Source organism: Macaca thibetana, chromosome 13 (genome assembly GCF_024542745.1).
Source record: "Macaca thibetana thibetana isolate TM-01 chromosome 13, ASM2454274v1, whole genome shotgun sequence".
Classification (NCBI taxonomy): Eukaryota; Metazoa; Chordata; class Mammalia; order Primates; family Cercopithecidae; genus Macaca; species Macaca thibetana.
This window is the reverse complement of record NC_065590.1, coordinates 15,688,045-15,826,459: the sequence shown is the minus strand read 5'-3', so window position 1 is coordinate 15,826,459 and position 138,415 is coordinate 15,688,045. Positions and strand designations below refer to the sequence as shown.

Below are 138,415 nucleotides of genomic sequence, written 5' to 3'. Positions count from 1 at the left end.
CCCACTTGGGGAATTTGTTTTTCTGTTCCTCACCAACTTTAGATTCTGTGGTACTGGAAGCCATGGATTCCGAAAAAAAGCATGCTTTATCAGGGGGTATAGGAAGAGTCTCACTAAACTTATAGTAGATGCCATGGTGCCCACTCAGGGTCTCTTCACCAGCCCGTGCACCTAATGCTGCAATATAGGCTGCTAACAGCTCACATCTGCCCCTGCTCCAGGGAATTCCCCTGAGATGATACAGCTACTTTCCCTGGGGAGTGATCTTTCCTCTAGGGGCAGACTACAGCCAATGACCAAATGAAATAGATTATAAAAGGTAAGCCCTTGCCTTTAGGGGAGGCCAACTATGATGCAATTTGTCCTCAATGCTTATATCTTGTGGATCGGACCAGGCTAGACTTGACCTGACACCACATCCTTGCTTAACTCCTTCCCCTGCCCTGTCCTGTTTCTCCCCTTCCCCTGCAGGTTTTTCCTGAAGGGCACTTCTTCAATACATCATGTGCCCCCAAACCACTGTCTCAGGCTCTGCTTCCAGGGACCCTTCCCCTGGCTACATGGATTGCTTCAGGGAAGACAGATAATCTCAGCTTGTCCAATTAGGATTGACCCCAGAAATCTGTTGAGAGCCAGGTTATGTGCCTGGAGGTGCTGACAGCCACTTTGCCCCCATGATGGGGGCCTGCCTGTGATAGAACAAGCACTGAGGAGAGTGTAGTGAGAGACAGAGAGAGAGAGACCAAGTCCTGAGGACATCGCTTATGCTCCTAGATTTAGGCAAGCATTTGTCCTTCAACACATACTTTTTTCTTCTACTTAAACTGTTTTGATTGTGTTTGGGAGGCCCAACTGGCACACCTGCACCACCCCCCCACCACCATCTCTCTGGGACATTCCTTTCTGCACAGCTACAGGTGATCGACATGAAGTGCTTATAGAGCTGGAAGGAGGACATGTAGAATCCTAACACCCTTTAATTATCCAAAAACAGAGGTGGTTGTATCTAGTACTGTTTTTGTTTACTTTAGTAGATCTTGTCTTTCGTTTTTAAATGGCTAACTCACACAATGTTTTTTAGCATGAACTCTATTAATGAAACATATTAAGACACCAAAATGTATTATAAAATAAACGATCCCAGCTTAACGCATAGGGAAAAGAGGAATGTGATTATTCCTATTTCTGAATACATCTAGAGATCAGCCAACATCATCACATTCAAAGCATAAATTGTAGAAATCCCATAATCCACCTTTGATTGACAATCATGAGAGAGTAGCCAACCATAGAGAATCAACAAGGAGAAAAACATGGACAGTTTTACTTACCTTGTTGGGAAGACACTTTTCACCCTCCAAAGGAAAGAACAAATAATTGGATTCACCCTAAATGTAAGAAATCCAGATGGTTTATCAAGCCACAGAAATCCATGTCCATCTGTGTAGTAGAGTTCCAGACTGTGGCATCTCCCAGCCACTGTTAGCTGACTCTGCTGCTGATGTCGCAGAGTGTTGCTAAGAAGCAGACATCATAATTTATGCATGGAGCTAAGACAGGTCTACTGTTTCTGCTGTACTGAAGGTCCTGCTTATTCACAGAAATAAGAACTGGACTAGAGTCTGTAAAAGAAGTTAAAAGTTTTAATCAATTCAGGCATAAAAATAAGGTTCAACTGTGAGTCTTCAAAAAGTCCTGTTGTGGGAAACTGAAAGGAAATTAGGCTGGCCCTGGAACTAATGAAACCAAATGATGAATTGCCGACCACTTTAATTTGACTTTTTCTTTCCAGTTATCTCCTGTGTGGATTTTCATAAGAATTTGATTCCTGAGTGAATATTCAGTCTGCTATATCAATAATTCAGGCTGCTGGAACAATAAAAGGAATGGGTGCTTAAATTGGAGAGAAAAATGATTTAAAGACATATTTGATATGTGTTGTGTCTCAAGTGTTTTCCATACGTAATTTCATTTTTTCCCCAGGATGATTTGATTAGGTAAGTCTTTTTTTTAATTGACAGGTAAAAATTGTATATATTCATGGTGTACAACATGGTGTTTTTATGTTTTTTGTTTTTGTTTTGAGACGGAGTTTCGCTCCTGTTGCCCAGACTGGAGTGCAATAGCACGATTTTGGCTCGCCGCAACCTCCGTCTCCCGGGTTCAAGCGATTCTCCTGCCTCAGCCTCCTGAGTAGCTGGGATTACAGGCGTGAGCCACCATGCCCGGCTAATTTTGTATTTTTAGTAAAGACAGGGTTTCACCATGTTGGCTAGGCTGGTCTCAAACTCCCGACCTCTGGTTATCCGCCTGCCTCGGCCTCCCAAAGTGCTGGGATTACAGGTGTGAGCCACCGCACCAGGCCACATGGTGTTTTAACATATGTACACACTGTGGGATGACTAGGCCATTTAGCATGTACATTATTAGATAAATATTATTACCTTTACTCTACAGATGAGGAAACCAAAGCTCATGGAGGCTCACAATTGTGCCCATAATTTCAGAGCTGATAAGTAGATTAAGACTGGATTCAAATCTATGCCAACGTGATACCAAACTCTGGTCTTTTGTGTGTATGTGTGAGGGTGAGGAACATCAGGGCATATGAATGGTGCCAAACCTTTGAGGATTATTTCCTATTCAATTATCATCCATTCCTTGACTTGCAATACGTTTTAAATATTACAGTGTTTGAGTTGTGTCTGGTCAGGAAATCAGAAACTACCACTCAAGGTATTTGAGAGGTTGCAGTGAGCAGAGATTGCGCCATTGCACTCCAGCCTGGGTAACAAGAGCGAAACTCCATCTCAAAAAAAAAAAAAAAAAATTGTTGGAAAGGCTGAAGGATTGAAAGGGGAAATGAGATTACCCCAAAGATCAGTAACTGCAGGGTGCTACCATCCACCTAACCTGGAGAAAGAAAGGGAAAGGTGTTTTCCAGGACCCACAGTCTCCGGGCTACTGAGGCTGCTGGGATACACTGCTGCCTCAAGAATAAAAGAAAAAGCCTGTGGCTTTCATCATCTTCCAATTTACTGCCAGTGACTCCTACTGGCAGAACTTAAAATCAACTGAAAAGAAAGTCTAGGAAATGTGGTTTGCAGGCTTCCAGCTGCCCTGTGATGCAGAGATGCATGCAGGGGGCGCGAATGGAGTTAAGAGCCAGTAGACAACTGATTGGCACACCTGGGAAATAGTTTTCCACCCCCGCCAAAAAAAAAAAAAAAAAAAAAACCTTTTAATTTTGAAATAGTTACACATTTGCAGAAAATTGCAAAAAAAAAAAAAAAAAAAAAAAAAGGCCAGAAGGTCACATAGGTCACATATACCCTTTGCTCAATTTTCCCCAGTGGTAACATCTTGCATAGCTATTGTACAATATCAAAACTAGGAACGGACCTTGGAGGCAGATGAGCATTAGGGAAAAACTAGGTAAAAGAGATGTTGATGCCTTTGACTTTTCCTTGGGTCAATACATGTTGGAACCACTCAGGTGATATTTTCAATTGCCTTCAACTCTAAATCTGAATCAAAACCGATTTCTTCTGAGAATTTTTTCCTGATTATTCCCCTTGCCCCACATTCCTCTTTCCTTAAAACCTCTAGTCATTATCGCTTAAGGGAGTGGGGAGGGCAAATTATCTCAAATTTGTATTTTCATTTGTAATTTTTCTCTAATTGTTCCCTTTGTGCGTGCTTCATCTCGCTCACTAAACTGTAAATTGCTTGGGTTCTGAGATTTTTGTTCTTTGTTACCACTATTGCCCTAGCACACTGAGAGTGGTTAGGAGCATGGACTTTGGAATCAAAAGAGGTTGGGACCAACTTCTGAGCAAGTTACTTCACTTCTCGAGGCCTCATTTTCTCCTTTGTGATATGTATAGAATAATAATGGTATTAACCTCATGGGTCGATAGTAAGGATTAATTGGAAAAGTATTTGTAAGGTGCCTAGCACAGTGCCTGGCACATATTAGCTACTGAATAGTAACAAAATATTATTGTAATTGTTACAACATGGCACCTGATTTCCCCAGAGAGAGTTATGACAGAGGGGGAGAGGGATGGAGGAGAGAGAGAGAGGGAAATAGGGCCCACAATGTATTTTCTAACCTAATCTTGGAAACAACCTATCTCACTTCTCCATATTCTGTCACAAACACTAATATGCTTATAATGTGGAAGCGGACACAAAGCTGTGAATACTAGGAGATGGAATCTCTAAGGCCAACTTAAAGGCTGGCTGCCCCGACCCCCATGAAACTGGGCTGCTGTTGGTTGGTAATTTGTGCTCGGTACAAGGTTGGCTTATCTGGCCCTCTTTGTCTGGCGCCATGCCCAGTTGTGGCAAATCAGCAACACTGTGGCTTATATGTTATCTTTCTCTTTAATGACGTGGATTTACCTTTTCCACAGGTTAAGAACAGTCTGAGACCAGGCTTGGGAGCCCTTGCCTGTAATCCTAGCACTTTGGGAGGCCAAGGTGGGTGGGTCGCTCGAGCCCGGGAGTTCGAGAATAGCCTGAGCAACATGGGGAAACCCTGCCTTTTCAAAAAAACACAAAAATTAGTCAGACACGGTGGTGTGTGCCTGTGGTCCCAGCTACTCAGAAGCCTAAGGTGGGAGGATCACTTGAGCCCAGTGGTAGAGGCTGCAGTGAACTGAGATCTTGCTACTGCACTCCAGCCTGGGCAATGGAGACCCTGACTCAAACACACACACACACACACCAGTCTGAATCAACAAACCTTTAGGTAGACTGAAAAAAAAGACAGAATAAATAAAATCAGAAACAAAAAAAGGGGATATACCAACTGAGACCACAGAAATACAAAGAATCACTAAAGACTGTTACAGGCAACTATACACCAACAAATGGGAAACCACAGAAGGAATGGATAAAGTCAAAGTCCTGGACACATATAGTCTACCAAGACTGAACCATGAAGAAGTAGAAAATGTCAACAAACCAATGATGAATGTAACAGAATCAAAGCTGTAATAAAAAGTCTCCTACCAAAGTGAAGTCCAAGACCTAATGGCTTCACTGCTGAATTTTACCAAACACTTAAAGAAGAACAAATACCAATTCTACTCAAACTCTTTTTAAAAACTGAAGAGGAGGGGATACTTCCAAAATCATTCTACCAGGCCAGCATCACCCTGATACCAAAACCAGACAAGGACACACAACAACAACAAAAAGCTACAGGCCAATATCACTAATGAACATAGAGGCAACAATCCTCAACAAAATACTAGCTAACTGAATTAAACAACACATTAAAAAGATCATTTACCATGATCAAGTGGGATTCATGCCAGAGATGCAAGGATGGTTCAACATCAAAATTTGTGATTTGTATCACAAATCAACAAACGTGGTACATCACATTGACAGAACAAAGGACAAAAACCATATGATCATATCAACAAATGCTAAAAAAAAAAAAAAAAAAAAAAAAAAAAAGCATTCAATAGAATTTAACAACCCTTTATGACAAAAAAAAAAAAAAAAAAAAAAACTTCAACAAACTGGGTATGGGAGGAACATACCTCAAAATAATAAAGGTCATATATGACAAACCCACAACCAACATCATACTGATTGGGAAAAAAATTAAAAACCTTTCTCTACATAGTGAGATGTGAGGGGTTTCAGGAAGCATTCCTGTTTCCACAACCATCACCCCAAACCAGAATTCCAGCAGCCAAAACTGTGGGAATATGTGCTCCTCCAATTAAAAATTCCTCTGTCTAGGCCAGGCACAGTGGCTCTTGCCTATAATCTCAACACTTTGGGAGGCCGAGGTGGGCAGATCACCTGAGGTCAGGAGTTCGAGACCAGCCTGGCTAACATGGTGAAACCCCATCTCTACTAAAAATACAAAAATTAGCCGGGCGTGGTGGCATGTGCCTGTAGTCCCAGCTACTCAGGAGGCTGAGGCAGGAAAATCACTTGAACCCAGAAGGTAGAGGTTACAGTGAGCCGAGATCGCGCCATTGTGCGCCTGAGCGAAACAGCAAGACTCTGTCTCAAAAAAAAAAAAAAAAAATTCCTCTCTCTGGCATGCACTAAAATCATAAGCTATGTGAGGACAAGGACTTTGTCTTAATCCTCCACCCCTACAACACTGTCTGGAACAAGTACATGTTAAATGTTGAATGAATGATGCATGCCTTATGAGTAAGTCATTCCGAAAGTCTCTGTTGACAATCCTTACTGCTAGGAAAAATAATGCACCCCTCACTGAACCTCAGCATTAATAAGTTTACTCAAATGGAAAATCTTTTTGTCCTAGTTTTGAGAAATACTTGGAGGGACATAAAGTCAAGGCATCTGCCTCAAGGGACCTTACAACCTAGTACATCTATGTGGTGTCTGTTGGCTTCCTGAGTGAGCTGTTGAGAGCAGTGAAGAAGGGTGACAGAACACAAGCAGATTGGTTCAGTAAATATTGATACGTTATGTCACATATTATATATATTAAGCGGCAGAGATGTCTTGGCACCTGTCTCGACATAAAGTACAAATAAACAACCCCATGCATTACCAACCATTGATAAACTTTGTGGCTTCCTCCAATCCTTCTGTTCCATAGACATGATCGAAACACACCACCCCAAGCCCTCCTGTTCCCATTTCCATTGCTCTGTATGATCCTTTCCACAGTTGGAAGTAAGTAACTTCCTTGTCCGTGTTCATGGGATGACCTGCATACTCATCTCACTCTCAGAGTCAGGTGTAATCTGATAGGGGGAAGCTGTCCTGTGCAGAGCTTGCCTGGCTGTCTTAAAAGGACAGCACCTGGGATACGCAGTGGGGCCCTGGTGATGTGGGGTAGGTGAGAGAAAGTGTTAAAAGATGCGTGAAGGCCAGGTGCAGTGGCTCACGCCTGTAATCCCAGCACTTTGGGAGGCTGAGGGGGTTAAATTGCTTGAGCCCAAAAGTTTGAGACCAGTCTGGGCAACATGGTGAAATCCCATCTCTACAAAAACAATTAGCCAAGCGTGGTGGTGCATGCCTGTCCCAGCTACTTAGGAAGCTGAGGTAGTATCACCTGAGCCCAGGGAGGTCGAGGCTGCAGTGAGAGTGAGCCATGATTGCACCACTGCATTCCAGTCTGGGTGACAGAATGATGCCCTGTCTCAAAAAAAAAAAAAAAGTATGCATATATATGTGTGTGTGTTTGTGTGTGTGTGTGTCTGTGTGTGTGTGTAGTTGAATTTCACCAACTTAACTATGTGCCTGGGGCAGTCCCTTTTGCATAGAAAATGAAAATGGTCCTGCTCACCAGCAAGGATACCCCCACTCCACAGGCTGCTTTCCTCCTAACAGAAAGGTATTTTTACTCTATTATATAAGTGCAGCATCTAAACTTGGTAACTTCTTTTTTTTTTTTTTTTTTTTTTTTTTTTTTTTTGAGACGGAGTCTCGCTCTGTCGCCCAGGCTGGAGTGCAGTGGCCGGATCTCAGCTCACTGCAAGCTCTGCCTCCTGGGTTCACACCATTCTCCTGCCTCAGCCTCCCGAGTAGCTGGGACTACAGGCGCCCGCCACCGCGCCCGGCTAATTTTTTGTATTTTTAGTAGAGACAGGGCTTCACTATGGTCTCGATCTCCTGACCTCGTGATCCGCCCACCTCAGCCTCCCAAAGTGCTGGGATTACAGGCGTGAGCCACCGCGCCCGGCCGGTAACTTCTTATTTACAGAGAGTTTATGATATACCAGGCATGTAACTAGGCATTTTACATGTCATTTCATCCTCACAATTGTCACATCATTATTCCAATCTTGAAAGACAGAATTTGAGGCCCAGAGCGGTCAAGAAACATGTTTCAAGTCACACAGAGAGTAACTGCAGATATGGGATGTTAGAGTAACTGCAGATATGGGATGTTAGAGTAACTGCAGATATGGGATGTTAGAGTAACTGCAGATATGGGATGTTAGAGTAACTGCAGATATGGGATGTTAGAGTAACTGCAGATATGGGATGTTAGAGTAACTGCAGATATGGGATGCTAGGCCTGGTCGGCGGCAGAGCGCCAGAGTCTTCATCGTTTTGCCACACGGCCTGTGCAGAATTACAGGCCCAGACACAGTTACTTTCCAACTAAAGTGGCTACAAGTGCCATCGTCCCCATGGAAACCTCAGTTCTCATGATTTCTGAATGACACCATCCCAAAACCCAGGTTCTGGTTCTGGAGCTCAAAGCCTCTTTCCACGTCTGGAGCTCTGGTTGGCCTGGAACACACTCTTGAGAAATTCCAGCCCCTCTTTGGGGAATTTTCAATGGTAAGAGAGCAAAGAGGGGAACAGGTTGCTTGAGCTGAGAAAACTGTCTCCAGAGGAGTTGAAATCTTTGGTAGAGGTGCATGTGGGTGTTTGTGGAGGGGTGCGGGGCTCCCTCATTCTCCCTCTGGGATGTCCATATTCAGGTGTACTCCCATTCCACACACCATCGATAACCTGGCTGTGTCTCCTCCCTGACCCTGCACTGGAAGAAGTGTATTCCAGGAACTGTATACAGAACCACCCTTCCTTCCAGGGCCTTTCCCTGCTGGACAAGCTCAAGTTGTCATTAAACAGCCCTAATCCACTCTTGTGGAAGAATGGGCATAGGGCTGGGCGCGGTGGCTCAAGCCTGTAATCTCAGCACTTTGGGAGGCCGAGACGGGTGCATCACGAGGTCAGGAGATGGAGACCATCCTGGCTAACATGGCAAAATCCCGTCTTCTACTAAAAAAAAAAAATACAAAAAACTAGCCGGGCGAGGTGGCGGGCGCCTGTAGTCCCAGCTACTCGGGAGGCTGAGGCAGGAGAATGGCGGGAACCCGGGAGACGGAGCTTGCAGTGAGCTGAGATCCGGCCACTGCACTCCAGCCTGGGCGGCAGAGCGAGACTCCGTCTCAAAAAAAAAAAAAAAAAAAAAAAAAAAAGAATGGGCATAGCTGGGATTTACAAGCTGAATAGGGAGAGTTCATGCAGAAACTTTGAATTAAAAAGGCACCCATCGTCCATAAACACTTGTGCAGCAAGATATCCAAGGGGACCAGGCCTGGTGGCTCACGCCTGTAATCCCAGCACTTGGGGAGGCCGAGGCGGGCAGATCACCTGAGGTCAGGAGTTTGAGGCCAGCCTGGCCAACCTGGTGAAATCCCATCACTACTAAAAATACAAAAATTAGCCGGGCATGGTGGCATGCGCCTGTAATCCCAGCTACTCAGGAGGCTGAGGCAAGAGAATCACTTGAACCCGGAAGGTGAGGCAGAGGTTGCCGTGAGCAACTCCAGCCTGGGTGACAGAGACTCCATCTCAAAAAAAAAAAAAAAAAAAAAAAAAAAAAAAAAAAAATGCAAGGGGAGTTTGCTGACATCAACCCACCAAAGAAAGGCAGAAAAAGCATTTTCATTTAAACTTTTCCTTTCATAAGAGTTTGTTAATTATCTTGCTTAACTTCCTGGTTGTAAGAATTCATTTTACCAAATGTTTACAATTAGAAATTTTCTTTCTCTCCTTCCAAAGATCTTTAAGTACCTTCCATAGAACAGGCCCTTTGGGAGATGCTGAAGTGTTGAGCTGAACCAACATGGCCCTTGACCTCATGAGTGAGTGAAGGTAACAACATGAACTCAGCACTGTGAGGCTGGCTCAGGTGGATTCTCTGAGGATAGAAGAGTGGCCGCGGGTATCTTCCTCGGGGTGTGGATTGAAAGCCTCCAGTGAAAGGTGAGAAAGTTCTACCTCCAAAGTGCTGAAGAGATCCGGGCGTGGTGGCTCATGCCTGTAATTCCAGCACTTTGGGAGGCCGAGGTGGGCAGATCACCTGAGGCCAGGAGTTCGAGACCAGACTGGCCAACGTGGTGAAACACCGTCTCTACCAAAAGTGCAAAATATTAGCCAGGCGTGGTGGCGGGTGCATGTAATCCCAGCTACTTGGGAGGCCGAAGTGCAAGAATCGCTTGAACCCAGGAGGCGGAGGTTGCAGTGAGCCGAGATCACACCATTGCACTCTGGCCTGGGTGACGGAGCAAGACTCTGTCCGCCCCCCCAAAAAAAGTGCTTAACAGCAACCAAGCTCTCAGGCTGAAGAAATAATAAATATTTTATTCAATGTGACTGTGAGATAGAAAATGCTGGCTAATTAAAGGTTTGGATGAATAGAGATTTTTATGATCCATCTAGTACATGGTTCATCCATTTTGGAAGGGTTAATACACACTCAACATTAAAACTCCATCTGACAAACCGTTATTTGACCTTGATGATCAGGGCATTTCAATTTGGTTGAGGGAATGTATTAGATGTGGCAGGAAAGATACAGTGGAAAGGCCTAATGAAAAGCCATGAATTCAGGCAGGTGCTCTGGCTCACGCCTGTAATCCCAGCTCTTTGGGAGGCCAAGGTAGGTGGATCATCTGAGGTCAGGAGTTCGAGACCAGCCTGGCCAACATTGTAAAACCCCGTCTCTACTAAAAATACAAAAATTAGCTGGGCATAGTGGTACCTACCTGTGATCCCAGCTACTTGGGAGGCTGAGGCAGGAGAATTGCTTGGACCCAGGAGGCGGAGGTTGCAGTGAGCCGAGATCACGAAACAGGGCTCTGGCTTGCAGTATTTGATGTGTGGACAGACTGGATGAATGCTGTGCTTTAGAAAGATTAATTTGGTGGTAGTGTTCAGCGAAGGTGGGAGAGGTGGAGGGGCTAGAACAAGAAGAAAAGCTATAAGGTAGTTACAGTAAGCAAGGCACAGAGTGATCGTGGTGGTGGTAGGGGTGAGGGAAAACCCATTTTAAGTTGTTTTGGGGTCTAAGTATAGGATACAAAGAAGAGAGATGAGGGGAGGAGTAGTTCAGGATTTTAAGGCTTGCTTCCTAGGAGCACCACTCTTAGGCCCATGTAAGAAAGTTCTAGAGGCTCTCACTCCAGCCCTGCTCTAGCCACATTCTTCCCTACAGATGAGACGTTCTTGAGGTCAAGGAGCTATGGCCACTTGGAGACTGTTACCCTCGCACTTTCTAGGCTATGCCAGATACCTGGGAACCAGAATTCACTGTCCAAAGATCAAAGCCTATTTCCTGGCCCTGTGCAGACTTCCTCCCTGGGCCCATGTCCCAGGGGCAATGCTGGTGTATGCACCCCTAGGCCTGGGCAGTGGCCAAAGGGTGACTGTTTGTGGGGGATGATGGGTGGGTGGAGCCTGGACTTCCTCACTGCGGTGACCCCATGCATGCATGCACAGCCTCTGTGGTGCAGGCTGGAGTCAGGGATGGGAAGAAACGGGGGCGAACTATGGTCAGGGGCCAGGGCCATCTCTCCCAGTATTACCAGGCTCTGGCATGGAACTCTTATGAGTCTGAGAATTCTAAAACTCCTGCCCTTGAAGATCATCCTTATAAAAGTATGATTGTAAAGTAGGAAGATAGACATTTTATTTAGCAGCTTATTGGCTTGGTCTGTAACTTTTACATACTCAGACATATGGTAGACACTGAGACATGTGGTTCCCATGTGTATACAACTATTAGATGTGGGCCTGCTTTTTGGCCAAACGTATGCCTTATTGACTTTCTCAGTATGACTCTTCAAATCTTCTCTTTGCTCAGGGCTTACCTCTTAGGTTGTCCCTTATGAATATTCAACTCAGTTATTTTGTTCATTGGCTTGCCAGTTTTTAATCCTTAATTTGTAATCCCTTTTATATCCCAGATATGAGTCCTTTGTCATATATACATGTATGTACATATATACACTCACAAACACACACACACACACGCACACACATATATATATCCTATTCTATGGCTTTCCTGTTTATTCTTTTGATGGTGTCTTTTGATTAATGAGACATTAATTTTAAGGCTGACAATTCACATACTTTTCCTTTATTCATAGAGATTTTTGTGTCCTCTTAAGAAATATTTACCCAGTAGAAGATCATAAAGATTTTCTCCTGTTTTCTTCTAAAAGTCCTTTTTTTTTTAAGATGGGATCTTGCTCTATCACCCAGGCTGGAGTGCAGTGGCACGATCAGAGGTCACTGTAGCCTTGAACTTTTGGGCTTAAGCGATCCTAACACCTCACCTCCCAAAGTGCTGGGATTACAGGCATGAGTCACTTTGCCAACCCAGCAAGCTTTATTGCTTTACCTTTCACGTTTAAATGTATTCCATCATAACGCATTTGCAATTGATTTCTGAGTATAGCATGTGATAGGAGTCAAGGTTAATTTTGTTTTCCACACGGATATCCTCGACCCAGCTCCATCTGTAAGCCCATCTCTGCCCCCACTGATCTGCAATGTCACCTTTGTTATAAAGCAAGTTGTTTATAATATACATATAATGGAATTGTGAGTTCCAGGGCCACCTTTTTGAGGAACTCAAGCCAGGAACTGTGCTGCTCTTCACAGTTGATCATCCATTCCTTCCCATCCACAAACAGATGCCCCTTGATCACTGCCCAGGCCTATGGGTGCATACACCAGCAGTGCCACTGACCCTTGAGACATGGGCCCACGGAGGAAGCCTGTGCAGGGCCAGGAAATAGGCTTTGATCTTTGGACAGTGAATTCTGGTTCTCAGGTATCTGGCATAGCCTAGAAAGTGGGAGGGTGACAGTCTCCAGGTGGCCATAACTCCCTGACCTCAAGAATGACTCATCTGCAAGGAAGAACGTGGCTAGAGCAGCGCCAGAGTGAGAGCCTCTAAAGTTGTCTTATATGGGCCTAAGGGTGGTGCTCCTAAAAAGCAAGCCTCAAAATCCTGAACTACTCCCTACTTCATGTCTTTTCTTTGTGTCCTATACTTAGACCCCCAAACAACTTAAAATGGGTTTTCCCTACATGGGTTACATTGGTCTGTTTGTTACATTGGTTAATTTTTCTCTTCTTATGCCAAAACCATGTTTCCTTAATTGCTACAGCTTTGTACTTACATACTATAACTTTGATAGTCAGGTCTTGATACCTGGCAGTGTAAAAGTGTAAATCCTCCAACTTTCTTAAAGATTACCTTTGTTATTCTTTTTTTTTTTTTTTTTTTTTTTTTTGAGTAGGAGTTTCTTTCTTTTTCCTTTTTCTTTTTGAGTTGGAGTCTCACTCTGTCGCCCAGGCTGGAGTGCAATGGCACAATCTTCAGTTCATTGCAATGCAACCTCTACCTCCCTGATTCAAGTAATTCTCCTGCCTCAGCCTCCCAAGTAGCTGGGATTACAGATGCATACCACCATGCCTGGCTAATTTTTTTGTATTTTTAGTAGAGATGGGGTTTCACCATGTTGGCCAGACTGGTCTCGAACTCCTGACCTCAGGCAATTCGCCCGCCTCAGCCTCTCAAAGTGCTGGGATTACAGGCATGAGCCACCGCGCCCGGCCGGTCCCTTGTATTTCTATATAAATTTTAGAATTACCTTGTCAATTTCCATGAATAGCTCTGCAGACATTTTGTCTGGGATTGTATTGAATCTGTAGATCAATTTGACATCTTAACAATTTTGAGTCATTCAATCATGAACATGGTACATCCTTTCATTTACTTTGTGCTTTTAAAATTTCTCTCAATTATGCTTTGTAGTTTTCAGTGTAGAGGCAATGCACAGCTTTCATTAGATAATCCTAATTATTTCACATTTATATTGATGCTACTGTAAATTGTATCTTTTTCAAAATTTCTTTTTCTATTTCTTTCTTGTTGACATAGAAATACAATTTATATCTGTACATATACCTTGTATCTAGTGACTTTACAATGTTCAGTTATTCATTCAAATAGTGTAGATTCTTCAGGATCCACTATGTATAGAAGGTATCAAATATGAAAAGTGACAGTTTTATTTTTTTCAAATTTTCCCTTACTAAATGGGCTATTTGATGGTACTATAAATGGAATTTTTTTCTTAATTTTTTCTTGGATTGTTTTGAACTGTTCCAAAAGTTTGTTGAATTTGTTTATTAACTCTATTAATTCTAATTTGTTTATTAATTCTAACATTTTGTGTGTATGTATGTGTGGGTAGCCCTTAGGGTTTTTTTTTTTTTTTTTGGTAGAATTTTCTACATATATATTATCTGTGAATAGAATCAATCTCTCTAGTAGGTGTGAAATTATTCAGATTTTGTATTTCTGTGTCATTTTTGGTAAACTGGAGTTTTCAAGGAAGTAGTCTATTTTGTCCACATGTCAAATTCATTTGCAAAAATTGTTTATAGGATCTTATTCTTTTTTTTTTTTTTGAGACGGAGTTTCGCTTTTGTTGCCCGGGTTGGAGTGCAGGCACGTGATCTTGGCTCACCGCAACCTCCGCCTCCTGGGTTCAAGTGATTCTCCTGCCTCAGCCTCCCAAGTAGCTGGGATTACTGGCGCCTGCCACCATGCCCATCTAATTTTTTGTATTTTTAGTAGAGACGGGGTTTCTCCATGTTGGTCAGGCTGATCTTAAGCTCCTGACCTCAGGTGATCTGCCCACCTTGGCCTCCCAAAGTGCTGGGATTACAGGCATGAGCCACCATGCCTGGCCGGATCTTATTGTTTTTAATATCTTCAGGATCTCCAGTGATGTTTCTTTTTTTTTTTTTTTTTTTTTTGAGACGGAGTCTCGCTCTGCCGCCCAGGCTGGAGTGCAGTGGCCGGATCTCAGCTCACTGCAAGCTCCGCCTCCCGGGTTTACGCCATTCTCCTGCCTCAGCCTCCGGAGTAGCTGGGACTACAGGCGCCCGCCAGCGCGCCCCGCTAGTTTTTTGTATTTTTTAGTAGAGACGGGGTTTCACCGTGTTAGCCAGGATGGTCTCGATCTCCTGACCTCGTGATCCGCCCGTCTCGGCCTCCCAAAGTGCTGGGATTACAGGCTTGAGCCACCGCGCCCGGCCAGTGTTTCTTTTTTCATTAAAAAATTTGTTTAAAAATATTGTTAAATCTTCTTGCATCTGACCTTTTTCACTTTAACTTTGATTGTTCTTCCTTTCATTTGTTGGTCTTGAATGCTTAACAATTTTAAAAATTTTTAAATATACCTCCTTTGCCTTTGTTGATTCCTTTATTGTACGTTTATTTTCTACTTCCTTGATTTCTTCCCCTATGATTTATTTTCTTCTACTTACTTTGGGTTTTACTTATTATTCTTTTTCTAGTTTCATGAGATGGAAGCTTAGATAATTGATTTTCAGTCTTTTTTAAAAAACGTATGTGCTTTAGATTGTAAATTTGTATTAAAAACAGCTTTAGCTGTATCCTACCAGTTTTGATATGCCATATCTTTATTGTCATTCAGTTAGAAAATACTTTCTTGACCGGGCTTATGCCTGTAATCCCAGCACTTTGGGAGGCCAAGACGGGTGGATCACGAGGTCAGGAGATCGAGACCACGGTGAAACCCCATCTCTACTAAAAACACAAAAAAATTAGCCGGGCGTGGTGGCAGGTGCCTGTAGTCCCAGTTACTTGGGAGGCTGAGGCAGGAGGATGGTGTGAACCTGGGAGGCAGAGCTTGCAGTGAGCCAAGATCGTGCCACTGCACTCCAGCCTGGGTGACAGAGTGAGACTCCGTCTCAAAAAAGAAAAAAAAAAAAAGAAAAAAAAAAGAAAATACTTTCTTATATTGTTGTGATTTCTTCACTGACTCATGGGTTATTTAGTAGTGTACAATATCACTTAATCTCCATGCAACTTAATTCCACTATTGTCAGAAAAGTGTTTAGAATTATTTCAATCTTTTGAAATTGCTGGAGTTTACTTTATAACCCAGGATACAGCCAGTTTTGGCAAATTCCTTACATTCTTTGTTCCAATATTGCTGCTGACTGTACGTCCTGTCTCCAGAAGAAGAAGGCACAACCAAATTCTGAGGTCTAAGCTAGGAAGTGATACATATCACCTGCTCACATTCTAGTGGCAAGAATATATTCACATGTCCATGGCTTAATGCTAGGAGCTTAATGCTTAATACTAGGGGCTTAATGCTAGGGTGGAGGGAAAGTTGAATTTTCAGAACAGATTATCCCCCTATAAGACAGCAAGATAGTGGCAAGCTATCCCACACAGATAGTGTTCCATCAGATTGGTCTGATTTGGACGACTTTCCTATGTTTTACCAGTCGCTGTGGCAAAAGTGGTAGAGAGTAATCCTGTTGGACCAAGCCCAGATATTCATTTCTTTTATCAATAACAGACACTGTTAATCCCACAAAAAGCCACAAAAAAACGGGTTCCAAGGGGGGTCAGGTGCTGCGGCTCATGCCTATAATCCCAGCACTTTGGGAGACCAAGGTGGCCAGATCACTGGAGGTCAGGAGTTTGAGATCAGCCTGGCCAATATGGTGAAACCCTGTCTCTACTAAAAATACAAAAATATAAAAAGTATGGTGGCCTGTGCCAGCTATTCAGGAGGGTGAGGCAGGAGAATCGCTTGAAACCCGGAGGTGGAAGTTGCAGTGAGCCGAGATCGCGCCCTTGCACTCCAGTCCGGACGACACTGCAAGACTCCCTATCATACAAAAAAAAAAAAAAAAAAAAAAAAAAAAAAAAAAAAAAAAAAAAAATTCCAAGGAGGGAAGATGAGTTATCTTACAAAGAAAAGGGAATAAGCTGGGTGTGGTGGCTCGCGCCTGTAATCCCAAGTTTGGGAAGCTGAGGTGGGAGGATGGCTTGAGTTTAGGAGTTCGAGACCAGCCTGGGCAACATGGTGAGACCCTGTCTCAAAAAAAGTGGGGTGGGGAATAAGTAGTACCGTAGAGAACCTACAGCTAAAACAAACAAAAATGGTGCTCACTACAAAGAGTGAGAAAAAGGAAAAAGGTGGCTTCTGAATTTGGAAATTCAAAGGTCACTGGTTTTCCTAATGAGATCCACGGTTGTGGAGTGGCAGAGAGAAGCCACCTGTGGCGCAGAAGTCGTCAGTGGGTGGGAGGAATGGATGTAGCATGGTGGGAGTGGACGTCACTTTCAAGGTAATCAGCTGTGACAAGCGGCAAAATACAGCGTCCTGGCTCGAGTTGCCCCAAAAGGTGGCCCCTAGAACAAGAATTTGAGCACAAGTACAGTAGTTTTTTGGGAGGTGATTGGGGTAGTGAGTCAGGGAAAGGAAGCAAGCCAACAGAAGAGGCCTTGATGAGCAAGTTACAGCTGCGGACAACTGAAGCTCCACCCTACAGAGGACCACCGCAACACGCCTAGGACACATGCCTCCCCGCAGGGCATTCTCGACCAACTCTATCCCTCTGGAGGAAATGCAAGCATCCAGAAGCTCCCAGTCTGCCCCATTTCTGCTCTGAGCAAGCTCTCCACAGCCAGCGAATGCCTACAGGTGGAGCCGGTGCGCAAGACGAGCGAGTGAGTGCCTGGCGGCCCTGTGGACTTTGGGCAACTATGAGAGGGAGAAGATCGCTTTTACAATATGCTCGGGTAGATAAGGTGAGCATCGGGGAACAGGGTGCTCTTTCTCTAAAGGAGAGTAAAAGATGCAAGGCGCAGGGCTGATGCGGGTAGTTTATGAGGGAGTGTAGGAAGCTTGTGGGAACTCTGATATCATTGTCCTCTCTTTGTCCCTCAAATGCAGCAACATGTTCTTCAGAGTGGGCTGTCAGAACCGAAGGGACTTTTAAGAGTCACTTTCCGCCGCTCATAAGGGGGAATCGAGGTCCGGAGAAGGGAAAGCAAGTGGCTGAATGCCGCTAAAAGGCAGGAAGAGAGCGAAGCCCAGGGCTCCAGGGGGCCGGTTCGGGACCTGCTTCCACCAGCGGAGTCTAAGGTCATCCCCTTGGCCGTGCGCCACCCCGGTCTCAGCCGAAGGAAGGCGCACTCGACCCAAACAAAACCGACGCTCCGAGTCTCCGTAGTCGTTAAGCAAAGAGGAAGGGGAAGCGCTTCTTCCCTAGGCCACAGGACCGGGCCTTAGAACTTTTGGGTTTTATCCATAAAAGGTCCTTTGGCAATAGAAGAAAAACCCAGACAGAAATCTGCAAACTGGGATCTTCCGCCGGCCCCGCCCTCCGGCTGCGACCCTGAGCTTGGGAGGAACCGCCCCAGGCCCGGACTCTGGTTCCACTGCACAGTCCGCGCGCTGCAGTAAAGCCGCGCCCACCGCCGCGGGTTCCCAACCCTGCGCCGCCGCCGCCGCCCCGGGGAGGGTACGAAGAAGGCGCGCCGCGGCCCACCGGCCTCTCCAGAGCGCGGCGGGGCCGGGCCGCGCGGAATCACGGGCCAGAGGCGGGGCCGCGCTGGGGTGGGCGGGCGTGCTAGCGGCGCTTTCCACTTCGGCAGACGCGCGGGCGCCCGGGCGCGGCGCCGCCGGCACCGGAGAGGCACGGCAGCCGGGGCGGGCAGCGGCGGCCGGGCCGCGGCGGGCGCCCGGGCGGGATCGGCGCTGAGCCGCCTTCTCGGCCGGCTGGTCCCTGCGGCGGCTGCCCGGCGGCCTGGGCGCGCGGCCCTTCGCCATGTACACCTTCGTGGTGCGCGATGAGAACAGCAGCGTCTACGCCGAAGTCTCCCGGCTGCTCCTCGCCACCGGTCACTGGAAGAGGCTGCGGCGAGACAACCCCAGGTTCAACCTGATGTTGGGAGAGAGGAACCGGCTGCCCTTCGGGAGACTGGGTGAGCCCTTCCCAAATTCCTGCCTGCCCTCCCCGGAGCGGCCCTGCGCGCCTCCCGCGGCCCGTTAGAACCAGCGCTTTTGTTTTTAAAGGTCATAAATCTTCCCCTTGGTTGCTTCTTGGGCATATCAAAAATGGGATTCGGAAAGATCGAAACCTGTCGTTTTTAATGCTTTCTTGTCTCTTAACTCGGATTTAGAGTCGGAGTCGCGGTGCGGCCACTCGGGGCCGCAGCTGCCTCCTGACAATGACCGGCCGCCGGGGCTGGGACCTGACGCGGGAGTATAGCTGCTCCCCCGGGCCGACGCCTCCAAATCGGGCCGGTCCGCCGCGCCGAGAGCGGCGCAGGGCGCGGCTCCGCAGAGCCGGCGGCCGGCGTAGGCTGGAGTCATCTTGCAGCTCTTCCTCACTGAGAATTTCTCCCTGCTTGGCGTAGGCGCAGGGGGCGGGGGAGCTGAAGGTGTTGAAACCCCTGAGGCTTCTGCCACCCGAAGGGGCGGAGGAACGGTCAGAAGATTTAGAAAAGATCCCTGGATTCCAAAAGCAGGAGTTGCAGAAGAGACCCTAGCCCAGGGAAGCGTGTAGGGGTGTCTGATTATAAACCTTTCCTTAGTTTCACCAAATAACATGTTTTCGCAGTTCTGCATTGGATTAAGGTCTTACAGGAGTCTGTGTCTCGCCCTCCCTCTCTTCCCTGTTCTCCCCGAGGGAATTACCTTCATCCACATGGTTGAAGCTGGCTGGGCACCACCATACTCACTTGTAGGAAAACGCAGGAGATAGGAGGGGACTAGCGGCTCCTTTGTAAATGATGTCATCCAGAAGTTGCCCAGATCAGTTCAACTCACATCCCATTGACCTGAGCATAGTCTCATAGCCTCCCTCTCTGCACAGTCATCTGGGAATTGCAGCTTCTCTCTGGGGAGCCATGTTCCTTGCCAGAATTCACCAGAGGTGGGGGCCAATTGTATTCCAAAGACAAGGGAAAAATTGTTACAGAGGAAGAGTCACCTCTACCTTGGAGGACAACCCAGAGAGAGCAGTGTTCTATGTCCAGGAGAGGAAACAGTTTTTAGAAATAGGTGTGGTCAGAATTCGAATGGGTAAAAACTGAATATAGGCCATTTGGAATTGACTGGTCATTGGTGAGCTTCCATAGACAGAGCCTTTGGGGAGCGAGGGGGGCTGTGTAAAACTCAAATCGTTGGAGGAATGAAGAGCTGCAGTGTAAAGTTGCTCAATTATTTTGATAGTACCTGGGACAACTTTTCGTTGGTATACAAGTTTATGATGTAGAATGGTGACTCCATGGAAGGACCCATTTGAACACCCAGGAATCTCAGAATATGGAGACTGTGCCTGGAGACTCCCTTTTGTTAACCGGTGTCAGGAAGACCCTAGCGAAGAGAATACATGATCCTAAAGGAGATGAAGAATTGCTTATAGTTGAGAACAATTATTTCTTCCTTGCATTGTCCACTTCCCTTTCCAGACTTCCTGACATCCCTCTATATTCTTGGCAGTGCTTGGCTGTGAAAGCTTAGGTGGAATCCTAACATTAAAAACAACAAACGTGGCTCCGCCCAGGCAGGGGTAGGAGTGACTAGCATTACCCTGGTGCTTAAGCCTTGGAATGAGAAGCAGAAGCCTACAGAATTTGAATCCTGTACAGATACCACAAATTCAGGAGATGATCAGTAAACGTTTGAGCTGTGTGTTTGTGTGTGTGTGTGTGTGTTTTGTTTTTTTTTGTGACAGAGTCTCACCCTGTGGCCCAGGCTGGAGTGCAGTGGCATGATCTCGGCTCACTGCAACCTCCCCCTCCTGGGCACAAGCGATTCTCCTGCCTCAGTCTCCCAAGTAGCTGGGATTACGGGCGCGCACCACCATGCCCAGCTAATTTTTTGTATTTTTGGTAGAGACAGGGTTTCGCCATGTTGGTGAGGCTGGTCTCAAACTCCTGACCTCAGGTGATCCACCCACTCCGTCCTCCCAAAGTGCTGGGATTACAGGCCTGAGCCACTGCGCCTGTCCAACATTTGGTTTTTATGGGAAAGAAAACAGCATCCTACAACGAAATTGGCTATATGCCATCACTGTTAAGGGATATTTACCTTTTGCTTAAAGTGTACTACATGAAAGCCAAGGATAAGATTTATAGAGCCAGGTAAAGGCTCTAGAAGGCAGATGCCCTGTGGATAAGAAGGTAGGCAGTTCAGGTGGGAATCAGGTCTGTCTGCTCAGGGAAACCAGTGAGAGCCAGCTAATGCCTGCCTGAAACTTTTGATTTGACTGTATGCCATTCTCAGATAAATTATTCTTACTTCTGGCATTTTCAACTGAAAAGTCCTTTGGTCTTACTTTGATTTTATTACTGGAAATATGATGCGTTTTATTAAGATTTGAAACAAAACATTTTTTATTTTATTGCATTTTTTTTTTTGAAATGAAGTCTCACTTTTTTTTTTTTTGAAATGAATTCTGACCACACCTATTGCCCAGGCTGGAGTGCAGTGGTGGGATCTCGGCTCACTGCAACCTCTGCCTCCCAGGTTCAAGTGATTCTTATGCCTCAGCCTCCCAAGTAGCTAGAAATACAGGTGTGCTTCACCATGCCCAGCTAGTTTTTGTGGTTTTAGTAGAGACGGGGTTTTGCCATGTTGGCCAAGCTAGTCTTGAACTCCTGATCTCAGGTGATTCACCCGCCTCAGCCTCCCAGACTGCCAGGATTACAGGCATGTGCCTCAGTGCCCGGCTGACAACACTTTTTATTTTTAATAAAAATTTGTTTTTCTTTGTATCCTTTCTGCTCTAATTTTCTAAAAAAGGCCACAGGTAATAAGAGCTGTTGAAAATTAGTTTCCCTGTGGAATGAGGCACAGAAGAAAGCTCTCAGGGCTTCTGATCTTATACACATGGCCTTTCCACTACCTTCCTTCACCTCCTAGAAGCTTGCAGAGATACACTTGCTTGAAACCAGCATCATTCTGGTTCTCCTTCCTTCCTTGGTGTAGAAAACCAGGTTACGGATATGGAAAGCATGACTGTTAAAGTAGCCTTACTGTACAGAGTGACAAGTCTGTATGTGTTAAGCCTGGAGGGGAATGCAATGTGCAGTCAGGGAGAGGTGAAATGAAAAATACCCTCAATACCCTCTACCCTAATAAGAAAATACAAACAAAGGTAGCAGCAGCCTTGGCAAGCCTACCAGGTTGATATTATAATATCCATTGTGGGGAGACCGAAGGTTGCCAGCGGGATACGGAGAGAAAGAGGGTCCCTGGGGACAGAGAAACAAAATTGTTCCATTTTCCATTTTATAACAGCCAGTCCTGAGATGAGAGAGAGAAAAGCTGGGCGTGACACAGCTGTCCTCTCTCCTGCTTGCTGCTGCTGGCACTGTCATTCCCCACCTGTTCTGTGTCCCTTCTGAGCCTCCTCTTTCCTTCCTAGGTCACGAGCCCGGGCTGGTACAGTTGGTGAATTACTACAGGGGCGCTGACAAACTGTGTCGCAAAGCTTCTTTAGTGAAGTAAGTGTTAAGACTGCTGTTTTCCATGTTTTACCTAAATGAAGCACTTAGGCAAAAATGTGGGGTTGTTTAAAGGACAAACATGCTTTTATTTTAAAAGCCAACAAATATCAGTTCAGAAGCGTCCTCTAAGCTGCTTTGGTTGCAGTCCAAAACATGGTGCTTGATAAAGCCTGTCTGTCTCTGAGGCGAGGCTCATAGAAGCAGAGCCTGACTCAGGGTCTCCTGTGTAAGTAATTTTCCTGGGGTAGGGTTCTTTAAGACACCCATCGGGAAGCAAGGACAGGGCAGGGCACGGGGAGAACCAAGTAAAGAGGTGGTTTTAGCCAAAGTCTTGCCTCTCCCGACTCCAAGGAGCACCGGAGTGAATGGCACCTCAGAGTCGTCACATTTTGAGCAAGGACCAGGCCTCTATGCTCCAGTATCAGTCAGCCATCGGCTGTGGGAGGAGATGGAGGGCTTAGCTTTGCAGGCATTTCTGGGCACGGTCTGGTCCCTGGAGAAGGACATATATAGCCCTTAGCATGCATCTCTCATGGCTGCAGCGGGTCCCTCAGAAAGGATATCTGGGCAGGGTATAAGAACATCCACTCCACTACCCATCTCTAAGCAGCTGGATTATGGCTTGGTATCACCATGGTATCACAAAGTGGAGGGAGACAGTGTTAGACAACGATTAAGATCTAGGGTCAAAAGTGTAAGTTTTCACCCCAGCTCTTCCTCTCACTAGCTTGGGCAGATCTCCTCATCTCTCTAAGCCTCAGTGCCTCCCTCGTAAGGCTATTATGAGAATTAAATAAGGTGATGCATGTAAAGTTTATATAGCACAGTGGCCTGGTGCCTAATGAGTATTTGATACTACCTTAATTTTCTTGGCTGTCAAATGGGGAAATAATAATAACTACGTTAGGTTGTTATGAGGATTAATTGAGCTAATTTAGCTAAGGGCCTTGAAGAGTGCCTGTCTTGTTCATACTGTATGAGTGAAAGCACTCCTTATTATTGCTGTTAGTATAGTTGTCGTTGCTATTGTTATTTCAGTAGGGAAACACTGGGTCAGGCCACTAAAAATCAGGGCTGTCGTGGGCCTCCAGTATTCTTTCCATGATGGCTGGTGAACATGTGTGTGTAGCCAGGTCCTGGGAGATAGGACTCAATGCAAAATGCTCTTTTCCCACTAACATTTTTTTCTGGGCTCTAGATATTTACTAGGTTGGGTGCTCACAGGAACATTTCTGCTTTTTGTTCACTCATTGGCCCTGGTAACTTACGGAGCCACTCCTCTCTATGATGGATTTATCAGGATTCATCCCTCTCCCAAAGGAGTGTGAGGCTTCCTGAAGTCATTTTGTGACATGTTTTATATTTAGAATGCAAATGACTGTTACACTGGAATCAGAAATAGAAATGGGACATGCTTGTTTGTTCAGATTATTCACTTAGAAATTCTTATTAAATATTTGTTAAACCTTTTCTGCTATGATTTTTCCCCTAAAGACAAAGTAGGAAGCAGAGGATGCTGTAAAAAAATAATGGTCTCCATATTTGCATATGTCACAGTTATAGTGAAACAGAGTGAGTCTAGGGGTGGAGTCGTGACCAAGTGTGATACATACCTGTGACCTTGGAAAGCATCAGAATCTCAGTGTCTCATCTGTAAAATGGGGATGGATGGTGGTGATAGTACCTGCTCGTTGCCCCTCGGAGGCATGCAGTGTGATCCGTGATAGCACCTTGTAATGGTGACATGACCTATGCAGACCTATGCATCATGCTCGTCAGCTTCCATCTTTGTCTCAGTTGTCCTGTGAGGGGCTTGTAGTAGTTCGCGATATGATGGTTCCCTTTATCCATTTATCTCTCTCCCATGATTTTGTATGGCTTGAAAGGGCTCCAGAGAGTTAGAAATAAAGTCTCCTTCATTATATAGGACAAAATGGCAGCTCAGAGAGAACAGCCGGGTTGCCCATGGCTATAGTAGCTCCTATTAAGCCAGGACAGTTTTAATCTGCACAAATGGGACCCCTGGCCATTGTGACTGTGCACCCTCAGGAGGCTTCCCAGAGCCTTGGTGGGGTTCAGTGCAGGACCCTGTGCAGCCCAGTCCTTCCTCCTGTCACTTCAGGGAGTTTCAGAAATTTCACTGAGGCCTCAAGGCCATAGTCTTAAAACCCTGAGGGGCTTTTCTTCTCCTGGTGCAGATCAGAGGCTGTCTTTTCCTCTCCTGAACATTGCTGTTTTATAGATGTAAGTAGATCTCCATTTCTGATTACTTCCCAAATGGGCCCATGAGGAAATGGGACAAAAGCAAAGGACTTCCTGCAGAGCCTGGTCTTGGTTCTGTGCAGGAAATGAGGGCTTCCAAATCAAGGTCATCTTACAGACCAGCACTGTCAAACAGAAATAGGATGCTACCCACATATATAATTATAAACTGCCTAGTAGCCACATTAAAATAAGCGCAGAGAAACGGCTGCAAGCCGGGCGTGGTGGCTCACGCCTGTAATCTCAGCACTTTGGGAGTCTGAGGCGGGCAGATCACCTGAGGTCAGGAGTTCGAGACCAGCCTGGCCAACATGGTAAAACCCCATGTCTACTAAAAATACAAAAATTAGCTGGGTATGGTGGTGGGTACCTGTAATCCCAGCTGCTTGGGAGGCTGAGGCAGGAGAATCGCTTGAACCTGGGAGGTGGAGGTTGCAGTGAGCTGAGATGGTGCCACTGCACTCCAGCGTGGGAGACAGAGTGAGACTCCTTCTCAAAAAAAGAAAAGAAAAGAAAAGAAAAGAAGCAGCTGCAATTAAATTAATAATTTATTATATTTAAATAAATCCAAAATGTTATTTTGACATGTAATTAATATAAAAAGCTATTATGTTCTTTTTTTTCATTCGGAGTCTTCAAAATCTGATGTGAATTTTACATATGTAGCACATCTTAATTCAAACAGTAAATATTCATTGGAAAGCTTTGATCTGAATTTAGATTACATAAAAAATATGTGCTTGAAGAAGTAGATTTATGTACTCAGGTTGTACATACAAGTTTTTCAATAACTTTGAATGCCAGAAGATCTATTTCCTTTAGTATTGCACGCACATTTTCAAAACCAGTTCATCTTTTCTAGAAGAATTGATTTGACTATGAAGTAAAAGCTTATTTTCAAAATAATGTCCTAGTAAATTCACCAACTCTTGTGTTAGTTCAATATTGTAAATATCAAATTCAAAGATGTATTGAATATATTGAAAAGTAACTCTAAATTTATCAATATCAACAAAGTGTTCTTCAGATTACTTTTAGTTTTTGCAGCCAATTTTCATAATGCTAATTGTAACATTAATGCTAATTGTAACAATTAACATTTTTTGCATACTGAGTCATGTTATAAAAATACGTGAAATCATTATTATCAACTTATATTATGAAGTTGAAACATAAATTCTCACACCTGTCTGGCTGGATCGTAAATAAGGTCTTCTTTTCCCTTCCTTGGAGCTTTAAATTTAGCTTGTTTATATGCAGTATGTAGATAGATAAGAAAATGCAAATGACAGTCATTTTTTATTTTGATTATTGACATGATGAATTACTGAGTGAAAATAATGATTTGACAAACATTCCTTTTATTTTCAAGAAAATCTGAATTGGAGTTGAAAAGTAAATCTTTATTTTAAAAAAACCCCCTCTCCATCAGTGAATACTGGCAGAGAACACAGTATCATTAAATTCATTATCTTCTGCTTCCAAGAACTGGAGAATCATCTAGTATATACAGAACCATTTTAACAACTGTATCCATGACACTTAGAGTCTGCTTCAGAAAACCTAACACAAGGCTGGGCATGGTGACTCACGCCTGTAATCCCAACACTTTGAGAGGCCAAGGCAGGTGGATCATTTGAGGTCAGGAGTTTGAGACCAGCCTGGCCAACATGGTGAAACCCCGTCTCTTCCAAAAATACAAAAAAAAGTTAGCTGGGCATGGTGGTGCGCACCTGTAGTCCCAGCTACTGGGAGGCTGAGGCACAAGAATCGCTTGAGCCGGGGAGGCAGCATTTGCAGTGAGCTGAGATTGTGCCGCTGCACTCCAGCCTGGGCAACAGAACAAAACCCTGTCTCAGATAAACAAACAGAAAGCAAACCTAACACAAATGTTTTCAATATGTAACACATAATGCCATGAAGCAGATGTTTCCAACATGTGTCATACAATAAAATGAAGTAGTAAAGGAAAATAGTCTACTAAAATCTTAGTAAATCCTCTTTTTTTTTTTTTGAGATGGAGTTTTACTCTGTCGCCCAGGCTGGAGTACAGTGGTGCGATCTCAGCTCACTACAACCTCCGCCTCCCAGTTCAAGCGATTCTCCTGCCTCAGCCTCCTTGTAGCTGGGATTATAGGCACCCACCACCACGCTCGGCTAGTTTTTTGTATTTTTAGTAGAGACAGGGTTTTACTATGTTGACCAGGTTGGTCTTGAACTCCTGACCTCAGGTGATCCACCTGCCTCGGCCTCCCAAAGTGCTGGCGTTACAGGAGTGAGCCACTGCGCCTAGCCATAATAAATCCATATTTTAATACAACTTAGCTGAAGTCCTATCTGTCATGTTAGAAAGTAATTTTTTGCATGTAGGTAAAATTCTGTGACAGACGTAAAAGATTTTAAAATATCTATACTATGAGGTTTTATGTGCGTGTGTGTGTGTGTGTTTTAGACGGAGTCTCTCTCTGTCCCCCAGGCTGGAGTGCAGTGGCGCGATCTCGGCTCACTGCAGTCTCCACCTCCCGGGTTCAAGCAATTCTCTTGCCTCAGCATCCCGAGTAGCTGGGACTACAGGCAACTGCCACCACACCTGGCTAATTTTTTGTATTTTTAGTAGAGACAGGGTTTCACCGTGTTAACCAGGATGGTCTTGATCTCTTGACTTCGTGATCTGCCCACCTCGGCCTCCCAAAGTGCTGAGATTACAGGCATGAGCCACCATGCCCGCCGAGTTTGATATTTTTTAAGCTGAAATTTGACAACATTTTTTCATATATTTGGAAATCCTTTGAGGCAAAACATCCAAAGTATTAATTGGACAGCATCTTTTATGTCACACAGTTCACCTAAAGCTAAAGAAATTACTTAATATTTTTCAAATTTTGAGTCAATCTCTGATTGTTAGAAAGGTTTTGTAGTCTGTGGGCAATTGTGACTCAGCTGAAGATTGTTCGTTTTTTGTAAATTATATTTTTAAGTCTTTTCCTTAAAATAGTTTTTTTAAAACCACATTTGCATCTAAAATGGTTTTCTTTTTGTGTAAGAATCCAAGCCATTTTATAGTTGTCCAAAATTATAAACTCAGACTCTGTTAAACATTTGCTTAAAAATATGTTGGCTATTGTGATTTCAGCCACTAGTTTCATTAATTTTTTTGAGCATTGAGAGGAAAATACTTACCAAGTTTATTATGTATTTGCTAAAAAAGTCTCCTTTACACAACCGTTTTTTCATTTTACTTTGACCACAGCCTATTGCAGTCACCATTTCTTGTGAATCTGTGGCATATCTCCTTTCAGTTTTTTTTTTTTTAATCTCTTACTGTCCTTGTCATAGTTCTAGCTTCTGTCATAGTTCTAGTAGCGTCCCTACTCAGTTAAAACTTTGTCCAAATATTTTTTTAACTAGGAAGAAATTCTGTTTCACCTAAGTTACCAACTGTGGTGTACGTAGCTAGCACTGTAACTCATGCTCTCTGCGTAATAAACGTATCATAATGTTTCATCAGTGCACAGAAATAAATCACTAGAACTGAATCAATCTATTGTCCCTGAATAGAATAGCGATGTGTTTGTGTGTGATACTAGAAATGACACATGGCCCTGACGTGCATGCTGCAATGCAACAGTAAAGTGAAGTGTTATCTCACCATATCAATAAAGTTGTGCCTAATGGAAAAATATTTTATAATGCGTCCATTTTTAAATTAAAGGCAAATTAAATTTTAGGCCTGGCATGGTGGCTCATGCCTGTAATCTCAGCACTTTGGGAGACTGAGGCAGGTGGATTACCTGAGGTCAGGAGTTTGAGACCAGCTTGGCCAACGTGGTGAAGCCCTGTCTCTATTAAAAATATAAATATTAGCTGGGCATGGTGGCAGGCGCCTGTAATCCCAGCTACTCGGGAGGCTGAGGTGGGAGAATTGCTTGAACCCGGGAGGTGGAGGTTGCAGTGTGCCAGGATCGTACTACTGCACTCCAACCTGGGCGACAGAGTGAGACTCTGTCTCAAATTAAAAAAAAATTAAACTTTAAATTCAGTTCCTGAGTCACATTGACCACATTTCAAATGCTCAGTGGCCATATGTGGCTGACTACTGCCCACTGGATGGGACAATGCAGATACGGAGTTGAACTTTCAGTGAGTTAAAAATATGTTTATTTTGTTCTTTGAAGTTCGAGTAGCTTTTCAGTTCTTTCCCTTTCGCTTTAAAATAAATTTATTTTAAATCTCTATCTAAAATGTCATTATTTCCACCATTCGTTCACAGACTGGGTTTTATAGGTGAATCTTAACATGGACTTGGCATTAACAGTTCTGTTCTAAACAGAAGAGGGAGCACAGCTCAGGGAAGGCCAGTGGATGTCTGTGGGCAGGTTCTTCCCTGTCTCTGATTCCTGGGGAGTAAGAGCAGGTTTCCAGTTAAGACTTGGGGGTTTTGTAGTAGCTTGAGCTGTTTAAAAAAAAAAAAAAAAGAAAAAGAAAAAAAAGAAAGACTTGGGAGTTCGGGATGCATGCTGGCTGGTCCTCACTACCTTTATGATCTTAGGAAATTTGCTTCTCTGACCCAGTTCCTAATTTGTGAAATGTGATACCAGTGCCTCTAGCTCCAGGGGTCTGATTGCAGAGTAGATGCTGTGGGAAGCCCCTGTGTGCTAAGGGCCTTGCCTGACTTTATCTTCTGTGGTGTTAAGGTATTTGGGGAGCAGGAGGTATATTTCACTATGACCACTGGTGTCCTGTGTTCTGTTAGAAAGATACCTTTTTTATTCTGTCACCGAAGCCAGCCTGAGCTAAAAGCAAGAAAAGAAGGGCTTTAAAAAGTCTTCTAATTCAGATTCCTACATAACCTTTTCTCCTATAGAGAGTTGGGCCAGGGTAGTCTTTTTGCTACTTAAATTTTCCTCTCTTCCCCATTTCATTTTTTAGTATGGGTCTGGCTCAACAACATATGTGTTGAAAAGGTATTGGCTCAGGATTATGTCCAGTGAAGCTTCCTTAGAGATGCATTTTAAAAAGAGCGAAAGCGTTGGACATTAAGCCTTTTGAATTAACTGGGGTATGCCTTTAAAGTTGCATCTAACAGCTGTGTGCTCCCCAGTAATGCATTTGAGCTTTGTCCAGGGAGACTAAGAGCAAACAGAGGTGTTAGAAGACTGAGTCACGCTTTGCCTCCTGGAAGATCTCTGGGGGAAAGCAGTGGCCTTTCTGAAGGGAGTGACAAAGTACACTGAGAAGGGAGGCTGACCCTCTTCTGTCATCTGCCAGGCTAATCAAGACAAGCCCTGAACTGGCTGAGTCCTGCACATGGTTCCCTGAGTCCTATGTGATTTATCCAACCAATCTCAAGACCCCAGTTGCTCCAGCACAGAATGGAATTCAACCACCAGTCAGTAACTCAAGGACAGATGAAAGAGAATTCTTTCTCGCTTCCTATAACAGAAAGAAGGAGGATGGAGAGGGCAACGTTTGGATTGCAAAGTCATCAGCTGGTGCCAAAGGTGAGTTGGCACTGCTGTCCCCTCCTCTGTTCCTGGTGAGTTGTTCCTATTGTGATGTATTTAGATGAACGACCCTATTTTAATCTGAATCGTTGAAGGTGGAGACCGTGTCTAGTTACATAGTTATAAATACCCATCTATGTACCGATGCCTTCTAAATGTATATCTCCAGTATAGGTCTTTTCCTTTAAGCTCTAGATCCATTGACACCCTCACCATCTCTAAAAGGCATTTCAAACTGAGTACATCTGATACAGAACTTTTCATTTCCTTACCAACTTTGCCCATGCCAATCTGCTCCTCCTTCACGCTTTCCACTTAGTATATGATCCCACTCTTCACTCAGTCTCTGAAGCTTAAAACCTAGGATTCATCCTTGACTACTCTATTCTTTACAATCTACTTCTAATGCATTAGCAACTCTTGCTAGCTCTACCTTCAAAATACATTCTGAATAGACTATTTCTTGCCATTTCCACTGCTTCCCCTCTAAATCAAAGCTCCCGTTCTCTTTAGTGTGTGTAACTGCAGAGCCTGCTCTCAACCAGTTCTCCTTCCGGACAATGATGTTTTCAAAACATAAATCTAATCATGTTACTTCCTACTTGAAACTTACCAGCTGGCTTCCTAATGCAATTAGAATGGACTCCGGATTCCTAATGGTAGCCTGCACCATTTGACATTTGCCCGTATCTCTGATCTCATCTCCTTCTATCCTCAGCTTTGCTCTCTGGACTGTAGACACAAAGACTGCCTAGTATCTCTCAAATATTCCAAACTTGTCTCTGTTCCTAGAATGTGCTTACATAGTTTGTTTTGTTTCTCTCACCTCAGATGCTGGCTCATCAGGGAAGGCTTTTCTAATCTGAAATAGCCTCTGTGTCCTTTGCTTTCGTTCTCTTTCCCCTGCCTCATTTACTTCCTGGCATTAACCTCTTCCTGGCACTATACTACTTCTCTGTCCATCTCTCCCATTGTTCTGTAGGCTTCACACAAACGCAGACATTCTGTCTTATTCATCCTTGTACCTTCCTCGTAGGCACTCAACAAATATGTGTTGAATGAATGCGTATAAGGGGTAAGGTTTATAATATTAAATCAGGCTGAAAATAGAGGCAGTTCCCAATGTAATGAACACATAAACAGTCTCTGTCTATGACTGCCCTCATATGCTCTTTATAAAACCATTCCGGCCGGGCGCGGTGGCTCACTGCCTATAATCCTAGCACTTGGGGAGGCTGAGGCGGGCGGATCACGAGGTCAGGAGATCGAGACCATCTTGGCTAACATGGTGAAACCCCATCTCTACTAAAATTACAAAAAATTAGTCAGGCGTGGTGGCAGGCGCCTGTACTCCCAGCTACTTGGGAGGCTCAGGCAGGAGAACGGCGTGAACCCAGGAGGCGGAGCTTGCAGTGAGCCGAGATCGTGCCTCCAGCCTGGGTGACAAAATGAGACTCTGTCTCATTCCATTTTGAACTCATTTCTTGTATTGCCTTGGAAGACATCTGGCCACTGGTACTCATTTCTATTCTGGGTAGAAAGGACCTCACCTTCTTTTCCACCAACCATGAGACAGGAAGGCCTCAGCTGGTATTCTGAAAGGGGGAGAGTTGGACTCTTGCCACAAGCCAGGTACCTTACTTCTCTCTCCCCTTTTGGGACCTTTTCTCAAGTACTGCCGCCCAGTGTGGTTCCAATGGTAAATGACGGAATTGGAAGAGGAAATAGTACTCCATTCATGGTACTCCAGAATCCTCCTGTGGGTTTGGGATTGGAGTCAGTATGGCCACTGTGAGGACACCTGGGTGATCCCTGGACCCTCACCAAGGCAAGGCTCAGAGGGACACCCAGCAGCCGGGGGAAGTCAAGAGAGCATAAAATGCCACACGAAGACTTTTTGCTTTAGGAGGTGAGGAGATAAGTGATACATATTTATTATGTTTGGGAACTATAAAATGAAACCAATAGGATGAATGAATGACTTTTATTCTTGTTAAGCATTTATTTGGTACCTACTACATGCTTTGTATAGTTGACTCAACCTTCAAACTCTATCCGTTATGAAGCCACTGTTTACTGTGCCCACTGCCTATCTCTAATCTAGCCACCTTCACCTCTCACCTGGAGCATGGGAACACACTACATCTCTAACAGCAAATTACTGTTGAGAAACAACCTCATCGTTCTGCTATTTCTGCTATTACAGAAAACATTAGTAAATGTCTTTGCTGTAGATCACTCTTGTTTTTTTTTTAATTTCAATTTTGTATTATGTATGTATGTGTGTGTGTGTGTGTGTGTGTATATATATATATATATTTTTTTTTTTTTTTTTTTGAGACAAGGTCTTGCTTTGTTGCCCAGGCTGGAGTATGATGGCATGATATCAGTTCACTACAGCCTCGACTTCCTGGGCTCAAGCGATCCTCCCAGCTCAACCTTCCTTTTTTTTTTTTTTCTTTCTTGAGACAGAGTCTCACTCTGTTGTCCAGGCTGGAGTGCAGTGGCAGCGTGATCTCAGCTCACTGCAAGCTCCACCTCCCGGGTTCACACCATTCTCCTGCCTCAGCCTCCTGAGTACTGGGACTATAGGCACCCGCCACCACGCCCGGCTAATTTTTTGTATTTTTAGTTGAGATGGGGTTTCACTGCATTAGCCAGGATGGTCTTGATCTCCTGACCTCGTGATCCACCTGCCTCGGCCTCCCACAGTGCTGGGATTAGAGGCGTGAGCCACCACGCCCTTCCCGCTCTCACCTCAACCTCTTGAGTAGCTGGGACTACAGCTGTGCACCACCACACCCTGTTAATTTTTTGATTTTCAGTAGAGATGAGGTCTCACTATGTTACCCAGGCTGGTCTTGAACTCCAGAGCTCAAGTGATCTTCCCACCTCGGCCTCCCGAAGTGCTGGGATTACAGGCATGAGCCATCACACCTGGGCGATCACAAGAAACTCTTGTTTCTTCTTAAACATTTCTTTAGAGTAATTTTGAAACATGAGATTACTTGGTCAAATGACACGAAGCCTTTATGGCTCTTGCTCTGTGTTATCCTATTGCTTTTTCAAAGGGCTGTAAGCTAACGGGGAGCAGTTCACGACGAACTGTCACTAAAAGTATCACCGTTTTTGTTGTCTTATTTTGTAGGTATAAAACAATACATACAATTCAAATTTATTTTATAATTTTTGATACTGGTGTATCAAAAAATCTGAGCCTGATTCCTAAGGGAGATGAAACAACATGAGTCATGTGTGTAGGGAACGAGAAGAAGGGAGCTTTTTCAGGTTGATTTGCAGTTTCTTGTTGAAGAAGCTCACCAGATGGTAGAACAAGAGACAGCAACAAGGTAGTTGAAAAGGGCGTTAACGTTTGGGAAAGGTGAATCATTGAATTAATGAACTGAATTAAATTCACTTATACTGAAAGCATGAGACCCAGGTAGAAATCAGCTCCAAATCTGAAGCGTAGATTAGAAGATTCTAGCAAATTGAAACCACAACGAGCTGTCACTACACTTTTATTAAAATGGTTAAAATAAGAAATGGTGACAACTCACTAAAGAGTGAGTTCAGCAATGTTACAGGATATGAGAGCAACACACAAAACTTAATTGCATTTTTATATGCCAACAATGAACATGTGGAAACCAAAGTTAAAAGCACAGTACTACTTCAATGGGCATGGTGGCTCACACTTGTAATCCCAGCACTTTGAGAGGCTGAGGCAGGCGGATCACCTGAGGTCAGAAGTTCGAGACCAGTCTGGCCAACTTGGTGAAACCCTGTCTCTATAAAAATACACAAATTAGCCGGGCTTGGTGGCGGTTGCCTGTAATCCCAGTTACTCAAGAGGCTGAGGCAGGAGAATCACTTGAACCCAGGAGGCAGAGGTTGCAGTGAGCTGAGATCGCACCATTGCACTCCAGCCTGATCAAGAAAGCAAAAACTCCGTCTTAAAAACAAACAAAAAAGAAAACACAATACCACTTATAGTCACCCCAGAGAAAATATGATGCTTAGGTATAAATTTAACCGACAGGTATAGGCTCTGTATGCTAAAAATAGTAAAATGATTATGAAGGAAGCCAAAGAGGACCTAAAGAAATGGACTGACATACTGTGTTCATGGATTGCAGGATAGTATAGTAAAGATGTCAGTTCACCCCAAACTGGTCTATAGGTTTATGTAATTCTTCTCAAAATCTCAGCAAACTTTTTGTATAGACATGGAGCTTCTTTTAAAATTTACATGGAGGTTCCAAGTCTTTGCTATTGTGAATAGAGCCGCAATAAGCATATGTGTGCACGTGTCTTTATAGCAGCACTCATAGGTGGGAATTGAACAATGAGATCACTTGGACACAGGAGGGGGAACATCACACACCGGGGCCTGCCATGGGGTGGGAGAGGGGAGAGGGATAGCATTAGGAGATATACCTAATGTAAATGACGAGTTAATGGGTGCAGCACACCAACATGGCACATGTATACCTATGTAACAAACCCGCACGTTGTGCACATATGCCCTAGAACTTAAAGTATAAAAAAAAAATTTACATGGAGGCGCCGGACATGGTGACTCATGCCTGTAATCCCAGCACTTTGGGAGGCCAAGGTGGGCGGATCATGAGGTCAGGAGATCGAGACCATCCTGGCTAACATGGTGAAACCCTGTCTCTACTAAAAATACAAAAAATAAGCTGGGCATGGTGGCAGGCACCTGTGGTCCCAGCTACTTGGGAGGCTGAGGCAGGAGAATGGCGTGAACCCGGGAGGTGGAGGTTGCAGTGGGCCAAGATGACGCCACTGCACTCCGGCCTGGGCAACAGAGCAAGACTCCATCTCAAAAAAAATTTACATGGAGGCGCTGGACAGCTCACGCCTGTAATCCCAGCACTTTGAGAGGCCGAGGCGGGCAGATCACCGGAGGTCAGGAGTTCAAGACCAGCCTGGCCAACATGGTGAAGCCGTGTCTCTACTAAAAATACAAAAATTAGCCAGGCACGGTGGCGGGCGCCTGTAATCCCAGCTGTTCAGGAGGCTGAGGCAGAAGAATTGCTTGGGCCCAGCCTGGGCGACAAGAGCAAGACTCTATCTCAATAAATAAATAAATAATAAAATTTCATATGGAAAGGCACAAGCCCTAGAATAGCTTAAACGTCTTGAAGAATAAAGTATAAGTAAACATGCTAACTGATATTAAGACATATTTTAGAGCTACAGTACTCAATACACTATAGCATTCATGGAAAAATAGAAACATAAATCAGTGGGGCCAGGCGTGGTGGCTCATGGCTGCAATCCCAGCACTTTGGGAGGCTGAGGCAGGTGGATCACCTGAGGTCAGGAGTTTGAGACAAGGCTGGCCAACATGGTGCAACCCCATGTCTACTAAAAATACAAAAAATTAGCCAGGTGTGGTGGCGCAGGCCTGTGCTCTCAGCTACTTGGGAGGCTGAGGCATGACAATTGCTTGAACCCAGGGGGCAGAGGTTGTAATGAGCCGAGATCGCACTTCTGTGCAACAGAGCAACACTCTGTCTCAAAAACAGAAGAAACATAAATCAGTGGAAGAGAATAGATAACTCAGAAATAGACCAAAGCATATATGCCCGTCTGATATTTGAAAAAGGTGCAAAAGCTATTCAATAGAGGAAGGATAAATTTTTCAACAAATTGTACTAGATAAGGTGGTTATCAACAGGCAGAAAAATGAACATCAACATAAGCCTCACACCTCATACAAAAACTAACTCAAAATCGATCATGGACTTAATAATTTTTCAGAAAAAAGGAGAGAGGGCTTGGCAAAGAATTCTTGAGCTTCACTCCAAAAATATAATCCATGAAAGTAAAAATTGATACATTGAACCTCACCAAAATAAAACTTCTACTCTTTGAAACACCTCATTAGAGGATAAAAAGATGAGCTACAAACTGGGTGAAAGGATTTTTAAGTCATACATATGACAAGGGACTCAGATCTAGAATATATAAACAACTTTCAAAACTTAACAGTAAACAAAAACAGACACACAATCCAATTAGAAAAAGAGCAAACAGTAAGACCCCATCTCTACAAAAAATTACAAAAATTAGCCAATGTCGTGGCGCACACCTGCATACCTAGTATTCCTGAGAATTGAAAATATATGTTCACAAAAATTTGTATGCAAATCTTATAGCACCATTATTCATAAGAGGCAAACAAGAATGAAAACAATGCAAACGTCCATCAATTGAGGACTGAATGAACAAAAATGACTCTTCAGCCAAAGAAAGAAGTGAACATGCTACTAATACACACCACAATGGGGATGAACCTTGAAAACTTGGTGCTAAGTGAAATTAGACACGAAAGGCCACATACCGTGTGATTCCATTTATATGAAATGTCCAGATGAGACATCCATAGATACAGAAAGTAGATTAGTGGTTGTCAGAAGCTGGGGTGAGGAGGGAGTAGTGAGTGACTGCTAATAGGTACAGAGTTTTTATTTTGGGAATTGGTGAAACCGTTCTAAAATTAAACTGTAGTAGGCCGGGCATGGTGGCTCACACCTGTAATCCCAGCACTTTGGGAGACCAAGGCGGGCAGATCACGAGGTCAGAAGACCGAGACCATCCTGGCCAACATGGTGAAACCCTGTCTGTACTAAAAATACAAAAATTAGCTGGGCATGGTGGTACACGCCTGTAATCCCAGCTATTCGGGAGGCTGAGGCAGGAGAATTGCTTGAACCCGGGAGGCAGAGGTTACAGTGAGCTGAGATTGCGCCACTGCACTCCAGCCTGGGTGACAGAGTGAGACTCCATCTCAAAACAAACAACAACAACAAAAAAACTGTAGTAATGGTTTAAAACTCTTGAATATACTAAAAGCCATTGAATTGTACACTTTCAAAGGATAAAAATTTTTTGGTATGTGAATTATACTTCAAGCTACTAAAAAAGATATATCAATTATTTAATGTTAATGGACAATTCCAGTGTATCCAGTTTTTTTCTGTTACAACGCTACAAGGAACCTACTTGAACATTCATCTTTATGCCTTAACCTTCCTGGTAGTTCTATGAGATATGGTGAAGGAAGGGCAGGTATTGTGTTTGTAGTCTTTATTGTGGTAACCAGTGACCAGTAGTAGAATAGTATTTACTTTGAGTGCTTAGACACTTTGAATTTCTGTAAAACTGAGCTTTCATGGTTGTAGGCAGCCAAGATAGTGTTGACAACCCGCATGGAGAAGGAGTTGGTAGGATAATCCTGGGTACTCTTGAGGGGAGAAGGGAGACTGGAGTAAGGAAGGGAAGGAAAAAGATGAGCAGGACGTTGAAAGCCTCTTGTGGGGTTTTCATATTTCCTTTCTGGCTTTATAGAGAGCTCTTGGTTTGAATTGGACTGGTTTCTCTTTTGCTTTTTCCCTGTTAGGTGAAGGCATTCTCATCTCGTCAGAGGCTTCAGAGCTTCTCGATTTCATAGACAACCAGGGCCAAGTGCACGTGATCCAGAAATATCTTGAGCACCCTCTGCTGCTTGAGCCAGGTCATCGCAAGTTTGACATTCGGTAATGCATTCATGTCCATAGCTTTTGTTTTTCTTCATCTGAAAAAACTGCCGTGGTATACGGTGGGGAGAGGGACATGGAATATGAGGAAGTGTTTGACCATGTTTAATATGTTACCAAAATTGAGCGCAGCTGAGCAGAACTGAGCTTCTGTACCTAATTTTCTATTTTTCTTTCTTCTTTTTTCATCTAGGAAATGTTACTACAAATTATGGGTTTTCTTTTTTAAAAAATATTCTTTTCTGGCCAGGCACAGTGGCTCACGCCTGTAATCTCAGCACTTTGGGAGTCCGAGGTGGGCAGATCACCTGAGGTCAGGAGTTTGAGACCAGCCTGGCCAACATGGTGAAACTCCATCTCTAGTAAAAGTACAAAAATTAGCTGGGCATGGTGGCAGGCACCTGTAATCCCAGCTGCTCGGGAGGCTGAGGAAGGAGAATCACTTGAACCCGGGAGGGGAGGTTGCAGTGAGCTGAGATTGCGCCATTGCACTCCAGCCTGGGCAACAGCGAGACTCCTGTGTCAAAAAAAAAAAAAAAATCTTTTCTGTGAAAATGACTTGTGGATTCAAAGAAATGAATATAAATATATGATCTTGCTTATGGAATAAACTGAGAGATGTACATGGAACACGTAATTCAGACACAACAGGTTATGCAACCTTGCCAAATAATTAATTTCTCCTCACTTCATTATTTGTATCCCACTCTGGATTTTATGACCACACCTCAGGAGATTGTACGTTTCTGAGCAAGGGGCTTGGCATGGAGAAAGAGGTTGTGTGGTGCATTCTAAAGCTAAACAGCCCTGCCTCTTCAACTTACCCTTGGTCTTGCTGTCAGCTCCTTGCCAAGGACTTTGTCTCCTTGATTGCTTCATAACGATTTGTTGCTTCTTGGACGTCAACCCAATGTCAGATCATCTTCAGGAGGAACACTATTAAGATTACTAGAAGAGGAGACATGACAAATGGAGGTTTCATAGGTGAACCTTAAAATCCAGCCCATCTAGGGCTGGGTGCGGTGGCTTATGCCTGTCCAGCACTTTGAGAGGCCAAGGCGGGTGGATCACCTGATGTCAGTATTTCGAGACCAGCCTGGCTAAGATGGTGAAACCCTGTCTACAAAAAACGCAAAAATTAGCCGGGCATAGTGGCATGCGCCTGTAATCCCAGCTACTCAGGAGGCTGAGGCAGGAGAATTGCTTGAACCTGGAAGGCGGAGGTTACAGTGAGCCAAGATCACACCATTGCACTCCAGCCTGGGCAACAAAAGCAAAACTCCGTCTCAAAAAAACCAAAAACAAAAACAACCCATCTGAATGTCTTCAAAATGCTTTATTTATCTTTTGATCAAAATCTCCTTGTTATTTATGGTAAAATGTTTTGTTTGCCTCATTGTAGTGATAACTCACTATCTTAGCTAAATCCTAATATGCCTCTTATAGTTTTAGAAACGTCCTCCTTCCCTAGTTGCCTCCCACTCCTCACCTACCCCCTAAAAGAAGTCAAGATGTGGGGACTGATGTATATAATATGCAGAAACTTTGGATAACTTGAGTAAAGCCGTGTTTTTGTTGAATTGCAGAAGCTGGGTCTTGGTGGATCATCAGTATAATATCTACCTCTATAGAGAGGGTGTGCTTCGGACTGCTTCAGAACCGTATCATGTTGATAATTTCCAAGACAAAACCTGCCATTTGACCAATCACTGCATTCAAAAAGAGTACTCAAAGAACTATGGGAAGTATGAAGAAGGAAATGAAATGTTCTTCAAGGAGTTCAATCAGTACCTAACAAGTGCTTTGAACATTACCCTAGAAAGTAGTATCTTACTACAAATCAAACATATAATAAGGTAACTTAATTGTATCTTTTTTGATTACGTGTTTCTTCTTGAAGGAGCTTTAGGTGTCTATGCCTTTCAACGAATTGTTTCATATAAGTTGTCTAATTTATGGGCAAAAATTTTTTGTAATATTCCTTTATTTTCCTTTTAATGTCTGTAGGTTCTGTAATGATGTCTCCTCTTTCATTTCTGATCATGAATATATATATATATATATATATATATATTTTTTTTTTTTTGTAGACAGAGTTTTGCTCTTGTTGCCCAAGCTGGAGTGCAATGGTGCGATCTTGGCTCACCGCAACCTCCCCCTCCTGGGTTCAAGCAATTCTCTTGCCTCAGCCTCCCAAGTAGCTGGGATTACAGGCATGTGCCACCATGCTGGGCTAATTTTGTATTTTTAGTAGAGACGGGGTTTTTCCACATTGGTCAGGCTGGTCTCGAACTCTTGACCTCAGGTGATCCACCCCCCTTGGCCTCCCAAAGTGCTAGGATTACAGGCGTGAGCCACCATGCCCAGCTAATTTTTATTTTCTCTCTATTTTGCTTGGACAGATTGACTACACATTTATCAATTTTATCAATCTTTTCAAAAAATTAGCTTTTGGTTTTGTTGGTTTTCTCTATTTTTCTTTTCAGCTTATTTTATTTATGCACTTTATTATTCTCTTCCTTTTGCTTTTTGGAGGATATAATTTACTCTTTTTCTAGTTGTGCTTTTTGTTTGTTTTTTAAGGGATGGTGTCTCATTTTCTTGCCCAGGCTGGAGTACAGTGGTGTGATCATAGCTCACTGCTGCCTCAAACTTTTCGGCTCAAGGGATCTTCCTGTCTCAGCCTCCCAAGTGGCTGGGACTACAGGTGTACACCACTGTGCCTGGCTAATTTTTTTATTTTTTGTGAAATTGGGTCTCATTGTCTTGCCCGGGCTGGTTTCAAGCTCCTGGGCTTAAGCAGCCCTCCCATCTTGGTCTCCCAGAGTGCTGGGATTATAGATGTGAGCCACCATGCCCAGCCTATTCCAGTTTTTTTTTTTTTTTTTTTTTTGAGACAGAGTCTTGCTCAGTTGCCCAGGCTGGAGTGCGGTGGCGCGATCTCGGCTCACTGAAAGCTCCGCCTCCTGGGTTCACGCCATTCTCCTGCCTCAGCCTCCTGAGTAGCTGGGACTACAGGCGCCCGCCACTACGCCCAGCTAAGTTTTCTGTATTTTTTTAGTAGAGACGGGGTTTCACCGTGTTAGCTAGGATGGTCTTGATCTCCTGACCTCGTGATCTGCCCGTCTCGGCCTCCCAAAGTGCTGGGATTACAGGTGTGAGCCACCGCGCCCGGCCTCCAGTTTTTAAGGTGAAAGGTTAAATAATTGATTTGAGATATTTCTTTTTCTTTTTTTTCTTTCTGTTTTGTTTTTTTTTTTTTTTTTTTGAGATGGAGTTTTGCTCTTGTTGCCCAGGCTGGAGTGCAATGGCACAACGTCAGCTCACCGCAACTTCTGCCTCCTGGGTTCAAGTGATTCTTCTGCCTCAGCCTCCCGAGTGGCCTGGATTACAGGCATACAGGCATGTGCCACCATGCCCAGCTAATTTTGTGTTTTTAGTAGAGACGGGGTTTCTCCATGTTGGTCAGGCTGGTTGAGATATTTCTTTTTTAAAAAAATAAAAGCCTGTCTCAGTTTCCCTCTAAATTTTGCATCAGCTGAATCCCACAGATTTTGGTATGTTTTCATTTCCATTTTATGAAAATATTTTCTAATTTCCCTTATGATTTTATCTTTGATTCATGTGATTTAGAAATTTTTGTTTAATATCCAAATATTAGGTCAGGAAGAGATATTGTCTGGTTTCATCTTTAAAAGTTGCTAAGATTTGTTCCATAGCCCAGAAGGTCTTTTAGTAATATTCCATGTGCACTAAAAGAATGTGTACTTGGCTATAGTTGGGCAGAGGGTTCTTTTTTATTTTTAAATTTTTTGAGACTAAGTCTTACTTTGCGTCCCAGGCTGGAATGCAGGGGCACAAACATGGTTCACTGCAGCTTTAACCTCCTGGCTTCAAGCTTAAGTAGCTGGGACTACAGGTGCATTCCGCCATACCCACCTAATTTCTGTATATTTTTTTGTAGAGACAGGGTTTTGCCCTGTTGCCGAAGCTGGTCTCGAACTCCTGGGCTCAAGCAATTCTCCCATCTTGGCCTCTCAAAGTGCTGGGATTACAGACATGAGCCACTGCACCTGGCCTTATTCTGCTTGTTCTATATATTACTCTTGATCTTAGCCAAAAGGCTGAGAAGCGATGCTTGTTCTATTTATTATTGAAAAGAGAGGCACTGAAGTCTCCACATATAATTGTAGATTCGTATATGTCTTTCAGTTTTGTCTGTTTTTGCTTCATGTCTTTTGATGATCTGTTATTAGATGCATATATATTTAGGATTATTATATCTTCTTTAGGAATTGACTCTTTTATTTATCATTATGTGATTTTCTTTCCTTTCTTTCTTTTTTTCTTTTTCTTTTTTTTTTTTTTTTTTTTGAGGTGGTCTGACTCTCTTGCCCAGGCTGGAGTTCAGTGGCATGATCTCAGAAAACTGCAACCTCCACTTCCCAGGCTCAAGCCATCCTCCCACCTCAGCCTCCGGAGCAGCTGGGACTACAGGCACATGCTATCATACCTGGCTAATTTTTGTATTTTTTTTGTACAGACAGGGTTTCACTATGTTGCCCAGACTGGTCTCTAACTCCTGGGCTCAAGCAGTCTACACACCTCAGCCTCCCAAAGTGCTAGGATTACAGACGTGAGCCAACATGCCCAGCCAGTATTTCTTATTTATTTGCCTAATTTTTATATAACCAATCTAGCTTTCTTTTGATTAATGTTTCCATGGTATATCTCCATGTTTTGAGTATGTTTCCATCCTTTTATTTTCATTCTATTCTATTCTATACTGTCCCTAGGTATTATATTCTATACTTAAAGTAGTTTTCTGGTAGACAACGTATAGTTGGGTTTTGTATTTTTATTTTATTTTATTTTAATTATTTGAGATGGAGTTTCACTCTTGTTGCCCAGACTAGAGTGCAATGGCATGATCACGGCTCACTGCAACCTCTACCTCCCAGGTTCAAGCTATTCTCCTGCCTCAGCCTCCTGAGTAGCTGGGATTACGGGCATGTGCCACCTTTCTCGGATAATTTTGTTTTGTGTTCTGTTTTTTTTTTTTTTTTTTTTTTTTGAGACGGAGTCTTGCTCTGTCGCCCAGGCTGGAGTGCAGTGGCACGATCTCCGCTCACTGCAAGCTCTGCCTCCCAGGTTCACGCCATTTTCCTGCCTCAGCCTTCTGAATAGCTGGGACTACAGGCGCCCGCCACCAGGTGCCCAGCTAATTTTTTGCATTTTTAGTAGAGACAAGTTTTCACCGTGTTAGCCAGGATAGTCTCTATTTCCTGACCTCGTGATCCTCCCACCTTGGCCTCCCAAAGTGCTGGGATTACAGGTATGAGCCACCGCGCCCAGCCTAATTTTGTATTTTTAGTAGAGGTGAGGTTTCTCCCTATTGGTCAGGCTGGTCTTGAACTCCTGACCTCAGGTGACCCACCCACCTCAGCCTTCCAAAGTTCTGGGATTACAGGCGTGAGCTATGGCACTTGGCCCTGTATTTTAATTTTAATTGAATATGATAATCACTGTCATTTAATTGGTGTGTTTATACTACTTAAATGTAATGTAATTATTTGTCGTCTGTCCCCTCCTTTATTGTAGTTTTTGTTTTTGTTTTTTGTGTCTCCTTTTCCCATCTTCTTTTTAATTATGTGAAATATTTTTAGAGTTTTATTTTAATTTTTCTGTTGACTCATTTGGCTCTGTTTTTTTTTTTTTTTTTGTGCTTGCTCTAGGAATTACAATATAGCTATCAATTGTTTTACAGCCTTCTTAGAGTTAATAATTTACCACTTCAAATAAAATGCAAAAACCTTATAACATAGTTCACTAACTCTTGCCCTCTATGTTATAGTCATCATATGTATATATCTACACACTGAAATCTCTACCACATAATGTTATTATTTTTGCTATCAACAGTTATATATATATATTTGTACAGGTATGATAGATTATCAGATTGGATTATTTTTAAACTATAAAACCAAACTCTATACTGTCTATAAGAAACCTACTTTATAAAAGGAGAAAAATATTCTTTTATATTTACCCAGATACTACTTTTGTATTTCCTTCAGTTGCGAAGTTCTGAGATTCTCTCTGGTATCATTTCCCTTCAGACTTAAGCATTTCTTTTAGAGTTTTTATATTTACCCATATACTTCCTTAAGTTTTAAAGTTCTGAGTTTCTCTCTTAAGCATTTCCTTTAGAACAGTTTTGCTGCTGGTAAATCCTCTTAGTTTTCTGTCACCTGAGAATGTGTTTATTTCACTGTCTTCCTGAAGGGTATTTTCACTGGATTTATACAAATATAATATTAAGCAAAAAAAAAAAATGCAATAAATACAAGCTATATAGAAGATGCATACAAATTTATTTCACTTACATAAATTTAAAAAACAAGTAAAATTAAATAATGTTTTATTTAGCTAAATACACATGTATGGTAAACATGTAAAGCAAAACAAAGAAGTGATAAACATAAAATTCAAAACTGGTTATTTCTATCCCAGAAGGCAGGCAAAGGGACACAGGGAAGAGGCTTAAAGATACTGGATGGTAGGCAGGGCGCGGTGGCTTACGCCTGTAATCCCAGCACTTTGGGAGGCCGAGGCGGGTGGATCACGAGGTCAGGAGATTGAGACCATCCTGGCTAACACGGTGAAACCCCGTGTCTACTAAAAATGCAAAAAATTAGCTGGGCGTGGTGGCGGGCACCGGTGGTCCCAGCTACTCGGGAGGCTGAGGCAGGAGAATGGCGTGAGCCTGGGAGGCGGAGCTTGCAGTGAGCCGAGATTGCTCCACTGCATTCCAGCCTGGGTGACAGAGCAAGACTCTGTCTCAAAAAAAAAAAAAAAAAAGATAGTGGATGGTAGGTACATATATGTAATTAATATTACATATATTTAAAACTCACAAGACAGCATTCCTATGATTATAGTTAATATTCATTTAGAGTTCCCCACACAGTTTCACCTTCTATGTTGTTTCTCTTCCTTTCCTACATTCCCTTGCTTTTATCTAGGATCATTTTGCTTATTGTTAAGAAACTCATTTTTAGGCCAGGCGCGGTACCTCACGCCTGTAATCCCAGCACTTTGGGAGGCAGAGGTGGGTGGATCACTTGAGGTCAGGAGTTCGAGACCAGCCTGGTCAACATACTGAAACCCTGTCTCTACCAAAAAATGCAAAATTAGCTGGGCATGGTGGTGCACGCCTGTGGTCCCAGCTACTCGGGAGGCTGAGGTGGGAGAATCACTTGAACCTGGGGGCGCGGAGGTTGCAGTGAGCCAAGACTGTGCCACTGCGCTCCAGCCTGGGTTACAGAGCGAGACTCTGACTCAAAAAAAAAAAAAACAAAAAACTAATTTTTAGTAGTTTTTAAGTAAAGTCTGCTGTGATAAATTAATTATTTGTCTAAAAATATATTTTGTCTTTATTTTGTTAAGGACATTTGCTCTGGAAATAGATTTCTAGATAAGCAGTTAATTTCTTTCTTTCTTTCTTTTTTTTTTTCTGAGACAGAGTCTCGCTCTGTGGCCCAGGCTGGAGTGCAGTGACCGGATCTCAGCTCACTGCAAGCTCCGCCTCCCGGGTTCACGCCATTCTCCTGCCTCAGCCTCGGGAGTAGCTGGGACTACAGGCGCCCGCCACCTTGCCCGGCTAGTTTTTTGTATTTTTTAGTAGAGACGGGGTTTCACTGTGTTAGCCAGGATGGTCTCGATCTGCTGACCTCGTGATCCGCCTGTCTCGGCCTCCCAAAGTGCTGGGATTACAGGCTTGAGCCACAGTTAATTTCTTTTCCCACTCTGAAGGGTGCATACCATTGTATTCTGGCTTCCATCTTTTCTGCTGAGAAGTCAGGTGAAATCTTAGTATTGCTGTTAATGTATCTTTTCTCTATTTTTGAGATTCCTTTACATTGGTTTTTATAAATTTTACTATGAGATGTGTGTAGTTTTCTTTGTACATATTCCTGCGTTTGTGTTCATAGTGCTTTTTGCACTGTGGCTTGATATCTTTTACCAGTTTTGGAATATTCATGGACGTTATACTTTCAGTTGTGTCTTTTGTTCCATTCTGCTTTTCTTCTGGGTCTCTGATTACATGATTGTTAGTGCTTTTCACTATTTCTCCACTTTTATGGCATTTATGTATCATTTTATCTCTCCATGGTTGTACTCATTCTTCTGACATCTTTGTTTGCTAATCCTTTCTTTATCTATTAAAACCTATTAACAATTTTTAAAAGGTAAAAGCTTTTAAAAGCTGCTGTTAAACTTGCCTATTGAGTTCTTGATTTTAGTATGCTTTTTAGTTCTGAAATTTCCATTTGTTTCTCTTTTTCATATGATAATTGTCTTATGAAATTCTCCCACTTGCCTCGTATTTTCTTGAAGATAATGGCAATTCTTTAACATCCTTATCTGATAACTCCAAAATCCAAATTACCCATGGCAGAGTAATCCAGAGTATGCCCTGTGTATGGGCCGCATTTGGCCTATAGCTTGTTTTTGTAAGGTCTGTGGGCAAAGAATGTTTTTTATATATTAAAGATTATATAAATGAGAATATGCAACAGAGGCGGTATATATCCTGTAAAACCTAAAATATTTACTGTCTGGCCCTTTATAGAAAAAGTTTGCCAACTCCTGACTTTTAGGTCTGTTTCTATTGTCTCTTTTTTCTCTTGGTCTTATTTCTAAATATGCCTGGAAGTAGTTTTTTAGCATTAGTGTTCATTTACTACAGTTTACTAAATCTAGTAAAGATTTTTTAAATGAGGTGTAACATGCACGAAGTGTACAGTTTCGTGAGTTTTCAGTTATGCATATACTCAACCTAACTGTGATGTAAATAAAACTATAAAAAACATTTACAGCATCTGAGAACACTCCTTTGAACTCCCTCAAAATATATATTCCCCGCCAGGCCAGCCCCGGGGGCTTATGCCTGTAATCCCAGCACTTTGGGAGGCCGAGACTGACAGATCACGAGATCAGGAGATCGAGACCATCCTTGCTAACACAGTGAAAGCTCGTCTCTACTAAGAAATACAAAAATTAGCCAGGCATGGTGGCGGGTGCCTGTAGTCCCAGCTGCTTGGGAGGCTGAGGCAGGAGAATGGCTTGAACCCGGGAGGCAGAGCTTGCAGTGAGCTGAGATTGGGCCACTGCACTCCAGCCTGGGTGACAGAGTGAGACTCCCTCTCAAAAAAAAAAAAAATAAATAAAATATATATATTCCCTGCCAAAGTCAGCCACTTTTCTGACTTTTATCACCCTAGATTCATTTTGCTTGTTCTTAAACTTTATGTAAATGGAATACCATATTTATTGTTTTATGTTCAACTTTTTCCAGTGTTATATCCGTGGCATTCATCCATATTATTGCACATAACAGTAGTTTATCCTTTTTATTACTCCGTAATATTCCATTGTGTAAATATTTCAGTTTATTCCTTCTGTAGTTGGTAGACATCTGGGTTTTATCTCTTATATTTTAGACTTATAATCTATCTGAAGTTGTATATCAAATTTCATGTCTTTCCACAAGGATATCCCATTGACCTAGGGCCATTTGTGTGTAAGACTATGCTTTCCCCACTGCATTGTGGTGTGTCTTTGTTACAAATCAGGTGGCTGGCTGGGCACAGTGGCTCACACCTGTAATCCCAGCACTTTGGGAGACCAAGGCGGGTGGATCACAAGGTCAGGGGTTTAAGACCAGCCTGGCCAACATGGTGAAACCCTGTCTCTACTAAAAATACAAAAATTAGCCAGGCATGGTGGCGTGCGCCTATAATCCCAGCTACTTGGGAGGCTGAGGTAGGAGAATTGCTTGAACCCGGGAGGTGTGGAGGTTGCAGGGAGCCAAGATCGTATCACTGCACTCCAGCCTGGGCAACAGAGCAAGATTCCATCTCAGAAATCAATCAGTCAGTCAGTCAATCAGGTGGCCGTTTATGTGAGGGTCTGTTCCTAGGATCTCCATTCTGTCCCATTGTTCTACTATCCACCACGTCAATGCTACCCTGTCACAGTGACTGAGACTTTTTCCTTACCGTATTCTCTCGTAGAGCCCAGTAGAATAATTACAGGGCTTGGAGTCCCATTTCTTCAGGGAGTATAGGTGGTTGGAATTCTGACACCAGATAAATCAAGTATGCGGGGAAAGGATTCCTATTTTAGGCAAAAGCTTCATTGGAAGTTTGCGGCCCCCTCTCCGCATTGTTCAGTGCTGTTCAGAGTGTGGCTGCTGTGGTGCTATAAATGCTCCCAGCAGCTCTCAGGTTTGCTTTCTTTCCATCTAGCCTCCCCCTAACTTCCCACTCCAGCCAAAAAAAGATGCACTGTATAAGTCTCTGATGATGGATAAAAATCCTTTAAAGTGAATTATTAATCTTGAGCTTTCAGCCAAAAAAAGACAAACAAAATTAGTTTGGCTTCTGATTCTCAGTTTTTCCTTTATGTTGGAATGTAATACTTCTTTCCATTTTATTTTATTTTATTTTATTTTGTCTTTTTTTTTTTTTGAGACAGAGTCTTAGTCTGTCACCCAGGCTGAAGTGTAGTGGCACGATCTCATCTTACTGCAACCTCCGCCTCCCGGGTTTGAGCGATTCTCCTGCCTCAGCCTCCCGACTAGCTGGGATTACAGGCATGTGCCACCACTCAATGCTACTTTTTTGTATTTTTAGTAGAGACGTTGTTTCGCCGTGTTGGACAGGCTGGTTTTGAACTCCTGACCTCAAGTAATCTGCCTGCCTCAGCCTCCCAAAGTGCTGGGATTACAGGCATGAGCCACTGCACCCGGCCTCCATTTTGTATTTCATTATTTTCTCTCTCTGTTTTTTTACCATGAGCATCTATTCAACTTTGAAATCTTCCTTAATTATAATATTTTAAAGAATATTCTAATTAAAACAGGCTAGGTACATTGGCTCATGCCTGTAATCCCAGCACTTTGGGAGGCTGAGGCAGGCAGATCACTTGAGCCCAGGAGTTCAAGACCAGCCTGGGCAACACGGCAAAACCCTGCCTCTACAAGATACAAAAAAAGTAGTAGGGTGTGGGGGTGTGTGCCTGTAGTCCCAGCTACTTGGAAGGCTGAATTGGGAGGATCGCTTGAGCTCGGAGAGGTTAGGGCTGACTGCAGTGAGCCATGATTGGGCCACTGCACTCCAGCCTGGGCGACAGAGTGAGACCCTGACTCCTGCTTTTTTTGGAGAGAGGGTTTCGCTCTGTTTCCCAGGCTGGAGTGCAAAGGTGTGATCTCGGCTCACTGCAACCTCCGTCTCCCATGTTCAAGCGAGTCTCCTGCCTCAGCCTCCCGAGTTGCTGGGTTGCTGGAATTGTAGGCATGCACCACCACAGCCAACTAATTTTTTTTTTTTTTTAAAGCAGAGAGCCAGGGTTTCACCATGTTAGCCAGGCTGGTCTCAAACTCCTGACCTAGAGTGATCCACCTGCCTCGGCCTCCCAATACGCTAGGATTACAGGTGTGAGCCACTTCGCCCGGCCAAGAATATTTTAATTAAAGCAAAAGTGAAGGATATTCTTGTGTAGAACAGGTATTTTTTTTTGTTAATGTGATACGTGCTTGTCAATGCAGGTTGAATATGAATGGGAGAAGAAATTTTTATTATAATTGGTTTTTAAATGAGTCATCTTAAAAGAACCATTTAAACCAAAATAGTTTTTAAAGGTTTAAATGTATCTATTAAAATACTTTTCTTTTTAGGAAAAAAGAAAAGGAGATTGAAGTTTGTGGAGGGCCGAGGGAGGAGGATTGACCCTGGCTTCAGTTTCACAAAGGACTTAGTTCTTTATTAAAGTCATGAGTCAAAACCTGCATCTAGAGCTACGTCTTAGTCACATGAACAACAGTTCCCTGTATCTTTTTTTGTTTTGTTTTGTTTTGGAGATGGAGTTTTGCTCTTTCACCCAGGCTGGAGTGAAGTGGCGCTATCTCGGCTCACTGCAACCTCTGCCCCCTATGTTCAAGTGATTCTCCTGCCTCAGCGTCCCGAGTAGCTGAGATTATAGGCACCCGCCACCATGCCTGGCTAATTTTTGTAATTTTAGTAGAGATGGGACTTCGCCGTGTTGTCAGGCTGCTCTCGAACTCGTGACCTCAGGCTATCCACCCGCCTCGGCCTCCCAAAGTGGTAGGATTACAGGCGTGAGCCACCGCGCCCGGCCGACCCCTGTATCTTTTTCCTTCCAGATACACAGCTGTGTAGAAGGACAGTTATCTTGGGTACCGCTAGAGTCATTGTAGCACATTTAATTTACTGAGAGAAATATTTTGCCCCAGCATTCAGTTGGGTGAAAAATCAGGAAAGATCTTTATAAAACAGAAATGGCATAGGTTTTCTGGGATAGTTGTAGGTAAGAGGTATTTATTATTCCTAAATAATAGATATATGGTTATCATAATGAAATATGATGAAAAATTGTTCATAACAGTAACATTTATTAAATGCTTCCTAGGTGCCAGGAGTTATGACAAGTTCCTTATGTAATTATCTCATTGAACAATCACTTGTCCAAGATTTTGGCCTGACCTGAGACTTCATGTACTTGTTCATTCATTGTATTTCTGAGATTCACTTTCAACTTTTTTCTGTGTCACTAAAATCGCGCCATTTTTCCATTCGTTGTTGCTAATAATACTTCTTTTTTCAACATTTAGTTTCAACTTGCATAGCTCTTAAATCTTTTAATTAGCAATAATTTGCCATTAGAACTAGAACTAGCGAAATCATGAGGTCAACATGTTTTTTTTTGCAAATCCTGGCGTTCACCAAAGGGCAGTCCATTCTTTACATGGCAAAGATACATGGAAATGTTTTATGTGTTATAAACAAACATGGCAGCAGCCCAGCTGTTGGAGGAATCTTCATTTATAGAGGCCACAGCGACTCAGCACTCTACTGCTTCTTGAGACATGGGAAAGTGGCTTTTGCCTGGAAGAACATAAGTGGTTGCAGAGTTTTCTAACAAATGCTTGATAAGTAACATTCTTTTGAATAATCTAATGGTAATAAGTTGAAAAGAGAGAAATTAGGCCAGGCATGGTGGCTCATGCCTGTAATCCCAGCACTTAGGGAGGCCGAGGCGGGTGGATCACCTGAGGTTGGGAGTTCGAGACCAGCCTGACCAACATGGAGAAACCCCGTTTCTACTAAAAATACAAAATTAGCTGGGTGTGGTGGCGCATCCCTGTAATCCCAGCTGCTTGGGAGGCTGAGGCAGGAGAATCGCTTGAACCCGGGAGGCGGAGGTTACAGTGAGCCAAGATCATGCCATTGCGCTCCAGCCTGGGCAAGAAGAGCAAAACTCCGTCTCAAAAAAAAAAAAGGAAAGAGAGAATGAAGTCAAAACTGATATTTGTATTCATCTCATATGAAATCTTTCAAGCACACCTCATGTCTTCCTTCTCCTTTGATCACCCTGTTCTAATGAGCATTTCCCCTCCCGCCTTATAGGAACTGCCTCCTGAGCGTGGAGCCTGCCATTAGCACCAAGCACCTCCCTTACCAGAGCTTCCAGCTCTTCGGCTTTGACTTCATGGTGGATGAGGAGCTGAAGGTGTGGCTCATTGAGGTCAACGGTGCCCCTGCGTGTGCTCAGTAAGCCTGCACGTCATTGTGTTTTCACAATGGGAAGTTGGTTCTGCAGTTGGGATAGTCTGGGTACAAGTGTAGACACTTTGACTGCTGTAAGGGAGGATGCCACATTGATAGGAGACCCTTGGGAGGACTCTGTCTGGCAGGGGGCTTTGCTGAGTCATTTCCTTTCCCATTTCCCCGTGTATGGTAAGCAGATAGGCCCAGTGCGGTGTCCCATGCCTGTAATCCCAGCACTTTGGGAGGCCAAGGCAAGTAGATTGTCTGAGCCCAGGAGTTCAAGACCAGCCTGGGCAACATGACAAAACCCCATCTCTACCAAAAATACAGAAATTAGTCAGGCATGGTGCTGTGTGCCTATAGTCCCAGCTGCTCGGGAGGCTGAGGTGGGAGGATCACTTGAGCCTGGCAGGTTGAGGCTGCAGTGAGCCATGATTGTGCCACTGCATTGCAACCTGGGTGACAGAGAGAGACACTGTCTCCAAAGAAAAAAAAATGTAAGCAGATAGCCTGTGCCCAGGTGGGTGGTAGATGCCATGGGAGTGTTAAAGCTCATTACTGCCGTGTGACAAGCTGAGTGAGCAGGATCCTATGATGTGGCGACCCAGAAGTTCAGGGGCTCCTGAGGCAGGAAGGAGTCTGGGAAGGTATCTTAGACATGGTGGGTCTGGAGCTGGGGTACAAGAAAAGAGGATTCCGCCGCACCAAAGGGTGGTGGGGGGAGAGGCTTCCGAAAAAGGTGCAGCGTCCTGCGGGTCTCGCCCTGTCTCGGGCTCTGCAGGTCTGGGAGACGCCCAGAGGAACAGAAGCTCCCGAGAACCTGCCCTCTGGAACTTCTGCTCCTCTCGGGAGAAGCCTGGCTGTAGTATGAGTGTCATGGAGTCATTAAGGAGGAAGGAAGGTAAGAGAGGACCTTCTGTGGAGGGCCTTATGTTTCAGGGAAAGTCACTTGGACTCAATTCTCTTGTGCTGAGCGTTCTTCTTTCATGATCCACTTTCATCATGTCAAGACCCTGTCATGGTTCCCATCTACATCTTGAAGAAATTGAGTGATTTTTCAAAATGTTTAAGAGAAAGTCCTGTACTTGCAAGGGGCAGCATCAACACACAAGTTGTTCTTTACATAGAAGCTAGGCCTTTACCATTGCCTGATGGTTGCGACAGGCATGATTCCATCTTGTTCATCAGTCTCTGCAGCTGAGAAGTGCTTATTAGGTGCTGCCTACCTGGCCAGGCTCTGTACGAGGCGTGGGTTCACAGTGGGGGCAAAGAGAGACACAGGCTGTACCCTTCTTGGGAAGAGACTGTGGGCAGACAAGAGACCAGGCAGGTGTCAATTACAAATGGGAACAGGTGCTTTAATGGAGAACAAAGGATGCTGAAAGGTAACGTAACTGAGCCACGGGCCCACAATGGGAAGTAATGTTGGAACTGAGATCTGAAGGCGAAATGCGAGTTAGATGGGCTAAGGGCGGAAGAAGGCAGGGTTCCGCACCTTCCCTCGCCAAATCGACAGTGGTGTGCCCAGTCTTACCCGCTGTCCTTTCTATCAGGGGTTTGTCCCTCCATGGTGCTCTAGACCTTACCCTCCTCCTGATCCTGTCCTCTTATCTGGCTCATTTACATTTTCACCTTTTTCCCTCTCTGATGCCTAGTTCTCATCAGCATATGCAGTCCCAGCAGATTTTCCCAACTATTCAAAAAGATGTCCTCCCCTGATGCCACATCCTGTTCCAGCAATCACACCTTCTCCGGTTCCCTTCACAGCCCAGTTTGTGGAGAGCAGCCTTTGCACAGCTGTCTTCTCTTCCTCTGTTCCCATCCATGCTCCCGTCCATTCCAGGCTGGCTCCCATCCTGATTGCCCCACAGAAGCTGTTCTTTGCAAGTCCCCAGCCAAGTCCTTATTGCCACCTCCAGCAGCCTCTTTCTGTTCCCACCCCCTGGACCTGTCAGCAGCATTTGAGGCAGCTGACAGCACTCGCTGAGCTGCTTTCCTGTCGTGGCTGGGCACGTGGTACTAGGCAGGCTTGCCTGGGGAGGTGTGGGCAAGCTGGGCTCCGTCTTCCTCATCCAGTGCCTCTGATCTTAGGCCTGGGTGTTTGTCTCCTCTCTCTGTATGTGATCTCAGCCAGCGTCATGATTTTGAAATTACCAAATTACATCACAGCCGAGAGATACAGACTAGTATCTGCACCTGCCTTCCCTGCCAGAATGTCCCCCTGTCTACCTCCCAGACTTGCCCGTCTCAGTCGGTCACCACCCCCCGCTCCCCCAGAGACTAAGCTTGAACCTGACAATGATCCTGCCTCTGCCTTCCCTTCCCCTCAAGTCCTGCCCATCAGGGCCCTGTGAGTTCTGCCTCTAGCCTCCGGAGCCCTTTGCCCTCCATTTGCACTGTCACCCCTGCATAGGTCATCTTCCACCATAGTGAAGGCTTTGGCATAGAGCCTCCTAACTGGGGTGCATTTCTGCTCTTGCCCCAGTGAAATTCATCCTCCCAGAGCAGCCAGTGTGTAAAGCGGACACCAGACCATGCCATTCTCCAGACTTCCCATTGCACCTGGGACACAAACCAGATTCCTCCCTCCATCTGCAAGGCCACTGCCTTACCCACCTCTCCAGCTTCATCCCAAGTCACATTTCCCTTGATTGCTCTTATCTGCAGTGGGCCTTTGTGCTTTCTGTTACCTGTGTGTGGAATCCCCACCACCATTACCACCGCCACCAGCCTCACCATGGCTGGCTGCTTCTTTACCGAAACAACATCTTGAGGAAGCTTTCCCTGAACAGTCCTAGCTCTGATTTTCTCTAGCCAGAGCCTTTGCAGTTTCCCTCATTACTCTGTCATCAGACTAACTCATCAGAAGAAACTGTGTGTGTGTGTCAACCCCTTCTTCTTTATTTCTACCCTGTCATCCATTCTGTCCGCCCTCTATTCATCCCTGGGTCTTCGCTTAGCTGCCACTGGAGTCTTCCCCTGTCACTGGGGAGTCTTTTCCAGTGTCCCTTCAATTATGCTGAGTTGGTCCTTTTCCTGGGTGCCCCTCCGTGTAATGCAAGATGGCTCTTACACGCTCTTGAAATCGCCTGCCTTCCCCACCAGGTGTCTGTCTTGTTCACCTGCAAGGCCTTCCATAAATATTTGCCAAGGGCATGCTTTATCTTCATGCAAAACTTTCTGAAGCATTTGTATATAGAGTGGTAACCAGTTTTATTTTATTTTATTTTTGACTTCTGATTATTATTATTATTATACTTTTAAGTTCTAGGGTACATGTACACAATGTGCAGGTTTGTTACATATGTATACATGTGCCATGTTGGTGTGCTGCATCCATTAACTCATTATTTACATTAGGTGTATCTCCTAATGCTATCCCTCCCCCGTCCCCCCACCCCACAATGGGCCCCATTATGTGATGTTCCCCATCCTGTGTCCAAGTATTCTCATTATTCAGTTCCCGCCTATGAGTGAGAACATGCGGTGTTTGGTTTTCCGTCCTTGTGATAGTTTGCTCAGAATGATGGTTTCCAGCTTCATCCATGAACTCATCCTTTTTTATGGCTGCATAGTATTCCATGGTGTGTATGTGCCACATTTTCTTAATCTAGTCTGTCACTGATGGACATTTGAGTTGGTTCCAAGTCTTTGCTATTGTGAATAGTGCCGCAATACACATACGTGTGCATGTGTCTTTATAGCAGGATGATTTATAATCCTTTGGGTATATATCCAGTAATAGGATGGCTGGGTCAAACGGTATTTCTAGTTGTAGATCCTTGAGGAATCACCACACTGTCTTCCACAATTGTTGAACTAGTTTACAATCCCACCAGCAGTGTAAAAGTGTTTCCATTTCTCCACATCCTCTCCAGCACCTGTTGTTTCCTGACTTTTTAATGATCGCCATTCTAACTGGTGTGAGATGGTATCTCATTGTGGTTTTGATTTGCATTTCTCTGATGGCCAGTGATGATGAACATTTTTTCATGTGTCTGTTGGCTGCATAAATGTCTTCTTTTGAGAAGTGTCTATTCATATCCTTTGCCCACTTTTCAATGGGGTTGTTTGATTTTTTCTTGTAAATTTGTTTACGTTCTTTCTAGATTCTGGATATTAGCCCTTTGTCAGATGGGTAGATTGTAAAATTTTTCTCCCATTCTGTAGGTTGCCTGTTCGCTCTTATGGTAGTTTATTTTGCTGTGCAGAAGCTTTTTAGTTCAATTAGATCCCATTCGTCAATTTTGGCTTTTGTTGCCATTGCTTTTGGTGTTTTAGTCATGAAGTCCTTGTTCGTGCCTATGTCATGAATGGTATTGCCTCAGTTTTCTTCTAGGGTTTTTATGGTTTTAGGTCTAACATTTAAGTCTTTAATCCATCTTGAATTAATTTTTGTATAACGTGTAAGGAAGGGATCCAGTTTCAGCTTTCTACTTATGGCTAGCCAGTTTTCCCAGCACCGTTTATTAAATAGGGAATCCTTTCCCCATTTCTTGTTTTTGTCAGGTTTGTCAAAGATCAGATGGCTGTAGATGTGTGGTATTATTTCTGAGGGCTCTGTTCTGTTCCATTGGTCTATATCTCTGTTTTGGTACCAGTACCATGCTGTTTTGGTTACTGTAGCCTTGTAGTACAGTTTGAAGTCAGGTAGCGTGATGTCTCCAGCTTTGTTCTTTTGGCTTAGGATTGTCTTGGCAATGCGGGATCTTTTTTGGTTCCATATGAACTTTAAAGTAGTTTTTTCCAATTCTGTGAAGAAAGTCATTGGTAGCTTGATGGGGATGGCATTGAATGTATAAATTACCTTGGGCAGTATGGCCATTTTCACGATATTGATTCTTCCTATCCATGAGCATGAAACGTTCTTCCATTTGTTTGTGTCCTCTTTTATTTCATTGAGCAGTGGTTTGTATTTCTCCTTGAAGAGGTCCTTTACATCCCTTGTAAGTTGGATTCCTAGGTGTTTTATTCTCTTTGAAGCAATTGTGAATGGGAGTTCACTCATGATTTGGCTCTCTGTTTGTCTGTTATTGATGTATAGGAATGCTTGTGATTTTTGCACATTGATTTTGTATCCTGAGACTTTGCTGAAGTTGCTTATCAGCTTAAGGAGATTTTGGGCTGAGACGATGGGGTTTTCTAAATATACAATCATGTCATTGGCAAACAGGGACAATTTGACGTCCTCTTTTCCTAATTGAATACCCTTTATTTCTTTCTCCTGCCTGATTGCCCTGGACAGAATTTCCAATACTATGTTGAGTAGGAGTGGTGAGAGAGAGCATCCCTGTCTTGTGCCAGTTTTCAAAGGGAATGATTCCAGTTTTTGCCCATTCAGTATGATATTGGTTTGTCATAAATAGCTCTTATTATTTTGAGATACATCCCATCAATACCTAGTTTATTGAGAGTTTTTAGCATGAAGGGCTGTTGAATTTTGTCAAAGGCCTTTTCTGCATCTTTTGAGATAATCATGTGGTTTTTGTCTTTGGTTCTGTTTATATGCTGGATTACGTTTATTGATTTGCATATGTTGAACCAGCCTTGCATCCCAGGAATGAAGCCAACTTGGTCATGGTGGATAAGCTTTTTGATGTGCTGCAGGATTCGGTTTGCCAGTATTTTATTGAGGATTTTTGCATCAGTGTTCATCAGGGATATTGGTCTAAAATTCTCTTTTTTTGTTGTGTCTCTGCCACGCTTTGGTATCAGGATGATGCTGGCCTCATAAAATGAGTTAGGGAGGATTCCCTCTTTTTCTATTGATTGGAATAGTTTCAGAAGGAATGGTACCAACTCCTCTTTGTACCTCCAGGAGAATTCGACTGTGAATCTGTCTGGTCCTGGACTTTTTTTGATTGGCAGGCTAGTAATTATTGCCTCAATTTCAGAGCCTGTTTTTGGTCTATTCAGGGATTCAACTTCTTCCTGGTTTAGTTTTGGGAGGGTGTATGTGTCCAGGAATTTATCCATTTCTTCTAAGTTTTCTAGTTTATTTCCATAGAGATGTTTATAGTATTCTGTGATGGTAGTTTGTATTTCTGTGGGATCGGTGGTGATATCCCCTTTATCATTTTTTATTGCGTCTATTCGATTCATCTCTCTTTTCTTGCTTATTAGTCTTGCTAGCGGTCTATCAATTTTGTTGATCTTTTCAAAGAAGCAGCTCCTGGATTCATTGATTTTTTGAAGGGTTTTTTGTGTCTCTATCTCCTTCAGTTCTGCTCTGATCTTAGTTATTTCTTGCCTTCTGCTAGGTTTTGAATGTGTTTGCTCTTGCTTCTCTAGTTCTTTTAATTGTGATGTTAGGGTGTCAATTTTAGATCTTTCCTGCTTTCTCTTGTGGGCATTTAGTACTATAAATTTCCCGCTACACACTGCTTTAAATGTGTCCCAGAGATTCTGGTATGTTGTGTCTTTGTTCTCATTGGTTTCAAAGAACATCTTTATTTCTGCCTTCATTTCGTTATGTACCCAATAGTCACTTCAAGAGCAGGTTGTTCAGTTTACATGTAGTTGAGTGGTTTTGAGTGAGTTTCTTAATCCTGAGTTCTAGTTTGATTGCACTGTGGTCTGAGAGACAGTTTGTTACAGTTTCTGTTATTTTTTTATTTTTTATTTTGTTTTGAGATGGAGTCTCACTCTGTCACCCAGGCTGGAGTGCAGTGGCACAATCTCGGCTCACTGCAAGCTTTGCCTCCCAGGTTCACGCCATTCTCCTGCCTCAGCCTCCCAAGTAGCTGGAACTACAGGTGCCCGCCACCACACCCGGCTAATTTTTGTATTTTTAGTAGAGACAGGGTTTCACCGTGTTAGCCAGGATGGTCTCAATCTCCTGACCTCGTGATCCACCTGCCTCGGCCTCCCAAAGTGCTGGGATTACAGGCGTGAGCCACCGCGCCTGGCCAATTTCTGTTCTTTTACATTTGCTGAGGAGTGCTTTACTTCCAATTATGTGGTCAGTTTACTTCCAATTATGTGGTCAATTTTGGAATAAGTACAATGTGGTGCTGAGAAGAATGTATATTCTGTTAATTTGGGGTGGAGAGTTTTGTAGATGTCTATCAGGTCTGCTTGGTGCAGAGCTGAGTTCAATTCCTGAATATCCTTGTTAACTGTCTTATTGATCTATCTAGTGTTAACAGTGGGGTGTCAAAATCTCCTGTTATTATTGTGTGGGAGTCTAAGTCTCTTTGTGGGTCTGTAAGGACTTACTTTATGAATCTGTGTGCTCCTGTATTGGGTGCATATATATTTAGGATAGTTAGCTCTTATTGTTGAATTGATCACTTTACCGTTATGTAATGGGCTTGTCTCTTTTGATCTTTGATGGTTTAAACTTTGTTTTATCAGAGACTAGGACTGCAACCCCTGCTTTTTTTTGTTTTCCATTTGCTTGGTAGATCTTCCTCCATCCCTTTATTTTGAGCCTATGTGTGTCTCTGCATGTGAGATGGGTCTCCTGAATACAGCAAACTGATGGGTCTTGACTCGTTATCCAATTTGCCAGTCTGTGTCTTTTAATTGGAGCATTTAGCCCATTTACATTTAAGGTTAATATTGTTATGTGTGAATTTGATCCTATCATTATGATGTTAGCTGGTTATTTTGCTCATTAGTTGATGCAGTTTCTTCCTAGCATCGATGGTCTTTACAGTTTGGCATGTTTTTGCAATGGCTGGTACCGGTTGTTCCTTTCCATGTTTAGTGCTTCCTTCAGGAGCTCTTGTAAGGCAGGCCTAGTGGTGACAAAATCTCTAAGCATTTGCTTGTCTGTAAAGGATTTTATTTCTCCTTCACTTATGAAGCTTAGTTTGGCTGAATATGAAAATCTGGGTTGAAAATTCTTTTCTTTAAGAATGTGGAATATTGGCCCCCACTCCCTTCTGGCTTATAGAGTTTCTGCTGAGAGATCCGCTGTTAGTCTGATGGGCTTCCCTTTGTGGGTAACCCGACCTTTCTCTCTGGCTGAGTGGCAACCAGTTTAAGAAATGTGGTCACAAAATAGAATTTCTAGGGCAGATTTTGGTAAAAAACAAAAACAAGAAAAACTGCCAGGCACAGTGGCTCATGCCTGTAATCCCAGCACTTTGGGAGGCCAAGGTGAGAGGGTTGCTTGAGCTCAGGAGTTCAAGAGCAGCCTGGGCAACACAGCAAGACCCTGTCTTTACAAAAAATTTTAAAATTAGCTGGGCACAGTGGTACACACCTATAGTGCCAGCTACTTGTGAGGCTAAGGTGGGAGGCACCCTTGAGCCTGGGAATTTGAATCTGCAGTGTATGTACCATGATTGCGCCACTGCATGCCAGCTTGGGAGACAGAGTAAAACCCTGTCTCAAAAACAAAAAACATTTATTTTTTTTTGCTTGCACTTTGATGAACATCCTCAATGATATTTTTTAAAACACATTTCAGGAAGCTCTATGCAGAACTGTGCCAGGGCATCGTGGACATAGCCATTTCCAGTGTCTTCCCACCCCCAGATGTGGAGCAACCTCAGACCCAGCCAGCTGCCTTCACCAAGCTGTGATGGAGGGGCGCTCCCTGCTGCCTTGGAAAAAGCACGGGGTCCTGCTCCAGGGAACGGTGAAATGACTGGATTGCTCTTTATCCAGCCCACAGCAGGGGAAAGAAAGGTCACTCGCAAAGATGAGATGGAAGAAGGCACGTGAGCAGAGGATGCAGCTCCCGAAGACAGGGTTGCTCAGGGGGCTTCCCAGGTGGAGCACTCAGCAATGCTGTTGAGACGTTTGAAAACAACTTTGGTACACAAAGGCAGCCTTGTGAGCAGAGCTCTTTCCCCTCTCCCCGGGAATGGCAGGGCACTGGGACCTCTGGTCGGTGCCTCCCACCCACTGCAGCCCTAGTGCCTTAGCTCCATGCCCGGCTGCAGCCCCACTGCTCTGGACTGTGGATTGGACGTCAGAGCATATTGAAGGTTGCCTGTGTGTTCCCCGCCCATCCCTTCCGTAACGCTCTGCCACTCAGCTCTGGACAAGCATGCACCAACAGTCCTTAGTTTTGTTTTGTGCACTGGCCTCTCGGTGAAGGTGGTTTCCCTCATCACCTTCCTGATGGCGTTTGGTCAGTCACCTGTCAGGGTTTGTGTGGGTTGGGCCCCAGAACAGCATATGCTGCCCTAAGTCTGCTCTCTGCATGTTTTAGAAACAAAGTGGCAAGTCTGCCCTGAACCTGTAAGCATCAAATAAGCATGAGAGAGAAAAAAAAAACATGATATATTGCTTTACTTAATAGGTTGAATATGGTAGATCTTTGAAACTATGATGATTCAATTTTCTCAATTTTCTTTGACCAAAATTCTAAATGCAGTTTTGCCTTGTTCCCCCCCCCTTTTTTTTAAAACCTTTGTAAAAACCTCTCTGAGGCTGAGGAGTCAGTAAAATTCCACTCCCCAGTGGCCCTGCCCCAGACAAAGGTTGCTTTCCCCCTTTTTGTTCTTTTTATGCCCCAAGCGCTTTCTGCAGTAGCTAGAGGGACAGGTTTCCTTCCAGGAGGGATGTGAGTTCCTGTGCCTGTAGGCATCAGGGGAGTATATGTGAGAGTATATGTCCTGCCTGAATGGGAAAGTCTTCTAAAATGGGAAGGAAGTGGTTTCAGCTCCACACAGCGTCTTGTAAGTCTCTACAAATGGATACTGTTAGAAGTGGCTTCCACTTACTGGATTAACTAATACTTTATAGGCTTTTCAGGAGGCCACATCACTAGCAGTAGGGAGAACAAGATGTCATTTGTGTTCAGTGTAAGCTGAGTAGACAGGCCCTTCCTAGAGTGTCCTGGAAATCACAGCAACCCATTGAAAACTGCCCTCCCCACCAGAACGTGCTGTGTTCTTTCTTCATGGCTATGTGTGCTCCATTCCTCGTTTCTGCTTGGCTCAAGAAAACATTTCTGCAGTCAGGTGAGACTTTTACAAAAGAGGAGAAAATCAATGCCTCCTTGAACATGATGACATGTGAGAACTTACAATGAAAAAGGCAATAATGATAGAAATTATTTCTTAGGTGCAGCAATAGTTGATAGGATGTGAGGGTGTTACCTTGGGGTGAAGTGGAGAAGGTCCCAGGTGAATTGGCTCTCATGGAAATTTGAAATTACAAAATAAACGTCCTGGGGATTACCCAGAATACAGATTTAAAAGTTTGCCTGTAGAGCAAAATAAAACAGTCAGTTGTAATTGTTAATCTTTGAGGCCCAACGCAGCCGACGGGTTGGTATTTGGGAAATTCAGAGAAGGGAATGAGATCTGATCGGATCCTGGGAAGATGTATACCCAGTTAGAACGTGTAGGGTTCTGGGTCCCTGGCAAGTCTAGGTGGGTGAGTGACAGGAAAAGCATGGGCGTTTTTGTAATGCTGTCACATGCTAACACAGGTTCGTAATTATCTTTTGGACCCAAATTATAGAGACATTCACGAGTTTTCTAGCCCTCACACTAACAGAGCTAAGAATTCAGATGTCAGGAAGTCTGTGAATCTTGATGGATTTTCTGAGAAACCTGATTCAATGGCATATATATGAGGGAAGTAAGACTTTTAAGAAAAGAAAAAGTTATGCCTCATTCCTCATATGGCTTCCAATAAGTATCTTAGGCACTTATTTTGTTTATAAATATTTTTAAATTTTTTTAAATTTTATTATTTTTTACAAGGACGTGGTCTCATTATGTTGCCCAGGCTGGATTGCAGTGGCTATTCGCAGTTGCAATCAGCACACTGCAGCCTCGAATTTCTGGGCTTGAGTGATCCTCCTGTCTCAGCCTCCTGGGTAGCTGAGACTACAGGTGCACACCACCAAGCCTGGCTTTATGTATTTATTTCTGTTCATGTGGAATGATTGGTTCAGAACTGTTCCTTTCCCTTCCATGATGTCCTTGACACAGAAGGTCATGCCTGGCTCGCAGTCAGGCTTCATACTTTTGGTCCATGTAAGTGCTGCCCGTTGCTGGGGGAGGAGTCATTGTTTATTTGGAAATGTCAGTTGCAATCATGGTTCTGTCATTTGACTGCACAGTATCAGAGGAGCCTGTTAACCTCTCTGTGCCTTAGTTTCTTAGCCCATGAAAGAGATCATTGCCTGACCCAGGGACTACCTCAAGGGCTTTTGGTGAGGACAAGTGACAGTAGGAAGATGCAAGAGCCTTTAGTACCAAGGTTCTCAACACTGACTACATGCTCGAATGACTTGTGAAGCTTTTAAAACATGTTAGTGCCCACTCTTCCCCTCTCTGCCCGGCCAGTGAAATCAGAACCTCAGACAGCAATATGCCTTGAGATGCCTTGAACCACACTTGAGAAGGAAGGACAAACACATTATTACCTTGGAAGAATTGCATAAGGCTTATGACTTAAAAAAAAAATTCTTTTTGGAAACACAAGCATTTCTTTAAGAATGACCAGATGTTGCCACATGTATTTATGACGCAAGCAGGTGTTATCTAAGCAGTTTCTCTGTTTGCTTGTCATAGCGGCATTTGGAAACTCGAACATGCTTTCATTTACGTAAATAGTTTATGGAGCTTTGACAACAAATGTAAACAGACATGAAATTATAAATCTGCTAAATGTGTATTAAGGGTGTTAATTTTTTTTTTTTTGAGATGGAGTCTCACTCTGTCGCCCAGGCTGGAGTGCAGTGGCACGATCTCAGCTCACTGCAAGCTCCGCCTCCCAGGTTCACGCCATTCTCCTGCCTCAGCCTCCCGAGTAGCTGGAACTACAGGCGCCCGCCACCACGCCCGGCTAATTTTTTGTATTTTTTAGTAGAGACGGGGTTTCACTGTGTTAGCCAGGATGGTCTCGATCTCCTGACCTCGTGATCCACCCGCCTCGGCCTCCCAGAGTGCTGGGATTACAGGCGTGAGCCACCACACCCGGCCAAGGGTGTTAATTATTGAGAGAAAGTCCCCTTCCCCCACACTCAACTCCTATGGCAATTATGAACTCCATTTTACCAAGAACATTTAAGTGCCTCAGCATCTGTGTGATGTAGTGGAGCAGGTGCTGGCATAGGTACCAGCTGACATGATGTGTCACTAGCTCTGCGGGATGATTGCCACATACATGGAACACCTGGGAGTGCTGGAAATGTACTGGGATTGAAGCTTCAAAGTGTGTTTGCATTCACAGTGGAGGCTACATCAAGCAAGGGGAGGTCCAGCCCTCTTGCAGGCGTGGTGAGAGGTTCTACTAGCAAAGACACAGGCGCCGGAGTGGGTCCCATGTAGCATGTGGGTGCTATAGAGAAAATTCGGTGATATACATGGCTCTGATCCTGGACACAAAATCTGTACTGGAGAGGAAATGACTGCTGAAATAAGGCAATTGTATGAATATTTAAAATGCCTGGAATACTAAAGTAAAGTAAAGATATTTCAAGTGTTTTTGTGCCCTTTCGTTCTTGTAGGTACTGACTGTCCTAGGATATCACTGGTCATTTAAATTCACCATATAATTAGCTGGGCGTGGTGGCGCATGGTGGACGCTGAGGTGGGAGGATCACTTGAGGCTGAGGTGTGAGGCTGCTCTGAACCATGTTCACACCACTGTACTCCAGCCTGAGCAAAGAGCGAGATCCTGTCTCAAAAATAAATAAATAATAAAGTAAATATAAATCCATGATGCTGTTACTCAGGGGCAGACGGACTTTCTGTAAAAGGTCGGATAATCTGCTAGCCTTTGCAAACCATATAGGGCCTTTGTTTTTTTTTTTTTTTTTCATACTTTTTGTTTTTTTCTCCAGCTCTTAAAAAATACAAAAACTGTTCTTAGCTCATAGGCCACATAAAAGCAGGCCAGATGTGGCAGTAATTTGCTGACCCCAGGATGTTACCCGATAGATAAGCCAACAGATTGTCCTTCAAAACTGATGAGCTGTTCAGTGAAGCACTGAGACTATTTCAGCTGCCAAAGTCCCAGCCCATCTTTTCTTACATGTCTTGTGTATTGAGTTCTTGCAAAGCATTTCACCAAGGCCAGGTTTTTAAATCCCTATAAACCTCACACACCTCAGGTGCTTAGTCTTGTGGATAGAAAGAGTTTCATTAGTGCACATTGTTATTAACTTGTAACTTCTTGTGCAATAAGGCTGAATGCTTTGAACATCTTTACTTTGTGTGGGTGGCCTGCCTTCTGTGGCTGCTTCCACTTCCTAAATACACCTCTGGCACAGGAAAGGTTTCCATGCTAGAGGCCCAGAAGCCCTGGCACCCCACTCCGAACAGGTTTCAAATGCAGCATGACACATTCCCAGTGGACTCAGAAGAGATCGCATGGGCACGGTGCAGGGGGCAAGCAGACATGGACCCAGGCAGGCAGCTACTTAGGCGCCTGAGAGTGGACAGGTCCAAAGCCTTTGGAGAACTTCTCTTAAAGACTGGTCCCACTTGCTGTCCTTCTCCTTAACCTTAAGTTCTCCCATAGCACAGAGGTGTAGTAATATTTTAAAGGTGTTTTCCCCAAGGCATCCCTCCATATCTTAGTCTATTTTGTATTGCTGTAACAGAATGCTACAGAGAAGTGTATTCGGCTCATAGTTCTGGAGGATGAAAAGTCCAATATCAAGGGGCCATATCTGGTGAGGGCCTTCTTGCTGCCTCATAGCATGGCACAAGGCATCACATGGCAAGAGAAGAAGGGAGTCTAACTCATCCTTTTACCAGCAACCCAGAAAAAGAAAGAAAGAAAAAGAAAGTAAGGAAGGAAGGGAAGGAAGGAAGGAAGGGAAGGAAGTTTATAAAATAGAACCAAGTAGAAGTTTTGGAGTTGCAAAGTACAAAAATACAAACGAAAAATTTACTTGAGAAGTTTAAAAATAGGTTTGAACTGGTAAAAGAAGGAATCAGTGAATTAGAAGCCATTTGAGATTATCCAGTCTGAGGAACAGAAAAAAAAAAAAACAACAAAGAAAATTGATCAGTGCTTGAGACCTTTCAGACACCATCAAACATACCAACATACACAAAATAGAAGTCCTAGAATGGAGAAGTGAGAGAGAGGGAAGGGGATAAAAAATATATTGTAAGAAATAGTGGCCAAAACCTTTCCCACTTTGAGGAAAAACATTAAAGTGAATCCAAGAAGCTCAACAAATTCTAAGTAGGAAAGACTCAAAGAGTCCACCTTGAGACACACCAGCCACTAAGAAAATAATTTTAAATACATAGTAAAAAATGACAAGAAACGGAAATGTTACACTAGAAAATATATATTTCAGAAAAGAGAAGGAAGTAATGAAAAATAGAGGAGAAAAAAAGGCAAGAGGCGTAGGAAACCACAGTAAAATGGTAGCTAAATCCTGCCTTATCAGTAATTTCATTAAATGTGAATGAATTAAGTACTCTATCAGAAGGTAGAGACTGGCAAATTGATTTTTTAAAAAATCATGATCCAACTATATGCCATCTACAAAAAACACTTCATATCTGCCTCTGTTGCTTAGGTTGGAGTCTAGTGGTGTAATGATAGCTCACTGCAGCCTCAAACTTCTGGTTTCAAGTAATCTTCCCACCTCAGCCACCCAAGTAGCTGGAACTATAGGCACCTGCCACCATACTTGGCAATGTTTTTAGAGATAGGGCCTGGCTTTCTTCAAAACTTGCCTGGCTAATTTCACTTCACATAATGATCTCCAGTTCCATCCATGTTGTTGGAAGTGACAGGATCTCACTCTTTATGGCTGAACAGTACTCCATTGTGTGTAAGCAACATATTTTCTTTATCCATTCATCTGCTGATGGACACTTACGTTGCTTCCAAATCTTGGCTATTGTAAACAAGGCTGCAGGAAACATGGGAGTGCAAATATCTCTCCAAAACAAATTTTTTTTTTTTTTTTTTTTTTTTTTTTTTTTTTTTTTTTAGAGATAGGGTCGTACTTTGTTTCCCAAGCTGATCTTGAACTCCTGGCCTCAGGCAATCCTCCTGCCTCAGTCTCCCCTGACTAGCTGGGATTACAGGCATCAGTCAATGCACCTGGCAAAACACACTTTAGATTAAAAAACACAAATAGGTTGAAAGTAAAATGATGGAAAAAGATATACTTTGCAAACAGTAACTCAAAGAGAACTGGAATGGCTATACTAATATTAAACAACATAGGCTTTAAGAAAAAAATTGTTTCTACAGACAAAGAAGGACTTTTTTTTAATAGTTCCAACTTTTATTTTAGATTCTGGAGGTACATGTGCATGTTTGTTACATGGGTCCTGAGGTTGGGGAACAGATCCCATTACCCAAGTAGTGAGCATAGTACCCAATAGTTAGCTTTCCAATCCTTGCTCCCCTCCCTCCCGTCTCCCTCTTGTAGTCTTTAGTGTCTCTTGTTGCTGTTTTTGTGTCCATGTGTATCTAATGTTTGGTCTCCCGTTTTCTGTTCCTGTATTATTTCACTTAGGATAATGGCCTCCACCTGCATCCATGTTACTGCAAAGGACATGATTTCATTCTTTTTTCTGGCTGCATAGTATTCCGTGGTGTATATGTACTACATTTTCTTTATCCAGTCCACTGCTGATGGGCACCTAGGTTGATTCCATGTCTTTGCTATTGTGAATAGCACTGTGATAAATATATAGGTGCGTGTGTCTTTCTGGTAGAATGAATTGTTTTCTTTTGGATATATACCCAGTAATGGGAGGCTACGTTGAATAGTAGCTCTGTTTGTTTGTTTGATGGAGTCTCGCTCTGTCACCCAGGCTGGAGTGCGGTGGGCGTGATCTGTGCTCACTGCAACCTCTGCCTCTTGGGTTTAAGTGATTCTCCTGCCTCAGCCTCCCAAGTAGCTGGGACTACAAGCGTGTGCCACCACGCCCAGCTAATTTTTGTATTTTTAGCAGAGACGGTTTCACCATATTGGCTAGGCTGGTCTTGAACTCCTGACCTCAGGCGATCCGCCTGCCTCAGCCTCCTAAAGTGCTGGGATTACAGGCGTGAGCCACCGTGCCTGGCTGCTCCATTTTAAATTCTTTGAGAAATCTCAAACTTCTTTCCACAGTGGCTCAACCAATTTACATTCCTGCCAGCAGTGTATAAGCATTCTCTTTTTTTCCACAGCCTCTTCAGCATGTGTTATTTTTTGACTTTTTAGTAATAGCTATTCTGACTGGCATGAGATGATATCTTGTTGTAATTTTGATTTGCATTTCTCTGATGATTAGTGATGATTAACATTTTTTCATATGTTTCTGGCCACCTGTATGTCAAGGATATTTTATATTGATAAGAGGATCAGTCCATTAGGAAAATATGACAATTACAAACATATGTACCTAGCTATACAGCCTAAAGATACATGACATAAAAACTGAGAGAACTGAAGGAAGAAACAGGCAATTTAACTACAATTCGTCAGAACCCTCAAAACTCCATTTCAGTAATAGCTAGAGAAACTAGGCAGAAGATCAACAAGAAAATAGAAAACACTATAAACCAACTAAACTTGACAAATATCTACAAGGCACTCCACCCAACAGCAGCAAGATACACATCCTTCTGAAGTGCACCTGGAACATTCTCTGGGGTAGATCACATGCTAGGCCATAAAACAGGTCTCAGTAAATTTAAAAGAATTGAAATCATACTACATATGTTCTCTGACCATGTTGGAATAAAATCAGAAATCAATAACAAATTTTGTCAATTTCTGTATTAATGAAATATACAAGTAAATAGGTTGGAATAATCCTTTTAAAACTTCCCACAGGGAAAAGCCCAGGACCAGATGGTAAGCCAGATGGTAAGGAATTAACACCACTATTTCATAGAGTCTCCTAAAAAATAGAAGAGAAGAAAATACTCCTCAATTGAGAAGAGTGTCCTCAATTTTATGAGGTCACTCTTAATACTCTGATACTAAAACCAGACAAAAATGTCACAAGAAAAGCAAATAGAAGACCAATAATCTCTTGGGAATACAAATGGAAAAAATCTTCAACAAAATACTAGTAAACCAAATCCAGCAACATAGAAAAAGGATTATACATTATGACTAAGTAGGACTTACCCTAAGATTACAACGTTTGGAATCACGTATGTTCTCTTATAAGTGGGAGCTAGGCTGGGCGTGGTGGCTCACTCCTATAATCTCAGCACTTTTAGGAGGCCAAGGTGGGCAGATCAAATGAGGCCAGGAGTTTGAGTCCAGCCTGGGCAACATGGTTAAATCTCATCTCTATTAAAAATACAAGAATTAGCCAGGCATGGTGGTGCATGCCTGTAATCCCAGCTAATGGCTGAGGCACAAGAATCACTTGAACCTGAGGAGGTTGCAGTGAGTTGAGATCGCACAACTGCTCTCCTAGGTGACAGAGCAAAATCCTGTCTCAAAAATAATTAAAGTAAAAAATGGGACCTAAACACTGGGTACACATGGACATAAAGATGGGAACAGGCCAGGTGCAGTGGCTCATGCCTGTAATCCCAGCACTTTGGGAGGCCAAGGCGGGCGGATCACGAGGTCAGAAGATCGAGACCATCCTGGCTAATACGGTGAAACCCCATCTCTACTAAAAATACAGAAAATTAGCCAGGCGTGGTGGCAGGCGCCTATAATCCCAGCTACTCGGCAGGCTGAGGCAGGGGAATCGCTTGAACCCAGGAGGTGGAGGTTGCAGTGAGCCGAGATTGCACCACTGCGCCACTGCACTCCAGCCTGGGTGACAGACTCTGTCTCAAAAAAATAAAATAAAATAAAATAAAAGATGGGAACAGCAGATACTGGGGACTACTAGCACCAAGAGAGAAGGAGGGGAGCAAAGGTTGAAAACTACCTATTGGATACTATGCTCACTACCTGGGTGACAGGTTCAACCATACCCCAGACCTCAGCATCACGCAGTATACCTTTGTAACAAACTTGCACATGTACCTCCTGATTCTAAAACAAACATTGAGAAGGGGAAAAGAAATAATGCAAAGTTTGTTTAACTTACAAAATTTACTTAATATACCACTTTAATAGAAAAAAAGGACAAAAAGCACATGATCATTTTCAATATACACTGAAAAAGCATTTGGCAATACACAACACTCTTTCTTGGAAAAAACCTCTCAACAAACGAAATAAATTACTTCCTCAACCTGATAAAGAGCATCTTTGGAAAAACCCACAGCCTACATCATATTAATGGTGATGTGAAAGCTCCAGTTGGGAACTTTCTTCCCAATATCAGGCACAAAACAGTTATATTTATTCTTGTCACTTCAACATTGTTCTAAATGTTATAGCAATTTAGACAAAAGGAAGGAAGGAAGAGTGCGCATTCAGACTGGAAAGGGAGAAGTATGACGATCTCTCTTTGCAGACGACAAGATATCATATAGAAAAAGTCCTAAGAAATCCACTAACGCTGTTAGAATGTTCAGCAAGATTGCCAGACACAAGATCAATATACAAAACTCAATGGTATTTCTACATATTACAAACAACTTGAAGTTAAGAAAACAATTCCATTTACATCAACATCAAAAAGAATGAAATACTTAGGAATAAATTTAACAAAAGTTCATTTCTACACCAAATACTACAAAACATCTCTGAAAGAAATTAAAGAACACCTAAATAAATGGAAAGACATCCCATGTTTATGGATCGGGAGACAATTATCGTTAGGATGAAAATAGGCCCCAAATTGATCTACAGATTGAACACAATCCTGATCAAGAATCTCAGCCTTCTTTGCAGAAATTGACAAGTTGGACAGGGCATGGTGGCTCACGCCTATAATCCCAGCACTTTGGGTGGCCGAGGCAGGTGGATCACTTGAGGTCAGGAGTTCAAGACCAGCCTGGCCAACAGATGGTAAAACCCCGTCTCTACGAAAAATACAAAATTAGCCAGGCATGGTGGTGCATGCCTGTAATCTCAGCTATTTGGGAGGCTGAGGCAGGAGGTGGAGGTTGCAGTGAGCCGAGATCATGCCACTGCACTGCAACCTCAGCAACAAGAGCGAAACTCTGTCTCAAAAAAACAAAAAACAAAACAAAAAAAGAGAGAAATTGACGAGCTAAGCTGGCGCTAAAATCTATATTGAAATACAAAGGATCAAAGAAATCTGGAGAAAGAAAAAGTTGGAGGATGTGCACTTTCTGATTTCAAAATTTATTACAAAGCTATATTAATCAAATCTGTGTAGTAATGTAGACAGACATACAGACAAATGTAGATAGACATGCAGATCAAGAGAATAGAACTGAGAGTCAAAAATAAACCCTTGCATCTATGGTGAATTGATTTTCGACAAGGAGGCCAAGAAAATTTGATGCGGGAAAGAACAGTCTTTTTAACAAATGGTGTTAGGACAACTGGCTATCCACATGGAAAGGAATAAAGTGATATGCCTTTCTCATATACAAAAATTAGCTCAGAATGGGTCAAAGACTTAAGAGTTGAAACTACAAAACTCTAAGTAGAAAATGTAGGTAAAAATTCCCATGATTGAAAAAGATCCAGTATTTGATAGCACAACAGGGTGACTGCAGTCAGCAATAATTTGTTGTACCTTTAAAAATAACTGAGGAAGTACAATTAGAATGTTCATAATATAGAAATGATGAATGCTTGAAGTGATGGAAACCCCATCTACCCTTCTGTGATTATTACATTGTATGCCTGTATCAAAACATCTCATATACCCCCTAAATATGCTAATTATGTACCCATAAAATTTTTTTTAAATCCTCATGACCTTGGATTACACGATGATGTCTTAGATATGATATAAAAAGACAGGCAACAAAAGAAAAAAAACACACTTCAAAACTAAAACAGTTTGCTTCAGAGGACACCAGCAAGAAAGTAAAAACCCACAGAATGGGAGAAAATATTTGCAAATCATGTATCTGACAAGGACTAGTATAGGCTATATAAAGAACTACAACTACTCAGCTGGCCGGGCGTGCGCGGTGGCTCATGCCTGTAATCCCAGCATTGAGAGAGGCAAGGCGAGAAGATAGCTTGAGGTCGGAAGTTCAAGACCAGCCTGTGCAACACAGACTCCCGGCTGAAATTTTTTATAAAAAGTGATATAGGAAGGAAAAGTACCAGGTGAACTAGGAAAAGGGGAAGTTGACAGTAAGGAGGGACTCTCAGGGACAGGAGGATACTGGGTAGTGGTGGTTTAACTGTTTTGTGGTGATGGCTGCATGGTTGTATACATAGGTCAAAACTTAACACGTACACTTTAAATGTTTGGTTTATTGTATGCCAGTTATAACGCAATATAGCTGTTAAACACACAATGAAGTTGAAAGGCCAGCAGGCATTCCCTGATTAATCAGTGTACTGGGGAGGTAAGGGGCTCACAGGGACGCAAAGGATCTTCACGCTGTAAATCCAGTGGGACGCCCAGCTGCCCTCTCCCCTCCATCCGAGACCGCCCAATCCCACCTCCCTCCCCAGGCCTCCCCAAGGACTCCAGTCCAGAAGATGCGAGGAGGTTAGCGGGGCCCGACCACTCCTTGGCTTCCCAGGGATGAGCCTCGCGAGTTAGGAGTTGGGTAGAGTCAGCCAGGGGCCCGGCATCCGCTTTTTCGTTGAAGCAACGACTTTGGCCGGATGACTCCCCAGTGTCGGCATCGGCGTGGGACTGGGAACGGGTTAAGGGAAATAGAAGAGAACCTGAGAAGACCGCTCTCCTCCAATCCTAATTGACTGAGCCAATGAGAGCCAAAGAGATCACACGCTCCACTGGGAGAGGAGCGGGTTTCCACCTGCGGCATCTGTCGCAGAGGAGGGAGATGGGTGGGGCGGAAGATGGGAGAAAGGGAGGGACCGCCACGCTCTAGCTGGTCACGGCCTTAATCGGCCCGTTCACTCGAAGTTTTTGGTTCTACGTCGACTCCGTGAAACCGAAACCGTAGGGCCTAGGGCGGGCGGAACGAGAGGGAACTACATTTCCCAGCAGGCTGCGGAAGCGGGACTCCGGCCACTACTTCCGGCGTGTACAGAGCCACTGGCGTTCGGTGTGCAGGTGGCCGCATGGATCCCGGCAGCCGGTGGCGGAACCTGCCCAGCGGGCCTACCCTAAAGCACCTGACCGACCCCTCTTATGGAATCCCGCGGGAACAGCAAAAGGCAGCGTTGCAGGATCTGACGCGGGCGCATGTGGAGTCCTTCAACTACGCCGTGCACGAGGGTCTCGGCCTTGCGGTGCAGGTGAGCGCGGCGTCCGCTGGCGCCCTTGCCGCGGCGAGGCCAATCCCAGGGAGATGGCTGGGAGGTCACAATATGACCCTAAATGCATGTGCTCCTTGATCCTGACAGGCTCAGTGGGTAAGCGGGAGAGCACAACATGTTAAACAGGACGCGGAATTGGGCCTCGTGGAACTTGTAGTCAAAGCGTCTTAAGAGATGTATTCGTGATTTCTGGATGGAAAAGTGATTGCGAACCGTAGTTTCTTGTTGGACAGTTTCTGGGTGCTGTGAGAGTGAGGAAGTGGCTTATCTGGGGTGTGCTTCCCAACCACTCACAATGCACACGGCTTTATATCACTAGAAGACTTACCTCTCCAAAACGTACCTCAAAAGATTCCGAACTTATTTGTAGGTACAGTGTAATGTACAAGGTTATCCTTCAGTATCCTTCTCTTAGAGCTTTAAAGAGAGAAACTACTCGTCATTTGTTATGAATTAAGCAGGGGCTGAGGAAGGTATAAATGAGTCATAAAAGCAAGATTGAATCGAAAAGTGTAATTGCATTATTAGCGTAGAGTAGTGGTAGCAGAATTCAGGTGAGGATGGTGGGGGAAAGTTTCGTTTAGTAAGCATCTCCAGTGTCTCCAGGCACTAGGCTCAGAGGATGTGGAGGAGGCAGTCCCGTGTAAGAGACAGTTCATGCGTTTCAGTGCTCCCTGTCGTGTTTGGGGGTTGGAGGGGTGAAGATATGAAAGCAGTCCATGCCAATATTCTTGAGAACTGCTCTGCCAAGGGATTGTGTGGGCTACGGTGGGAGCAGATGGGCGGCGCAACTAATCCAGGAGTTTGAGAAAGGGCAGGATTAGATGAGTTCAAGAGGTGAGAAACGTACATTTCATCCAGGGGAAGGGTGGAGCAGAGTCACATGCTTAGGGGACGCTACCTGTGGTTTTGTTGGGTAAGATTTGTGTTGTGAGAGATAGGAATAGAGATAATGTGGAGAGCTTTGATTGCCAGTCTGATTCTTGAACTCTGTTCGGCAAATAATATGGGAGCCATTAAGATTTATTGTTTAGAAAGACTTGGTGGGGGTTATTTGTATTGTGCCTGGATTCTTACAGTATCATGTCTGTGAGAAAAAATACCTAATTAAAAGTTAATTGGGCCGGGTGCAGTGGCTCACACCTGTAATCCCAGGACTTTGAGAGGCCAAGGCAGAAGGATGACTTGAGCCCAGGATTTCAAGACCAGCTTGGGTAACATAGTGAAACCCCACCTCTACAAATATTTAAAAAATTAGCGGGACATGGTGGTCTGCACCTGTGGTCCCAGCTACTTGGGAGGCTGAGGTGGGAGGATGACTTGAGCCCAGGAATTTGAGGCTTGACTGAGCTATGATTGTGCCACTGCACTCCAGCCTTGGTAACAGAGTGAGACCTGTCTTTTAAAAAAAAAAAAAATCAAATTGAGAAATTTTAGAAAAGCACTAATTCATTTAAAAATAAGCCAATCGGCTGGGTGTGGTGGCTCTTGCCTGTAATCCCAGCACTTTGGGAGGTGAAGGCGGATGGATCACTTGAGGTCAGGAGATCCGGACCAGCCTGGCCAACCTGGTGAAACCCCATCTCTACTAAAAAATACAAAAATTAGCCGGGCGTGCTGGCACACGTCTGTACTCCCAGCTACTCGGGAGGCTGAGGCACGAGAATTGCTTGAACCCGGGAGGCGGAGGTTGCAGTGAGCCAAGATTTCACCACTGCACTCCAGCCTGGGCGACAGAGTGAGACTCTGTATCAAAAATAAATAAATTTTAAAAAAAACCAATTCTATGTTAACATTTTTATGAAAAATATTTTCCAAAGCAAAAAAGAAATTAGTTGAATTGCATTATTAAAAATATTTTTAATGTCTGGCTCAATGAAAAGACAACTGGATTCTCATGTCTGCTTCTGCATTCAGTCCCTTGTGATATATTGTTTTGGTTGAAGTAGATGAAGAAAATTTGGCCCTGCATAGAAAATGATGCCACAACTTAGCCAGTACTGTAATAATATAGTATTTGAAAATGTTTTGTAAAACACAGTAACATAAATGGCTCATATTTATAAAGCCAAGGGAAAAAATAGTTGTCATTTTTTTTACTTACAAAACATAATTTTGCCTAGTTTCTTTGAAGTGAATTTCTCCTTTCTGTGAGTCAGAATTTATGTGTCTGTCTTTTCAAAATCTTTTCAAAATGCAATTGATTTTTATTACTTGGGGATTCTATATTTGCAAATTCACCTACTCACTAAAATTTACTCCTACTCCAAAAGCACCATGCCCAGAAGCAGCGAAAAAGTTGAGTTGATCAGTGTCCGTTTTCCCAGCTGAGATCTAACAAGGTGATGCTCGGCCTTCTTGTTTTCAGTTCTTAAACTATAAACAGAGGTTGTCTTCACTATCTATTTAGTGCCATGTTTTGTGCTTTTTGTTGGTGATTTTGCTGTTTAAAATGTCCCCCAAGCAAAGTATTAAAGTTCTGTATAAAGTTCCTAAGCACAAGAAGGCTGTGCTGTACCTTTTGGGGAAAATGTTAACACATGCATTTAACATAGGCTTTGTTCAGGCGTGAGTTAGGGACTCAATAATATATATTAAATAAGCTGTCCTTAAACAGAAACACACATAAGGCAAGATTGTGTATCGATCAGTGGACGAAATCATAGGCTTTGTTCAGGCATGAGTTACGGACTCAATAATATATATTAAATAAGCTGTTCTTAAACAGAAACACACATAATGCCAGACTGTATTGATTAGTTGATGAAATGTGACCAGAGGCTCTCAGGAAGCTAACCACGTATTTACCCTAGGAGCAGTGGTTCAGTATTGGCTAATTCAGTGTTTATGGAAACGTGTAGAACATAACTATTGTGAATAACAACAGTTCACTGTATTTCGATCTAGATAGTGCAGCTGCGTCTTGAGAAAGCAAATCTTCTAATCTCTCTTTTTTTAAGTGCCATTCTTTTTGTTTTGAGATAGGATCTCACTTTGTCACCTAGGCTACAATGCAGTGGCATGGTTATGGCTCACTGCAGCCTCGACCTTCCAGGCTCAAGTGATCCTCCCACCTCAACCTCTTGAGTAGCTGGGACCACAGGCATGCACCACTATGCCCAGCTAATTTTTTTATTTTTATTTTTTGTAGAAACGGGGTCTCCCTATGTGGCCCAGCCGGTCTCAAACTCCTGGGCTCAAGTAGTCCTCCTCCCTCGGTCTCCCAAATGTTGGGATTACAGGTGTGAGCCACTGCATCTGGCTTTTATTTTTAAATAAAATATGAATTTCTAAAATAATACCAGCGTTAGATAAAATTTTAAAATTTAGCAAAGGTCAGTTAACTCACGTGAGGGTGAAGGAGGAATACCTCCTTGGTATTCTTTCTTGGCTCCATTTTTTCATTATCATTATTCTAAGAAAAGCCTGGGAGGTTGCTCGTAATAAATATATAGGAGAACTTGGTGATGCCCCTTCCTCAGAAGAGCAAAGCTTTCCCCACAGAATGGTACGAAGAAGTAACTTCTGTGGAAGGGGAAACCCAGCCTGGCCACCATCTTTTCCTTTGCATGACTCTGGCTTCAGTATGACGTTGCCATTGTACATTAAGCATCTAGTCTTGAATCCTAAAGGATGTTTCCATATCCTTGCTCTATTAGCAGCAGTCCCATTTGTCTTGCTATGCATATAGACAAGGTAAGAATGCACAAGGCTGTTGGTTCAGAGAACAGGAATTTTGTTCTGTTCACAGCTGTATTCCTAGAGCCTGCTACAGTCTCTGACACATGTAGTCACTCAAAACAATCTTGTGCTAATAATGCATTATGGTTTTAAGTATTTAGTGAAGTTATGAGTAGACTGGAGGTAGCCTTAACTGTCCTTTTTAGGTGTGTCATGATGGCATCACAGGCATCAATGTTTGTAGAACATACAAGATTTGGAAGAGTCTTAGAGAAAAAATGCCTTGGAAATGCAAGCAATTTAATAGTGTGAATTGCATTTCAGGCTATACCTCCCTTTGAATTTGCTTTCAAAGATGAGCGTATCTCTTTTACTATTCTGGATGCTGTTATCAGTCCACCTACAGTTCCAAAAGGGACCATCTGCAAAGAGGTCAGCGTTTATCCAGCAGAATGCCGGGGCCGAAGGAGTACCTACCGTGGGAAGTTGACAGTGAGTACTGGTAACGCTGTGTGACTCTCAGCACTGCACATATTTGGGAGTAGGGCGGGTGCCTAATAAAGTTTATGCCAGAAATTGCTTTCTTGGTGCTGTTTTCTAAGAGATCCCACCTTCTAAATCTAAGGCATAAAACCATTTAATTGATCTTCTTCCTCAGTCTTTGAAAATACTCATTGTTCTCTAAAATGCAGGTATTTCCCTTAAGTAACTTTTTCTCTCATTTTCATTTAGGCCGATATCAACTGGGCAGTGAATGGAATCTCAAAAGGAATCATTAAGCAGTTTCTTGGCTATGTTCCCATCATGGTGAAATCCAAGCTTTGCAACTTACACAGCCTTCCCCCACAAGCCCTTATTGAGCACCATGAGGAGGCAGAGGTAATCACAGGCGTCCAGGCGTGAGACAGTAGAGAAGGCCTGGGTTGGGAGTAAGAAGACAAGAAGTGTGTCAGTGTTTTCCTTCTCTGCTCCAATTTCTGGATAGGTGAAAGAGATATCAGTATGTTGCCTGCATACAGTATATGACTCTGAATGACCATCAAACTAGACAGTATGAAAAACTGGCTATAAAATTAGAGAATATTATTGTTCAGGGGGAAGAACTGGTAGGTTTTTCCCTAATTTGCTGAATGATAGAGACATACTTCCATGAATTTTTTTTTTTCAAGCTGTCTTAATCTACAAAGCTATCGTCAAAAATGTCTATTTAGCTGGGCATGTGGTGGCATGGATCTGTAGTCCCAGCTAATTGGGAGGCTGAGGCGGGAGCATCACTGGAGCCCAGGAGGCCTGACTACAGTGAGCCATGATTGTGCCACTGCACTGCAGCCTGGGAGACAGAGTGAGACCCCATCACTAAAAAAATAAAAATGTCTGCTTTGCTAACAGTAAGATTCTGTGCTCATATTAAATGACTTACATGCCTTCCCTTCATCATTTCTTTCAGCTGTATTAGGTGGCTTTGCAGTGTTGAGGTAATCAAGACGTACAGACTGTGCCTACTAAATAGGTAGATGGTGTTATGTGGTGGGAAGAGGGTTTTGGTGTCAGACAGCTCTTCCGTTTATCAGTCTTGTGGTTTGGGGAAGTTAATCTCCCTGAGCCTCAGTTTCCTCTGCTGCAAATGGGCAAAAGAGCTCTCCCACTCCTTGTTATGGGAATTAAATGTTATGATAGCATAGAGTACCTAGTATAATATGCCTGTTTCATAGTAGGCAATTCGTAAACAGTAGCTCTTTATTACAGAAATGTGATATTGAGCAGAGCTATTAAAAATATTTTTCTATTTAGCTAATCCAAATTTCTGGTTTCCAAAACTTTCATACAGTCAAGTTTTTGAACTTATTTGGGAAACCATACTTGAGTATGGAAGCAGAATGGTTACAGTTTTTATCTTTCAACCCCTCTTTGGAGTAAGTTTTTTTCAGTGTTGTTTGAAGACTGAAGTCATTTTAGGGGACAGAAGGCAAGTTAGGTTGAGCCTGTCTGACAGAGAGAAGTATCCTGTTTTTCTTCCATACTTTTTCCCTATGTCCCTAGGACCTTTGTAATATACTTGAGAAAACTGTTAATTCACACAAAGACAGTGTCTGTGTACTGTTTTTAAGGGGTGAGTAGTATGTTTCGCCTCTGTGCTCCTGTTCTATGTGTTGTACTACCTTTGCCTAGGAATGAGGTTCGTGTCTACAGTTAGTCATGTATCTTTGTTTAACAAGTTGCAATTCATCTCTTTGGCAGGAAATGGGGGGCTATTTTATAATCAACGGCATTGAAAAAGTCATCCGAATGTTGATTATGCCTCGGAGAAATTTTCCCATTGCAATGATAAGACCAAAATGGAAAACCAGAGGGCCTGGTTATACTCAGTATGGTAAGTTCTGGAGATTATTAGAATGTTTTTTAAGGAAAATTTGAAACCTTTTTTTTTTTTTTAAGTAGATGCATCTAAATAGTCTTTGATATTTTTCTTTCTTTCTTTTTTTTTTTTTTTCTGAGACAGGGTCTCACTTTGTCACCCAGGCTGGAGGGCAGAGTGCTGTGATCACAGCTCGCCATAGCCTCGACTTTCCCAGGCCCAGATGATTCTCCCACCCCACCCTTCCAAGTAGCTGGGACCACAGGCGTGTGCCACCATGCCTGGCTAATTTTTGTATTTTTTTTTGTTGTTGAGATGGGGTTTCACCATGTTGCCCAGTCTGATCTCGAACTCTTGGGCTCCAGCAGTCCTTCTGCCTTAGTCTCCCAAAGTGCTGAGATTACATGCATGAGCCACCGTGCCTGCCTTTTCTTTTGCTTTTTGTTGTTTTTCTATTGCTCATTCCTGTGTTAAGTTTTCATAATTGGGATGGAGGAAGAAATGGAGAGATACCAGTCAGAGGATACAGACTTGCAATTACAAGATGAGTAAGTTCTGGGGATCTGATGTACAGCCTGGTGATGATAGTAATACTGTACTGCTTACTTAAAATTTGATGAGTAAATTTTAAGTGTCTCAGCCACACACACGTGCACACATACACACAAATGATAACTATGGGTGGTGATTGATGTTTTCATCAGTTTGATTGTGGAAATCATTATAATATATGTATATGTATATGTATATTCAAGGTATTGTCCACCTTGAATATGATTTTTATCAATTATAAGCATTTTAAAATTTACAAAAATTTCATAGTGGAAAACCAACTTTCTATTATGTTTCACTTTTGCTAACTGAAAGAGCATGTGTATTTTTGTTACTGCTTATGAAGATGAAAGCTAGTCTGGCTTGGCCATAGGTGAGTGTGGGTCTTGGATGTCTTCCGGTTCAGGCTACTGTGGTACACCCCTCAGGTTCTCTGTCTGCCAGCCACCTGGCCTCTGTTTGAGCACTCTCTTTGACAATGTCTAAGACAGCATGTTGTATTCTTGAGTAACCCTGACAGTTAAACAATTTGTCCTGATAGTTGAGCTAAAAATCAGACCTTAATTATAGCCATACATACTACACCTAGAAAAACAGCATGCCCAAATGTCTAGTCATTTTCTTTTGCATCAGTTGATGGTAGTATGTCTTAGCAGTCTTTGCCTGAAACTGAAATGAACTTAAAATCTAAAATTCCACTTTTCTCCATTGGAACTATTAGATCAAGCACCAGAGTCTTGACCAGACTCCACAGTTTAAGTCGGAAAAAAGGTGCTAAAAGACGTGGATTCTGTCCTGGAGGAAACTTTAAAGTTTGCTTAAATTTATAGCTTCAGTTATTTTACATTAGTGTTTCTCAATCTGGGTAGATTTTGCATGCAAGAGGACGTCTGTTGAGGTTTAGAAACATTTTTGATTGCCAGTCTTGGCTAAACTTAGTGATTTAATGGCTTTAATTGTGTCTAAGAGAGTAAGATTGTTCAGGAAAAAAAAAGATCGAAGCAATTATAGTACCAATGAGTTTCTGATGTTTTTGTTGTTTGGTTCAATAGGAATTTCAATGCACTGTGTGAGGGAAGAACATTCTGCTGTCAATATGAACCTCCACTACTTGGAAAATGGCACTGTTATGTTGAACTTTATTTACCGGAAAGAACTGTTTTTTCTTCCTTTGGGATTTGCACTTAAGGTATGACTTAATGAATGCGTTCTTTTGTTATGAAGAAATTCATTGGGGGTAGTATCCTGTACAGATTGGATGGATTCTCCTTGTTAAAATAATACTGTACTAGTTATCTACTGCTCCAAAACAAATTACTTGAAAATTCAATAGCTTAAAACATCAATAAACCTTTCTTTCTCACAGTTTCTGTGAGTCGGGAGTTTGGGAGTGCTTTGGCTGGGCACTCGTGCTTTGACTTGTGGCCCAGGGTCTCGGGAGGTTGCATGGAGATGTCAGACAGGACTGCTGTCATTTTGAGGACTTCCAAGGTGGCTCACTCACATGGCTGGCAAATCAGTGCTGGTTGTTGGCAGGAGGTCTCCTCGTGGGGTTGCTCTCTACATGGCCCTTTCTGTAGGCTGCTTGAGGCAGCTGTCTTCCTCCACATAGTTAGCTGAGAGAATAGAGGGCGGAAGATGCAGAAGACAAAAGCTGCAGTGCCCTTTGTGACCTAGTCCTGGGAGTCTCCCATCATCTTTTTCACCACATTCTCTTGGTCAAGCAGAGCAGCTTGATTCAGCATGGGAGGAAACCACACGTGTGCGTGAACACCAGGAGGTCAGGACCCTGGAGGCCATATTGCTGTCTGGCTATCATACAAAGAATGCTTTATTTTAGAGAGTTTACTTTGATTCAGCAATAGTGGAGTGCTAATTTTACTTGGGTATGAAAAATAATGAGAGAAGATAATTGTTACTGAATAAATACAGTATTTTAGTTATTAGTGAGCAATGAAACCTTTTATTTTCTATTCCAGGCACTTGTCAGCTTTTCTGATTATCAGATATTTCAGGAGCTCATCAAAGGAAAAGAGGATGATTCTTTCCTTAGGAACTCTGTTTCTCAGATGTTAAGGATTGTAATGGAGGAGGGTTGTTCGACACAAAAACAGGTCCTTAACTACCTAGGTGGATGCTTCAGAGTAAAACTCAATGTTCCTGACTGGTACCCAAATGAGCAAGCTGCGGAGTTCCTGTTTAAGTATGTGTGCTTTGCCTAAATGTTTTTGGAGGGGTGGAGGGTTGTCAGTGGTCCTTTGTATTGGTTGCAGTTTGGGCAAGCGAGTCATTTGGGAATGAGAATGAATTTTGGGGTAGAATTCTGGTCCTTGCTAGCCGGGGGCTACCTTTGTTTTTGTGGCCCTCCTCACTTGTATTTTTTTAGTAGCCATGTTTTATTTTATGGTACTTTTTAACTTTTATTTTGAAATCACTTCAGACTTCCAGAATAATGTCCAAATAGTACATTGGATTCTTACATTCACTAATTGTGAACATTTCATTCATTTACATTTACTTTTTTACTTTCTGTGTACACAAATGTACATTTTTATTTCTGTACGGTTTGAAAGTTGCAGGGACTTTATTTCTCCAAAGCAAGGACTTTGTCTTATATAACCACTGTATAATTACTAAAGAAGCCAGCTGCATGCTGGTGCTGTCCAGTACATAGCCGCAAGCGACATGATAAGCACTTCAAATGTGGCCAGTGCAGCTCAAAAACTGAATGCTTAATTTTATTTAATTAAAGTTAAGTAAGCTTGAATTGGGGATCTTGTTTAATAGAACATTAAGTAGTATTACCAACTGGATTGTTTTAAGCTTTTTTTTTTTTTCTGTTTTGACAGCCAGTGCATCTGTATCCACTTGAAATCCAATACTGAAAAGTTCTATATGCTTTGTCTCATGACGCGAAAGCTCTTCGCTTTAGCCAAAGGAGAGTGCATGGAGGACAATCCTGATAGTTTAGTGAACCAAGAAGTCCTTACACCGGGTCAGCTCTTCCTTATGTTTCTGAAGGTAAACGCGTGCTATGTCCATCCTTGGCCAGTGGTACCACTTGTGGAATGGCGTGACTTTGGCCAGCAGTACTGTTTTCTGCATACTTATAGTCTCTAGTTTTGGCATTTTGTGTGGTCTCTTTTTTGTTTGTTCATTTAGCAGTAAGGGAATCAAAAATCCTAGCTTACACCAGGTTTGGAAATTTGCTTAATATTTTTATATAAAGACCACATCAAACCTTGGTCATAGTGTTAATGAGAAAAAGCAAATGGCCTATATTCATACACATGGTTGATCTTCATTATTTGTAGATTCTGTATGTGTGAATTCACTCACTGGCTAAAATGTATTTGTAACCCTAATGTCACTACTCGGTGCTTTCATGATTGTTCACACACCTGAGCAGTGAAGAATTTGAGTCTCCTGAGGCAGATGTTACAGCTGAGGTGGGGCAGGGTGATGCTCTGCTTTCCTGTTTCAGCTCATGCTATAAAGATGGTCCTTTTTGAGATGTATTCGGTGCTATCTTTTTCACATTGTCGTGCTTCTTCTTGGTGACGACTTTGTTTTTTTTGAGACAGGGTCTCAGCCTCAACTTCCCAGGCTCAAGCAATCCTTCCACCTCAGCCTCCTGAGCAGCTGGGACTATAGACATTCACCACCACACCCAGCTAATTTTAAATTGTTTTTGTAGAAACAGGGTCCCACTATGTTGTACAGGCTGGTCTCAAACTCCTAGGCTCGTGTGATCCTCCCGTTTCAGCCTCCCAAAGTAATAGGATTGGAGACATGAGCCACTGCGCCTGGCCAGTTTTTGCCATTTATAATGTAAGCATAGCACTGAAGTTCTGTCTAGTGTTCAGTGTTAATAAATTAACAAGGTATGTTAAATAAGGTGCCTTTCAACAAAAGCTTGCATTAAACAAGACTGTATATCGATCCATTGACCAGAACGTTATGACCAGCGACTTGCAGGAACCCAGCCCTGTATTTCTCCTCAGGATCTGTGGTTTCATGTGTGTGAATTCAGTGTTCACTAGAACGTAACTACTGTGAGTAGTGAAATTGGACTGTAGATGTATATATAGAGAAAGTTGGCATGGCACAAAAATGATTTCATAAGAATATTGATTGGGTGGCATTTTATATTTTGCATCTTATCCCCAAAAAGATGTAATCTAAGAGGTAATGTGTTGTATTTTTAGTAGAGATGGGGTTCCACCATGTCAGCCAGGCTGGTCTCGAATTCCTGACCTCAGGTGATCCACCTGCCTCGGCCTCCCAAAATGCTGGGATTACAGGTGTGAGCCACCGTGCTTGGCTTCTATTTTATTTTATTTTATTTTATTATTTTATTTTATTTTATTTTATTTTATTTATTTATTTTTTTTGAGACAGAGTCTTGCTCTGTTTCCCAGGCTGGAGTGCAGTGCCACGACCTCAGCTCACTGCAACCTCCACCTCCCGGGTTCAAGCGATTCTCCTGCGTCAGCCTCCCCGGTATCTAGGATTACAGGCGCGTGCCACCATGCCTGGTTAATTTTTGTATTTTTAGTAGAGATGGGATTTCACCATGTTGGCCAGGCTGGTCTCAAACTCCTGACCTCAAGTGAGCCACCTGCCTTGGCTTTACAGGCATGAGCTATCATGCCCGGCCTTCTAATTTCTTATCTAAAGTAGTAATTCTTATTTACATTCTTCCTGAAAGGTAATAATCTTTGTTTCTGTTTGCTCTGTCCATAAAATTAGATTAAAAAATTTCAGCAGCCTAGAATTTTCCTGACAAAAATTGAAAGCAGGCAGCATAAGTTTTCTTTTATTAATTTAATCTGTTATTAAATTAACCTTTCAAGTAAAGGTGAATTTACGTTTCCCATCTACTTAAAGTGAAGCGTGGTGGGCTTATTGTATTCCATACTTAGAAATGTGTCTTCATTCCACATCAATTCCTAATTAGGAAAAAAAAGAAAAGAAAAAGAAATGAGACTGGGGGTACAGTGGCTCGTGCCTGTGATCCCAGCACTTTGGGAGGCCAGGGCAGAAGGGTAACTTGAGCCCGAGGAGTTTGAGACCAGCCTGGACAACATAGAGAGATCTCTACAGAAATAATAAAAACTATTAGCAGTGGCCAGGTGTGGTGGCTCACACCTGTAATCCCAGCACTTTGAGATGCCAAGGTGGGTGGATCTCCTGAGCTCAGGAGTTCAAGACTAGCCTGGGCAACATGGCAAAACCCTGTCTCTACAAAAAATACAAAAATTAGCTGGACATGCTGGCATGCTCCTGCAGTCCCAGCTACTCAGGAGGCAGGAGAATTGCTTGAGCCTGGGAGACGGAGGTTACAGCTGAGATCATACCACTGCACTCCAGCCTGGGTGACAGAGCAAGACTGTCTCCAAAAAAAACTGTTAACTGGGTATGGTGGTACATGACTGTGGTCCCAGCCACTCGGGAGGCTGAGGTGGGAGGATCCCTGAGCCCAGGAGGTCAAGGCTACAATAAGGGGTGATCATGCCACTGCACTCTAGCCTGGGCAACAGAGCAAGACCTTATCTCAAAAAGAAAAAAGATAAAAACGCCTGGTGCAGTGGCTCACACCTGTAATCCCAGCACTTTGGGAGGCCAAGGTGGGAGGATCACTTGAGCCCAGGAGTTTGAAACCAATCTGGGCAAACAGCCCAGAGACAAAACCTCATCTCTACAAATAATTTTTAAAAACATTAGCTAGGCCTGGTGGACCACGCCTGTAGTCCCAACTACTCAGCAGGCTGAGGTAAGAGGATTGCTTGAGCCCAGGCAACGGAGGCTTAAGTGTGCTGTGATCACGCCAGTGCACTCCAGCCTAAGTGACAGAGCAAGACCCTGTCTCAGCAAAAAAAAAAAGAAAAGAAATGAGTCTTCTGTAGCAAGGTATTACTAAGGTGACCTGTTTCAGCAACAGTAGAAACAAAGGGAAAATTGGGGCTTTTTCAGAGAATTCATTGCCGAGTATCTGATTTCCTTACCAGCTGTGTTAAAGCTTTTAAACCTTTGAGTTTGGAGAATAAAAACAATCTTCAGAAGACACATGACCATGATGTAAGATGAATTATAGACTGTTAAAAATTCACGTCGTATTTACATTAAAATAAGCAATATAAAATTGAAAAATAGCAACTATATTTTCTGTATTATTTATAGATAAACCATAAAACACTTGAGTTAGCTTTTCCGGTTTTGATTTTAAACCCAAATAAGGAAGTAGACATAGTTATGAAAAAAGGCAGAACACAAATCAGTTATCAAGATCCAGGGCTTCTTATTCCATCTTGACCGTGAAGCTGTTCAGTGTACACCTCATAAAAATGTTTATGACACAGGAAGAAGCAGGCTCAAGAAAGGAATCTAAACAGCAACCAGCAGAAGTGGAGCAGCGATGCCAGGCTCTTCCATTCAAACTTGATCCTTTTTTTTTTTTTTTTTTTTTTTTTTTTTGAGACGGAGTCTCGCTCTGTCGCCCAGGCTGGAGTGCAGTGGCGCGATCTCGGCTCACTGCAAGCTCCGCCTCCCGGGTTCACGCCATTCTCCTGCCTCAGCCTCCCGAGTAGCTGGGACTACAGGCGCCCACAACCGCGCCCGGCTAATTTTTTGTATTTTTAGTAGAGACGGGGTTTCACCGTGGTCTCGATCTCCTGACCTTGTGATCCGCCCGCCTCGGCCTCCCAAAGTGCTGGGATTACAGGCGTGAGCCACCGCGCCCGGCCTCAAACTTGATCCTTTAGGTTCACTTGGTAAAGACCAAACCTGTGTTGACACCCTTGTTGGGTGAGCTAACAGCTTCCTTCACTCACTGGTAATTCCCTTATCTGTACATTACAGATTTTTAGCAGTGTACTTACAAATCCTATTAATGTGTAGTCAGTTGTGAGATTCATTGTAACATTTTATAAAATATATTCCTTCTTCCCACACCTCTCCAAAATTTATTCCTTCAAAGTACTGAAAATTTAATATTACTGTACCACAGTGATATTAAATGCAGTGTCAGTGCCAGAGAATATGCAGAAATGACATGTGGCACTTCCAGTACTGTCTTCTGGAAGAATAGTTAGGTCTTCCAAGCGTGAGTGTTCAAACACTGGTACTTTAAAGAGCTGGATTATCAATAGTCAATGGCTAATGTGTTGACTCGGGGACCTGCTGGAAAAGGTATACAGTGATTAAGTGACCTGTGTACATCTTCCAGGTTTTCTTCCAAATATCAAATATAGGAGAGAACCTATTTCAAACATTCTCTTAGGTATTTTCAGTGGTTTCTGAACCACCCATAGGAAGCACTGATGGTGTATAGTCTTTTTTTCTTTTATTTTTAGTTGACATGCAATAACTACATATTTATGGGGTATGCAGTGATATTTCCATATATGTAAATAATGTATAATGATCAAATCAGAGTAGTTAACACATTCATCACCTCAAACATGTATCTTTTTTTGTGTTGTGGACGTTCAAAATCCCCTCTTCTAGCTTTTTGAAAATAAACAATAAGGCTGGGCATGGTGGCTCACGCCTGTAATCCCAACACTTTGGAAGCCGAGGCAAGAGGATTGCTTGAGCCCAGGAGTTTGAGACCAGCCTAGGCAACAAAGTGAGACCCCCATCTCTACAAAAAAAATTTAAAAATTAGCCGAGCATGGTGGCACATACCTATGGTCCCACCTACTCAGGAGGTTGAGGCGGGAGGATCCCTTGAACCTAGGAGGTTGAGGCTGCAGTGAGAAAATATACAACAAATATAGTTAACTTATTCAACCTGCAGTGCTGCAGAATACCAGAACTCATTCCTCCAGTCTAGCTGTAATTTTGCAATTGCAGGCTGCCTTAACCATTTCAGTGAGTGTTGGCAGCATAGACTAAGATGGGCTGTGTAGTTCGTGTGATTGCTTTTAGGTGTGGACTGTGTAGTTCGTGTGATTGCTTTTAGGTGTGGGCTGTGTAGTTCGTGTGATTGCTTTTAGGTGTGGGCTGTGTAGTTCGTGTGATTGCTTTCAGGTATGGGCTGTGTAGTTCGTGTGATTGCTTTTAGGTGTGGGCTGTGTAGTTCGTGTGATTGCTTTCAGGTATGGGCTGTGTAGTTCGTGTGATTGCTTTTAGGTGTGGGCTGTGTAGTTCGTGTGATTGCTTTTAGGTGTGGACTGTGTAGTTCGTGTGATTGCTTTTAGGTGTGGGCTGTGTAGTTCGTGTGATTGCTTTTAGGTGTGTAACAAATATAACGGGTGAAGGAGGGCATGACATTGAAGAGCTATCCTTTCTGCACCTGAAAAGCTCTCCTTCAGGTTTTTGGTTTTGCTGTATTCCATATCCAGTGTATGTTAGTGGACCTTTGTTAAAGGTTGTACAGATTACATGGGAATAAATATGACGTTTGTAATAATTTTATTTTATTGAGAATAGGGTCTTGCCCTGTTTCCCAGGCTGGAGTGCAGTGGCACAATCGTGGCTCCCTGAAGCCTTAGGCTCCTGGACTCAAGCGATCCTTCTGCCTCATCCTCCCAAGTAGCTGGAACTACAGGCATGCCCCACCCCTCACCCCACCCCCTTCTGGCGAATTTTTAAATTTTTTGTAGAGACAGGGTTTTGTTTCACCATTTTGCCCAGTCTCATGTTGAACTCTTGGTCTCAAGCGATCCACCCAATCCTGGGATTATAGATGTGAGCCACCACACCTAGCTCACATACTATTTTATATTAATTTTTTGTTTTTCTTATTTCAGGAAAAACTGGAAGGTTGGTTAGTGTCTATTAAAATAGCTTTTGATAAGAAGGCTCAGAAGACCAATGTTTCCATGAACACTGACAATTTGATGAGGATTTTTACTATGGGAATAGACCTTACAAAACCATTTGAATACCTTTTTGCCACTGGGAATCTGCGTTCTAAAACAGGTAAAATTAAATAGAGCATTTTAGTTATGTTTTTCAAACTATTTGCTTAATGTAGATTTGCCTGTCCTTGACAGGTTCTTTTTAAAAGCAAACCCCCCCAAAAAAGTAAATTTCTCGTAACTGACTTTGATGACTGTTGGTCTGAAGGACTTTAGACAAGGTGTCTGTATAGCTAAAATTTAATTCAAATAACCAAATACATTTTCTCTGCCTCCTTCTAGAAAATGAAAAGACCACTTAGACCTCTGAGGAAGGCTTACCTAATAGGAATTCTGCATGGGTTGCTGTACATGCCCATCTCTAAACCAGTTGCCTTGCCTCAGAGTGACCTGAGAGGCCAGGTGTGGTGGCTCATGCCTGTAATCCCAGCACTTTGGGAGGCCAAGGTAGGAGGGTGGCTTGACTAGGAGGTCAAGGCTGCAGTGAGCTGTGATTGCACCACTGCACTCCAGCCTGGTGACAGAGTGAGACCCTGTCTCAGCAAAAAAGAGAATGACCCTGGAAACTTAAAAAGTGGTAATTGGGAACCCAGAAATTTTTTTTTTTTTTTTTTTTTTTTTTTGTGAGTCAGGGCCTCACTGTGTCACCCAGTCTAGAGTGCAGTGGCAGAATCATGGCTCACTGCAGCCTTGACCTCCCGGGCTCAGGTGATCCTCCCACCTCAGCCCCACGAGTAGCTGTGACTACAGGCACAAGCCACCACACCTGGCTAATTTTTGTGTTTTTTGTAGAGATGGGGTTTTGCTATGCTGCTAAGGCTGGTCTGGAACTCTTAAGCTCTGGCGAACTACCCACCTCGCCCTCCTGAAGTGCTGGGATTATAGCATTAGCCACTGTGCCCAGCTTTTTTTTTTTTTTTTTTTTAAAACCCCTGTTACTGATGCCGATTCTTTCATTAGCCTTCTTACTTGCTTGTCTATTATCTGACCCTCTCAGATGAATTTAACTACTTGCTATTTTATTAACTCATTTAATGTTCTCCTACAAAGGAGGTCATAGAGGAGATAGGGAACTAGTTGGGGCTCATACAGTTTGTGAAATCTGGGGATTATTTTACATATTTTTTGCGAACTCTTTCCACTCATCAGAGCTAGGAGAATAAATGTTGTAATAATTCATTCTGTAATCTGTAGAGTGCTCTGAGGTTTTGTCGTCACAAAGCCTCAAAAATTTCCGTTTTTTAAAAGATTGGCCCATTTTTGAGTGACTTTTGTTTTATTAAGGTCTTGGCCTCCTACAAAATTCTGGACTTTGTGTTGTGGCTGACAAGCTCAACTTCATACGCTACCTCTCCCATTTCCGCTGCGTGCACAGAGGGGCTGATTTTGCCAAGATGAGGACCACCACAGTACGCCGGCTGCTGCCAGAGTCCTGGGGCTTCCTTTGTCCAGTGCATACCCCAGACGGGGAGCCCTGTGGCCTGATGAACCACCTAACTGCCGTATGTGAGGTTGTCACACAGTTTGTGTATACGGCATCTATTCCGGCTTTACTCTGCAACTTGGGTATGTAGTGTATAGTGATAAACATCTTGCTTGATTTTTTTTTGTTTTTTGTGTTTTTTTTGAGATGGAGTCTCGCTCTGTTGCCCATGCTGGAGTGTAGTGGCACGATCTCTGCTCACTGCAAGCTCCGCCTCCCGGGTTCACGCCATTCTCCTGCCTCAGCCTCCCAAGTAGCTGGGACTACAGGCACCCGCCACCACGCCCAGCTAATTTTTTTGTATTTGTAGTAGAGACGGGGTTTCACCATGTTAGCCACGATGGTCTCTATCTCCTGACCTCGTGATGTGCCTGCCTCGGCCTCCCAAAGTGCTGGGATTACAGTTGTGAGCTACCGCGCCCGGCCAAGATTACGTGGTTTTTAACCTGTTAAGTTGTGCTGCTTTTGGAAATTCAGCAGAGACTTTCTGTAAGAATTCGTTTTTACCTTTCTGTGCAGGAGTTGCGCTGCTTTCTTGGCTCCTCTATAGAAGGCTGAACGCATTCTTTGAAAGTGAAAACAGGAGAAACTGTTATAGGTGTTTTGTTTTCTTTCAAAAAAAAAAAAAAAAAAGAAGATAATGGAAGTGAGGATCGCTTGAGCCCAGGGATTTGAGGCTGCAGTGAGCTGTGATTGTGCCACTGCTGCACTTTAGACTGGGCGAGAAAGTGAGATCCTGTCTCCAAAATAAAAAATAAATAAATGAATAAGAAGGATGCCAAAGCATCTGAAATAGACTAGTCATTAATATTGGAAGCATAGAAGCTATTGAGTAGTTTTTTGGGTCACTTCTCCTTGCATCTCTTGGTGGATCTTTGCATTTCTAAGTAGAAAACAGTGTTGGTTTGCAGGAGGACAGTTTAAAAGATTTTCCAGTCTACCCTAATGTCATCAGATGATAACCATTTTTCCTGATAACCTTACAGCTGCTGTCTCTGTCTCTGCTTTGGCTAGAAAGCTGTCTAATTCTTGGCTTGATACTTGATTTGAATTTATCTTCATACCTAAACATGTCAGCTTTCTCTGCAGTTTTCTAGTCCCAGGGTTCTCCAATTATGATTTGGAGACTAGAAATGTTCTGTCTTTGGTGGTCTGTGGACAGGTTCACCAGTGGGATTAATATTCATACAGTAAAACTTCCAGTTCATGGGGATCAGACGATAGGTATTCTCAAGCAACTAGAAGGGCATTGACTCGAAGTTCTGCTCAAAAGTACTTCTCCCAATTAGAGTGGCCTGGCCAGGCATGGTGGCTCATGCCTGTAATCCCAGCACTTTGGGAAGCCGAGGTGTGCAGATCACTTGAGGTCAGGAGTTTAAGACCAGCCTGGCCAACATGGCAAAACCCCATCTCTACTAAAAATACAAAAAAAAAAAAAAAAATTAGCTGGGTGTGGTGGCATGTGCATGTGGTCCCAGCTACTCAGGAAGCTGAGGCAGTAGAATCGCTTGAATCCAGGAGGTGGAGGTTGCAGTGAGCCAAGATTGCACCACTGCACTCCAGCCTGGGTGACAGAGTGAGACTCCATCTTAAAAAAAAAAAAAAGAGAGAGAGAGAGAGAGAGAGAGAGTGGCCTGTAGGAAGAGGGCCCCACAGAAAGTAATCAAGAAATACTCAAGATTCAGACGATGTAATCAGTGTAATTTGAAGGTTTATCCTCTACGAGGAAAATAATTTTGTTACTGGTGATTCGAAATGTCAAAGTCCAGGAGAGGGTAGAAAGGAGAAAAGAATAAAGTGGAGAGGTAGAAAATAGATCCAACTGCAGAAAAAGAGATGGGGAAGGGTTTTTCGCTCTGGCACTGGAGAAGACGACAGAATCGCTACCTAACTTTCGATAGAGATGTTCATATTGAGGTGACAGATGAAACACGAAGTGGGTAACCTGTGACACTCTAACAAACACTTGATGTCTTCAGAATGTATTTATGGTTCATGGGAGAGTGTTCCTTTTTTACTTAATTTCATATGATTCTCATTATTTGTAGTACTTGTCTTTAAAGTCACCAGTGAATATTGAACCATTGTGCCAAGGGGAAATACAGGGTAAGGTTCCTTCGAGCCTCAGGTTACAACATTTTTGTTAGCTGATCAATATGTAGCCTTGGTTTTTGTGTGTTTCTGTTGAAAGACACCCTTTAAGCCGAGCGCAGTGGCTCACGCCTGTAATCCCAGCACTTTGGGAGGCCGAGACAGGTGGATTGTGAGGTCAGGAGATTGAGACCATCGTGGCTAACACGGTGAAACCCTGTCTCTACTAAAAATACAAAAAACTAGCCTGGCGTGGTGGCAGATGCCTGTAGTCCCAGGTACTCGGGAGGCTGAGGCGGGAGAATGGCGTGAACTTGGGAGGTGGAGCTTGCAGTGAGCCAAGATCATGCCACTGCACTCCAGCCTGGGCGATGAGGCAAGATCCGTCTCAAAAAAAAAAAAAGATACCCTTTAAAAATATATATTGTTCTTGTGGTAACATTGAATTCTCAGCCAACAGCACTGTAACTATAAAGCTTATCTAACACACATTTTTTTTCTGTTAGGCACATCACAGCCTTTTTGCATTTATGAACACTAGGCAGCACTTCAGTGCTACACTTGGAGGCAATTTTTTTTTTTTTTTTTTTGTAGAGATGGGGTCTTGCTGTGTTATCCAGGCTGGTCTCGAACTCCTGGCGTCAAGCATTCCTTCTACCTTGGCCTCCCAAAGTGCTGGGATTACAGTTGTGAGCCACCATGCCAGGCCTGGAAGCTATTATTTAAACAGTGAAATCACACCAGCTGAAAACATGCCACTGAACAGACTGGACAAGGGACACTTGTTTACAGCATAAGCTGACAAGAAAGCATGGCATCGTCTTGTTTGACTTCAGCTGCGGGGAGCGTATGCATCAGGGGACTCAAATTTTTTTGCTGCATGTTCTGAAATGACGTTAAAAGCATCCCCAGTATCAATTTTGTGGTTATAGATAAAATGTAGCAAGTAGGCAAATCTTCACATAATGAGGATCAACTGTAATTACATTTTGGGGGTTAATGCATTTAATGCATTTACGTGGCTTAGAAATCAAAATATTAAAAAGACATGCAGTGAAATGCTCCCTCCCATAGGCCCCTGTTCCCTTGCTACTTCTTTCCTGTGTCCTTGCGGAAGCGATTTAAACTTCCACAAGCAATACAAAAGCCTTCAGGCTTACTCTGGAGATATTGCAGGTTTGGTTCCAGAGCACTGCAATAAAATGAGCCACATGAATTTCTCAGTTTCCCACAGTGCATATAAAACTTATGTTTACACTATGCTGTAAATATTTCAAATTTAAGAATACTTTATTGCTAAAAAAAATATTAAATCATGTGAGCCTTCAGCGATTCGTTATCTTTTTGCTGGGGAAGGTCTTGCCTCAGTGTTGCCTGCTGCTGACTGATCAGGGCAGTGGTTGCTGAAGGTTAGGATGGCTTGTGACAATTTCTTAAAATTAAACAAAGAAGTTTACCACGCCAATTGAATCTTCCTTTCACGAAAGATTTCTCAGTAGCATATGATGCTGTTTGATAGCATGTTACCCACAGAAGAGATTATTTCCAAGTTGCAGTCAGTCCCCTCAAACCCTGCCGCTGTTTTATCAGTTAAGTTTATGGAATAATCTAAATCCTTTATTGTCATTTCAACAGTGTTTACTGCATCTTCTCATTTCTTGAGATCGCATCTCAAGAAACCCTTTTCTGCTGGGCACAGTGGCTCAGGCCTGTAATTCCAGCACTTTGGGAGGCCAAGGCGAGAGGATTGCTTGAGCCCAGGAGTTTGAGACCAGCCTAGGCGACACAGGGAGACCCTGTCTTTACAAAAAAAAAAAAAAAATTTTTTTTTTTTTGAGATGGAGTCTTGCTCTGTCACCCAGGCTGGAGTGCAATGGCATGATCTTGGCTCACTGCAAGCTCCGCCGCCCTGGTTCATGCCATTCTCCTGTCTCAGCCTCCTGAGTAGCTGGGACTATAGGCGCCCGCCACCATGCCTGGCTAATTTTTTGTAGTTTTAGTAGAGATGAGGTTTCACTGTGTTAGCCAGGATGGTCTCAATCTCCTGACCTCGTGATCCACCCGCCTCAGCCTCCCAAAATGCTGGATTACAGGTGTGAGCCACTGCGCCCGGCAAAAAAAATTTTTTTTAATTAGCCAAGCATGATGGCACACACCTGTCAGCTACTCGGGAGGCTGAGGTGGGAGGATTGCTTGAGCCCAGGAGGTTGAGGTTGCAATGAGCCATGATCATGCCACTGCACTGCAGCCTGAGCGACAGAGCAAGACCCTGTCTCAAAAACAAAACAAAACGACATTTTCTTTGCTCATCCTCTAGGAAGCAATTCCTCATCTGTTCAGTTTGATTATGGGATTGCAGAAATTCAGTCACAGCTTCAGACTCTACTTCTAATTCTAGTTGTCTTGCTATTTCTACCACATCTGCAAGCACAGTAGTAACATCAGAGATCACTAATCACAGATCACCATAACAGATATAATAATATTGGAAATACTGCAAGAATTACCAAAATGTTGACACAGAGACACAAAGGGAACACGTGTTGTTGGAAAAATGGCATTGATAAGCCTGCTTAAAATATCTGTGAAGTGCAATTAAAAGAAATGCCTGTACCTGTTATAGAGACAAGGATAATTTGATATCTGAACTGATACAGCAGCTGTTGACCCCATCTGGAGGGAATCTAGAATGTTGGATGAAGCATTCCGATGTGATCGTGCTGTTTGTTCCGTTTACCAGGGGTCACTCCCGTTGATGGAGCTCCCCACCGGCCATACAGTGAGTGCTACCCCGTCCTGCTTGATGGCGTCATGGTTGGCTGGGTGGATAAGGAGCTTGCTCCAGGCATCGCAGATTCTCTTCGTCATTTTAAGGTGGGCTTGAGGCTTTGTGAATTGTCCTATCCCTTGACCTTAGGTTTTCAGTTCCTTTCTAGTTTTGGGGTTAACCCCTGGGCGGTCTAGAGTGATCAAGTGGTCAGGGGGTCAGAATGTCCAGAATGCCTGTGCATTCCCTCTGGTGACAGAGGCTTGCTTTATACTGGCCTCACTGGTTGGGGTCAGTGACAGATATTTGACCCATATACATTCTTTGGGAGTTTCACTGAGGCACCTCAGTCTGCTTATCTAACTAATTTTAACTTTTTTTCCCCTTCTTAATGCTAGTGGCATATAAGGGATCTCAAAATACAGGTATTTCAGTAATATTCAAAATATGCAAGGTAGAAGTTAACTACCCCATTGCCTCCTAGGTTTTGAAAATATATTTTTAAAAAGTAGAATGACATTCTTTGAATAATTTATCTTTGGGATTTCCTCCTAGTGAAGAGTATTTGTTGCTTTGATAATGGCCGTTGAAAGAATTATCCTTTGGCAACAGGCTGAGTTTGTGGTTTATATTCTGTTCTGTGTGTTTATTTTTTAAAAATGTTTAAACGAAATTTTAGTTTTTGTTTAAGTGCTCTGTTGGACACTTGGGTTGTCTCTACCTTCTGGTCATTGCAAATAATGCTGCTGTGAACATGAGTGTACAAATATCTATTCAAGTCCTTGTGCTTTTCATTCTTTAATTCTTATATTCCTATAAGTGGGATTGTGGCTCATTTGATACGATTTTACGCTTAGAGCAAAGATGTTTAATCAGTACATGGGACCCCCCTGTATATACATTACCGAAATCCACCAGTTGCTATGCTTTTCCCCACATGCTTTGTCTTCTGTATGCTCTTTGTAATGTTTTTCTTTTGAACCATTTGAGAGCAGTATTGAGACAGTGTCCCGTTTTCCATAAAGATTTTAGCGTACTTTTTCTAAGAACAAGGACTTTCTCTTCAATAACCACAGTACACTTATGAAAATCAGAGAAGGTCATGTGGGTGGGATCCATAGTTGATGCTCATATTCCACCAGTTGTCTCAGTAATGTTCTCTTTTTTTCTTTTCTTTTCTTTTTTTTTAAAGAGACAGGTCTCACTCTGTTGCCCAGGCTGGAGTGCAGTGGCACAGTCACAGCTCACTGCAGCCTTAATGTCCCAGGCTTAAATGATCCTCCCACTTCCACTTGCCAAGCAGCCTGACCACAGGACTGTACCACCGTGCCCAGCTTCCCTGGCAGCTCCCTGACCCAGTCCTTTGGGTCGTTATGGCTTTATTATGTAGGATGACTGATGGAATCATTGGCCATTGGTGATTAGCTTAACCTCAAGCCCCTATCCCCTTCCTGGAGTTGAGGGTGGGGCTGAAAGTCCCAGTCCTCTAATTCTGGCTTGGTCTTTCTGGTGACCAGCCCCATCCTGAAGCCACCTAGATGCTGCCAACCACCAGTCTTCTATTTTTCTTTTTTTAAGTCAGAGTCTCGTGCCTCAGTCTCCCAAGTAGCTGAGACTACAGGTGTGTACCACCACACCCAGCTAATTTTTTTTATTGTTAGTAGTGGTGGGGTTTCCCCATCTGGATCAGGCTGGTCTCCTAACCTTAAGTGATTCGCCCGCCTTGGCCTCCCGAAGTGCTGGGAATCACAGCTCTCCTGTAATTTAGGTTTATGTTTTGCTTCCTCATGATGAGATTCAAGATATTTCAGGAAACACATGATGTTGGTTTGTCCTGTTACGACTCATGTTAACTGATCCCTTCAAAGTTGTGTTCTTTAGGTTAATTCACTGTACAGTTTCTGTTTTTCTCCGTAATAAGTAACTTGTGGAGAGATAGTTGAAAGCTATGTGGAGCCCCCTTTCTTCATATTTTCACCCACTAGTTGATGAATTATTTGCTGAATTACTATTCCATTGATGGTTCTTTGCTGAGTTAATATAACTGTGATGGTTACCACATGGTGTTTTCCCCCACCAGCATTTTTTCTATATTTATTAGTTGCTATTCTGTAAGGAGGGCTTTCTTTTCTATTAGTTGTTCATTTATTTATGTTAGCATAGATTTATAGATGCTTGTTTAATTTTGTGAATATTCTGTTACTACTCATTTTGATGCTCAGAGAGTATATGAGATTTGATCTAGTGTACAATTCAGTGATATTAAGTACATTCATGTTGTGCAGTCATCACCATCTTCAGAACTTTCTCATCATCAAAACTCTGTACGCATTAAACAATCATTCCTTTTTTTTTTTTTTTTTTTTTGAGGCAGAGTCTCACTCTGTTGCCCAGGCTGGGCTGCAGTGGCGTGATCTTGGCTCACTGCAGCCTCCACCTCCCGGGTTCAAGCAATTCTCCTGCCTCAGCCTCAGCGGGGATTACAGGTGCACACACCACACCTGGGTAATTTTTGTATTTTTAGTAGAGACGGGGTTTCTCCACGTTGCCCCGGCTGGTCTCGAACCCCTGACCTCAAATGATCTGCCTACCTCATTCGTCTCAGATTTTATCTTTTTTATAATTTGTGCTTTCTTTTGGTTGACTTTATTCTTTTTTAGCTTTTGATTAAATAATTTATTTTCTTTATTTTTTTTTTTTTTGGTTAGCATTGTGGAGGGTCGGAGGATGAGGACACTTAAGATCTGCTCTTAGTAAATTTCACGCATGCAATATAGTATTCTTAACTGTAGTCACATGCTGTACTTGAGATCTGCAGAAACTTAATTCTCTTGCATAACTGAAGCTTTATACTCTTTGCCCAACATCTCCCAGTGTCCCCTCCACCAAACATCCTCTCATTTAGCTGTGAATCCCCGAGTACTGACACCTGGGTTTTGTTTTGTTTTGTTTTTTTCTTTTCCAGGTTCCTGTAATTTAGATTTTTATTTCTCCTTTCACGCAGGAGTTTGTTGGCATTTTTTTTGTTTTGTTTTTGAGACAGGGTCTCACTCTGTCACCCAGGCTGGAGTGCAGTGGCATGATCATGACTCACTGTAGCCTCAACCTCCTGGGCTCAAGTGATTCTCCCACCTCAGCCTCCCAAGTAGCTGGGACTACAGGCACGCACCACCACGCTCAGCTAATTTTTTTATTTTTTGTAGAGACGGGATTTCACCCTGTTGCCCAGGTTGGTCTTGACTTCTGGGCTCAAGTGATCCACTCACTTCGGCCTCCTAAAGTGCTGGGATTACAGGTATAAGCCACCATGCCCGGCCCACCCAAGAGTTTTTGGTTTATTAAGTTTACAAATAAAACCAGTAATGTACTGTATTTGAGATCACAGAGGACAGAATTTCCTTTAGTGTATCTACACATGCATTCATGGTGTACTTTATCTTTAGCCTCAGTGGTTAGTGATTTGCCTGCTAGCTGGGGTGAGCACCCAAGGAAGTAGGGCTTTTACCATGGCTGAGTGTGGATGAGTAGTATTCCATGGGGCATAAGACTGGCAGCGACAGCCATGGCCGTGGGACAGGTTTGTTAAACTCTGTTTTTGTTGAAAACAGGTGTTGAGAGAGAAAAGAATTCCTCCCTGGATGGAAGTGGTCCTCATACCCATGACAGGAAAACCAAGTCTATACCCAGGATTGTTCCTTTTTACTACTCCTTGTAGACTGGTACGGCCTGTGCAGAACTTGGAATTGGGCAAAGAAGAGCTAATTGGAACTATGGAACAGGTAAATACATATGTGTGATGGATGAGTGTATGTGCTTGTTTGTATAGTATACAACTTTCAGAGACTTAACTCTTCCTTTTTAAATGAAGGGGTGGCCTGCCCCTCCACACCTGTGGGTGTTTCTCGTTAGGTGGAACGAGAGACTTGAGAAAAGAAATAAGACACAGAGACAAAGTATAGAGAAAGAAAAGCGGGGCCCAGGGGACCGGCGCTCAGCTTACAGAGGACCCACGCCGCCCCGGTCTCTGAGTTCCCTTAGTATTTATTGATAATTATCTTTACCATCTTAAAGACAGGGGAGTGACAGGACAATATAAACAAAGAAAAAAGAGGAAATCGGCAGTAAGACATATAAACAAAAACCTCTGTGACATGAATAAGTTCAAAGGACAAAGCTGTGCCTTGAGATGCATATGCAAACACATCTCCATAAACCTTTTGGCAGCATAGTTTCAGTCTATCACATGGGGAGAAACCTTAGACAATACCTAGCTTATCTAGGAACAAAGTCACACCCTGCACGCCCAAAATCCATTAAACCTTGAGTTACCACAGCACATGTCTCTTGCAAGGACAAGGTTGGGGGTAGGGTCACAGACTAACAGCATCTCAAATACAGAACAAAATGGAGTCTCTTATGTCTACTTCTTTCTATATAGACACAGTAACAGGCTGATCTCTTTCTTTTCCCCACATTAAAAGGGTTGTTAGTGTTACAATAACAGTTGGACATTTGAAAGAAAGTCAGACTTTCCACCTCCTCCGTGACCAGCACAAAGCAGTTCCCATGTCTGATCTCACTCCACAAGAACCTGAGAGGGTTGGTGGTCACATTACCTGCCTTCCATCCTGTCTGGCTCCCAGAGCTCCTTTGTACCTGACTCTGCCTCAGCTGGTGAAGTGAAAACATTCCATTAGATGCACACTCAGTCTTTGCCTACATATTTGCAGTTGCAAAGTTATAGGCTTTGTGCTACTTAAAATTTTTTCTTCCTATTCCCCTTCACAATTGGTCTGGGGTAGATTTAGAGTGGAATATGTAAAGCAAGTGGTATTTCTAAGTGGTCACTTCCCTGTGCTTCCCAGTTGATCCCTTCAGCACTCATGATGCTGGGCGGGGAAGGTTTTCTCTTGAGTCTTTGAGTGCTGAACTCTGAGAAATGGTAAGAGTTAATGTGTAAGCAGTTGCAGTTATTTTGTGCCTTGGACATCTGCTCTTCCAGATCTTCATGAATGTCGCTATCTTTGAGGATGAGGTTTTTGCTGGAGTTACCACACACCAGGAACTCTTTCCACACAGCCTGCTGAGTGTGATTGCCAACTTCATCCCTTTCTCTGACCACAACCAGAGTCCACGGAACATGTACCAGTGCCAGATGGGTAAGGAAGAGGGACGATGTTATAGTCACAATCAGGAAAGTAAACTTGATACTAGCATAGTCTTTTGTAGTCCTCATTTACATATGCTGACCATTTGTTCCAAAAATATGGCTTATGGCAAGTTTTTTTTTTTTCTGTGCCACAAGCAACCAGTCCAGGATCACTCATTGTATTTAGTTGGCATGTCTATTTAGTCTCCTGTAATTTATGACAGATCTTTAACCATTCTGTGTCTTTGACATTGACATTTTTGAAGAAAAAGGTATAGAATGTCCATAGATTTGGGTGTGCCTGGGGTCTTATTACTTGATTTTTTGAAGAATACAAGCAATCATAGTCACCCGCGTATTTATCACTTCCAGTTCTCTTCATTCCTGTTGCAAGATTCAGGTTTTCATTGCTTACAGTTTTCCTTCAGCCTGATAATCTTCCTTTAGCATTTTTTTATATTGCAGGTTGCTGGCCACAAATTCTGTTGGTTTTCATTTATCTGAAAATGTCTTTATTTTACTTCACTTGAAGGAATCTTTCACTGGGTATACAGTTCTGAGTTGACAGTTATTTTTCTTCCAGCACTTAAAAGTTGTTGTTACACTGGCTTTTCTTTGTCTCTGTCATTTCTAGTTAGAAAGCAGCAGTCTTCTGAATATAGTGTTTTTTTTTTTTTTTTTTTTTTGAGACAGAGTGTTGCTCCATTGCCTAGGCTGGAGTGCAGTGGTATGATCTCGGCTCCCTGCAACCTCTGCCTCCTGGGTTTAAGTGATTCTTCTGCCTCAGCCTCCCAAGTAGCTGGGACTACAGGCACTCACCACCATACCCAGCTAATTTTTGTATTTTTAGTAGAGACGGGATTTCACCATGTTGGCCAGGCTGGTCTTGAACTCCTGACCTCAGGTGATCTGCCCACTTTGGCCTCCCAAAGTGCTGGATTACAGGCGTGAGCCACCGCGCCCGGCCCCAAATTTGTTTTTTTGTTTTTTTGTTTTTAAATTAAATTGCTAAACTCTTCTGTCATTATGTTTAAAAACATTGCTCTTACCCTTTTCTCTCTTTCCTCCCCTTCTGAGATATCAGTTACTCATATATTTAAACCTTTTGATATTGTTCCATAAGACATTGAGTTTCTGTTCTCTTTTTTTCTTTATTTTCTTCAGATTGGATCTTTTAATTTCTTTTTTTTTTTTTTTTTTTCCCCTAAGATGGAGTCTCACTTTGTTACCTAGGCTGGAGTGCAGTGGTGCGATCTCGGCTCATTGCAACCTCTGCCTCCCATGTTCAATAAATTCTCCTGCCTCAGCCTCCCGAGTAGCTGGGATTACAGGCACACATCACCATGCCCAGCTAATTTTTGTGTTTTAGTAGAGATGGGGTTTTACCATGTTGGCCTGGCTGGTTTTGAACTCCTGACCTCAAGTGATCTGCCTGCCTCAGCCTCCCAAAAACGCTGGGGTTACAGGTGTGAGCCACTGTGCCTGGCCCAGATTGAATTATTTTTATTGACCTATTATCACAGTCACTTTTCATTCTGTCTTCTACTGAATTTTCGCCTACAGTCATATACCCTTAACGACAGGGATACATTTGGAGAAGGGAGTCGTATGTGATTTTGTCGTAGTGTGAACATCATACAGTGAACTTACATAAACCTAGATGGCAGAGACTACTACACACCTAATATATGGTATAGCCTGTTGTTCCTAGGCTACAAACCTGGGTGGCATATAACTGTACTGTGTGCTGTCGACAGCTGTAAGACAATGGCAAGGATTTGTGTAGCTAAATATAGAAAAGATACAGTAAAAATGTGGGATCACCATAGTATATATGCCATCCTACATTGACTAAAACATTGTTATGCAGTGTATGACTGTATTTTCAAGTCCAGCACTTCCACTTGTTTCTTTTTTTTTTTTTTCTTTTTTTGAGACAGGGTATCGCTGTGTCACCCACCTGGAGTGCAGTGGCACGATCTTGGCTCACTGCAACCCCTGCCTCCCCGGTTCAAGCGATTCTCCTGCCTTCACCTTCTGAGTAGCTGAGATTACAGGCATGTGCCACCATGCCCAGCTAATTTTTTGTATTTTTAGTAGAGACAGGGTTTTATCATGTTGTTCAGGCTGGTCTCAAACTCCTGACCTCAAGTGATCTGCCCGCCTCAGCCTCCCAAAAGTGCTGGGATTACAGGTGTGAGCCACTGCGCCTGGCCTGACTTGTTTCTTTTTTTATAGTTTCTCTTTTCTCTAAGATTTCTTATCTTCATTGTGGGCATGTTTTCCTTTATATTTTTAGCATAGTTTTATATGATGGGTGTTGTAAAGTCATTATCTGCAGATTCCAATGTCTGAGTCATCTCAGGATCAGTCTCCTTGAGTATAAGTCAAGTTTCACCATTCATTTGTATGCCCAGTAATACTGGATTGTATTATGAACGTTGTGAGGAATATGTTTTAAACCCTGGATCCTGTTAGGGTCCTCTGAAGAGGATTGGTTTTGTTTGTTTTTAGTGTGGTGTTTGGCCTTCAATTACATTTTAATGTTTTTCATTTTATGTCTTTCCTTGTTAATACACAGTCCATCACCTGGCTCAGTGCATGTCACCAAAAATTCTCCAGGGGAAGAGGATTGGTTTTTAGTTTTCACTGGTACTTAACTTGGTGAACATGGCAGTTGAAGTACATTCTTCAGCCTTAGGTGGGCTGCTTTGATCTGTCCCATGCATGCATAGTTCAGGAGTCCACCAAAGATTGGGACCCAATTTTACATGCTGATTTTAAGGGTCTCCCTTTGTTCTCTCATTTCTGAAACATTCCCCTTTCCCAATTGTTGTCATGCTCAGAACTCTATTTCTTGGTTCTTCAAGCCAGTAAGACTGTGGGTTTCTATCTAAGTTGTGGCTGCCACACTGGGCCATAAGGCAAAAATATATACATAAATACTTATTCACCCAGTGTGGTTCCTTTCATCCAAGTAAAAATTCTTCCTCAGCTTCTGACAGCTTTTGGTTACTCTCCAGTGCTATATGTGTAGTTGGGGCCTTTTTTCTGCATCTTATACGTATGTGTTGAGGGTGGTCTTGTAAGAGTAGCCCTTTATTACTGGAAGCTCTAAGTTTATAATTTTTAAAAAAAATTTTCACTTGTATGTATTTATATTTTAAAATCATTTTGTTCTGAAATGATTATACTGTGAGGTAGTACACAGAGGAATCTCACCCCATACTCTACTACCTAGAATTAAATACATCTTCCGCTGTAAGAAAGTAATCTAATTCATAATAATTACTGTCCCCTTTTCTCCCCCCAGTAGTGATATCCTGTAATTCGTGTGCTTCCTTTCTGTCCCCTTGTAAAGCTTTTATTACATCATACATGTATCCATAAACTAGGTATAGAATTGTTTGGGGCGTGTTGCAAATGCACATAAATCTTACATTAAATGTCAGTCTGCACTTTCTCCCACTCAGCACGGTTTTCCTGGTCTGGTCACATTGATACATTTAGGTTTACTTCATTTTCACAGCTTATGTATTAGTCTAAAGTAAGCATAACTACTATGATTATTTATTCATTCTCCTCTGATGAATATTTAGTTGTTTCCAGTGTTGTGTATCACACCTATAATCAAGATGAAAGAAGCAGAAAATGCTAAGATGTTTTTCTCCGTGTAGGTAAGCAAACTATGGGCTTTCCACTTCTCACTTATCAAGACCGATCAGATAACAAACTGTATCGTCTTCAGACTCCTCAGAGTCCCTTGGTGAGACCCTCCATGTATGATTATTATGACATGGATAACTATCCAATTGGGACCAATGCCATCGTTGCCGTGATTTCTTACACTGGCTATGATATGGAAGATGCCATGGTAAGTTTTACCGGGAAATGTTGTTCCAATCTTTTTATCTTTTAACTCTTTTGTTTACTGTGAAATCACTGAAGGAATATTTTTGTGTACCCAAGTACCTAGTATTTGGCACATGATGTTCTATGAAATGATTAGTTCTTGGTCTAAGTTGAAAGTGGGCAAGCCTTGAGGAGTATCCACTAAATATTCAGATACACATATATCTTGCATATTTGAGTGCATATTATGAGTAAATTTTGAAGAGTTTGGTTTTGGATATATCTACCTTTTATATTTAAGTATGATTAGATTTTAAGCTATTTCTGTGTGCCTGGGTTTTTGTTTTTCTTGGTGTTTTTTGTTTTTTGTGTTTTTTTTGAGCCAGAGTCTTGCTCTATTGTCCAGGCTGGAGTGCAGTGGCACGATCTTGGCTCACTACAACCTCTGCCTTCTGGGTTCAAGCAATTCTCCTGCCTCAGCCTCTCGAGTAGCTGGGACTATAGGCACCCGCCACCACGCCTGGCTGATTTTTTATTTTTAGTAGAGATGGAGTTTCACCATGTTGGCTAGGCTGGTCTCTAACTCCTGACCTCAAGTGATCAGCCTGCCTTGGCCTTCCAAAGTGCTGGAATTACAGGCATGAGCCACTGTGCCTGGCCATGTCTGGATTTTTGTAGTTAGTATCAGTGATTTGGAAAATGTGAGGAGAGTTAAAAAGTGATGCCAGTTATCCTAAACCAAGTATTATAGTCCCACCTAGTTTTATTTTGAAAATCCTCACTTGGCCTCAGTCTTTTAAATTAACGATTCTTTTACTTCACAGATTGTGAATAAGGCCTCTTGGGAACGAGGCTTTGCCCATGGAAGTGTCTACAAGTCTGAGTTCATAGACCTCTCTGAAAAAATTAAACAAGGAGATAGTAGCCTGGTGTTTGGAATCAAACCTGGTGACCCACGGATTTTGCAGAAGTTAGATGACGATGGATTGCCGTTTATAGGAGCAAAACTGCAGTATGGAGATCCATATTACAGCTACCTAAACCTCAACACTGGGGAAAGTTTTGTGATGTACTATAAGTAAGTTTGGGTATCCAAGCTGGTTTTTGTTTGTTTTTTGAGATAGGGTCTCAGTGTGTTAGCCAGGCTGGAGTGCAGTGGAGTGATCTCACTCCCTACAACCTCCACCTCCCGGCTCAAGCAATCCTCTCACCTCAGCCTTCAAGTAGCTGGGACTACAGGCACGTACCACCATGCCCAGCTAATTTTTTGTATTTTTAGTAGAGATGGTTTCACCATGTTGCCCAGGAGGGTCTCGAACTCCTGGGCTCAAGTGATCCACCTGCTTCAGCCTCCCAAAGTGCTAGGATTACAGGTGTGAGCCACTGTGCCTGGTCTATTTGTGCTTTTTTTAAAAACTGTATTATACAAACTTTGTCGTCTTTATCATATACAATGTTAGCAATGTTTCCTAGCCAAAATGTTGAGCTCATACCTCTTATTAGAAATGTCTTATTTTAGCTTATTTTACAATATAATTTATTTCAGTAGACCTTCATAATAATTTTTCAGTTGCCTTTGTTGCTAGTTTTCTTTCAGATGAACATAATTCTGTAGTGAATATCACCAATAGCTCTATTCATACCATCTCTGTTTGTATTGGAGAATAAAGGTAAGAATGAGTTTTGCAGGCCAGGCACAGTAGTTCACACCTGCAACCCGACAATTTGGGAGACCAAAATGGGAGGCTCCCTTAAGCCCAGAAGTTCAAGATCAATCTGGGCAATGTAGTGGGACCCTGTCTCTACAAAAAATTTAAAAATTAGCCAAGCCTAGTGGCATGTACCTGTAGTCCCAGCTACTGAGGCGGCTAAGGTGGGAGGATTCCTTGAACCTGGAAAGTCAAGGCTGCAGTGAGCTGTAATCACACCACCCCTCTCCAGCCTGGGCAACAGAGTGAGACCCTGTCTCATTAAAAAAAAAAAAAATGTGTTTTACAAATATCTTTTATGAAGCACTAATTATGTCAATGAAACTTACCTCTATAAGTTTAAACAAATAGGTTGACCTTACAGAGTTTACTTTTTCCTAGGAGTAAAGAAAATTGTGTTGTGGATAACATCAAAGTGTGCAGTAATGACACTGGGAGTGGAAAATTCAAGTGTGTTTGCATCACTATGAGAGTGCCTCGGAACCCAACTATCGGAGATAAATTTGCCAGTCGTCATGGGCAGAAGGGCATTTTGAGCAGATTGTGGCCGGCTGAGGACATGCCTTTTACTGAGAGTGGGATGGTCCCAGACATTCTGTTCAATCCCCATGGTTTTCCATCCCGCATGACCATCGGGATGTTAATTGAGAGTATGGCTGGGAAGTCTGCAGCTTTGCATGGTCTCTGCCATGATGCTACACCCTTCATCTTCTCAGAGGAGAACTCGGCCTTAGAATACTTTGGTGAGATGTTAAAGGCTGCTGGCTACAATTTCTATGGCACCGAGAGGTTATATAGTGGCATCAGTGGGCTAGAACTGGAAGCAGACATCTTCATAGGAGTGGTTTATTATCAGCGCTTACGCCACATGGTCTCAGACAAATTTCAAGTAAGGACAACTGGGGCCCGAGACAGAGTCACCAACCAGCCTATTGGGGGAAGAAATGTCCAGGGTGGAATCCGTTTTGGGGAGATGGAACGGGATGCGCTTTTAGCTCACGGTACATCTTTTCTCCTTCATGACCGCCTCTTCAACTGCTCGGATCGGTCAGTAGCCCACGTGTGTGTGAAGTGTGGCAGTTTACTCTCTCCACTGTTGGAGAAGCCACCCCCTTCTTGGTCTGCCATGCGCAACAGAAAATACAACTGTACTCTGTGTAATCGCAGTGACACTATCGATACTGTTTCTGTGCCTTATGTTTTTCGGTATTTTGTAGCTGAATTGGCAGCTATGAACATCAAAGTGAAACTGGATGTTGTTTAACTTGATGTTGACCTTTTGGATTAGGAGGCCTATCAGATTAAAACAAAACGTAATTTTAGTTCAATGAAGATATTATTACCAGGTTACTCTTGAGATTTTTCAAGGGTGTTAGAACTCTCAACCAAGATCTGAAAACCAAGAATGCAAAGTGTGAATCTCGCTGGTAGATTAACTGTTGACAATGATTTTCTGTATATTTGTTCAAAAATCTCATGTCTTCTCAAAATATGAAATATTGATAAATGGAAGAACATACAGGTTCCCTACACCCTGCTTTCAGCAGGCAGTGACTGTCACACACCTGTTAATCCATCTTGAGCAGGACAGAACTATACAAATAGAATGCAAGCTGTAACGTAATTTTATATTTTCTTATAGCAACATTGAAGTAAAAACAAACAGTTACAGTGTTTTTTGCCAGCTTTATAGAAGTACAGTTGTTACATATGTAATGAATACAGTTTGATGGGTTAGACTATATGTACACACCTTTGATACCATCACCACAATCAGGGTAATAAACATATCTGTCATCTCCACAAGTTTCCTCCTGCCCCTTTGTTTTTTGCTTTTTGGTTGCTGTTGAGTTTTTGTTTTGCTTTCTGTGGTAAGAACACGTAACTCAAGACCTACCCTCTTAACAAATCATTAAGTGTACAATACACTATTGTTAATTATAGGCACCATGTTGTACAACAGATCTTTAGACCTTGCTTGTCTTGCATAACTGAAGCTTTATACCTGTTGAACAACTCTCCATTTCCCTAGCCCCTAGCAACCACCCTTCTACCCTGTTTCTACAAGTTTGACTATTATAGATATCTCATATAGTGGTATCATGCAATATTTGTCCTCCGACTGGCTTATTTCACTTAGGATAGTGAAATAAGATTCATCCATTTTGGAAGCCAGGCATGGTGCTATGCATCTGTAGTCCCTGCTATTTGAGAGGCTAAGGTGGGAGGATCATTTAAGTGCAGGAGTTCAAGGCCAGCCTGGGTAATGTAGGAAGACCTTGTCTTAAAGACCTTGACCTCAAGTGATCCACCCACCTTTGCCTCCCAAAGTGCTGGGATTACAGGTGTGAGCCACTGCGCCTGGCCTCCAGTGAGTATTTTATATTTAGTCTACACTTCCATACTTGGCTTTTTTCTGCATTTATACTGACCTGCTTTCAAGCAGTGTGTAGAGTGCCGCTTATGTTTTCTTTCCTGTGCACAGTATTTTATTGTACGGATATACCATCCCCTGTGTATCTGAGTTGTTCCATTCTTTGGCCATTATAACTTTTTTCGGCAAATACTCTGCCTATTTATCTTTGGCCATTATAAACTGTTGATAATAGATCATCTTGTATGTACTTGTGCAATTATAGGATGTTTTTTGATGATGAAAGCTTTCCTAAGGTAATTCTTTCCTGAGTTTGGTTTAGATGGTCTGTCACTAATTATAAAATAAGGCAGATAGGAAAAGACTCAGAAAAATCTATCATTTCAAGATAGGCTTAGCAGGACGGGCATGGTGGCTCACACCAGTAATCCCAACATTTTAGGAGGCCTAGGTGAGAGCAATCACTTGTGCCTAGGAGTTCTAGACCAGCCTGGGCTGAGACTAATGACAAAAAAATTAGCCAAGCATGGTGGCACACCCCTGTAGTCCCAGCTACTTGGGAGGCTGAGGTGGGAGGATTGCTTGAACCCAAAAGGTTGAGGCTGCCAAGACTGTGCCACTGCATTCCAGCCTGGGTGACAGAGCAGGACCCAGTCTCTATAAATAAAAAAGACTGGGTACAGTGGCTTACACCCATAATCCCAACACTGGCTCAGCAGGTTGAATTCCTGGCTGAGCCCAGGAATTCAAGTCCAGCCTGGGTAACATGGGGAAACCCCATTTGTACATAAAAAATTAGCCTGGTGTAGTGGTACACGCCTGTAGTTCCAGCTACACAGGAGGATGAGGTGGGAGAATCTCCTGAGCCTGGAAGGTCCAGGCTTCAGTGAGCCAAAATTGTGCCACCACACTCCAGCCTGGACAACAGAATAAGACCCCGTCTCAAAAAAAAAAAAAAAAAAAGGCAAAAGAAAAAAACTATTTAATAGAAAAGATAGGCTTTGCTTCAGGAAACTGGTTGAGAAGAATAAGGAAAAACTGGATTCTATTGACTGACATTTCTCCCTGCTGTTAATAGAATCGCAGCCATACACTTTCGCACACTATTCCAGGTTCTGTCTACTGAACGATCCCACAGCTGAGGTCTATTGTCCATCTCTCCATTTCCATTTATAGCAGCACTAAAAACATTTCCAAAAAAACCCATTTTTTAGCTTTTTGATTGTAGATTCACCACTAAGAAATTGACATTGGGACAGTCCACAGAGCTTATTCAAATTTCACCCATTTGCACTCATTTGTGTTGCGTGTGGTAAACAGTTCTATTTCATTTTATCACCTGTGTAGATTGACGAAAACACCAACATAAGCAAGATACAGAGCTGTTCTGTCATCACAGAGCTCTGCCATACTATCCTTTTATCTCTGTCCCCCATTTCTAACCCCTGGAAACCACTAATCTGTTCTTTATAGTTTTCTTATTTCAAGAATCTTATGTAAATGGGATCATGAAGTACAACCTTTTGAGAATGGCCTTTTCATTCAATTCCCTTGAGATACATTCAGGTAGTTGCATGTATCAATAGTTAATTCCTTTTTATTGCTATATAGTACTCCATAACATGGATATACTATGCACATAGCATACATACATAGTATATATGTACATAGTTTAACCATTCATCTTAAACATTTTGGTTGTTTCCAGTTCGGGACATTAACAATAAAGCTGATCTGAACAATCATGTATAATAGTCCCCCTTTATCCTTAAAGAATATATCCAAGACTCCCAGTGAGTGTCTGAAACCATGGTATATACACTATCCATATGTGCTATATGTACTATATATCCTATATATATTTTTTCCTATACATACATACCTTTGATGAAGTTTAATTAGGCACTGTAAGAGATTGACAATAAATAGAACAATTATACTGTAATTAAATGAATGTGGCCTCAAAATATACTGTACTCACAGATTTTCAGGCTGTGGGTAACTGAAACTACATAAAGCAAAACTGGCTGGGCGTGGTGGTGCATGCCTGTAATCCAGGACTTTGGCAGGCCAAGGTGTACTGAGCACTTGAGGTCAGGAGTTTCAGACCAGCCTGGCCATCATGGGGAAACCCCGTCTGTATTAAAAATACAAAAATTAGCTGGGTGTGGTGGTACACACCTGTAATCCCAGCTACTCAGGAGGCTGAGACAGGAGAATCACTTGAACCCAGGAGGCAGAGGTTGCAGTGAGCCAAGATCACGCCACTGCACACTAACCTGGGCAACAGAGCAAGACTAGAGTCTCAAAAAAAAAAAAAAAAGCAAAACTGCAGATAAGGAGGACTACTATACAGGTTATTGTGTAAACATATGTTTCATTTCCGTGGGACAAACGTTCAAGGTCGGGATTGCTAGGTCATATGGTAGTTGCATATTTCATTTAAGAAACTGCCAAACTTTTCAGAGTGGCCGTGCCATTTTACATTCCTACCAGCAATGCATGAGTGATTCATTTCTTGGCATTCTGACCAACCAGCATTTGGTGATGTCACCTTTTTTTTTTTTTTTTTTTTTTTTTTTTTTAAGGCTAGTCAAGTGAAGCAGTGGGAGTGGAAAAAGAACAAATAAATCTGTAAGAGGTTGTGGTCAATTTGTTGCAAACACCATTGCATTTGGACCAGCCCACTATTTCTTATTTTAGCCATTCTGATAGATGGGTAGTGATATCTCACATTGTGGCTTTAATTTGCATTTCTTTAATGGTGAAGATGTTGAACATCTCTTCATGTGTGTGTTTGCCATCTGTATATCTTCAGTGAAATGTCTGCTGCTCATTTTTTAATCGGTTTGTCTTACTTTTGACTTTCAAGACTTCTTTATATATTCCAGATATAAAGCCTTTGTCACACAAGTGCTTTGCAAATAATTTCTCCCAGTCCATAGTTTGTCTTTTCATCCTCTTCACAGGTATTTTGCAGAGAAACAAATTTAAATTTTGATGAAGCCCAATTTACGGGTTTTTGCGTTTTTGCTGTTACGTCTAAGAACTCTTCACTAGCCCAAAGATTTTCTTGTATGTTATTTTCTAAAGGTTTTATAGTCTTATGCTTTATATTTAAATCTATGATCCATTTTCCACTTAGAGTTCATTTTTGTACAAGGTGTAAGGTTTAGATCAAGATTCTTTTTTTTTTTTTTTTTGCCAGTAGATATCCAACTGCTCCAGCACTGCTACTTGAAAGCGATCCTTTATTGAATTACTTTTGCACTTCCGTCAAAAATCAGATGGCCATAGGCCAGGTGCAGTGGCTCACACCTGTAATCCCTGCACTTTGAGAGGCTGAAGTGGGATGATTGCTTGAGCCTAGGAATTTGAGACCAGCCTGGGCAACACAGCCAGACCCCATCTCTACTAAAAAAATTAGCCAGGCATGGTGGTGTGCGCCTGTAGTCCCAGCTCCCTAGGAGGCTGAGGTGGCAGGATCATCTGAGCCTGGGAGTCAAGGCTGCAGTGAGCCGTGATCGCACCACTGCTCTCCAGCCGGAGTGACAGGGTTTAAATCAGATGGCCATACATACTTGTACGGGGCTAATTTATTTATTATTTCATTTTTATCTCCATTGTTGGCTTATTCACCCTACCCCCTTTTTCATTTTTTGTTGTTTCTTTTAAAATTTCCAGTGTAAATCTTTAGACTTGTCACACTTTTATGTAATATTCTATCATTTCACAGGTAGAACAACTTAGCAACAGCACACACCTCCCTGTCTCTTGGCCTTTGTGCTATTTTTGTCATAAGGGTTCTATTTACTATATCTGGAGATCTTGATTTCATATACCGTATTTCCATTTTCCTTCGAACTGAGGGCTTGCTTCAGTGTTTCTAAGCTTACTTAGGTGAGACCAGAGCAGCCATTAGGGCTAAGTTTGCCTCACTAGAGAGGCAGTATCTTTGAGTAGTTTATCCCGTGCACAGTGATGGTCTCCTCTGTGGCTGGGGGTGGAACATGGACAACTGCAAGCTCTAGGGATTGCTCTGCCTGCACCTTCCTGGTGGTTCCCTTGGCCTCCAGGAGTGTATTCACAGACATGCTGTGCGCTACATGTGCAGGAAACCCTCTGCAGGCCTGTGTCATGCTACTCTCTGGTACCCTGCCTTACAAACTCTAGCTGCCTTGGCCTCTCCAAATTCTCAACTTTGTCCCAACTCAGGGATACCCCTGGGCTGTGTAGTCTGGAAACTAACTCTCCAGACATAAGCCGGGCCACTAGTGTCACTTCATTTGTCTCCTTTCTCTTGGGGACCACTGTGCTACAATGCTTGTTTCCAGTGTCTGAACTCTGTTGTCTCCTATTTTGTCCAGATTTTTTAGTTGTTGGTGTTGGAAGGATAAATCCACTATCTATGACATCACCACACCCAGGTAACTTCTGTACTTTTTGTAGAGACAGAATTTCACCATGTTGCCCAGGCTGGTCTCAAACTCCTGGGCTCAAGCAGTCTGTCCACCTCGGTTTCCCAAAGTGCTGGGATTTACAGGGATGAGCCACCGCACTTGGCCTATGTTTCTAATGCAGAAGCCACCACCATATGCCACACTTGTGACTCTTTCCCATATCTGTTGTAGTAAAAGAGGCTGCAGGCCTGTAATCTCAGCACTTTGGGAGGCTGACATGGGCGGATCACGAGGTCAGGACTTCCAGACCAGCCTGGCCAATATGGTGGAACCCCATCTCTACTAAAAATACAAAAACTAGCCGGGCGTGGTGCACACGCCTGTAGTCTCAGCTATTCGGGAGGCTGAGGCAGAAGAATCACCTGAACCCGGGAGGTGGAGGTTGCAGTGAGCTGAGATCGTGCCACTGTACTCCAGCCTGGGTGACAGAGCGAGATGCCGTCTCAAAAAATAAGTAACAATAAAAGAGGCTGCAATACATGACACATTGGCAGCACCAACTCCTGCCTGGTGGATGACATCCATCTTTAGACATCCCCACTCCAGGGTTGCTGGGGGTCCATTACCATTGTTGACACTTCTTCAGGTTATGATGTTATCATCAGTCCCAGTGCTATCAGTCAACTCTACACTCCTAGGTAGTTCTTGAATCTACAGTTGACCCTTAAATAATGCAGTAGAAAATCCACATATAACTTTTGACTCCCCCAAAACTTAACTACTAATAGCCTGCTGTTGATCTGAAGTCTTACTGATGACATAAACAGTAGATTAACACATATTTTGTATGATATATGCATTATATACTGTATTCTTGCAATAGTAAACTAGAGAGAAAGTGTTATTAAGGAAATTGTAAGGAAGAGAAAATATACTATTCATTAAGTGGAAGTGGATCATCATAAAGGCGTCCACCCTTGTCCTCTTCACATTGAGTAGGCTGAGGAGGAGGAAGGGGGGTTGGTCTTGCTGTCTCAGAGTGACAGAGGCAGAAGAAAATCCGAGTATAAGTGGATCAGTACACTTTAAATCCATCTTGTTCAAGGGTCAACTGTAAACTGTTTTATTTAATGGGCAACCCACGCACCCAAGTGGTTATAAGTGGTACTACAAAATGTATTATAAAAATACTGTAGTTTTTTTAATTTGAGACAGAGTCAAGCTCTGTCATCCAGGCTGGAGTGCAGTGGTGTGATCTCGGCTCACTACAACCTCCGCAGCAATTCTCGTGCCTCAGCCTCCTGAGTAGCTGGGACTACAGGCACCTGCCAACCATGCCTGGCTAATTTTTTGTATTTTTTGTAGAGACAGGGTTTCGCCATGTCTCTACTCCTGGCTGGTCTCCAACTCCTGACTTCCAGTGATCCGCCCACCTCGACCTCCCAAAGTGCTGGAATTACAGGCATGAGCCACTGCACCCAGCTGAACACAATCTTTACCTTCTATGTACTGATTTATGTCTTTGTAACTGCCATCCACCTAAAATGTACAAAACCAAACTGTAATTCTACTGTCTCAGGCACACTTTCTCAGGACCTGTGTTTCCCAGGCCATGGTCACTCATATTGGCTCAAAACAAACCTCTTTAAGACATTTCAGTTTGGTTTTTCTGTTAACAGGTGGTTGATTTTTCCTAGTTCTTTAACGAGATCCCTAGAAACCGGGTTTAAGACAACTGAACTTCTTTTTTGCTTTCGTGGTCAGATAAGAAAATTTCAGAAACTCCCTCCCTGTGTACCTGTAGGCATCCCCACCCCCACACACCAACAAGAAAGGTTAGACAGATCTTCTGAGGTAGCTTCTAAGGCCTGTCAGCATGTCAAAATGCATCTTTGGGGTATTCGTTTCTGAGTACTAACAAGGGAACGGGGTGGGTTAAGATTTCGTTCTCCCAGTAGAGGAAAATCTAGGGATTCAGTCTACATTTGAAGCCAAAAACAGTTATCTGACTCCTTCCAGAGCCTTTAAATGTTGATCCCCTCCCCTCTTCTCCCACCAAACATACACTTGGAAGTTTAAAAAGAATGGAGGGATCTCAAGGTGTAAAGCTTTCTGTGCCTATGGCAGATTCAGATGACCAGTGCTGGTCCTCGGATGTCAACTGCCAACCAGGGTAGCTCATGGTTACAGCCTCCCGTAGAGCTCTCACTTATCCAGAACACCTGAGGCTCCAAGCTCAGTATCAAACTGTTCACTTGCACTGTGTCCTCTATGAGGTCACTGTCATCATCATCATTTTACAGACACACTGAGACTCCAAGTGGTCGTTACTAGTTCACAGTCAAGTAGCTCTCGTTCATCTTCTCGTTCATCTTCAACTCTATGATTAACTGCAAAGTGTTCTGCTCATTTTGACTAGAGTCTTGAAAGATCTGCAAACTAAATGGCAGGACTGATGCTCAGTTCTCTGACCAGGGGATATCCAGTCTTTTAAGTGGGGAAACTCACACCCATGTCTAACCTCACACTTTTAAGACAGATGAGAAGGAAGGGGGAAATGTTACTACACTAGGAGGAATTAATTACAAAGAGAGGAAGTAACTGGCTTGATAGTCTCATGGAGTCGGGATTAAACACCATGTCTGTCCTGGCCTACACTAAGGGATGGAGGAACGTCTGGGTCACCCAGGCTGAGTAAATACGAGGCCCAAGCCGAATTAGTTCGGCTCTTGGTTTGACTCCCTCTTCCCTTCTGTTCCAAGCGCTCGCATGAACCAGGGTGCCAGGAGGACTATCAGCTTCTGCGCCAGGCCGATGGTGGCAGCGTGGCGTTAGGAATCAGGCCCCCTATCCCTGAGTCCAACAGCCTACCGCCATAGCACCCAACCAAACTGGGAACAACATGTTGAGACGCCGCAGCAACAGCAGCCGCTTCCCACCAGCTCCAGTCGGAGATTTGGAGCGCTTGTGTCTGCGGCTCAATCCCGTGAGGTGCGGCGCAGCTCAGCGGCGCATTCTCTTTGGAGCGGAGGCACCACCGTACTTTCCATCGCTTACTTCCGTTGAACCCCGGGCGCTGCCATGGCAAGCCGGAAATAGGGATAAATCTAGCCAGAAGAGGGCGGAAGTGGCTACTCAGGGCGTCGCCATGACGAGTCGGGACCGGAAGAAGAGGTGGGGCGCCGCCATGACAGATTAGTCCTAAAGGGAACCGGTTGTTAGTTCAATTGGCTACCGGAAAAAAACAGGCTGGGCTGGGCGCCGCCATGACAACCGATACCGGAAAAGGCGGGTCGTTCCCCCCGGACAGACCTACGCCGGCAAAAGTCTCGAGATGTGAGTAGTGACAGCGCCTACCGTATACGTGCGGCCGCTCCCCTTCTCTTACCCAGTGATCTAGACCTAGTCTAGGACCTCCGGAATTAGGACCAGCCTCCCTCCTTCTTGGAGATCTGACCCTCAGGATTCAGCGCCTTCCCTCACGAGTTACAACCCTCCGCATGCCCAAGCCCCGCCCTCTAAGCGTTTAGGCCCCGCCCCCTCTCGCAGCAGCTTAGGACTTCGGTCCAGTCACTATTCACCCAAGCTCTGCCCCCAGTACCCCTGGTCCGGCCGTTCACACCGAAATCCTAAGACTACAGACCTATTTAGGGACCTCTAGGACTCCTACACCCGTCCTCAGAGCTCCAGATTCCTCCCCCTTGATCACCAAAGTTTACCTATTGAACCTTCCACATCTGCCCAGGACCCCAGTCCTCACCTATAGGGTCCATAGACTTGTTCCTAGACCACTCTGACCTTGCCCGGGATTCCCAGAGCACCAACCTCATGCAGGGCTTCCAGACCTCATGCCCCTGGGACTTGAGTCCCGCACCACGGCCTCAGGTTTCATCTTGAAGACTCTTTGGCTAAGACACTCTTCCCCAGGACCTGAGACCTCACCTCCTGGACCTCTAAACCTCACTTTTAGAATCCCCAAACCCATTTAGGGCTCTCAAGCTCTCTCCCTGGAATTCTAGATCTTACTTCTAAGTCCGTAAGTCTTCTCTGCATGATCCTCAGGCCTACTGGGGGATGCCTGGATTTCAAGGCCTGTCTTCTAGGACCCAGAAGGCCTACCTTAGATTAATCAGACCTTGTTTTAGAACCTCCACTCTCTCCCCAGAAGTTCCCCTTCTGCTTTACAAGCCCCAGGGCTAGGCCTCACCTCTACACTTCTTTGGCCCCATCTCAGGATCCTTCAGACTCCCACATCTGCCCTGAACGCCTAGTCCTACTTCAGATCCAGACCAGAACTCCCTTTCTTTGCCAAGCACCATAGCTCATGCCTGTAATCCTAGCACTTTGGGAGGTCTAAGCAGGAGGATCACTTGAGCTGAGGGGTTCAATACCAGCCTGGGCAACATAGCAAGACCCTGTTTCTACAAAACATAAAAAATTAGCTGGGCATGGTGGCTCATGCCTGTGGTCCCAGCTACTTAGGAGGTTGAGGCAGGAAGATCACTTGAATCCAGGAGTTGGTGGCTACAGTGAGCTATGATCATGCCACTGCACTCCAGCCTGGGCCACAGTGAGACCCTGTCTCTAAAAAATAAAATAAAATAAAGATTCCCTTGCTTCCCTGCTGCCTGGAATGATCCTCAGCCCATCCTGTCCCACAGGCAGGCAGCTCTGGAGGTCACCGCTCGCTACTGTGGCCGGGAGTTGGAGCAGTATGGCCAGTGTGTGGCGGCCAAGCCGGAATCCTGGCAGCGGGACTGTCACTACCTTAAGATGAGCATTGCCCAATGCACATCCTCCCAGTGAGTGTCGGCAAGTATGAGACAGTGTGGGGGGTGGGCAGTGGGGTGGGAATCTCCCAGAGGCTGAACTGCCCTACCCCCACAGCCCAATCATCCGCCAGATCCGCCAGGCCTGTGCTCAGCCTTTTGAGGCCTTCGAGGAGTGTCTTCGACAGAACGAGGCAGCTGTGGGCAACTGTGCGGAGCATATGCACCGCTTCCTGCAGTGCGCTGAGAAGGTGCAGCCACCACGTTCACCTACAACTGTGGAGGTAAGAGGGGCTCATCTCAGTTCATCTCTTTTCTCCACAACATGCCCTTCATCCTTCTGATTGTTCAGGGTAAAGACTTAGGAGTCATCCTCAGCCCCACCCCACCACCACACAGGCCTTTGCCATGCATCCAGAATCCAGAACATCATCACTTCTTGCCCCATATAGCCCCTGCTTTAATCCACCACCACCCACACCCTCCCCCTCCAGGATACCTGCCCCAGCCTTCTCCCTGGTCTCCCTTCCTTCCTCTTTTCTTGCCTCCATAAAGCGGCCTGGGTGAGCATGTTAGGACTGAAATTTGGTCTCATTACACCTATGCTTAAATCTCTCCAGTGGCTTTGCGTCACATTGAGAATAAAATTCCAGGTCCTTGCTAGGTTCTCTGTGTTCTTCCCTAGGCTGACTTCATCCACCTCCTCCCTCACCCTCTCTCTCCCACCACTTTTCATCTGCAACTGGAGAGGGGCTGGGCTGAGGTGGCCAAAAAAAGCTCACTCTTTTCAATGTATCTAATATGTAAGCCAGATATACAGTATATCTGTGATATGTAAGTTTCATGGTTGGGCAATTAGAACAAAAGTCTAAAATGACTCCTTGAGGAGAGGCAGTAATGGGAAAACGTTGAAAAATGCTCTTTTAGATGTTTACTGCCCTCCTGACTGGACTGTGAGCTCCAAAGGTGAAAGTCACATCTTTCCCCAGCCCCTCTGAGCACCCTCTCCTGGGGCCTTCTCTCTGCCCCTGCAGCCCTGTCATCTCTCTTGGACCACCAGGCCATCCTTCTCCTGGGCCCCATGCTTCATCTTGACCTTCCAATCGTTCTTGGTGATCATCCTAGACTGATCTCAGAGGAAATCTAACCATGTTCTGCTTCTACTTACAAACCTTTCCATGGTTCTCACTTCCACCAACCCAAGTCTTAATGCCAGCACAGCCCACAGGGCCCTGTGGGATGCAGTCCCTGCAACCCATGGTCCCACCTCTTCCCACTTTCCCCCTTAAGCTCTATGTTCCAGCCCCAGTGAACATGCAGTTACTCAAGTGCACATCTCTGCTGCTTTTGTCCAGCTGTTTCCTTCTGCCGGGACTGCCCTTCCTAATCCATCTCCTGGCTAATTCCTATTCCAGCTTAGATGGCACCTCTCTCAGAAAACCTCCCTGATGTCCCACCCACTCCCCTCCCCTGTCTTCAAGTTCCCAAGGTCCCTGTGCCCCTCCATCAAGGCTCATATCCTATGCCTGTGTCAGGGGAGCTGTTGGCTGAAGATTGGGGCGATGCCCTTCTTACCAGGCCCTATAGGCGTTAATTATTTTTGTAAGGCAGGGATAAGTGATGAGTTCAGACCCCAAGGGCAGAAACTACGATTCCTGAGAGCCGGAAGAAACTGACTTCTCAGAAAACATTACCTAACGATCACATACTGTTCTCAGTCAGCTGTTGGGGACATTTCTCTCTCTCAAGCTTTTTTGGGCATATGAACAGTGAAGACTCCATCCTCCTATCTTAGAGCCATTTGCGGCTTCCCTCCCTGGACCAGCAACCAGCCTCTCCCTGTTTTCCCTGTGGCCACCCCTGCCCTGACAGTCTTCTCTTCCCTGGCAGCCAAAGGAGCTTTTAAAAATGGGAATTGGGGCCGGGTGTGGTGGCGCATGCCTGTAATCCCAGCACTTGGGGAGGCTGAGGTGGGTGGATCACCTGAGGTCAGGAGTTCGAGACCAGCCAGGCCAACATGATGAAACACCATCTCTACTGAAAATACAAAATATTAGCCAGGCGTGGTGGCAGGTACCTGTAATCCCAGCTACTAGGGAGGCTGAGGCAGGAGAATTGCTTGAACCCAGGAGGCAGAGATTGCAGTGAGCCAAGATTGCACCATTGCACTCTAGCCTGGGCGATAGAGCGAGACTCTGTCTTCCAAAAAAACACAGAAAACAAAAAACAAACAGGAAAAAAAACCAGGGGATTAGGTCAGATCTTTCCCCTTTAAAACCTTCTTGTGGCTTTCCAGTGCACTCAGAGTAACTACAATCAGCTCCTCCTCATCATCCCGTCTTTCCTGGGGATGGCATCCCAGTTAACAATTTTTCCTTCCTAGGTAGGGGCAGTGAGATGTGGGCCTCCCATGTTGTCTGGTCTACACAGTAGCGAACACAAACATTCTCATCTCCTACAGCATGGCTTACAGACTTTACAGAATGTCCCATGTTTTTGTGGCTGACAATTTAAGTGGTACATGTCCCTCCCATTCCACACACACCTCTGCTCTTTACCCTGATTAAATTTTCTTCATAGAATTTATCCAATGTTAACATATTTGTTTTCTGTCTCTCCCTGCTTGAGTCAGAGAGTGTTGCCTGCTGGGTACTCGGCAGGTGCTCTGTAAATACAGCAGAATGGCGCCTTCCCTGGCCGCCATGACACTTCACCACAGCTGACGTTTTCACATGGCTCAGGGCCAAGGTCATTGCCTGACACCCTTCTCCCTGCAGACTGTGGGCTCTGCAGGGTCTCCTCTGTGGTGTCTACATAGGTTCCCCAGGCTGGGCACAGAGGAGGTGCTACTAGTTGTTGATGTGCTTTCTCCACAGGCAAAGCCACTTCCTGCCTCCTGAGGACTCCTCTGACTGCAGGAAAACTGGACATGAATGACTGCCCCCCAACCCCCCTCCCCTGCAGAGTGACCAGATGGAGTCCCGAGCCCTGGCCACGGGCCTGGCTTTCCGGGATATCAGGACTTCCAATAAATAAAGACTGTGTATACTGGGCTTTGACTCCTGCCATCCATACCTGAGAGGGCCCTAGGAGAGCTGGCTGGGCAGAGTCATCTGTTCCCCAGCTTCACCGGGTGTGCCAAGGAAGCGCCTGGGAAGAGCAGGACACTGCAGCTGTGCCCCAGGGTTGAGACTACCCTGGCCTCCCTTGTGAACTCTGCCACACAGCCGTTTCCTGACTCATGCTCCGTGCATGGGGGAAAGACCCTCGCTCCCTTCTACTCTAGCATTCCCCAACTTGTTACATATATATATATATATTTTAAATATATATTTTAAAGACAGGGTCTTGCTGTGTTGCCCAGGCTGGAGCACAGTGGTGCGATGATAGCTCACTGCAGCCTCGAACTTCTGGGCTCCAGTGATCCTCTGCCTCAGCTTCTAGAGTAGCTAGCACTGTAAGCGCTTGACACAGTGCCTGGCTGCATTCTCCAAATCTGTATTCTGTTTTCTGGAGGCTCGCGGAGGGGTGATAGATAACATGCGTCTTCCCTGCTGAATTCAGAATCAGCTGGGCAACAGTTAGAGGCATTAGGCAATGGAGATGAAAATACTGGCTTTATTATTGACAACAACTGCATGGAAGGATGTGTGGCTTAGAAGGCTATGCACTGGATTTCTCCCTTCCTTCGTTCCCTCCCTCCCTCCCTCCTTCCTTCCTTCTCTTTTTTTTTTTTTTTTTTTTTTTTTTTTTGAGACGGAGTCTCACTCTGTCTCCCAGGCTGGAGTGCAGTGGCGCGATCTCGGCTCACTGCAAGCTCCACCTCCCGGGTTCACGCCATTCTCCTGCCTCAGCCTCCCGAGTAGCTGGGACCACAGGCGCCCGCCACCTCGCCTGGCTAATTTTTTGTATTTTTAGTAGAGACGGGGTTTCACCGTGTTAGCCAGGATGGTCTCGATCTCCTGACCTTGTGATTTGCCCGCCTCGGCCTCCCAAAGTGCTGGGATTACAGGCGTGAGCCACCGCGCCTGGCCTTTCTTTTTTTCTGACAGAATTTCACTCTTGTTGCCCAGGCTGGAGTGCAATGGCATGATCTCGGCTCACCACAACCTCTGCCTCCCAAGTTTAAGCAATTCTCCTGCCTCAGTCTCCCGAGTAGCTGGGATTACAGGCTCCCACCACCATGCCCAGCTAATTTTCGTATTTCTAGTAGAGACAGGGTTTCACCATGTTGGTCAGGCTGGTCTCAAACTCCTGACCGCAGGTGATCTCCTTGCCTCAGCCTCCCAAAGTGCTGGGATTACAGGTGCCCGCCACCATGCCCAGTTAATTTTTGTATTTCTAGTAGAGACGGTTTCACTACGTTGGTCAGGCTGGTCTCAAACTCTTGACCTTAGGTGATCTGCTCATATCAGCCTCCCAAAGTGCTGGGATTACAGGCGTGAGCCACTGCACCTGGCCTATGCACTGGATTTCTGTTCTTAGTTTCCGTTTTTCCAGAAGCCAACTCAGAATTTGAATGCAGATGGTAATTTGAATTTGATTCCAGAAATACTGGTAGACGAATGGAGAAGAGAGACATAGAGAGGAAGGCAGCCAATAAAAGGTGCATTATCAAGTGAGTTACCACTCTGGGCAACTGGGACTCAGTCCCACTGGGGACCTGCGGGGGACTTTACAGAACATAACCCAGTTACCCTATCAAGGAGCAAGGGAATTGTGTTTATCTACCAACTTCCCATCTGTCATGAAGGGATATTTTCATGGGCATTGACTATCTGGTACTTCCGGCTTGCCCTTTATAGGCCAAGTTCACTTCTGCCATCAGAAGAATGCCCTCAGCAGAGTAAAATGAGATCAAGTGAGCAGCCTTAAACATGCAGAAGAGATGCTGAGTGGATCTGGGCAGGTACCAACAGTGGCTGCTGTGGCTTCTTCATGCTTCTCCTCAGGAATACAGGCTCCATGGGCACAGCTGTTTGATACAGGCTCCCCAGTAGGCACTGGTCCTAAAGAACAGAAAGCAGACAGGCATGTATGCAATAGAGAGACCCCAGAGTGCTGAGCTGAGCATGCCCGTGGCCTGCACCCACATTCACCATTCAGACGAGGCCTTCCTCCCTGGAGGTGATCCCAAACCTCCGGAAATTGGAATAACTGGCCATTTGATACCCAAGGGTTATGCTTTGCTTGGAAGAATGAGCCTGGCCTCTGGGAGTCTCTCCTAGGGATTAATCTCCAAGACAAAGGAAGTTATTCATTGGTTTAGGAGCCAGGTAGAAATCCCGTTAAGTTCAGGGTTGCAGGATTTTATACCATTTGTCTGAGCTAGGAGGAAACCCAGGTAGTGGAGAGAGAATTGTGATCAGTTCCTGTAACCTGCCACAATCCCTGGTGGACTGAACAAAGGGGGGCAAATGCCGGAATAAAAGACAAGAGACAAAAGAGTATTTGGAAGAAGGGGTCAGGGGGCACCTTGCCTCTAGTGGACAAGGGCCCTGAACTTTACACAGCCCCCGTATTTATTAGGCAAAAGAGATAGTGAGAAGAGGGTAGAAGAAGAGGTCAGCTGTTCAGTCCAGAGTAGGCTTGCAAGACTGCATTCTCTAGATGTCCCAGTAGATAACCTCAAGGAGCTCGGTAGCACCAGGAAGCTATTACCCTTAGCAAACCTTCTGGGGCAGGCACAGAAGTGAGTTTGCCCACATTCCGTATTCATGATAAACGGTTTGCTGCTTGATCATATAGCCTCAGTGGAATGCTGAGTTGGTCACATCCCACAGGCCTTTGGCTCCCTGCAAGTTCCTGTGGTCCCTGAAAGGGTCTGGATCCTGGTGGCTTTTTGTTTCCAGCTCTAGTTTCTTTGGGCTGTGGTGGATGTTTTCAGCCCACTCCACTTGCTTCAGTAAGCTTGAGTGGGGTTCTGTGCCATGCAACTAAAAGAAGTGTGATTAAAACAGACAAAATGGAGATCCAGACTACACTTTAGAACATCTCTATGTGTCCTCTCTTACAATAGGCTAGACTGGCTTCTTTATATGATGGTCTCAGGGGTCCAAGAGAGTGAAAATGGAAACTTCAGACATCACTTTTACCACATTCTATTGGTCAAAGAAGTCATAAGCCCAACTCAGATTAAAGTGGTGGGGAGAGTTTACTTCTTGATAGCATTTGGCTGCAAAAAATTGTGCCTATATTTAAATTACTGCAAGAACTTCATAGTGTCTCTTTCTTCTTGTGTCTGTTTTGATATTTGAAGGTGGGGGTCTTTGGGAGGTAATTAAGATTAGACGAGGTCATCAGGGTGGGGCCACCATGATGGGACTGGTGATTTTATAAGAAAAGGAAAAAAGACCTGAGCTGGCCTGCTCTTGCCCTTTGAACACATGATGCTCTCTGCCATGTTATGATACGGCATGAAGGCCCTCACCAGATGCAGGCACCATGCTCTTGGACTTCCCAGTCTCTAGAACTATAAGAAAAATTCTTTTTAGTAAATTACCCTGTCTATTGTATTCTGTTTTAGCAACAGAAAATAGACTAAAACAAACATCTACATTTTCAAATTGCCATCAACTTGTTAATAATATCTTTATAGTATCTTTTAAGGTTTGTAGAATCTGTAGTGATAACTCCCTTTTCATTTCTGACATTGGTTATTTGTATGCTTTTCCTTTTTTTGATCGATTTTGAGAAATGGTTATCAATTTTGTTAATCTTCACAGAAATTACTTTTGACTTTGTTGACACTTTATTTTGTACATTTGTTTTTAACTAGTTATCTTCTTTTCTTTTCTTTTTATTTTTTGTGAGACGGAGTCTCACTCTGTTACCCAGGCTAGAGTGCTGTGGCACGATCTCGGCTCACTGCACCCTCCACCTCCCAGGTTAAGTGATTCTCCTGCCTCAGCCTCCTGAGTAGCTGGGATTACAGGCACCTGCCACCACACCTGGCTGATTTTTGTATTTTTAGTAGAGACAGGATTTCACTGTGTTGGCCAGGCTGGTCTCAAACTCCTGACCTCGTGATCCACCCACTTTGGCCTCCCACAGTGCTGGAATTACAGGCGTGAGCCACCATGTCCAGCTAGTTCTCTTATTTTCTTCTTTCTTTAGATTTAATTGTCTGTTTCTACCTTTTTGAAATGAATGTTTAGCTCACTGGTTTTCAGCCTTTTTTTTTCCCTCCCTCCCTCCCTCCCTCCCTCCCTCCCTCCCTTCCTTCCTTCCTTCCTTCCTTCCTTCCTTCCTTCCTTCCTTCCTTCCTTCCTTTCAATGGAATCTCACTCTGTTGCCCAGGCTGGAGTGCAGTGGCATGATCTTGGCTCACTGCAAGCTCTACCTCCCAGGTTCATGCCATTCTCCTGCCTCAGCCTCCGGAGTAGCTGGGACCATAGGCACCCGCCACCACGCCTGGCTAATTTTTTGTATTTTTAGTAGAGACGGGGTTTCACTGTGTTAGCCAGGATGGTCTCCATCTCCTGACCTCGTGATCCACCTGCCTCGGCCTCCCAAAATGCTGGGATTGCAGGCCTGAGCCACCGCATCCAGCTTTCTTTTCTAATATACTTAAATTTGCCACAAAGCGTGACTTTCTGTTTTTTTTTTTTTGCAAGATATGTAATTTTACTTGTCCCATAGCTGTGAAGAAATAACAAATCGTTCTTCAAAATAGATAAAATAGCTACAGTAACAACAAAAACCCATGAGTGCATTGCTGCAACTTAGCCAACAGTCCCGTTTCCTTCTTGCCATCTCTGCCAACAGGAGTCCTGCTCCTTGAATGTCTTTTTCTTTCACTCCTCCTTTTGCTCCTTATTTTCTCTTCTCTACTCTCTTTTGATTTCTCCATTGACCTCAGATTATTTAGAAGTTTTTCTAAATTTCTTAATTTCTAAACATAAGGAGGGTTTTTAGTTTTTAGTTATCTTGCCTAATTGCAATTGAGTTGGGAACATTTTATATGATTTTAATCTTTTGAAATGTGTCGAGCCTTTATGGTTTGGCATATGCTCAGCTTTTGTTTATGTGCCATATGTGCTTGAATCATAATCCTTGGTTCATGATGCACTGTCTTAGCTTGGGTTCCCCCGGAAACAGACCTTGGGACAGAGAATTAGAAGTTAATCCCAGTAAGCATTAACTAGGGCAGTGGGAAGTGAGACAGGGACAGTCGTCTTGAGTAAAATTTTCCTTACTGTTTTAACAGGTGTCAGAATACATTTTTAGTGGCCCTCCACATTTCCACTCTTCTTTCTTCTTTACATGGACTCTGCAGGTTTCCTCCTAGCTCTCTGGCTATGCCTCCACCTTCTCCCACCCAGCTGTGACATAATGATTTTCTTCAAGGCTTACACAAGGCCTCTTCTTATTCTCTACTCTGTGCAGTGATCTCCTTCATAGAGAATATCAGATAAGTCATTGGTTCACAGATGGTTATCTCCAGTTGTGGCTTCTGCCTTGGGCTTAAACCTGCTGCCATAGACCTTCATATAGATTTCTCAAAGGGAGCACTCAGTCCCAAGGTGTCTGGAATTGCAGGCATTATTTTCCCCAGCTTGTCATTCTCACCACCATTTCTTTGCACCCTGCCCCTGCAGAAGATTTGGTATTGTTACTGCTGTTGCTGTTCTTTTTCCTAGAAGGCCTCACTCCATCTTAAGCCTGGATATACAATTCCCCTTTTGTTCATTTTATTTATTTGTTTGTTTATTTATGAGATGGGGTCTCACTCTGTTGACCAGGCTGTAGTGCAGTGGTGTGATCTCAGCTCACTGCAGCCTCCACCTACTGGGCTCAGATGATCCTCCCACCTCAGCCTCCTGAGTAGATGAGACTACAGGCACGAGCCACCATGCCCAGGTAATTTTTGTCTTTTTAGTAGAGATGGGGTTTCACCATGTTGTCCAGGCCGTTCTCTAACTCCTGAGCTCAAGAAATCTGCCTGCTTCAGCCTCCTAAAGTGCTGAGATTACAGGAGTGAACCACCATGACCAGCCCCTTTTGTTAATTTTAAAGCTGAAATGAGGACTCAATTAATTTTGTTGTAGTCTTGTCTGGTGAGGGGTGATTCTTCGCCCTTGCTGCCGTCCCTCACACTCTTCCTATTTTCTAAATAAGCAGTCAATCATTTAGATCACATCACCCATATGAATAAAAGCCTTTCATGTCGGCTGCATTCTTCAGGCTTTTAACTTCTTACAATTCACCAGTTGCATCTAGTTACATCTGTGGATTCCTGCACCATTGCAGATGCAAAGCAGGAGAAAAGAAGAAAAGAAGTATTTCTTTTCTTTTCTTTTCTTTTTTTTTTCCGGAGACAGAATCTCACTGTATGGCCCAGGATGGAGTGCAGTGGTGTGGTCTCGGCTCACTGCAAGGACCGTTTCCTGGGTTCAAGCAGTACTCCTGCCTCAACCTCCCGAGTAGCTGGGATTACAGATGTGCACCACCACAGCCAGCTAATTTTTTTGTATTTTTAGTATAGACGGGGTTTCACCATGTTGGCCAGGCTGGTCTCAAACTCCTGACCTTGAGTGATCTGCTCTCCTCGGCCTCCCAAAGTGCTGGGATTCCAGGCGTGAGTCACCGCACCCGGCCTTCATTTTTGTTTTGAAGGAATTGCTTCCTACCCCTTAAGTCCTGCAGTCCCTGAACTTGACCTTATCTACAGCAAAGATGAGAAAGGTGGAAGGTATGATAAAAGGAGAAAATACTTGCCAATGTTTTCTAAATTAACCCATTAAATTAAAATTTAACATTTTCTGCATTTCCTGATCACAGTCCTGTCTTTTACTCAGTTGTGGGCATGCACTTTTTCTTTTTCTTTTTTTTTTTTTCTGAGATGGAGTCTTGCTCTGTCGCCAGGCTGAAGTGCAATGGTGCAATCTTGGCTCACTGCAATCTCCACCTCCCAGGTTCAAGCAATTCTCCTGCCTCAGCCTCCTGAGTAGCTGGGACTACGGGCACGCACCACCACGCCCAGATAATTTTTGTATTTTTAGTAGAGACAGGGTTTCACCATGTTGGCCAGGATGGTCTCAATCTCCTGACCTCGTGATCCCCCTGCCTCGGCCTCCCAAAGTGCTGGGATTACAGGTGTGAGTCACCACGCCTGGCCTGGGCATGTACATTTTATGGATCTTAACTTGACTTTTAAATTTTCTTTGAGAATTTGGGAATTTTATGAAAGCACTTTGTTAGTTTCTATTAGTGTCCTCTATATCCAAATTCTCGTTAAAGAATGCCGTCTCCCATCTCTCAAGAATTTATGAATTCAGGCTGGGCACGGTGGCTCAAGCCTGTAATCCCAGCACTTTGGGAGGCAAGGTGGGCTGATCGTTTGAGGTTAGGAGTTCAAGACCAGCTTTGCCAACATGGTGAGACCTCATCTGTACTAGAAAACCAAAAATTAGCTGGGCATGGTGGCAGTGCCTGTAATCCCAGCTATGAGGGGGGCTGAGGTAGCAGGATCGCTTGAGCCCAGGAGGCGGAGGTTGCAGTGAGCCGGGATCATGACGCCAGTGCACTCCAGCGTGGGCGACAGAATGAGACTCTGTCTCAAAAAAAAAAAAAAAAAAAAAATAGAATTTATGAATTCACATTGTGCACAGGAAGAAAATTATGTGAATGTCCTTCCTAACAGGGAGAGTCCTTCCCTGGCCTTGCTCCCCTTGGGCTGCCATCTGCATGGGGCTTTCTTAGGTATCAAGGTCACCTCAGTTTGGAGGGATGCCAAAAGTGGAAATGTCAGGCAGGCCCTGTTTTCATTCTACTTGTCTATATTAGATCAAAGTCAGAGAGAGACTGTCAGTTCATAGAGGGAACACTTTATAACCTGTGTTTCTGGAGGAGAGTTACACGCCAAGGTGGAATCACCTTGAAGCAAGGCTTGTGTGCCGGGGGTGGTGGCTCATGCCTGTAATCCCAGCACTTTGGGAGACTGAAGCGGATGGATCACTTGAGGTCAGGAGTTCGAGACTAGCCTGGCCAACATGGTGAAACCCTATCTCTACTAAAAAATACAAAACAAGCTGGGCATGGTGGTACATGCCTGTAATCCCAGCTACTCGGGAGGCTGAGGCAGGAGAATCACTTGAACCCAGGAGGCGGAGGTTGCGTTGAGCCAAGATCATGCCACTACACTTCAGTCTGAGCTACAGAACAAGACTCCATCTCAAAAATAAATAAATAAATAAATAAATAAATAAATAAATAAATAAATGGCAGTTCGAGACCAGGCTGACCAATATGATGGCCATCTCTACTAAAAATACAAACTTAGCCGGGCGTGGTGGCGCATGCCTGTGATCCCAGCTACTTGGGAGACTGAAGCAGGAGAATCACTTGAACCCGGGAGGCAGAGGTTGCAGTGAGCTGAGATCATGCCATTGTACTCCAGCCTGGGCGACAAGAGTGAAATTCTGTCTCAGAAATAATTTAAAAAAAAAAGAAGAAGAAAAGTGGAACCGTTTAGTAGATTATAATCACATTCCCAGTTATCAACTCTTTCCCTGTGTCAGCATTAAACATTCCCACCTCCACCTTCATCACATACCCTGTTGGAGGAGGGTACTTCCCTGACCCACAGCCAAGGGCTGGCTGGTGAGACTTGTGTTAGCCAATGGAAGGTGAAAAGATGTGACATATGCTACATCTGGGCAGAAGTTGTAAATAGCATGCGTCTTGTAGTTTTGCATTTTGTGTTTCCTCTCTATGTTGTGGGAGTAGCCTTAGAGGACCATGCTCATTCAGCCTGGGATCAGGAATGAGACTAGAAACTGAGCAGAGATACAGGTCAACCTCAGTACTCATTTAAATGATCAAGAACTACATGCTTGTTGTAAGCCACTGAGATACTGTGGTTATTTGTTACGGCAGCAACACCTCAGTCATACAATAGGAACAGGCAACTTAACAAAAGAGGAAAGGAAAAATATGCAATCTCTCTAACCATTTGAGAAGTGTAGATTCCAGTGAGATTTTTGGTCCTTCAGATTGGCAAAAACTAAAAAGTCGGATGATATCTAATATTGGCAAGAAAATGTAGAACTAGGCCAGGTGCAGTGGCTCACGCCTGTAATCCAATCATGTTGGGAGGCCGAGGTGGGTGGATCGCTTGACGCCAGGAGTTTGAGACCAGCCTGACCAACATGGAGAAATCCTGTCTCTACTAACAATACAAAAATTACCTGGACGTGGCGGTGCATGCCTGTAATCCCAGCTATTCAGGAGGCTGAGGAGCAAGAATTGCTGGAACTCAGGAGGTGGAGTTGAGATCATACCACTTGCACTCCAGCCTGGGTGACGCAGCAAGACTCTCTCTCAAGAAAAAAAAAAAAAAAGAGAAAAGAAAAACAAAATGTAGGCCAGGCACAGTGGCTCACACCTATAATCCCAGAACTTTGGGAGGCCGAGGCGGGCGGATCACCTGAAGTCAGGAGTTCGGGACCAGCCTGACCAACATGGAGAAACCCCATCTCTACTAAAAATACAAAAATTAGCCGGGGGTGGTGGCACGTGCCTGTAGTCCCAGCTACTCGGGAGGCTGAAGCAGGAGAATCACGTGAACCCTGGGAGGCAGAGGTTGCAGTGAGCCAAGATCATGCTATTGCACTCCAGCCTGGGCAACAAGAGTGAAACCCTGTCTCAAAAGAAAAAAAAAAAAAAAAAAAGAAAGAAAGAAAGAAAGAAAGAAAGAAAAATTAAAAAGAAAAGAAAATGTAGAAATAGGGCCAAGCGTGGTGGCTCACACCTATAATCCCAGCACTTTAGGGAGCCAAAGTGGGAGGATAGCTTGAGGCCAGAAGTTTGGGACCAGCCTGGGCAACATAGTGAGACCCCATCTCTAAAAAAATAAAAATTAAATTAAGTAGAAAGTGTAGAAATAGGTACCTCATAAACTATTGTTCATGGTACACACATTTTGGAGGAAAATTGGTGATACATTCCAAACTGTGCGTGCATGTTTGTGCCCAAGTCCATCTGGGATTGGGAGAGGAACTGAAATCACAAGAGAAATATTCAAGGGGTTCTTGCACTCTCTTTGTGTTATTTGAAATCTTGTGATAATTAATTTATGTATTGCTTCAACAATTAGTAGTAAGCTTCATTTTTTTTTTTTTTTTTTTTTTTTGATGGAGTTTTGCTCTTGTTGCGCAGGCTAGAGTGCAATGATGCAATCTTGGCTCACTGCAACCTCTGCCTCCTGGGTTCAGGCGATTCTCCTGCCTCAGTCTCCTGAGTAGATGGGGCTATAGGCGCACACCACCACGCCTGGCTAATTTTTGTATTTTTAGTAGAGACAGGGTTTCACCATGTTGGTCAGACTGGTCTCAAACTCCTGATCTCGTGATCCACCCGCTTCAGCCTCCCAAAGTGATGGGATTACAAGCGTGAGCCACCGCGCCCGGCCCAACAATTTTAACGTAAATAAATATTCTGTGCATAGAACTTCGTGCAATGTAGATATGTTGCCCTCCCCAAAAGAGGAACTCAGGACTTGACCATGGGGGAAGGTGCATTTTTCATCTTGCACCATTGTCCTCACCAATTTTTTAATCTTTTTTTTTTGAGACGGAGTCTCGCTCTGTGGCTCAGGCTGGAGTGCAGTGGCCGGATCTCGGCTCACTGCAAGCTCCTCCTCCCGGGTTTACGCCATTCTGCTGCCTCAGCCTCCCAAGTAGCTGGGACTACAGGCGCCCGCCACCTCGCCCGGCTAATTTTTTGTATTTTTTAGTAGAGATGGGGTTTCGCCGTGTTAGCCAGGATGGTCTCGATCTGCTGACCTCGTGATCCACCCGTCTCGGCCTCCCAAAGTGCTGGGATTACAGGTTTGAGCCACCGCGCCCGGCCTCAGTTTTTTAATCTTACACTGCCCTCAAACTTTACAGAAAATAAACTTATAGCACCCAAAATACGTTTGAAACAAAATTAAGGCTAAGCAAGGGCGTTTCCTAGCATGGAAGCGTGCATGGAATTAAGATGCTGACTCCGCTGCCGACCAGCAGGTGGTGCTGTCCCACACAGACCAGAGGCAGCTGCTTCCACGTGAGGCCTCCGGCTGGGAACTGCACATGGAGATTTTGGGGTTTGTCTTTGCTGGAAACCCTAAGGTTAGTGTGTTTTGGGCAGTCATTATACTGTAAGAAGGGAGTCATTACAAAAAGTGGTATAACTTTAGTTATTAACTGAATGGTGTTATGTGAAGGTAAGTCCATAGCCCTGTATTTTAAAGGTACATAGTTTATTCTTTCTACTTCTTAGGTTGGACATTGACTATACAAGTGTTTATTATATTATTTTTAAAAACACAAAATAAATGAAAGCAGGGTATGCAGAGAATGGTGATGAGAGTGTATTATGAAAAAAGATTTTGATCTGTCTAATTCTGAGCTCTCTTGAGGTACGAAAATTAGAGAGAAGGAATTAGTAAAATTAAAACCTGATGTGAATAAAACAGGAAATAAAAACAAGGCAAAAAATGATTGAAAGGATTAATCCCAAATTGCTTCTTTCAGGATAAACTATATGCACCCTTCAGGAGACTGAATAAAGATAAAGAAAGTAAAAGGTTAAAAAGAGATGCATTTAGAAATCAGAAAGGAATGTAATCAGCAGTTGTCTGGAGGCCACTGCATGCCACTCTAGTAAAAATATTTCCTGCTGAACTTCTAAGGATCGTATTTGACACAAGATGTAGAAAACACCAGTGTCCTAGTTACTGTGGGAAAGTTCGGAAAGGTGATCAAAAAACATCGTTTTTGTTTTTGAGATGGAGTCTCACTGTGTTGCCCAGGCTGGAGTGCAATGGCGTGATCTCGGCTCACTGCAATCTCTGCCTCTCAGGTTCAAGCGATTCTCCTGCCTCAGCCTCCCAAGTAGCTGAGATTACAGGCGTGCACCACTACGCCCCGCTAATTTTTGTATATTTATTAGAGACAGGGTCTCACCATGTTGGCCATGCTGGTCTCAAACTCCTGACGTCGTGATCTGCCCACCTTTGCCTCCCAAAGTGCTGGGATTACAGGCATGAGCTACTGTGCCCAGCCAAAAAAAAAATCAGATATATATATATACACACACACACACACACACATACACACACATATGTATGTGTGTGTGTGTGTGTGTATATATATATATATAAAAATCTCCTTTATTCAGATTTTCCTCTTGTGGATATTTTGCCTTATTTGCTATATTGCTGTTCTTTCTCTCTGTTCTTTTATTTTTGGAGACAGCATCTTGCTATTTTTCAGGGTGGCAAGAGCAGTGGTGTGATCGTGCAGCCTTGACCTCCTGGGCTTAAGTGATCTTCCTGCCTCAGCCTCCCAAGTAGCTGGGACCACAGGTACACACCACTATACACAGCTAATTTTTTTTTGGTAGGGGTCTCGCTATGCTTCCTAAGCTGTTCTCAAACTCCTGGGCTCAAGGAATCCTCCCACCTCAGCCTCCCAAAGTGCTGGGATTACCCATGTAAGTCACTGTGCCCGGCCTCTCTCTGTTCTTAACATTTTTTTTTTTCCTTCAACAATTTGAGACTGTGTTGCAGACATCATGGTCCTTTACCCCGGATGTAGTGTAGAGTACACTAGTGAGGGAGCTTCTGGTATCAATGGGAAACTCACTGGTGGAGTCTCCATAGGCTAGGAGTGACAGTGAGATACGATGCCATTAAGCTGGGCTCCCTAGGGTTAATGGGAGTGACAGGATTCTGAAACAGCAGAGGCAGGTGGAGGCACTTAACCATCAGAGGCAAAGTGAGTATAATTATTGGAATGAGCAGCAAGCCTGGACTGGCAGTCAGGGCTCTGTGATATGCAGATACCTGTGGCAATGGCCAATGGTCCACACGGTCTCTTGGGGAGAACAGCATCCCATGAGGGATATTGCCTAGAGTATTATTTGACTGTATAGCCAGGAAAAATGAAGATCTGGGGAGCAGAGCCCTATGTCATCCTCCACAATGAAAATCACAAGTCTGGCCAGGCACCATGGCTCACACCTGTAATCCCAGCACTTTGGGAGGCCAAGGTGGGTGGATCACTTGAGGTCAGGAGTTCAAGACTAGCCTGGCCAATATGGTGAAACCCCATCTCTATTAAAATACAAAAATTAGCCGGGCATGGTGGTGGGCACCTGTAACCTCAGCTACTCAGGAGGCTAAGGCGAGAGAATCGCTTGAACCTAGGAGATAGAGGTTGCAATGACCTGAGATCGTGCTATTGCACTCCAGCCTGGGCAACAGAGCAAGACTCCATCTCAAAAAAAAAAAAAAAAAAAAAAAGAAAAGAAAAGAAAAGAAAAAAAAAGAAAATCACACATCAGTTCTCAAGCTCAGTCCCCATTGACAGAAGGGCAGCCCAGTTCCCCCTGAGGAGGGACCCGACAACTGCAAATATATGCTAGTTCTTTGTTAAAGGGACCGAGCCATGTTCTAGAGTAACTGTCCACTCCCTGCCTAGAGTGGGCACCGGCGGCAAAGTAATAAGCAGAGTCCTGCCTCATGTTTGTCTCATGTTTGTCCAGTGGACCCACACTTCCCTCTTGATGTTATTTCCAGGTCTCTTAATTGGGGTGGATATACTTAGTGGGTAGCAGAACTTGAATATTAGTTCTCTCACCAATTATGTTAGGAAGGTCCAAGCATCAAGTGCCAAGATGAGAAATAAAAAATAATACCACATTCTGGAGAATGCAATTCTGGAGAATTGCAGAGATCAGCACCTCCATCAAAGACTAAAGATGCAGGATGATGGTTCCTATCATATCCCCATTTGGCTCATATGTTCAAAAAACCATATGGATTGTGGTGGATGACTGTGGACTTCCATGGACTTAACCAAGTGATGGCTGAAATTGTAGCTGCTAGGCTGGATCTTTACCTGAACAGATCGATACAGCCTGTGGCACTTGGCCTGCCGCTATTGATCTGATAAACGCATTCTTTTCAATCCTCATCAGTAAAGAGACTCAAAGTTATTTTGTTCATATGTAGGAAAGGCAGCAGAATAGATTTACCATCTTGCCCCAGTGCTATGGTAACTCTTCTCCTCTCTATCACAGTATGAGCCACAAGAACCTGATCATCTTGACATTCAACAGAGCATAATGCTAGCTGGACTTGGTTGAACAAAATATGGCAAGTACTCTGAATGATCAGATGCCAGTTGGTGGGAGACAAGACTCCCCTCCCCTAAAATTCAGAGGCATTGCCATATTGGTGACATTTGTAGGGGTCCGCTGGTCTGAAACAAGTTGATGTGCCTCAAGCACCCCCTATTGCCAAGAAAGAGGCATTTTGAGGCATCATGTACCACACTGGCGATATAGCATTACTACTAGTTCAAGTAATACCCAAACAATGAGGCCCTGCAGCAGATCCAGGGTGTGGGGCAAACTGCCCTGCTCTTTGGCTTCTGTGCCAGTGGGCCCAGTGGTGCTAGTGTATGCATAGTAGATCAAGATGCCATGTGGAGTTTCTGGAAAGTCCACTGGGATAACTGCAGCACAGACCCCTAGAGATCTGGAGCAAAACTATGCCTTCTCTAACAGACAATTATTTGCCATTCATTGGCAAAGCAATTCTTGTCGTACCACTGGGCCCTAAAAGAGATTTTGAAATTGACCATGGGGCATCCAGTGACTTTGCACCTGGAGCTGCCTTTCAAGTATGATAGAGATGGTCATTCAGGAGCAGGTTGAGAACACAAGTAAACTAGTTAAATGGACACATGGCCCAGATCCCCAGGTCATCCACCTTGGTTGCATTGAAGCCATTCACTCAGCTGATGTCTATAGCCTCAGGTAGGTGTATATGATCAACTGATGGAAGAACCATCTTTGGCCTTGTTGGTGTGAGCTGAAGTAGACTGCTATCCACTGAAATAGACTGCTATCATACTACAGCCCTACTCAAGGTGGCCCTCAAAATAGTCATGAGGGGTTATCTTCCCAGCCATCAGAGCTGAGTAGTGTATTTGGCCATCCACTTTGTACAGAGGGAGAAGAGGCCTGAAGTAGGTATGAGTATGGACTCCTGAGCTGTGGCAAATGGCTTGGCTAGTTGGTCAGCGACCTGGAAGGACCAAGTTAGGAAAAAGGGAGACAAGGAGATTTTGTATTTTTAGTAGAGATGCAGTTTCGCCATGTTGGCCAGGCTGGTCTCGAACTCCTAACCTCAGGTGATCCGCCCGCCTCGGCCTCCCAAAGTGCTGGGATTTCAGGTGTGAGCCACCAAGCCTGGCCTAATAATTATTAACTCTAGATATTTTGACATTCATAATCAACATGTATATAATTAATTAATAGCTCTACTGTCCTTCAACTATACAAGGATATTTGATTACATTAACCTCACATTCTCTCCTCCTTACATGCTGTGTTTCTCTTGTTCTTTGGGGACAAGAAGACATTCTTACAGTGTACTCTACCGTCAGTGTTCTTTGTTCTTTCCTGCATCTCTGATCTTCCTGGATTGCTCTTCTGCATAAGCACATCCTTCAGAATTTATGACAGTTCTTTTTGGAGCAAACCCTCTAGATTGTTAGCCTGAAAATGTATTTTACTGTCATTCTTAAAATATATTTTTGTTGAATATATAATTCCAAGTGAACAGTCTATGTAGAAAAAAGTTAACACAGCAGGCCTGAGCCTGCTATTCTCAGAAAAGTCGGCTTGCAAGGTTGGCCCTTGGCTGGCATCGAGTCAGTTGGATTTCCATCATTCTCTAATCAGAGTGTCTCACTGTATCTAAACTGCCTGTACAGTGTGGCTTGTGTTGAACACCTCTTTTCCTGCTGGGAGTCTAGAATTTTGGTGCATGCCAGACAGTGGATGCCAATGTAAGTACCTTCCCCGCATTAAAACCTTACACACTGAGTCTCTAATGAGCCTCCCTGGTAGACAATGTTTCACATGTGTTGCCATAACCTGTTGCTGGAGGAATTACATGCATCCTGTGGATTCCATTGGGAAAGGACTCTTGGAAGCTTGTGTTGCACCCAGTAGGAACTTGACCTGGCCTGGTACCCCGTGTATTACCTGGCCCCTTTAATGATGATGTTTGAGTCTCTGATTTTCATTGTTAACTTGGATCCTGTGTCCAATAGTTCCTGAAATGTCCGACTATTCCCTTTTCCCCAGTGTGCATTTACCTGAGTACCTGCCCTCAGGTCTTTCTGGAGAAGGAATGGAGGGAATCATTACCACATACATTTGCCATGATGTTGTAGGATCCTCTCTTATGTGGCCTGGCATCCCATTCAGTCAAGGGGTACTGACTCAGGTCTAGAAACTGATCAAAGGATCATAATTTTTTATTGAGATGTGTCTTGAGCCTTTATCATCTTTCCTGATTCCCTCTGATTGCATAAATTAAGCTATAGCTTGCCTTTAGGAAAAGTATGTCCTATTATCATCTCTATAATTCTCTCTCTCTCTTATTTATTTATTTATTGAGACAGAATCTCATTCTGTTACCTAGGCTGGAGTGCAATGGCACTATCTTGGCTCACTGCAACCTCTGCCTCCTGAGTTCAAACGATTCTCTTGCCTCAGCCTCCTGAGTAGCAGGAATTATAGGTGCCCACCACCATGGCCGGCTACTTTTTTGTATTTTTTAGTAGAGACAGGGGTGTTTCACCATGTTGGCCAGGCTGGTCTTGAACTCCTGACCTCAGGTGATCCACCCGCCTAGGCCTCCCAAAGTGCTGGGATTACAGGCGTGAGCCATGGTGCCTGGCCCATCTCTATAATTCTCTGTGGGAACAGACTCCCCTGCCTGTCATACACTACATCTGTTCTTGCCATGTATGACAGCAATCTCATCCAGCTTCCTTCCGGCAGTGAAGTGTTGTCACCTGGCCTCTATTATTTCAGGACTCATCCTCATTAGTATTGGGAACACAGCTCTGTAACAGCATCTCCCACTCTCAGCCCACAGTCACCACCAAGCTTCTTGCTGATGTTGGTGGCCCCATTCATCAGCACATTCCTCCTCACTTGGATAAACAGAAGGTGCCCACGGCTCTCCTGTGGACTGCGGTGACCTGGTGAGTTTTCTGTCCTCAGTAGTGTATCCACTCCAGCATGCCCGCTTCTCTGAGTCATCTCATCCCTGTATCCACTATTGCACGCAGTTCTGGCAGTTCTACTGTCATGGCGGATACTGCTTTTTCCTAACTTCCATGAGACTGTTGAGTGGAGTGTTAGTACTATCTTCACCTCCTTGCTAGGGTGAGAATCCCATACCCCACAGCAGCATTCTTGCATCAACAAACTTCCCTTTATCCAACTTTGTCCCACTTAATGCAGCATGAGGAGAGCCAGCCCCGTATGTGTCTCCCCAGCACCTGCTGGACATTTGGCCACATCCTGCGGTTCCTCCGGTGTGTATCATTCTTTCCTCCCTAAGCAGACCGAGTATCTTCTTGTCAGGTGGCCAAGCAGCAGCCCCTAAGCAGCAGCCTGGGGGAGTCACAGCTGCTATGCATCAAGCACAAGGCAAGGCCTGGCTGACATGCATGGTCAGGAAAGCAACAAGGAGCCATTTTTTAGATCAGGCAGTTTATATTACTTACACAGATGGTGAAAGCGCAAGTAGACAGAGGTGCCAGGTCCCCGTGGCCCTTGCACAGGGCAACACCAAAACAAAAGAGGCCAAATGGCAGCAACATGAGTGCCACGTGAAGCCCATACCACAGTGCAGCCAAGCAGCTTTAGAGGTGGTAGCTATGTGCATGCTGTCAGGGATGGGAAGGTATAATTCTAGGTGGTCCCCAATTCCCACTGCCTCGTATACATGCCTTCTATAATCGCCTCCCCTCGAGTGTGGGTGCTAATTCTAAGCTACAACCAAGTGTTTCCCCCTTCCTTCCTAAGCTACAGCCAAGCCTGCCTTCCTTCCCTCCCTCCCTTCCTCCCTCCCTCCCTCCCTCCTTTCCTTCCTTCCTTCCTTCCTTCCTTCCTTCCTTCCTTCCTTCCTTCCTTCCTTCCTTCCTTCCTTCCTTCCTTCCTTCCTTCCTTCCTAAGCTACAGTCAAGCCTGCCTTCCTTCCTCCCCTCCCTCCCTCCTTCTTTTCCCTCCCCTCGCCTCCCCTCCCCTCCCCTTCCTTCCCTTCCTTTCCCTTCCCTTCACTTTCCTCCTTCTCCCTCACTTCCCCTCCCCTCGCCTCCCCTCCCCTTGCCTTCTCTTGCCTTCCCTTCCCTTCCTCTTTCTTTTGACGGAATCTTGCTCTGTTGCCCAGGCTGGAGTGCAGTGGTGTGATCTCATCTCACTGCCTCAGCCTCCTGAGTAGCTGTGATTACAGGCATGCGCCACCACACCCAGATTATTTATTTTATTTTTTTTGGAGATAGAGTCTCGCTCTGTCGCCCAGGATGGAGTGCAGTGGTGCAATCTCAGCTCACGGCAAGCTCCGCCTCCTGGGTTCACGCCATTCTTCTGCCTCAGCCTCCCGAGTAGCTGGGACCACAGGAGCCCGCCACCATGCCCGGCTATTTTTTTTTTTTTTTGTATTTTTAGTAGAAGCGGGGTTTCACCATATTAGCCAGGATGGTCTCAATCTGCTGACCTTGTGATCTACCCGCCTCAGCCTCCCAAAGTGGTTTTTCTTTTTCTTCTCTTTTCTTTTCTCTCTCTTTGTTTTTTTGTTGTTTTTTTTGTATTTTTAGCAGAGGCGGGGTTTCACCATATTAACCAGGATGATCTCGATCTCCTGACCTCGTGATCCACCCGCCTCGGCCTCCCAAAGTGGTTTTTCTTTTTTCTTTTTTTTTTCTTTTTTTTTTTTTTTGTGTGTATTTTTAGTAGAGACGGGGGTTCCCCATGTTGGCCAGGCTGACCTCTAGTGATCTGCCCACCTCAGCCTCCCAAAGGGCTGGGATTATAGGCATGAGCCACTGTACCTGACCCAGCCAAGTGTTTTCCAATCTGCAGCTGTACTCAGAGGAGGGCAAGGCGTGGAGTCCCATGCTTACCAGAACCAGGGAGGCAGGTGATAAACTGGCTTGGGAGAGTTCTGAAGAATATCACCCCATCTTGAAACCACCTTTGCCAAAATGATAAC

General features: G+C 43.7%; 3 protein-coding genes and 1 long non-coding RNA gene across 7 annotated transcripts; all 4 read left to right on the top strand.

Annotated features, from left to right (window-relative positions):
• The first annotated feature begins 18,245 nt into the window (after positions 1 to 18,245).
• On the top strand, positions 18,246 to 63,496 carry TTL (tubulin tyrosine ligase). The gene is made up of 7 exons (XM_050753100.1): positions 18,246 to 18,592; positions 22,045 to 22,123; positions 29,657 to 29,889; positions 37,325 to 37,460; positions 39,047 to 39,316; positions 50,957 to 51,100; positions 59,517 to 63,496. Exons 1-7 carry the CDS (start codon positions 18,436 to 18,438, stop codon positions 59,629 to 59,631), a joined length of 1,134 nt encoding a protein of 377 aa, XP_050609057.1. The 5' UTR covers positions 18,246 to 18,435; the 3' UTR covers positions 59,632 to 63,496.
• A 2,483-nt stretch (positions 63,497 to 65,979) lies between these two features.
• On the top strand, positions 65,980 to 107,456 carry POLR1B (RNA polymerase I subunit B). Of its 3 annotated transcripts, XM_050753004.1 has the most exons (16): positions 65,980 to 72,272; positions 76,299 to 76,466; positions 76,707 to 76,853; positions 78,213 to 78,345; positions 79,935 to 80,071; positions 80,862 to 81,085; positions 81,732 to 81,903; positions 87,639 to 87,810; positions 89,034 to 89,315; positions 94,064 to 94,197; positions 97,134 to 97,289; positions 97,699 to 97,869; positions 99,093 to 99,249; positions 102,917 to 103,113; positions 103,916 to 104,169; positions 105,182 to 107,456. In XM_050753004.1, exons 1-16 carry the CDS (start codon positions 72,096 to 72,098, stop codon positions 106,062 to 106,064), a joined length of 3,564 nt encoding a protein of 1,187 aa, XP_050608961.1. In that variant the 5' UTR covers positions 65,980 to 72,095; the 3' UTR covers positions 106,065 to 107,456. The 3 variants fall into 3 exon arrangements, with proteins under 3 accessions (XP_050608961.1, XP_050608959.1, XP_050608960.1); XM_050753002.1 differs by lacking the exon at positions 97,134 to 97,289 and having other exon boundaries at positions 69,899 to 72,272; XM_050753003.1 differs by lacking the exons at positions 65,980 to 72,272; positions 76,299 to 76,466; positions 76,707 to 76,853; positions 78,213 to 78,345; positions 97,134 to 97,289 and adding an exon at positions 78,400 to 78,878.
• Positions 85,726 to 87,632, top strand: LOC126933449 (uncharacterized). Of its 2 annotated transcripts, none has more exons than XR_007718589.1 (3): positions 85,726 to 86,814; positions 86,917 to 87,018; positions 87,121 to 87,632. It is a non-coding gene; the product is annotated as an uncharacterized LOC126933449 (long non-coding RNA). The 2 variants fall into 2 exon arrangements; XR_007718588.1 differs by having other exon boundaries at positions 85,726 to 86,848.
• Positions 107,457 to 114,706: 7,250 nt separating the features above from the next.
• On the top strand, positions 114,707 to 119,396 carry CHCHD5 (coiled-coil-helix-coiled-coil-helix domain containing 5). Its single transcript, XM_050753148.1, has 4 exons — positions 114,707 to 114,910; positions 116,236 to 116,376; positions 116,462 to 116,627; positions 119,220 to 119,396. Coding segments are annotated over exons 1-4 (333 nt in total). The 5' UTR covers positions 114,707 to 114,908; the 3' UTR covers positions 119,244 to 119,396.
• The last annotated feature ends 19,019 nt before the right edge of the window (positions 119,397 to 138,415 follow it).

Bases quoted from the DNA above. Each gene is read 5' to 3' on its own strand.
- CHCHD5 (XM_050753148.1), top strand. The intron at 116,377-116,461 runs GTGAGTGTCGGC...CTACCCCCACAG, and splicing joins GCCCAATGCACATCCTCCCA to CCCAATCATCCGCCAGATCC. The intron at 116,628-119,219 runs GTAAGAGGGGCT...CTTTCTCCACAG, and splicing joins GTTCACCTACAACTGTGGAG to GCAAAGCCACTTCCTGCCTC.
- TTL (XM_050753100.1), top strand. From the start codon at position 18,436: ATGTACACCTTCGTGGTGCGCGATGAGAACAGCAGCGTCTACGCCGAA. The intron at 22,124-29,656 runs GTAAGTGTTAAG...GTCATCTGCCAG, and splicing joins CGCAAAGCTTCTTTAGTGAA to GCTAATCAAGACAAGCCCTG. The intron at 51,101-59,516 runs GTAAGCCTGCAC...AACACATTTCAG, and splicing joins GGTGCCCCTGCGTGTGCTCA to GAAGCTCTATGCAGAACTGT.
- POLR1B (XM_050753004.1), top strand. From the start codon at position 72,096: ATGGATCCCGGCAGCCGGTGGCGGAACCTGCCCAGCGGGCCTACCCTA. The intron at 80,072-80,861 runs GTATGACTTAAT...TTTCTATTCCAG, and splicing joins CTTTGGGATTTGCACTTAAG to GCACTTGTCAGCTTTTCTGA. The intron at 81,904-87,638 runs GTAAACGCGTGC...TTCTTATTTCAG, and splicing joins TCTTCCTTATGTTTCTGAAG to GAAAAACTGGAAGGTTGGTT.